Source organism: Callospermophilus lateralis, chromosome 3, assembly GCF_048772815.1.
Source record: "Callospermophilus lateralis isolate mCalLat2 chromosome 3, mCalLat2.hap1, whole genome shotgun sequence".
In the NCBI taxonomy this organism is placed as follows: domain Eukaryota; kingdom Metazoa; phylum Chordata; class Mammalia; order Rodentia; family Sciuridae; genus Callospermophilus; species Callospermophilus lateralis.
The window spans coordinates 129266946-129411124 of record NC_135307.1 but is presented as its reverse complement, the minus strand read 5'-3'; the positions used below and the strand labels follow the sequence as shown (position 1 = coordinate 129411124).

The following is a 144179-nucleotide window of genomic DNA, read 5'->3' as shown; positions in this document are numbered from 1 at the left end:
CTCCACAAACCTAGGTGACTACACAGAGTAGACCCTGTCCAGAGCTGTACTGGACATGTAATATGAGTAAAAGTAAACTTCTGTTGTGTGAAGCCACTGTGATTTGAGGTTTGTTGCTGTAGCATATTTGAGTCTAATTGAATGAATTAGAGGGCTGATTGTGACTATTTCACCTGTTATTCCTTCTAACTCTCTGTTTTTGGTACCAGGGATTGAACCAGGGGTTCTTCACCATTGAGCCACATCCCTAGCCCCAACCCCCTATTTTTCATTTTGAAACAGAGTCTCACAAAGTTTCTCAGGGCCTTGCTAAATTGCTGACACTGTCAGCTAAATTGCTGACACTGTACTGGCAATCCTCCTGTCTCAGTTTCCTAAGTGTCTGGGATTATAGGTGTGTGCCACAGCACCCAGCCTAACTCTATTTTTAAATTAAATATGAAACAAAGGTACTCTGCAAAGTATATGATATGATATGATATGAACCCCCCCCAAATAAATATGTTGAAATTTAATCACTAAGTGATAGTGTAAGAGATGGGGCCTTTATGAGGTGAGTAATTTAAAAAGGTAGAATTCTCCTGAATGGGATTTGTGCCCTTATAAAAGAGGATTGAGGGACACCCTTCCTTTTGCCCTTCTTCCTTGTGAGGACACAGCAACAAAGCACCATCCATGAAGAATGGGTTACACCAGTTACTAAATCGGGTAGTCCCTTGATCTTAGATTTCCTAGTGTCCTGCCCTGTGAGAAACAGTTCTGTTGTTTATAAATTATACCACCTAATGTGTTTTTTTATAGCAGCATGAACAAACAAGATATATTTTTCACTAAAATGGATGTCAATTGAGAGAAGAAAGCTGAAAATGTGTGAAATGAGTGTTCACTGGGGTAAAGTAAATGGAGCAGACAGGAGGGAGCTGGGACTGTGCAAAGAGTGGTTTGGTTTCTACAATGTATTCTCAGTACTGGATCAAGACCCATGCTTAGTAGACATTAGTGAATGAAAAAGATGCAAAGAAAGAACTAGTTGAACATTTGGGCACGAAAGTAGAAATGACAGAGATTGGAACAGGTAGGATTGGAGCAACATCCTTTACCTCCTCCTCTTACCTGTTTGGCTATCTGGAGTTCACGCAGGTATAAGAGAACAGTATGGGCAGGCATTCTGTTTTTGTTTTTGTTTTTGTTTTTTTTGTGGTACAGGAGATTGAATCCAAGGGTACTGAACCACTGAGCTTCATCTCCAGCTCTTTTTTTGAGACAGGTTCTCACTAAGTTGCTAAGTTTCTTTCTAAGGCTGGGTTTGTACTCACAATCCTCCTACTTCAGTCTCTCTAGTCATTGGGATTGCAAGTATGTGCCATTGCACGCAAGTACCTTATTGTATAACTATCACCATCATCCACCTTCAGAAGTTTTTCATCTTCCCAGAGTCACACTCTGTATCCATTAAACAATATTTTCCCATCCTTCTCTCCCGCAGTCCCTAGCAATCCCCATTCAACTTCCTGTCTCCAGGAATATGACTATTTTAGATACCTTTTGTAAGTAAGGTAAGATACCTTTTATGTCTGACTTATTTCATTTAGCATGTCTTCAAGATTCATCAATGTGGTAGCATGTATCAGAATTTCCTTTCTTTTCACAGCTGAATAATATTCCATGGTATGCATTCTGGATTTTGATACCCAATATTCCTACTTCATCTAAAATTCTATGTACCAACACAGCTGCATATGATGTACAGTGCCATCTGGTGGATGGTAGGGAGCAATCTCTGCCTTAATGTACCTTTCCTTTGGAACAGTGCCCCTGTTTTGTTTGTGCTCATAGATAGGCCAGTTTAGTTTCAAGTAATCTTTCTACACTTATCCAAGCATCGCTCATTATCTTCCTTTCAATATTTCTTTTAAAGGATAGGAATTTCTATCTGAAGGATGTATTCCTATCCCTCTTTTTCCTATTTCAGACATCCTCAGGGATGATGGATGTGAGCTCCTGGGTCCCTAAGGAGCAGAATCATTATGTTAACAGGTCACTGTCCTTACCTGGCACAGCCTCTTGCTCTGTGGCCTATTTTGTTCCTATCCAATAAGAACACCTGGGCAGGACCTCACCCATCAGTCTCATGTTCTTCCCTCCTTTGTCTTTCCCTCCCTTCTTTCCTGCCACATCTTAGTTCATCAGAAGATGGATGTGTGAGGGAGGCTTGTATGTAGGACCAGTTTGCTTTGGCAGAAACACCTTAGCATTCAGATCCCAAGATTCTGGCAGATGCATCTGGATCAGACTCAGATGGGGCCAGAGTCTGAACCAGGTCTCAGGCAGTGCAATACACGGCTAGGAAAGAGAGTTCTGAAATGTAAGAGGTCATGGCCTAAATAAAGCACAGCATCCTACCTGGAGGTGAAGGTTGCCAGTGATCTTCAGATGTATTTTCCATCCTTCATAGTCTTGGAGAAGAAAAGTACTAAGATTCAGGCACCCTCAACCCCCAACACTAATCATGACTGACCATGTTTCAATATGTCTCATGGTGTCGGGCCCAGAATCTCTCAGGGTGCTTTGTGATCAGTAACTACAGATTGACTAGATTCTGTGGAGCCTCTCTGGTTCCTCAGACACACTCAGCACTTCTGCCCCTTTGGGCTATTGTGCTGTCTGCACAGCTTCAGTGGGACTATTGGCAGGCTGTATTTATAACTGTTGGCACACCTCTTTCTCCAAAACTCTTTCATCGAGTTAAGAGAAGGACCTGATGTACTTATCTCTCCCACATCTAATGCATTACATGGTCATCTATAAACTTTTATAGAATTCATTCATTTACTAAACCTCCTGGCATTCATTTACTAAACCTCCAACCAATATCTGGCTGCCCTCAACTTTTATTTCAGTAATGGTCAGAAAGTGACGAACATTTATGAAACAGCATCAGGGCAAAAGCTCTTGCGTGGTAATGACCTCAAAGCCACTGTCATCATCCTTACCTAAGCCCCACTCCCAGGCCCCTCCTACACCTTCCCATGATTCAGTCCACTAAAGAATTAATAATTGGTACAAGAGTCCTACCCGCAGGTCATAGGCTTCTGTTAATTGGTAATTGTGCCTCTAGTTTTTCAATATTTTGAAAGTCATCCTTGCCTGATTTCAGATAGTACTAGAAATTCTTATTTCCTCTCCTCTGTTGTGATGGACACAAGCCAGGATGAGCCCAGATTAGGACACTAATTAGATCCAAGATTCAGTTTTGCCATCCACAGTTTCTGTACCTTTTAGAGGTAGGGTTAATATTAACCCCAGAGTAGGAGAGGCCTGTGCTTTATTTAGGCCAAGACCACATGATCTCTTACACTTCAGAACTCTCTCTCCAGCCCTGTACTGCAGAGCCTCAGAGCAGGTTCAGACTCCAGCCCCATCTGAGTGCTCTGGCTCCAGACTCTTTTCAATCCGTTTTCCATATGGCTCCCAGTGACTGTGCCGATTGCCTCACTGATTAACCCAGATGGTGCTACTGGAAGAAAGACAGCAAAGAAAAACCTTGTCCCATATACCTGGGCTCTAATTTTTGCCCTGCAGCTGTATTATCTATGTGACCTCAGATAAATTATGTAATTCAAAAAAATCAGAATTTCCTCTTATTTAAAATAGAGATATTATTATCGTCATCACATCATTCCTTCAGGCCCTGACCACCTGTAATCTACATTGGATTTACTACAGGTTGTTCATCTCCTCTACCACTCCAAAACCTCCAAGAAAAACAAACAAAATAATTAATTAAATTTAATGTTTAAAACAATCCTTCAAAAGCAAGGGCCTTATTGTATTCATTTTTGCCTCAGTGCCTCACCTGATTCTTGGTTAACAGTAGGTTGTTAGTAAATAAATTCCTCCAGGCTTGAATCAAATCAAGTTTCAAAACACCAAAATATATTTAAAATATCAAAGCATTGAAAATGCAGTTGATCCAGATATTTTCACATCAGTGGATTATAAGCCAAATGGATTTCCTGCTTGGATGAAAGTAGCCCTGAAGTTTACCCAATCCCAACAATTTCTGTCAAACACTCAATGGCTTTTGTTCTCTATAACCAGATACTGTGGGCCAAGAATCCCAGCACTTTTGCACCTTAACTGACAGTAGGCAAAATGAATGACCAGGATGACCCCTCCCAACAGAGCACATGATCCGCCACAGCTGTGCATGTTTTCTAGCATGACTGCACCAGGACACAGCTCCAAGCCACTGGGTGGAGCAATGTGCCCCAGGGAGAAAGCTTTGACTTTTCCCCGATGATTTCAGAAAAGAAAAGAGAAAAGCCTCTTTTACTTATGAGTTGTTTCTGCTTAATGTCAATAGGGAATGTTATCATGTTTACATATGTACATGCATGAATGTATAGACTATCCACCCAGTGCTCACGCATGTGAGGCAAGTGCTCTACCACTGAGCCACAACCCCAGCCCCCAGAATCTTAATTTTATTACACTGAAAATGTACATAGCTAGAAGACAATTTCCTGGCCTTTCTGGGAGAGATAGGTTTTAGCCAGTGAGATCAGAAATATTGGGAGCAAGATCCAAATAGGATGCCTCAAAAAAGTTGACCCTATTGAAAGGTATGCTCTGTTTGACTTGTCGTCCTTCTTCCTTCCTCTGGATGAATGTAATCTTGATGGCTAGAGCTCCAGTAACCATCCTGGAACTTGTGGTAACCTTGAGGATGGAAGCCACAGGGCCAGTGTAATGGAGCAGATTGAGAAAGAAGGCTGGGTGCCACATGACTTAAGTTACCACCATACCAGCTTGAGATGCTTGGTTTCTACCTGCTTCTCTTTCAGATCCCACTTGGAAGGCCGAGGCAAGAGAATCTTATGATCCCACCTGGAAGGCCGAGGCAAGAGAATCTTAAGTTTGAGGCTAGCCTCAGCAGCTTTATGAAAGAAACTGTCTCAGAATAAAAAATATTTAGGACTAGTTTAGCCCATAGCCAGCACAGGCTTCATAAATGAAGGTTCAGCTACATGAGAAATCCTAAGGGAGTTTGAATTAAAGAGACAGGCTCTAATTACCTTTAAACCAGCTCCAGGACGGCTACTCCTACCTCCAGCCTCAAGCTACCTATTAGAGTAGCAAGGTTTACTGAAGAGGTGAGAGAGAGAAAGGGAGGGAGAGGGAGGGAGAACGAATGAGAACACACCAGGGAGTGGACTTTTATTGGGGAACAAAAAATTCTGGGGAAAATCCCATCCAATGAAGATTAAGGGGGGCAGTGTCCCAAGGTCAGGTGCGACGACCAGATCTTGGGGTAGTGGCCAGACACGCCTCCACACAGACAAGCCCTCAGATCTGAGAAGGGTGGGGAAAGCTCTGGACACAAGGATGTGTCTAAGGCCTCTCCCCCAGCCAGGGAGGTAACTCAAATCATGTGGGAGGCTGGCCTCCCACAGACTGGGGCTATGGTTGTAGTTCAGTGGTAGAGCACTTGTCTGGCACATGTGAGACACTGGGTTCCATCCTCAGCACTATATAAACATAAATTTAAAAAAATAAAGGTATTGTGCCCATCTACAACTAAAAATAATAATAAAAAGGACTGGGGATATAGCTCAGTTGTAGAATACTCTTGATTTTACCACTCCCCCCTCCCCCAGTACAGAAAGAATTACAACAAAGCCTTTTATCTTATCTAAATGTTTTTTTAAATTAGTTATATGTATCCTTTATTTTTAGCCATACAAAGCATGAAGAAAAGACTATTGCCACTTTTTTAAAAAAATGGTGTTGTAATAGCAAAAAAGGAAAAAAAAAAGAAGATAATAAATGCCCATGATTAGGAAATAAACTATTGCTATAACAATGCTGAAGAATACTATGCAGACATCTAAAGAATCAAATTTCTTCATGCCATAATTTTAGGTGAAAAACACTTGAGCCCAATATGCTTAAAAATTCATACACTATGTTGCCATAAACACATATAAATGCAACAAAATTCTGGAGATACTTCGATATTTGTATTAGAAAAATGTATTATGTGGCAAAAGATAATTGGTTGGTGTGCAGTAGAATCGTGGGGTCAGTATTTAAACTTTGTATAAAGTTCGTTTTTTTGTTTTTTTGTGTTTTTTTTTTGGTGGTGGTGAATATGGAATGGACAGGTAAATCTTTACCACTGAGCTATATTCCCAGTCTAATTTCTCAACATTAAGCAACTACACTACTTTCATATATTCTTGTGTAATTAAAATTTTAAAACAAATCCATAATAAGCAATTTAAAACTTGGGGAATTTTAAAGTACCTCTGACCAAAATCTCTTAAAGAAATAAAAATTAGCACAATTCAGCCTTAAAATTTATTACAGTCACAGTATTAAACTGAATCAGAAGACAAACTGGACTATTTTAAACAAATGAAAATTAATGATTAAAAAGCCTTTTTCGGGCTTAGGAGATGATAGTAATATTGAAAGCTGGTTGTACTGAATCATCTGAAATGAGCAACAGAGCAATGACCCTATTTATGACCCGCTGAAAAAAGTTGGCCTAACTTCTCCACTAACTTAACTGGCTGTCAGAGGAAATCTCAGGAGACTGAGGGTAACCGTCTGACACCCCAAGATGGGCTTTACTAGAGCTTGGGGCAGCTCCCGGAACTTCCAGCTCCAACTCACTTCACAGGCGAAAACTGAGGCCTTCTGGAAGCTGGAAGCTTTATGGCAGTTCCTAGAGGCCCCGAGGGAACTTTTTGGCTCTCTGACCGAAAATAAAAAAGCCCAGCCAGGGTGCGACCCTCAGACGGATCAAGGGGAGAAGGAGCTGAGGGCGGGGCCGCCGTTTCTGGGCGGGGCTTCCGGAGGTGGGGCTGCAGGAATTGGGACGGGGCGGGGCGCGGTAGGCTAGTGAGGACCTTGAGGCGGAGCCACGGAAGCGTACGTTCTCGGGGGCGGGGCCTGGGCCTGAGGCGAGTGCGGGACGGCCCCAGCTCAGGGTACGCCAGGGGCGGGGCCAGGACACCAGGACCCTGAAGAGTTCGGGACCTGGGCGTCTGGGAGGGTCTGCGGGCGGAGCCGGTGCGGGGGCGTGGTCATGCCGGTGACGAGATAGGGCGCGGGCCGGCGCTGCGGCGCGGCGCGGCGCTGCGCGGCCAAGATGGCGTCCTCCGGTTGGTGGCGTGCGGCCTTGTTCCTGCTCTGCGTCTCTGATCTGCTACTGTTGCTGCTGCTTCCTCCTCCGGGATCCTGCGCTGCCGAGAGCCGGGCCGGGACGCCCGGCGATGCTACTCCTCCTCCGCGGAAGAAGAAGGACATTCGAGATTACAACGATGCGGACATGGCGCGTCTTCTGGAGCAGTGGGAGGTCCGCGGCGTGCACAGCCCGGTTCATTTCGGTCCCGGGTCTGCTCCCAACCACGTACCCTGTCTTCCCCACCTGCCCGGTCTCGGCTTCCTCTGACCCCTACTTCTCCTGCGCCTCGAGTCCTTGCTGACCCATTCATACCACCCTGACCCCCTTAGCCTCTCTTTCTCGCGGCTTGCGACCCCCGCCCCAGGCCTCTTGTCCCGAAGACCTCACCACTTGGCCACAGTCACAGGTCACTCAGTACTTAGCCCTAGTTTTCCCTTTTCTGCCCACTGTAGTGGCCTCTGCGTTGGTGCTGTGGTCAGTGAGCTCCGCTAATGGGGAGACTCTTTCACTGTACCCCTGAAGAATATTTCCTCCATCCCCCATTGTTCAGGGTGAGCGGGTGGGATTAAGGGGCTTGTGGAGATGGATATTTTCAATCAGGCTATTTCAGCTCTGATAGTTATTCTGTCTTCTAAGTCAGTAGAATTTCTCACTGCCCATTTGGGGAATTTTGTAATTTTGTGGGATTTATTTTATTGGTGATGGTTGGGGTGGGGGGGAAGTAGCAAAAGCCAATGGCTCACAAATGTGGAACTCATCTTTGTTTAAAGGAGCAAAGACTGGTTTCTTGAGAGTGAGTTTATTTGTTACTTGGATGCACTGGACTGTGCAGTTACACGGAGTGTGAATAAGCGCGCACGGTGACAAAAAAAAAAAAAAAAAAAATTTGCTTTTTTCCTTTCCAAAAGTGGTTGTATTGCCTTACTCGATTTTCAGAGCTGGGAGAGTGGAGTCGAAAACTTGGGTTATGTTCTAAGTGTAATCTTGGACAGGTCAAGTCTTCTTTTTGGGCCACAGTTTCCTTCATTGCAAAATGAGGAGGTTTTACTGAAGGCTCCTAAGATTCTTTGTAAAGGTAATGTGTTGTGGGGAGAGGGTAAATACTTTCAGACATGAGTTTAAAACACCACCTGATGCATTTGACTGGAAGAAAGCAGCCTTTTGTTTTTATATTTGCAGCTGATGGAAAGATTGGGGTAGACTTCAGTGTGTCATACCCTGATGAAAAGGAAATTTTCTCTTCTCCTTTCCCTTGCAATCTTCCTGTCTCTTTTGGATTCTAACAGATAAAGCCTTTTGAACTGCCAAAGTGAGAACATCATCTCATGAGAAATCCTGCTCTGGAAGTATGCAGATTCTGAGCTAGATGTGGAGGTGCTGCAGAGATGAGCAAAGGACCCATCAGGAACAGTAGATAACAAAAATAACCACAATGTAAATATGACTGAATGCTATAAAAAGGAAGTGCTGCACTAATTTAGAGGTCCTCATGGAGGAAATGGTATTTTAGATAGGCCTAGGAAATTGTGGGGGCGATCCCATTTTAGGCAGACTAAGGAAAGTGTGGGAGAAGGTCATTTCCAACAGCAACAGGAGCTGAAGATGAGATGTAGGAATTAGGCAAAATCATGTAAAGAAAAACAGCCTAAGCTCTGGAGTTAGACTGCTTGCTTGGGTTTATTCCACTTGTGAATTTGGAATTGTACAGACCCTCTCAATATTAGCTATACTAGTTAACTTGGGTTAGTTAGAGCAGACCACATCTAAAACAAAGTATTAAGTGGTAAGAGCAGAAAGGTAAGTAGGAATTGGTAGCAAGCAGGCCATAAAAGGTCTCAAATGCTACAGGGTTTGTACTTTATGTGGATCTAATGAGTATGAAAAGTTGTATTACTCAAATGTTAAAATATTGGAATGTTTATGGTACATGCCTATAATCCCAGCAGCTCTGGAGGCTGAGGCAGGAGGATTGAGAGTTCAGAGCCAGCCTCAGCAAAAGTGAGGTACTAAGTAACTCAGTGAGACCCTGTCTCTAAATAAAATGCAAAATAGGGCTGGGGATTTGGCTTAGTGGTTGAGTGTCCCTGAGTTCAATCCCTGGTACTCCCCCCCCCCAAAAAAAAAAAAAGAAATAAATAAAATATTGGGATGTTTATACTTAATCATCCATAACATGTTAATTCTTGAGTGTCCTACAATACACACGTATAATTTTTAAATGAATCATAAGGTAGATTTTTTGCTCTTCATTTTTATCAAAATTTTTTTTAATGTGGTGCTGAGGATTGAACCCAGTTCAGGCATGCGAGGGTATTGCCCTACCACTGAGCCACAACCCCAGCCCATTGCTTTTCATTTTTTGCTGTGATACCTAATAAGCATTTGCCCAAGTTACTACATTGCCTTAGTTGTACTCTTAGGCACTTTTGGAATATACCCTGGAGTGAATGTTCTAGCTGTTGAAGGTTTTTGAAGTGTCATCATCAGAGGTAAACTTTAGGAATAGTATTAGGTCATGAAAGTTCAAGAAGCAAGAACAGGGAGAAAATATGAAGGCTTATACAAACACTTAATCTCATTTAATTCTCTTACCGCATTTATGAGAAAATATTTTTATTTTCTGGGTAATAACATTGAAGCACCTAGAAGTTAATTAATTTGCCCAAGACCACACAGCAAGCTGTCCAATTTTTAAATTTGTCACTGGACTTGAAAGCTGGTTCAATGAACCATTTTACTGTACTGCCATACACATTGGTAAACAGAAGTGTAAATAGAAGATAATGAAGAAGACCTGAATTAAACTAGAAACTGCAGGAATGGCATAGAAGGAGGCAGGATGTGGGAGATTTTATGCTTGTAATAGGAGTCTATTGACTGCGATCTCTGGAAGGTAACAGTTCAGTGTTAGTAAAATGACAGGTTTTGAACCCAGCTTTACTGGTGGTAACTTTGTAACCATCATTTGCCATCTCTGTAAAGCCAGACAATGTCCTACTTTGCAGAGTGTAATGATGATTAAATGAGCTAATGTATGTAGACCCTCCAAATGTGAGTGCCCTTTCCCAGTGGCAGTTATTTTTCTGTGGAAGAGCATATCCGTCTCTGGGTGCTTTTTTGTAGAAAGTGATTCATTCATCCCCAAGTGGTGATGGATGAGTTTTAAGGAGGCTGTAAATCTGTACCCCCACTTCTTTCCCACTCATGTGAGAATCTGTTTCAGTGAGGCTTGTGTCTCAGTTATGTGGGGAAAAGGTGAGAACCCTTTCTGTTGTGTTAGAATTAATGATGAGTCCCAATTGATATAGAAAAATTAATTATGGTTATTTCATCTTATGTTCAGATAAATGGAAGTGTATGGTGAGATTTGAGCCAGAATTGTGGATTTGCACTTCAGGTTGTCTCCTCTAGTGTGTAATTGTTTATCCTCTTCCTTCTACTACATTCAGCAGAAAACTTGTAGATTGTTCCCAAGGTTGGAGATAATATATGATAAAGTACCTGAAACATAGTAGCTATTCTGGACATGGTAGTTTTTGTTTTCAGGAACATGAGAGGAAGAAAAGGATTTGCAGAGTTCAGCTTTGTAGCTATTGACGTTGACAAACAGCAATGGAACATTGGTGAGGCCAGTTGAAAATTGGAGATGGCCTGAAGGCAAGATGGGGACTGTGGTCAGGGGAATGCCTAACTTGGTCTGTAGGTCTCAGCCCTGCCTGTGGATAAGGGTTGGATTGCTTTTAGCATAGAGAAAGTAATGAGAACAGATGACCCTGAGATAAACTGGGAGTGCATCAACCAGAAAAGAACTGGACAGTTGCCTGTATCTAAGATGCTGTTTTTCAATGTTTTTTTTTTTTTTCTATAACCAAAACACAAAATTAATTTTTTTTAATTAAAATTTCTTGAAGCAATCCTTACCCATTCTGTATCCTCTAGATTTATGATTAATTAATTATATTTTCATTAAAAGTGAAATGCTGCTTGTGACCAGCTGAGTTAGTTAAAAATACAAATATTGTAGGATCTTGAATCAACTTGAAGTCTAGGGGAGTTTTAAGGAGGCTGTAAAAGATGTTATGAAAAGAGGACAGAATGAAGACTGAAACAGCCTGGGGTTTTGGCAACAAGGAACTCTCTGATTTTGAAAGTGTGATTTCCATAGGGTGACTGCTTGGAGGGCACATTACCAGGGCACTAATGAGCAGTGTAATAGCAGCCTGTACTGGTTGCATTTGTCATTAAATCCCCCAAACAAACCTCAGGATGTTATTACCACCCACTTTCCCTTACAGGTGAGGAAAGTTATTTTCTTATGATCTAAGCAGTATGCCCAAGGCCACACAGCTTAAGTGCTGGAGTAGGAAGCTGAACCCAGACCCCTCTGACAGCATGGCCTATGCTTCTGTCTTCAGATCATCGTCAGTGACACCATCAAAGCAAAATACGGAAGAAAGGATTAGTCCAGAGGGTGGCATAGTTGAGAAGGTTGGGGTACTGTGTGTGCTCACACTGCTGAGGATCATAAGTTGTCTGGTTCTGCTTTTCCTTTTATTGATAAGGAAATAGGCCTAGAAGGATAGGTAACCTCACCCCGGGTCACACAACTGACTGTGTGGAGCTGAACCAAGATCCCAGATCTGATGTAGCTCACCTTTAAGTACTGGAATTCTTTCATTCTCACTTATTACTAAAATGTTACAGTAATACGTTGTGAACCATCGTCTTCAGCCTTGATCCCTCAGAGAGTTGTTCAGAGGACCAAGTAAGAGTGATAAGGGCTTTTGTTTCATGTTAGGTTGGATTTTTAGGTAACCACTAAAAATTATTGAGATGCAGTTCACAGGCATACACACCTCACCATTTCATTGGTTTTATTATATTCAGAGATGTACAATCATCCCCACAGTCAATTTTAGAACATTTTCCTTCCCTCAAAAAGGAAAGCCTCAGTCACTCCTCTCTGGTTTTCTCCCAGTCCCCCAGGTTCTCAGCCACCCCTAGGCAATCACTAACTAATCTTTCTGTTCTAAAAGGTTTGTTCTGTTCTAGACATTTCCTGCAAATGGAATCATAGGATATGTATAGTCTTTGTGTCTAGCTTTTTTCACTCAGCATATTTTCAGGGTTCATCCATATTATACCACCAGTATACCAATCAGTATTTCATTTCTCTTGTTACTGGTATTAACCTTTTCTTCAAGGAAGCTGCATCCTTGCTTCAAGGAACCTGCTTCCTACTTCTTTTAAGTATTTTTTATTTTTCTTTTGATCTATATTCTGTTTAGTCGTTGGCATTGTACTGTTGGTACATACATTTATATTCTGTTTAGTAGTTGGCATATGTACTGTTGGTACATTCTTTTCTTTATATTAGTATGTATTTAATGGATCTTATTTGGGAAGTTACAAATTGGTATTATTTATTTTTGATGTTCACATTCTTCTATATTTGGCCCATGAGGGCTGCTTTAGGTTGGTGTCTGTCATTTTGACATTCTATAATTAGTGGAACACTTTCTTGCTTTCTGATGCAGGAAGATATTCTAGGCTTCTCTTCTATTTTCCTTCCTGTAATTGGCCTTTTCTCTAAGGAATCCTACTTCTTTTAAATATTTTTATCCATGTACTTATCCATCTGCCTGTCAATCTATTAAAAGCCACGAATTTCTTCTCTTCCTCTCTTTCCAGCCTAATACCACAAGGTACATTCTTCCTCCTTCTGTATTTTACTTTCTTTCCAAAAGTGAGGAACCTAGCTGTCATTATCGTCAGTATATTTATAACTTTGTTCAAGCCTAGAATTGCAAATAACCTAGAATTGCAAATTCACTGCAAATAACCAATCTAGCTAGAATTGAATGTGTACAGTGAAATGCAGATTTTAAGTATACAGTATGAGTTTGAATAAAGGATACATCTAGATAATCCATACCTGTCAAAATATAGAACATTTCCCTTACTCCAGAAAGTTTCCTCATGGTCCTCTCAACCAAAGTCACCTCCTGTCCCCCTTCCAGAGGCATTCACTGTTCTAATTTCTTTCACCCTGCATTAGGTTAGTTTTGCCTGTTCCTGAATTTTAAATAAATGGTATCGTATAGTATATCTTATTTTGTATTTGCCTTCTAACACTTAGTATATTTGAGATTTGTTGTGTATATCAGTATTTGTTCTTCATTGCTGGGTAGTATTGCATTGTACAACCTTCCAGGAATTGGCCATTTTTATGACCTACTGTATTATGTAGATTCTTTGAAAGTAAACAAGCTATGGAAACTCATCACATGGGGGCTCTCTGTGAGTGGTAACTTAGAGTGATGGGTAATAAGTACCACCTGAAACTTGAACTTTGCTCATAAGCCAATTAAAAAGGAAAACAATGAGATTTCAGGTTGTATGGCTGCTCTTGACATCATATGTAGATATGTGTGCCGTGCCAGTTGAAAAGCAAGTTTCTGATAACAGATTTGATGCTTCTCCCCATCCTGCTAGAAAGATGACGACATAGAAGAAGGAGATCTCCCAGAGCACAAGCGACCCTCAGCACCTGTCGACTTCTCACAGATAGACCCTGGCAAGCCAGAAAGTATATTAAAGATGACGAAAAAAGGGAAGACTCTGATGATGTTTGTCACTGTATCAGGGAGCCCCACTGAAAAAGAGACAGAGGAGATCACCAGCCTGTGGCAAGGCAGTCTGTTCAATGCCAACTACGATGTCCAGAGGTAAAGCACCAACAACCTGTGGAAAAAAATCTCAGGCTGTGCTAGGGCATTTTCTGGGGCTTTAGCAGGGTATCACTCTTGGCATTCTTCCCAAGGGACTTAGACCTTTCCTCTCTAGGATTTATTTTGAATTAAAAAAAAAAAAAATTAATTATTAGTTAAAGTCAGTAAGTTTCTTTGTTTGCTACCACACTTAATCTTTAAGTTTTGTTTATCATTGAATCTTTAGCTTTTACGTCATCTGATTTAAAAAGTTGTATGGTTTAGCCTCTTGAGGAGACAGTCAAGCAAGCTTCACAGTTTGCTGCTTCTGGAAATCTCTCCTCAATGGAGAGTGCTTTTGTGTGTAGATATGTTCATAGACCTTGCACCAGGTTGCTAATAGATAGCTAATTTAATGTGAAGGAACCCATTTTTATTACCTGGTATGGTTCTAAAATATAAAGAATCTGCATTTTTCTCCTTCAATAACAGTTTCGAAATTGGGGGCCATGAAAGTGATGAGAAAGAATTGAAGGAGTACTTAGAGAGTATGAAGACCAGCAGAATGCTTTTGTTAGCTTGAATAGATACCTAGAGCAAGGGTCTCTGTAGAGTGGTAAAAGTAGCTGTGGGGTAGTCCCTCTAAAAAGGAGAGACTGTGCCCACCAGCCATGCTAGTAGGCCTCCCAGACTTCATTCTGTTCCTCTTTGCTCCTTGGATCCTATCTAGTGTGGATGAGCTGGGTTGCTTACTATTAAACTATGGGTTTGGATCTCTGTCTACTTTCTGAGTGTCTTCTTGGGCCCTTCAGGGCTTCTTATGACATGCTCTAAGCCAGTGGTTTTTATTCTTTATCAACAGAAGCTTTTTCCAAACAAAACTACAACTGGACACTTCAGAACATTAAACAGAAATGGAAGTGGCACTTCAGAGTATAAAACAAATGCCAATGGATGCTTCCTCCTTGCCCCACCCCTACTCCTGCAGCACCCTGTGCCACTAGGGAGCTTTCCTTAATGCTTTCATAACAGGAGCATCTACTCACGCCTCAAAGGAGTGCCCAGTGTCTGCTGTTTGTATCCAAGCAGAATATTTAATAGTTCAGCAAACTGCTATCTTCAGACATTAAATGTTTTAGGTTCTGTATTCATGTGGTACATGAAGAGAGCTTTTCTCTTTGTCAAGTGCCACTTAATCACTCTGACCCATTAGTACTTTGCTAGTACATGCTAATTGTCTCATCACATCTCTGTCAGGTTCATCGTGGGATCAGACCGTGCTATCTTCATGCTTCGTGATGGGAGCTATGCCTGGGAGATCAAGGACTTTTTGGTCAGTCAAGACAGATGTGCTGATGTCACTCTGGAGGGACAGGTATACCCTGGCAAAGGAGGAGGAAGCAAAGAGAAAAATAAGACAAAACAAGAAAAGGGTAAAAAGAAAAAGGAAGGAGATCCAAAACCTCGGGCTTCCAAGGAAGATAATCAAGCTGGAAACAAACGAGAAGACCTTTAATGGAGCACCTGCACTCCAAGGAGGAGCTGATAAGACACGGAGACCTTGCCATGTCATGGGCAGGACTGGGTGCAGGGAACTGCATATTGAATGACATCCTTATTTCTTCTAAAAAGGGTCTGCCACTTGATCAGTGTGTGGTCAGTATAAGAATTACTATTCTAAAGGCTTCCAGTATAAGGACAAAGTTTTTCTAATGATTGTGGACACTGACAGATTTATGTTTATTGTAAAACCACTTTCTGTGGAAACTTTACCTTGTTGCTTTTTCCCACATAAAGCTGGGGCATCATTGACTCCAAAGGTGCCATACCCTTTCATAGCATCTGCTCTGATCTGGTGACCTGATGTCACCAGATTTTCTATCAGCCAGAATGATGGCAGGTTCAAATCAGACAAGTCATGAAAATACTTAGTTGAGTCAAACTGTTCATGTTGCAGTCATTATTTTCATTGCAGCAAAGGCAGAATGTGCTATGGGAGCCAGATAGCCAGTTCTAGACATACAACTAGGAACCCAATCCACGCAGGAAATGCAGAGAACAGAAACAATGCCACTTGGAAATCCTAAGTAGTTATCTTTCTTTGACTGGGTTGCTCTCAGCAGTTGAAAAGAACTCTTGGTATCTGTCAGGTTTTTTGTGGTTGTAAAGTAAGGGAAATCTGTTCTGTTTTCTTAGCTACAGAAGAATGAGGCTGGTGTAGAGGGCTCGTGTTCTGCTGACAGTTATGTGTGTATGAGTTAGGACCAGCCAAGTCCTTTGCAGGGTGTGGCAGAAGACTTGACCTCATTGACAGTATTTCTAAACATTTTTCTTTGATAAAGTGCCTAAACTTGTAGTTGATGTGCTACTGTTCATGTCTAGCTATTTTGCCATTCATATGTTGAAGCCTACTTGAAAGAAGAGTTAGAACATTTATATACAGGTATCATTTTTAAGAACTAAAATTCTTTGGGGGGAAAAGCCTCAATTGTGATTTCAAGGAATTTAAACTAGCACATATACATCCTTAGAAATGTCACTGTTAAAGATTGGTACAAAGTGCAAAGTATATCTCTACCCTGCTGCCAGTAACTTGTCCCCAGTGGAGCTACTGTTAATTTGTTTCCAAAAAGAAAAAGTATGTTTCCCAGCTTGTGTGTGTATGTATGTGTGTTTTGGCCTTATAACATCTGTTTACACTTGTTTTGGTAACTGCTCACATTTCCCTCTAATGAACCACACCTTCTGCCTTCTTAGTTCTCAGTGGTGGAGACACAGTTGTCCTGCAGTCACTTAACCTCCAGGTCATTCCCCCTGCCGCTTTCCCCAAACCTGTGTGATCTAGGCTTTGGCATTAGTCCCAGTCAGAGTTAATCCCAATCAAGTTTGCTTGAGTACCCTCAGGAAATTTTGTTCTTCACTCATTTGAAGTTAAGATGTGAGACTGGAGCAGCTGCAGCCCTCTTGATATTTGAGTATGGAGTCAGCATAGTCATCCTGCAGAGGTGGACACAGAGCCATACCCTATTATCTAAGTTTCTAACTCCAGTCAGGTCTGAAACAATCCCTTTCCCTAGTTGTTTTTTTTTTTTTTTTTTTTTTTTCTGTTTTTACTTAGGACAGTTTGTTAGATTTTTATAATATGTAGCCATAATGGTCCATATGTTGATAAGACAATTATTTTAATTGAACAAGGGTGAACAGAGGCTTCACATTGCCCTCCACACAGAAGCCTTTTCAATCAGAACGTACAGCTGTATCCCACTGCTTCCCATGCTGTGTACAAAAGCCACTTCTGCCAGGGTTTATTAAGCATGTCTTATACGCTAGGCAATACTAGGTGCCAAAGACAGGGTAGGCACAGCCCCTGCTATCATGGAACTCAGTGATTTGCTAGATTAAAACGAATATTAATAATAGACAAAGGGGCTGGGATGTGGCTCATGCGGTAGTGCGCTTGCCTGGCATGCGTGCGTCCCGGGTTCGATCCTCAGCACCACATACAAACAAAGATGTTGTGTCCGCCAAAAACTAAAAAAATAAATAAATAATAAAATTTTAAAAAAAATAGACAAAGTAAAATGGTAACTGCTGGAAGTATGAAGTAAAAGAGGGCTAAGAGCAAGATGGGCACATTTTATTTTGTTGGGATGGTCAGAGAGGCCCTGCTGAGGGCAGGAGGAAGAAAAGGGGTCTTCAGAAACATCAGAGGCTGGGGCACAGTGCAGGATTGGGCTTGAGGAGTAAGGGGCACACAGTCTCCTGTAGGAATTTGAGATGCCCTGAAGGATTTTATGCAGTTTGTACTGAGTGCACAGAACTGATTAGAAGAGGCACCAATGGGAATAAGGCATTTTAGTAGTTCAAGGCATAGTCTGTAGTGGCTCAAGTAAGCAGGGTGTTAGAGAGGTGTGATCACCACTCACCTGCACAGTTCCTGTTGAGGGACACTCAGATTTTCAGTGTCTGGCTAGTATAGTCAAAACTGTGGTGAACTTTTTTTTTAAGTACAGGGGATTGGACTTGGGCACTCAACCACCAAGCCACATCCCCAGCCCTATTTTGTATTATATTTCTAGACAGGGTCTCACTGAGTTGCGAGATTGTCCTGTCTCAGCCTCCTGAGTATCTGGAATTACAGGTGTGTGCCACTGCTCCTGATATGTGGTGAACATTTTTGTGTACAATTTTTTGTGAACTTTTGTTTATATCTGAAAAGTAAATTCCTAACAGTGGAATAATCAAACCAAACAAAATTTTAGCATTTTGGGTATATGTTGCCAAATTGCTTTCCCAAGTGGTTTTGTCAATATAGTCTCACCAGCAGTAGATCTGCCCTTGCCAGCTCTGGACATCACATCTAAACAATTTTATAAATTTAAAAACCATGTTTTGTCTATTCTCTAGCCACCATACTGGAGAGGCGCCATTCCGAGTCCACATGTCTATACCCTGGAGCCACCTGTTTCAGCCCCAGCTGTGTGAGTCTTTCCAGTGTAAGCACATACATGAGTGAGATTTCAATATTTTAAGCCCCAGTCTCCCCCAGCTAACACCCAGGGGGAGCAAGATGAACTGTCCTGCAAAGCTTTAACCAGTCTGTAGACTGAAGAACAAAGAAAGTTGCTTTTTATGGAAGTGGGGTACTGGGGATTGAACCCAGGAGTGCTCTGCCACTGAGCTACATCCCCTGCCCTTTTTTATTTTGAGATAAGGTCTTGCTAAGTTGCCAAAGCTGATCTCAAACTTGCAGTCCTCCTGCCTTAGCTGCCAGAGTTGCTAGGATCCAGGCGTGTACCACCTCACCTAGCAAATCATGTTTTTAACAAGTTGTCTTCCTCTTCATGTTGTAGTATCTATTGATAGAATACATTTGGATGATATCTTTAGAATAACAACCAGGAACAGGACAATTTGTTACAGTGTACATATCCTTCCACCTTTCTTCATCTTCAGGCCCTCTGATTTTTGATGTTTATACTGTAGTGTTTAATATATTTGATAGTTTCCTTTATGATGTCAAATGTCTTTTTCTTTCTTTACTATATATATTAAATATATATTACTTATATATATTAACTATATTAAATATTGTTAATATATATATTAACTACTAGTCAAGGTGAAGGAATTCATGAACTTCCTCCTGTCTCCCTGGTTTTTGTTTAACAGTGTTACTTGTACACTGATGAGGTCTATATCTTGTCTCCTTCTGTAACCATTATGTCCATCTTTATTCTTTGAAGAACAACGTGGAGAGTTTCACATTTCTGGGTTTTGCTTTTTTCACCAGCACTTCAGACACTGTTCCATTGGAGAGGTCTGAGGCCACCCTTGTCTTTCCTCTTTCTATCAGATTCTGGAAATTTCTCTGCTTGCTTAAAATTCAGTAATTTTGCTAGGAATTCCCTTCATGTCGATTTTTCTGAATTATTTTTCTTTTAATCCTCCCAGAACATGATAGATCAGTTCTAATTGATTCAACTATTTTTTTTCTTTCTCATTAGTTTGAAAAGATGTAATTTCTATTGTTAGTTTTAGTTTTGTGCTGGTATTTTGGGTACCAATTTGTTTACTTAACTCTGAAATGATCTTTTTTCCAAATCCCATTTAATTTTTGTCTCATCTTTGAGCTAGGTTTTTTTTTGTAATTCAAGTTTTTGTTCTATAATTAAAAAATGACTTTGATTTATGTATTTTTACCTCAAGAGACTATTTATTTATATATGCATCCTATATTCTTTTGTTGTTGCTTTCTAGTTCCAAAATGCTTGGCTAGATGCCACATCTTTTTTTTTTTTTTTTTTTTCCTCTGTTACTACATAGTAGGCATGACTTTTCTCAGAGTTTGATCCACATAGGTGTTTTTGGTGAGTGCTCCGTGACTCTCCTCCCTCCTTCTCTGAGCATTGTTTCCTTTCCTGGAAGCTGAAATTTGGGAGCTGAATGTTGTTTTCTCATAACTGAACAAGAAAGAGAGAGGAGTTCAGACCAGATGCTGTGAGAGGTAGTATAGTCTTTAGCCTCCTATACCTTGAGAAGTTGTAGCCTCTTGCCTCCTATACTTTTAGAATGCATTCAGGTTCTCCTCCATGATGGGGAGGGAGCAGTAACTGATCCCAAGAATGCTGATTGCCAAGATTTTAGAAAGTGCCAACCCAACTTCTACCTTGGATCCTTCTTAAATCCTTCACTCCTCTCACAGAGGGGAAGGCTGGGGTGTTTTTTGCTTCACTCATCTCTCTGTAGTAAGCATCTCTACTTCTGCCATGCAGAATGTGGCTTGCACCAGGGCAGACTTGGGTGTGGGAAGCACAGCACTTGCCACAGTCACACAATTTTTTTTTTCCAGTGGTACTAGGGATTGAACCCAGGACCTCAAGCATGCTGGGCAAGTGTTCAACTACTAAGCCACATCCTTAGCCCTTTTTATTTTATTTTATTTTATTTTGATACAGGGTCTCACTAAGTTGCCCAGTTTGGCCTTGAACTTGGGATCCCGTTGTATCAGCTGGGATTAAAAGCATGCACCACACCTGGCACCTTAGGCACACAACTTAAGGGTCACAAAACTCAGTAATCAAGACAAATAATATTTTAATGCAATATTTTAAAAATCAAAAAACATAATGAACAGAAGATGAGCGTTTTAAATAAAGACCAAATCCAACAAACTGGATTTAGGGTGAGGCTGTGAGATAAAGCAAGGAGGGACAGGGTTGATCTATCCTAAACCAGTAATCTTTGGTTGATTCTTAGGTTTTTATGTTTAAAACTTTGAATTCCATCCAGATGCAGTGACACATGCCAATAATTTGGGAGGCTGAGGCTGGAGGATGACAAGTTTTTTTTTTTTTGGCGCGGGGGGGGGGGGGTACCAGGTATTGAACTCAGGAGCACTAGACTATTAAGCCACAGCCCCTGCCCTATTTTTGTATTTTATTTAGAGACAGGGTCTCACTGAGTTGCTTAGCACCTTGCTTTTGCTGAGGCTAGCTTTGAACTTGCAATCTTCCTACCTCAGCCTCCCAACTGCTGGGATTACAGGAGTGGACCCCTGTGCCCACCAGATGGCAAGTTTTGAAGCCAGCCTCAAAAGAAAACACAATGTTTTAATTCTACTCCAGTATTGCCAGCAACTCTTGGGACACTGAGACAGGAGGATCACAAAAAAAAAAAAAAGCTTTATATATATATATATATATATATATACACACACACACACACACACACACACATACATGCCAGGTGCAATGGGGCACACCAGTAATCCCAGCAGCTCAGGAGGCTGAGATAGGAGAATAGTAAAGTCAAAGCCAGCCTCAGCAAAAGCAAGGCACTAAGCAACTCAGTGAGACCCTATCTCTAAATAAAATACAAAATAGGGCTGGGGATGTGACTTAGTTATACAGCATTAATGGGTTAAATCCCCAGTACTACAAAAATAAAAATAAAAGTTGAAGTTCCCTGAATTCCCAGGTTCTTATAGGATAAAAGCTGAAATCTTGATTTTTATTAAATTAGTACCATCACAGTAATGTTAAAAGTTTTCTTGAAAAAAGAATAAATTCCCTCTACTAATGCACCGTCCTAGCTACTCATACAGTTTTTATTTCACCAAATTTCCTTTCAGACCATTGACTGAGTGCAGCATTCACGTCCTAGTAGAAATAGCTTAAGGATTGTTGAAAGACTGGCAGTGAGAGGGCTCTGGCTAAAGGTTTTAAGGAGGGGTCATAGCCTTTCCAGTGCTTCACAATGTATGTGCTTTTTTTTTTTTTTTTTTTTTTTTTTTTTTAGTTATCGGCTGACACAACATCTTTGTTTGTATGTGGTGCTGAGAATCGAACCCGGGCCGCACGCATGCCAGGCGAGCGCGCTACCGCTTGAGCCACATCCCCAGCCCCATGTATGTGCTTTTTTTTTAAAAAAAAAATCAGATATAAAGATTAACTTGGCTGTGAAATCTGATGGCAGATGCTTTCCCATGGCAAAGCTGTAAGGTGTCTTGAGACGTGTTGGGGGAGGCCAGAGCTCAGAGCCAGTGTCCTTTCCAGCATAAAGGTCCAGCTCACCTAAACTTGTCACAGAACCCTGTAGGATTGAAGCTGAGAGAAATCCCCTCCTTGACCAGATTCTGTTCAGGCTCCTTTAAGCCCCCAGTCCCCCACCTTCAGTCTGTCTTTGGCTAGGTTAGCTTTAGCAAGTATGCTGTCAAGTCAATTTATCAAGAACTTGATCTCTGATTAAGTATTCTACACCCCACCCTGATGTCTGATCATCCTGGCCTGCCTTCTGCAAGAATCCTGTAAAATTTGTTTATCTAGAATCCCTCTCATCCCTGATGTTTCCTCTCAGTCATTTTTCATCCACTGACCCCACCCTTGGCTATCAATTCCTACTGTCCCTGCAGTATTTGGAATTGAGCCCAGTTCTGCACTGAGGTATCTTTTCCCTTATTGCACTCATTACTGATTAGAAACCCATTTTTGTGACTATAACTACTGTCAGACTCTGGTTTTCCTTTAACAAAGTCTCTGAAAGAAAAAGTTCCAAAGAATAGCTGAGTTGGCTATACAAGAAGTTGGAGCTGGGGAGGAGAGCAGTTGATGGTAATCACAAGAGTGCACATGTTTTGGACTTCAGTGTTTACACATGCTTGCCTTCATCCACTGCAAGTGAGCCTCACACCTGCCCTGCAGTGGAAGTGTTGGTACCTCTAGTTCTCAGATCTGAAAGGGGAGGGGACTTGATTGTGACCCCACAGCCAGAGAATGTTCTGTCTCTTTTGTAAGATCGCTGTCGAGTGAAGTAGAGTTTTGAGTTCTCTCTACTGTCCAAAAAAACAAGGTATAGCTTGGGAAGGTGACTTGGCTACAATTCTTCTCCGAAGCTATCACTAAAGTGCTCATTTTCTTCCCATAAAGGGAAGTCAATTTGAAAATTAAGGGATGCTCCCATTAGAGGGCAGCAGAGACCCACAGTGCTGCTTGACTTTCCCATCACTGCTGATTTCCCCACTGCTCCTTGGGTGAGAATTCTTCAGCTATTATTTTAATTAACATGTTGCTCAAACGCATTTGCAAAATATATGAATATCTGTCTACACCTCTATCACTGAATTTCTTTGAAGCCTAAAGTCTTATCTAATCCTGTGTGCTATTCAAACATATTCCATCCACACAGCAACCCTGTAGTCGATACTGTATTATCATCTCTGGTTTACACACAGGGAAACCAAGGTTCAGAGAAGTTAAGTATTTTTTCCAAAGTACCACTGTAAGGAAGTGACAGAACCAGAGTTTAAACCAAGTAGTCCAGCTCCAAAGTTTATACCTCCCACATCCCTGCCCATCTCCTGAGTGCCTTGGAAGAGAGCAGCTTGCATCCTGTGGACCTCTTTGCAAGAACCACCTGCCCGGTGGCATGAGAACTCCCCATTTAAGATCTGAATGCCAATAAATTCCAGGAATTGTTTGGGTCATAGGGATAAAGACTAGCAGGGGAGGCAAGTTCCTACCCTCCTTACATTTACTGACTGTGCATTAGAAGACCCTCAGTGTCATTCACTGTGTAATGCACCTACTTTGTCAGACACTAGACACCCTTACCTAACTGCACGTTACTACTGTACATAGTCTCCACATCCTTCCTTTCCTTGCTTATAAACCCCACAAGGTTTGGTGTCAGTTAACATATAATATGAAGCCCATGAGAGCAGTTCTGGGGCTTTATTCACTGTATCATCCTGGGCAAGTTACTTAAGTGCCTAGGACTGTAGGCACTAAAAGAATTTTCCACCTCATAGAGGTGTATGATGTGAAGCACTTATTATTGTCATATGTTACTTATAATTTTGTGTGTGTGTTTTATGTTGCAGATGAATAAACAGACTCAGGTTAAGCCTTGTCAAGGTCACAGCTAGGCAGAGGCAGGTTGGTGTCCCCTCTGGGCTATTCTCTGGAAGGGCAGTATTCTTTTTATTGTAGCACAACACCCCCAAGGTCAGGGCTGGGATGGAAGTCTACATGGGCCAGAGATTTTTCCAGAACAAAAGCCACCTTCCAAGCATAGTGCATATAAAAACAGACCTGGCCACTGCCTTTTGGACATAAATACCTGCCATCCCCATTTCTACCACTGATGTGCTCTACCCTCAAGTGCTTGCATGACTGAGGACATCCCTGTCAGGGGAGACAGCCTTATCCTGACAGGCAGACCATGGAGCAGGGTTGCCAGCATCCAGGATGGGTTGCAGGAGTCTGCAGGCTGACTGTGTTGTTTGCTAGGACAATGAAATTTCCGGTGGGCAGACTTCAAGAGGTCCCACCCAAGTGTCACAAGCAAGAAACTGGATAGCCCTTTCCACTTGGTCCAGTGTGGGGAAATCTGAGTTTGTTGCCAGGGCCTCTTGGCAAATTCTCCATAGGCCTTGTTGAGTCCACTTAAAGCTGAACTTTCTGTCAAACTCGGAGTTAATAGCCCAGGAGGAGTTTGAAGTCTTAGCACATAATTCCTGGCAAATTTCAAGCAAGATTTTTTCTGAAGAATTGTGCTGAGGTTTCCAAGGTGGAGTTTCAGAACCAATGACTGGACCCTAAGTGGGGTAGTGCTGAGAAAGGAGGTCTGTAGCTGGTGGAATGTCAGGAATCCCAGGACATCTGGTCTGTTTTGCATCTGCTGCTTCAACCAGTCTGCATTCTTCCTGTGGGGAGTGAGGGCTCCAGTGATGGGCCTGGAAACAGGAGATCTCTTTGATCCTTGTCTCCCACCTCTGCCTGAAGTAGGATGACTTTGAGTGCTATACTTCATGTTCTGGAGCCTTCCCTTTCCATAAACAAGGGTGACAAGTGCTACCAGACCTGGAATTCACATCTTGGAAGAAACAGGGCAAGAGGGACCCATACTCCAATACAAAGGAAGGCCCTGATTTCCCTGAGACAGAAACTTCCTTGCAAATCTCCTGAGCTCTTGTTCTGTTAGAACTCCTGCATGGTAAGGATTGAGTTTGGGGTCTTTGGTTCCAACCTCTTACATATTTCAATTTATTACCCCTCTGAACCAGAATGTGTCATCCCTCTGGGCCTCATCTAGAATAGGCCAGCATTGCCCAAAGTAATTTACTCAGGGAACAACCCACCAGGGAGGATTCTGGTACTTTAAGCCAGTTCTTTGTGCTTTTGAGATATAAAAGCAAGGTTGCCTATGGTGATCCATACCTATAATCCTAGCCACTTGGGAGGCTAAAGCAGGAAGATAGCAAGTCCCAGACCAGACTAGATAACTTTGGAGACCTTTTCTCCAAATAAAAAATAAAAAGGTAGAGCACCACTGGGTTCAATCCCCAATACCAAAACCAAACAAAACCAAAGGGGCAAGAGGTACAAAGCCTCTGGGCAGAGAGGCAGTGGGCTATGGAGAACAGGACTGCATTAGCTAAACACAAATGTGTATACAACGACAGCTATGAGAAGTGCTAAACTTCTAACAGAGGCATTTTCCTAGGGAGGCTAGAGAAAAACTTCCCAGAGCAGGTGGCTACTAAGCTGAGATTGCAGCAGGCATGAGTGAATACAGGGTGGGTGGCCTGGAGAGCCAGGCAGTGGCACCACAAGGACAGGAGTTTGTCCTTGACTATAGCTGAGATGCCTGCATGCACAGTGCAAACACTGATGTGGGGAATGTTAGGCCATTGGGCTTTAAGGTCTTTTTTGGTCTGTAATATTCTGTGACTTCCAGATCTGAGCCCCTGCAAGTGCTCTGAAAAAGAGCAGTTTGTTTATTCAAATCCTTTGTAAGTATTATTTCAGTGAAGTATAATAGCTCTTCAAATTAGACCATATTTTACATAGTCATCTCATACATTTTCTAGTTGAATACTGATGAAACCCCTTCCTCCTTTACTGTCTGTTTTTGTAAGGACCTATTATAAGTCTTTTTCTATCAGGAATCCCTTTACCTGGGCTTGCAGCCATCTGAGACAGGGTCCCTTCAATTGTGCTCACACAGGAGCTGTGCTCGGCTCATGGGAAGCCTCGTGCATCCTGCCCAGCCAAAAGGTGAAAGTGAGCTGGGTGCTTAGGAGGCTGAGGCAGGAGGATCACAAAGTCGAGACCAGCCTGGGAAACTTGGCAAAATAAAAAGGGATAGGGAAATGACTCAGGGGTAAAGTACCCCTGGCTTTAATCCCCAGTATTAAAAAAAAAAAAAAAAAAAAAATGGAAGTGCATTTACCCAGAGGATGCCCTTCATCCTCCCAAGCTCTATGGATAACTTCAACCTCTGTTTACTTTGGTCACCCCTAGATGAGAAGAACTTTCTGCCTCTGCCCTCACAAATAGCAAGCAGCCATGACAGGCTATCCATAGAACTCTCATACCCAGCTGATAGTGTGGGGTGGACTGTGAGTTTGGGGAGCTCAGTAATAATCCAGCTCGATGTTACATGTCAATTCCTTCTTTCTGCAAAATCCCTAGGGGAGGTCCCTTGGAGCCTCTCAGTTGGTTATTGAGATATAGCCCTGGGAAGAGAGGAAAGCCATAGCACATTCATTTTACTCTTCTGCATTTCCTTCAGGGCCTCTCCCCTCCTGTGATTCGAGGCTTCTCCTTCCTTTGTTGGAATTAGGTGATAGAGCCCAGGATATTCCCTTCTAAACCAAGTCCTTCTGTCCTTCTAGGCTGTGGCTAGCAGCTCTTATTCAGAATGAGGGAACAGTTGTCATCTGGTGTCCTTAACATTCCATGTACTGACATTCTGAGGTCCTTGGCAAGGACAGTATTGCTGACAACTTCATCACATTGGGAGGTGACAATTACAAGGCCTCTGTGGATTCTTTGGACTGCTAAAGGGTAAGTGACCAGTGAAGATAATTCTTTGTTTAGATGGATGAGTGTTTGGATACATAAAGAAATGACTGAGGCAAAAATTTTAATTGGTGGGAAGAGCAGCAATGCAACGATTGCTAAGAAGAGAAGAATTGGGATGTTTCAAAAGCAGCCTACCCCAGGAATTTACTTAAGGTGTTTGTATGGGGGCATAGGAGGGTGGAGGAACTTTTGGCAATGGCAACAATGACTAATGTCCTGTTGTGCCATATTCCAAAATTCTCAGCAAAATACTGCTACAAATAACTTCCTGATGTTCATGTAATTTGGGGAAACCGAAAAGAAAAGAGGCTGTCTGTAATGGTTAATTTTATGTGTCAACTTGACTGGGCCACAGAGTGCCCAGGCATTTGGTCAAATATGTTTCTGGGTGTGTCTGTGCTACAGTCTGGATCTTGAATCCCCTCCAAGGGCCCATGTGCTAAAGGTTTGGTCACCAGCCTGTGGCACTATTGGGAGGTGGTGGAACCTGTAAGAAGTGGGGCCTAGTGGGAGGAAGTTAGGTCATCAAGAGTGTAACCTTGAAGGGAATATTGGGATATTAGGACCCTAGCCCCTCATCTCCTTTTTTTTAGTGGGTGGGGGTCCTAGGGATTGAACAATTGAACCTAGGGTGCTTTACCACTGAGCTACATGCCCAGCCTTTTTAATTTTTTATTTTGAGACAGGGTCTTGTTAAATTAGTGGGGCTGGCCTCACTTGAGATCCTTATGCCTCAGCCTCCTGAGTTGCTAGGAAGGCACATACCATGCACCCAGCACATACCATGCACCCAGTATTTAATCCTTAAAAGAGAAAAATTGGTCTCTAAAACCTGATGACACTCAAGTCATCAGTGTTCATAGTAATATTCCTGTAGGCTACAAATAATGTAATTTTATGTTCTCAACTGAATCATAGAGGCTTGATTTTTTAGTAAAGAAACTGATTTTGTATTATTGTGACTGCAGTGGTTGAACTCCCTTCTGCTAACTCACTACCCACATGCCACCAACTCATTTTTATGTTTTCTTGTGGTAACCTTTCTACTCTCTAAAAAAAGACTATATTTTGTTTGCTTTTATTTTCTGCAGTGGCTTGGAAAGGAGATATGTTATTTTAAATGGAATTAATTATCATCATTAGTTTTTGTTTTCATTCTTAAACCTATAATTACAAACCTGTCAATGTCTAGAACAACATAACACATCCCTCATGAAGATGGAGAATTTAACACAACCTCTTCCTCTGCCTACTCATTCTTTGCACCAGTCTTATTGTATTCTGGTTTAAAAGTTGTTTGTTTGGGAGCTGGGGTTGTAGCTCAGTGGTAGAATGCTTGCCTAGCATGTGTGAGGCACTGGGTTTGATTCTCAGCACTGCATATAAACAAATAGAAAGTAATAAAGGTCTATCATGAAATTAAAAAAATATTTTAAAAAAGAAGAAAAAAGCTGTTTGTTTTGATACTCGGGATTGAACCCAGGGATGCTTAACCACTGAGCCACATCCCCAGCCCTTTCTTATTTTTATTTTGAGACAGAGTCTCATTAAATTGCTTGAATTTGCAATCCTCCTGCCTCAGCCTTCCAAGCTGAGGATTACAGGCATGCACTACCATACCTACTTCATGAATTTTCTCTATGCTCAGTGTTTTCTGTGAGGAACAGCGAGCCTTTCCTCCCTCAGTCTATCACCCCACTTTCTTCCCATCCCTTCCTTATCCCAGTGCAACCCTGAAGATGTGGATTCTCTTCCAGGTGCCTCTCCTCCCATATCTTCCTCCTATCCCTGCCATTGGGGGAAAACCTGCCCAACTTCCCTAAGCACCCCCATGGTAAGGACTGGGGTGGGTCACAGGGCAGCCATCAGGGTCCTGGCTTCACTTGTGGCAGCAGGAGGGAGGAGACAATCTGCTTTAAACAGACTGAATACATTTGTAGAACATGGTTCTGCCAGATGTGGGGTGATCTGCTGGCCCCTACTTTGTAAGAACTATGGTCTGGCAGATGGGGTGAGTGACAGTCATTATCAGGGTACATGATATAACCACACTGAGCCTTGGGTCCTGGGGGAGAAAAGAGGAAGGTGCCATGGGAACAGGGGTGGCTCATAGAAGGCCATGTGTGGAACTAAGCCTTGCAGAGTGACAGGTATAAGCCTAATGTCGGGGAGAGAAAGGAAAGGGTATGCTATTGGGAGGGGACACCAAGGTCCTTGAGCTGTGGGAGGTGATGAGAATTCTGTGTGCCTGGGGCCCAGCTGGGGACAGGAGGATAGGAGGGTGACAGGATGAAGATGCAGACATTCATCACTTAGGGGCACCTATATGCTCAACTGAGACTGGTTGGATGTGAGAACTTAATTCCCCTAAGCTCCTGCTTCTGACTTCATATCAGTGAATTGAAGCAGATGTTCTTAACACTAACCTTCCTGGCCTCTCAATGTCAACTCAAGTTCTCTCTGAGTGAACCCTCATCGTGCTTTCCTCCAGGCTGCAGGGAAGGGCCCCACCCGCTTCCTGTGGCTTGTCCAGTGCCTTTGCCTCCAAAGGCCCCACTGCTGCCTCAGCTAGGAATGTCCCTCTGGCTCTTTTGCACTTAGTTCATTCCTACTCATTCTGCAAAAGCTCCTCTGCTGCCCTTTGGCCTCCGTCCCTGTCCTTGCAGGCTGGCTGGGTAGAGCTCCTCCTCTAGTCTGTCTCAGTGTGGCTGGGGCTGGATGCTCACCTAATGCCTTCTATGGTGACTCTGGTGGGCATCTGGTGACTACCACAGGAGCAAACAGTGAAGTGCCCCAATGCTCCTACCTCTCTCCCTCTGTTGTCTACGTATTACTTCTTTAGCTCTACATCTAGCTTGTTACAGGGTCCCATTGCCCATCCTCCCAGATGCCTTTGCCATTGCATCAGCAGGTATTTGTGGGCTATGTCTTCATACACAGTCATGTTTACGGCTGACCATTCCCCATCATCAAATCTAGTAGTCCCTAAAACAAGCCCTTTTTCTAGCCCAACCCACTGACATACCTTCCCTAGTTTTGCTCCCTAATTTATACCCATGTGTCCCCAAGCCCACACCCCTCCCTGGTCAATGGTCCATTCTTCTTCCCTGGTCATCCCTGAGTCTTAGGTCGACTCCTGTCCCACCTCAGAGCATGAACCTTCCCTGACCACTCCAGGTGATGGTGATTCCTCTCTGTATAGAGGATTTGCCAGGTACATCTGCACACGCCTGTAATCCCAGTGACTCAGGAGGCTCAAGCAAGAGGATCACAAGTTAGAGGTCAGCCTCAGCAATTTAGCGAGACCCTTTCTCAATTAAGTCTAGGAATGTAATTAAGGGGTAGAGAGCCCCAGGTTCAATCCCCAGTACCAAAATCAAAAACAAAACAAGAACTTGGCATGTCTCCCACTGGCCATGTCACTGTATATTCTCCATGGAGGGTCATTTCACATTCCCCTTTGTGCTGAATGCCTGAATTGATACTCAAATCAAAAACATTTGTTGAGATCGGAGCAAAATGAGTTTAAAAAATTCACATTAATGGGGAGAATTATTTTAGACAATAGAACTCTTGTCTGAATTATAGTAAGATGGATGTGAAAAATAAAATATTTAATCAAATGGACCTTTTTATATAAGTTTAGGAGGAAACTGAGCCCATGAGAGATGAAGGGGATTGGTCAAACTGATACTTCTATCTTAATTAAGGAATCTACATAGAAATTGAATCCTTGAAGATGAGACTATCACTCTCCACTCTTTCTAAAACTTGCTACTCTAGGAATTGTGAAAATGTTTTTGCTTCTGATTTGGTTATGAGGGTTTCATTTTATTTTGCAAAATGTTCTAAAATAAAAGTTTGCATAAACTCTATTAAACCTGAAATAATGATAAAAGTTAAAAAAAAAAATTTGTTGAATGTGTACTGATGTGATCTCTATCTCCCGGTAAAGTTTTGGGTTATTTTGTTTGTTTGTTTTTTTTTTGTTTTGATACTGGGGATTGAACCCAGGGTTCTTTACCACTGAGCGGCATCCCCAGTCCTTTTCTTTTTTTATTTTGAGACAGAGCCTTGCTAAGTGATGGAGGCAGAGGCCTGAAATTTGGATCCTCCTACCTTAGCCTCCTGAGTAGCTGGGATTGCAGGTGTGCTCCACTGCACCTGGACTGGTAAAGCTTCTTGAAGGCAGCAGTCATGTATTCTCCACTTTATGATTGATATCATATCCCCAAAACTGGTGTTCCAGATGTATTTGTTTACTGACAGCTTGATACAACCAACCTGGTACCAGCCCCTCTAAGTGGATTGAATGCACACAAGCACACACACGTTTGCACACATTGGGAGCACAGATCTTTTAAAGATCCCAGTATATATGTATGTCCCAGTAGCTCTCTGGAAATGATCAGGAGAATATTCAATGATGATGGGAAAGTTTTCTATTGGCACACAGTATGGCAGCACCAGCCATGTGTGGCTATGGAACACTCACAGTGGGGCTGATATAAGTGAAGAAATGGATGCTTAATTGTATTTAATTTAAATTAATTAAATGAAGGCAGCTGCTGTGGATGGTACAGCTCTAGACTAACTCACCCTGTTTCAGCCTCTGCCCAACATTTGACCCTCTCCAGACCCCTGATCCCCTCCCACCTCCATCTGCTCCTTCCCTGCTTGATTTGGACCTATTTTTCCACCTCAACTTCCATGTTCTCAGACATTGTGTTTGACCTCTGGCCAAATAGTGCCTGGGAGGAAGAGACCTGCTTCTGGTCCACACTCTAATGTCCCCTCCAGCCTGGCTTCCCCAGTGGGAGAGGGGTAGAACCAACAGCCTACTAATGGCTTAGGAGCATGGAGGATATAGAACATTCTGGACTTGACTGATCACACAAATGACGCATCTCAGTGGATCATTTTCACCTGCTCTTAGAGGTGCCCTCTTTGGATGAGAGCAAGGTAAGGGTTTGATATATATAGGTAGTTCTTGAGAAGAAGGCCATAGAATTGAGACACAGACTCAGGATGATTTCATTAATCTTATTTTTCTTAGAGAACTGAATTAAATGAGGCCCATTTTAATGGAAAACAAAATAATCAGACAACATGGTGACATCCTTTGTGTGTTTACCATGGTACAACAAGGTTTTGTGAACCAGAATTAATCTCTTGGCTCTGGGAACTTCTTCCAAGCAGTCCAAAGGACATCCCCAAATATGACACTTAAGACAATTCTTCATTACTCTGACAGTGACTTCTTGAAATGCTTGTGTAATAAATAAATAGAAAATATATCTTTGTTCATGGTGACACCTACAAGAAATGTTTACATACAGAATACATCCACACTATACATCCATCTCCCGAAAAAGGACCAGCTATTTCGGCAACAGGAAAAAGACAAGTATTTCAGAGGACTGCTGTTTTGTTTAAAGGCCTTAATCAATTGTAACACTTAGAAACAGAACAACAAAAACAATTTTCTATACAATAAGGAAATCTGCACTATCAGGGAAACTCCTGGACATTGACTCTTGCTGAATGGTTTAGGAGAGAAAGTTTTATGTACAGGTCCTATGCTATTGAACATATATACAACTCAGAACTTTCCAAAAGATTATTTTTTTAAATGAACTGAGCCAAAGACATTCAACATTCCTGGCCACCTGAAAGTGATCTTATCCTAAGTGGTTCACAGTGTGAGACCCTTGCTTGAAAGAGTTTGAAATTTCAACCAAACTGTAGTCAGGAAGGGCATGAGGTCATTTTAACTCTACTGTCACTCATCCACCCAGAAGAGGCCCTTCCTTTGATTTTGGCCTTTGGAGTAGCCATGTCTCATGAGCAAGTATAGACCACAGATAAAGGTTTCCCTCATCTAGGGGCTCTCTGAGTTCTCTCCCAGGTAGGAAAGGGGGAGAGCAGGGTGTTGAGCAGTGGCTGAGAGACCCTGGGCTGGAGCCAACAGTTCTTTGGACCCACCCACCTGCCTCACCAGAAACACGCTGTCACACCCTGAAGCCATCCACTGGGTTCCACCTGCAGAACTGCAGAAACAGGTAGCACCAAGGGGGTTCCTGCAGCCATCATGTGCCCAAGTGTGGTCTGGCGGGCAGGAGGGGCAAGGTGCAGGCTGTAGGGACCACAACACCAGAAGTAGGGTAGGATTGTGTGTGCAGAGGAGCAGGAAAGAAATAGCTATGAGCTAAAGATCATTCTATTCTGATTCTTTTCTTTCCTTCAAGGGATTTGTCCCCTTTCCAGAAGCTACTTCAGGAGCACTGGTGTCCTGGCTGGTTGTGGAGGCAATGTGGTATGGCACAAGTGCTAGGAGTGGGCTCCTGGGGTCCTGACCTGTCTGCAGTTCTTTCCCATCTTAGAGCTTCATTTTCCCCAGCTGGGAGATAAAGGGTTGGACTAGATGGCTTCCAATGTCCTCCAGCTCTGAAGTTGCAGGCTTATTGACACATGACCTCTCTAGAGTCTCCTGAGTCATCTCAGTTCCCTGGAGGAAGTGCCAATGACTTCCTTGGAGTCATCAGGGGGCTGGCTAGGGACCAAATTCCACATGGCTCTTGGCATCACAAGCACAGACCATTCTTCCCTTCTGACCATGGTTCTCTGTCACAAGTGGGTCAGCTAGCAGAAAGAAAAGAGTAACCCTTCATCAACCAGCTTCAGCAGGTGACGGCAGGAAGACTCCACCTCTGAAACACTACAGAGGCCAGCCTGCCTCTCTCCAGCAAAAGCCTTTGCCCTTCATTTCTGCAAGTGCTGCTGCCTCCTGGAGTGAGAGGCCTTCTGGACCCACCCAAGCAGATGCAAATATTCCCTTCTTTCAACTTTCATCACCTCATTTCACCTCTCTTGGTCTTCTTTGTTTGGAATTAGAGTGCACTTAGACCTGTGGCTGCTTGACTCACTTCCCTGAGCCCCTCTCCACAAGGTGTGTTCTCACCACTCCATCCTGGGTGCCCCAGGCCATCCCATATCATGGAACTGACTGAAAAGAATCATCTACCTCTGGGTTCTGGGTACAAAGTGAAAAGCCACAGTCTTCTTGAATCTTAGAACTGAACTGGCCTTTAAGAGTCACTTTGTCCAAGTACCAATGTGCCAAATCTCCTGAAAGTGGGACACCTCCAGAAGCAGGGATCGCTTCTTCCCAGAGGTAGTCAGCCCCATCTTGGGGAGCTCTGTTGACACACTAGCTCCTATTCCCATGAAGACTGGTCCTCGTTTACAGGAATAAAGATTTGCTTAAGATCGGGGCTCTTTCCCCTACTTCTGTCCCCTAACGCATCTGCTGGTGACCATGGGATCCATGAGTGATGCAACCTTCCAGATATCTACTGTGTGGGCAGGGCTCTGCCAAAGTGCAGTGTAGCTGCCAGCACAGCCCAGGGCTTCTCATATGGTCCCCACATCCCCACTAAAGAGGCACAGATAAGAGAGAAGCACCCAAGAGGCTGCAGGAAAGAGAAGACTTCCATCCTTGGCCAACACTGCCCGAGGGCTGCAGGTAGATGCTTGAGTGGGGGCAGGTGGCAGCACCAGGATTATCCAGTATCCTTCCCTTGCCCATCAGGGCTGATTCACAGCCTCCCAGGCAGCTGCTGGACAGGGGCTGGAAAGCCACCCATCCTGCCTCTGCTGCCTTGCCATTATAGTCTACCATGGGAGGCACCAGCATGATAGCTGTTCTCACAGTTTCTTCTTCCTCAACACAGGGATGGGCACAACTTGGAAGATCTTGGCTGTGTGGTCCTCTGTCTCCAGAGTCACCCAGATGGGCCGGAAGGTGCCTTTGAAGCCAACAAATGCCATCTTTTCTGGAAAGCAAAGATGAGTCACATGAACAAAAATACTAGGAGAGAAGGGTCACACCCCACCCCTTCCTAGGGCTCCCCTTCACTACTCCCCTGTCCTGTTACCACTGGGTACTCCCTTCCTTGCCACACTTGACTATATCCTGCTGAGAAGAGCTCTGGACCCAGCTACTGGTAGCACCTGTTTTTTGATCATCTGGGGCACACAGGTCTCACCTGTACCTCACTGCCACCTTAGCAGGGTGGAGGTTCTGTTAGATATAGGACAGCCATGCACAGCAGGAAATAGGATACACTGGGAGTGAGGAATCTTCAGGAACCCTGCCTTCCTTCAAGCTGATCTGTGAGCACCAGCAAGTCCTGAATCCCAGTGTTCCAATCTGCCAAGTGATGGCATTTTTCTATAAGAGCCCTTCCTCAGCTTTTATCACTTGTATAGCTTTAGAAGTGGACTATGTATCCAAGGTCACAAAATAAATCGTGCAACCCAGACTAGAACTCCAGACTTCTGTACCCCATGTAACATTCTCTGTCTTGCATTTCCAAGCTTGACTCTACTAGGAGTCAGGGATCCATGTCTATGCTCAAGAATGGCCTGGTCTGGTCTGACAGGTAGCACACATTTATCACTAATGAGCAAGAACCACTTGACTTGAATCATCTTACATACATGAGGTTTTTGCAACAGGGGTCTTAATTTAAAAGAGAGAAGCTGAAAAATAATTCTAGACTGGGCTATAAAAAGGATGCTTTTCTTCCTCTGTGTTGTCTTCTGACTGCCGTGAAGGGCTTTCATTTTTCTAATTTTTCTTTGGTTGTTTCCTGGGATGAATATCCACGTGATGAGTTACTGGTTTTGCTGTCTTTTGTAGTCAGGATTATGTAGTAGCTCAGAACCTAGCTCTGATTTAGAAAGGTTAGAATCTGTATCCTAATCCCATTTTCCCCCATTTTTATTGGTGCATTATAATTTGACATAATAGTGGAATTTGTTGTTACCTATTTATACATGCACACAATATAACAATATAGTTTGGTCAATTTCAGTCCCTAGTACTTCCCCTTTCCCTCTTCTTCCTCCTTCTGGTCTCTTTCCTCTACTCTGTAATTCTTGATTTCCTCATCTTAAATGGAAATAATAGTACCTCACTACTGAATGAGTGAGATAATTATGAAGCTTTATTTAGCAAGGTGCAAAACTGAGCTTAAATAGTAACTACAGTGATCACTGTCATCATGTCCCTTTCCTCACAATTTCCCAAGGACTTGCTCTGGATAATCTGTGGCAGGAGCATGCCACCTCTGTCCTGTCCAGCTCCATCATGCAGCACATCCAGGAAGCCTATGCTAGGCTTCATCACAGAATAGCTACGAGGCCTTGGACAAGCCACATAGATTCTCTGGGCTTTAAAGTTCTTCCTTCTCTTAGAAGACAAAGGAGAGTTTTGCCAACTACAAAAAAATCTGTGAAAATATTGGCAATAGCTAGAATGTTGAGGGAGATGGAGACTTTTTCAATCTGGATAATGGGAATTATAGGAAAGTTAGGCAAAGCCACTTTCTTGGTGGTACTTTCATTGAATAAAGGACCACTCACAGGCTTGGGTGCAGGAATGCACACCTATAATCCCAGCTACTGGGAGGCTGAGGCAGGAGGATTGCAAGTTCAAGATCTGACTGAGAAATTTAGTAAAACCTTGTCTAGAAATCAAAAAGAGTTAGAGAATATAGTTCAGAAGTAGCAAACCCTTGATATCAATCCCCAATACCACAAAAATAAATGAATAAATTTTTTAAAAAGGGCCACTTGCTGACCACATGGATGAAGAATTATAGCAATTATCTTTTAGTGCCTAGTCACAAGTTACAATAAATTTTCTGTCTTATAAGGATGTAAATAAGTGGCATCTTGCCCATCCACTCCAGTAGACCCCTGGGAATAGTGAGGATTCAGAGGCTATACACAAGTTTAGAGGGAAAGAATGTTTTGGACTCAATAAGGGATAAGATCAGCCTCCATGCTTGGCACTAATCTTTTTTGGTTCTGTTTAAACCCCAGTCTGGACCCTTACCTTTCAATTTGAGACCTTTGTCTGCCCCAAGCTTTTCCAGCACTCTGGTCCATGGACCTCTGGTGATGTATCTTCCCTTTGACACCATGAGAACTATGGAACTGAGCAAGAAGAGACTGATTAGGTGACTTAAACAAGAGAGAAAATTGGAGTCAGAGGTACCCGGGAGGGATGCTGGCTCACGAATGGTGGCACTGGGAGCATTGCCCAGGGGCCCAGCTAGGGATCTGAGAAGGGCAGCTTCTCCTGCATGCCGAGATGACAGGCTCTTTCCAAAGGGTGACGAACATCCTGAGTAGCCCTCCCACACATCTGGCCACAGCCAGTGCTCCTGGTCTTCTCAAGCCTAAATGCAGCTGTGGCTTTTACATGTCTGTCCCCAAACAGGACAGAGTATGCATGTGGAGCTCAGCATCTGCGGCTGCTCCACCAGCACCTATGCCAGAGCTGGCCTCATGGTGGAACTGAATATGCATTTTTTTTTCATTTGAATGTTCTCCACCCTGTTTGGAGAGAACCAGATAGAAATATGGTGATGGAAAAAGTCAGAACAGGTAGAAGAAGCAAAAAGGGAATGAGAAAGAGGGAAGCATGGGAAGAGGAGGGGAGCATCTGTCAAGTATAAAACCATCCAGAGTTCCAAAATACTGGAGTCTTGGGGACCAGCTGCATCAGCATTACCTGGGAGCTCACTAGAATGCCACAGTCCACTCCCAGCTGACCACTAGGCCCCAAATCTGCATTTGAACAAAATCTCCAGAAGACTGTGTGCACTTAGGTCAAGAATCCCTGTGCTAAGAGATTTATCCTAGAACCCATGTTTCTTTTGGTGCCTTTAAAAAAAATTATTATTAAGTTTTAGGTGAACACAATATCTTTATTTTACATTTATGTGGTGCTGAGGATTGAACCCAGTGCCTCATGCATGCTAGGTGAGCACTCTACCACTAAGCCACAACCCCAGCCCTCTCTTTTGGTGCCTTCTTTGCATGGTCGTAGGCTTTATGGGGCCCAGAGCTACCCTCTTCTGAGCTGCAGGAAGAGTGTGACCTAATCTGAGATCTTTCTGACAAGATCACTGTGTAGTTGCTACATACTCAGATTGACCTCTTATGCTCATGTCACTTCCCTCTCTTTTTTTTAATATTTATTTTCTAGTTGTCATTGGACATAATACCTTTATTTTATTTATTTTTATGTGGTGCTGAGGATTTAACCGAGAGCCTCACACATGCTAGAGCCTCACACTCTTCTGCTGAGCCACAACCCCAGCCCAACTTCCCTTTCTTTTCAGAAAAGATTTGCTTCTGTTTTGCAAATGGTGACATGGAATAAATAATTACAAAGTATCTGAGAGGACCTGCCAAAGGGGAACTGTGCCTGGGAAGGGCAGAGGACTGGAGCAATGGGTATGCCCAGCCTGAAGATCCCAACTTGTAAAAGTCCAACTCGGGAGCAAGGCGTCACTTCTTTCTGTTTTGGGTTGTACTTAGCCTCAAGTGCTAGAAAAACAGCCTCTATAGTGGGCAGGCTCAGACAGGGAAGTGAGCACCTCCTTCCAGAATAGAAAACAGGGCAAGAGATCTATGGGGCTTCCAGCTCTCATCTCAAAGGAGTTCTGTAACCACAGACCACAGTCCAGACATGGAAAAACTGTATGGGATTTTGAAACCCGTTGTTACCCCCATTTGTGTCCCAGTGGGAGCAGAAAAAAGCTGTTGAAAGGCAAAGGATTTGTGTGTGATAAGATCAGATGAAAAGGGAGCTGAGGATGCCTTGGGCTTTTTAAGATGGCTGGTGAGGGAATCCCATGGGAATTGGTGCAGTGAGGCCTGTTAAAGAGAGAGAGCTCATCTCAAACACATCCTTGGAAATGGATGCAGGCTCTGTTCCCAGGAGAACATTTCCCTGTTGTTTAATTTCAGTACAAAAGCTAAGATCCCATGGCTGGGCTAAGATTTCCTGCTGGGGTAGGCTCGAAGGAAGGTTATGGAGGTGACCTGGGTTAGCTCACAGGAGTGGGACAGGGAGACAGGTTTTCTTACTACCTAATGTCACCCAGAATCCATCCTGCCTGCCCAGGTCAGGAATCTCTGCCTCTATGTAATCTTCATAGCCTCTCAGCCCCTGCACCAGCCAACAGAGTCTCCAATAAGGTGGAAAGGCAGAGGCAGCTTGCAGAGCCATTCTTGGTATTTTTGTTGTAAGCAGTTGCCCTTTTCTTTCCCTGGGCCCCTGGGGCCAGTGGTGGCCCTGTGGATAGGGGAGAAAGGGTGGGGCAGGTCTACATTGGGCCTGCAGCCATAGGAGGTAAGGACCTATCTTGCTCCTGCTGCTTCCCAGGAGGTCAGAGAGGGGTCAATGGTACCTAATTCCTGCCTAGGTACCCATCCCCAGCCCAGGGCCTGGCTCATACTAGCCACAGTGTCCCCCAGGGAGGGACTTGGACTGCTGCACAGGCTATTATGCCATTTCAAACAAAGCAGCTTTGCATTTTCATATCTTATTACCAACTTCTGACTCCTATTTCATCTTAAGAAAAAGTTCTCTGACCAAAAAAAAAAAAAGAAAGGCATAAATATGTCTGATCTCTAGATGATAAATGTATTTTTCCCAAGTTGGTTAATCTTATCCTTCTGTATAAATCTGCATATGAAGAAGATGAAATACTAAAGAAATATCAGATGGGAGAATGGAGAAGGCATTATATGTGTTTAAGCAAAGATGTTATTCTGCATTATCTCTGTCCATTCTACCCAGTGTCCATCACAGAGCATCTGGGAAGTGCATTTGGTTTCATTTATATGCTACTGTGTGGTATGTACCACACTAATAATTTAGACTTTCCTCTAGGTTGGGACTCCTGAGTTACTTCCACACCTACCTAACTAATCAGGGCCTGTGAGATATGGCACCAACAGCTCAAAGCCCATACTCTTGATGGACTCACTATGGTGAGTGAAACCAGAGGTTAACTACTGAGCTACATTCCTAGCCCTTTTTATTTCTTGAGACAGAGTCTCACTCAAACTTGCAATCCTCCTGCCACAGTCTTCCAAGTTGCTAGAATTATAGACAGGTGCCACCACGCCCATCTGTGAGTCATGTAGGGAACTTTTAGTTGGATTGGAGGAGACTGAGGAGGTGATAGGTGTGTTAGATGCAGAAGGTGGCAAGGAAGTACTGAACAATTGCTCAGTAGAGGACACAGGTGATCCACATTTAAGATGCTCAGAGCAGCAGCCAATATAGAAAATGGGGAGATAGGAAGAGGAAGGCCCATTAGGAGACTGTGCCCGTGGTATTGGTGACCAACAAGGAAGGGCTGGATAGACCAGTGGTAGAGGGCACTGTGGAGGGAACTGTCAGGGGATTGATAATCCAGGTGGCATTGACAGGGTACTATGTTAGGAATGAAGAGAGAAATTGGAGGAATAAAAGAGTCAAGTGCCAAGCTCAGATTCCAGATTGATGATGACAACGTAATCAAAACAGGGAAAACAGAAAGAATGGCTGGTTTGGAGATTAAAAAAAAAATAGAAAGAGCCAGTGGGCAGATGCCTGTAACCCCTGGGACTCAGGAGGCCAAGGCAGGAGGAATACAAGTTCCAGGCCAGCTGGTGCAATTCAGCAAATCTGACACTCAAAATAAAACATAAAAAGCACTGGGAATGTAGCTTAGTGGTAGAGCACCCCTGGGTTCAATCTTTAATACAAAAAATAAAAAATAATTAAAAAGGATGAGGGCTGGGGATGTAGCTCAGCGGTAGAGCCCTTGCCTAGCATGAGGCTCCAAGTTTAATCCACAGCACCACAAAAAAGGGAGGGAGGGAGAGAGAGAGCGAGAGAGAGAATTTAGTTCCATAGGGAATGTCCAGGTGGCATTCTCGAAGCAGTAGTTGAATAGAACATCTGGTGCTCAGGAAAGAGAGATCTAGGCTGGAGATACTCAGAAGCCACCAGCATTTGGATCTTATTGAAGGTGTGGGAGGGGATGAGATCATCACGGGAGAGTGTGTAGTAATGGGGAAGAAGGACAGAAAGCCTTCCCATTTGTAAGGGGGCAGGCCTATCCTCCTCAGCCTGACCTACATTCCAACAACTCTGGCTTCAACATGAGCATTCACAGGCATGATGCTTTCCCAATCCAGCACCAATGATCTGTGGGCCGACTGTCAGGACTCCCTGAGCTTTTCCAGACTGGGAACCATAATGAAAGGCTCAGTAAGAGGGATGGGGCCCCAATCCATGGGTATGTTGTACCGCTAAAACAGTTTCAGAAACAGAGACATGGACTTACTTGTCAGGAAATGTTGCAACGTAGTTGAAAAGCTGCCATGGAATGCCCTGCAGGATGGAGTTCCTGAAGCTCATGTGGCTCACCACGTGTCCTTGGCTCCCATCAATTACCACCACCTGGATGCCATCTTCCGAGCTAGGGTACTTCTTCCCATCCACCTGTAGAGCCAGAGCAATGTGGGTTTGAGGTGGGACCCTGAAAGCAGCCAGTACCTGGAGTGCTCCTGCCTGGGGGCTTCCCATGCAAACCCTGAAGACAGATGTTGCCTATGTGGTTATTCAAGCCTTAAGCCTCCTTAATTCCCTAGAGCCCTCTGTAGTGGGTTCAACAGTGGTCCCCAAGTGATAGGTCCACCTGGAGTTTGTGAAAGTGACGTTATATAGAAAATAGTGTCTTTCAAGACAGGTACAGTGGTTCATGCTGTAATTCCAGCCACTTGTGAGGCTGGGGCATGAGGATTGCAAGTTTGAGGCTAGCCTTACCAATTTAGCAAGACCTGTCCCCAAATGAAAAATAAAAAGGGCTAGGGATAGGATGAAGTGCTCCTGAGTTTAATCCCCAGTATCAAGAGGAGAAAAAAAGAAATAGTGTCTTTGTAGATGTATTAATTACATACACACACAACTTAGTATTAAAGATCTCAGGATGAAATTAATATCTAGGATTTCTAGGGTGGGTCCTTAATCCAATGATAGGTGTCCTTATTTTATTTTATATTATGTTATTATTATTTTGATACTAGGGATTGAATCTAAAGGCACTTTACCACTGGCTACATCCCCAATCATTTTTTATGTTTTATTTTGAGACAGGATTTCACTAAATTGCACAGACTGGCCTTGAGCTTGCCATCCTCCTGCCTCAGCCTCCCAAATTGCTAGGATTATTGGTGAGCACCACTGCACCCAGTGATAAGGTGCCTTTATAAAGGCAGAACAGGATGTGAGACTCAGACACCCAGGACAGAAAGTCTTGTGAAGACAGGGCAGAAGTTGGAATGATGTGCCTGTGAACCAAGGTTTGCCAAGGATCAGCAGCAGCACCGAACAGCATTTCCTTCAGCACCTCCAGAATAAGCCAGCCCTTTCTAAGATTTCATACTTCTGACCTCCAGGACTGTGAGAGAGTAATTTGCTTTGCCTTAAGCTGCATGGGTCATGATAACTTATTTCAACAGCCCTAGGAAATGACATACTGCCTTTCATGGAGCTAATGAGGACCCCACAGGGATCAGCACTGCTTACTTCAATATAAGCAAAGTCGTTCCGAAGGTGGAAGAAGTGCTGCTTGGAACTTTCCATCTTCACCTCCAAAAAGTGGTCTTTTGTCTTCTGGAATACAAATACAACCCAAGGTGTTATCAGATCTGAGTACTTGTTCCCTCAGTGTCCGCTGACCCCACAACAGGAAACAGTTCCTGGAGCAGGACAGATGTCTAGAGTAGAGCCTGACTGAGTTTGGGCCCACAGAGACAGAGGGTCCAGGCTGTCTTCCGCCACTCACCAGTTGAGCACCGAGAAGCTTCCTGGGCAGGGGCACGTCCACTACAGCCCTCTCTGCAAACCTGGGGTAGGCAGTGGCTGTGCAGTCACTCACACCTGCATTCTTGGGGATCAGAGCTTTGATCTTTATTCTCTCACAGCCTTTCATGGAGCAGAAGGCAAATTTATCCCTCTCGTTCTGGGCTTTGAGCTTCAGGAACAGCAGCCTGCATATGGGAGGTATCACAGATGTTCATGAGGGCCTTCAGTACCTCCTCCCTACCCACATCATTTACCATGTCCTTGTCCCTGGGGTGAGACCTGGTTGGCCTTACAAAACAGACCCATGACTTCCAAATGATCATACGCAGTTGGAGAAATAAAAAGCAGGTACATTGAAGAAAAACTTGATAATGAGCGAGGCACAATGGCTCATGCCTGTAATCCCAGCTACTCAGGAAGCTGGGATGAGCAGGAAACAAGATGAGCTCAAGTTCAAAGTCAGTCTCGAAAACTTAGAGAGACCCAGTCTCAAAATAAGAAATAAAAAGGTCTGGGAATATACCTCAGTGATAGAACACCCCTGGGTGCTTATACTGAAACAAACAAACAAAAAAAATTCATAATGATGGCTATTATAGCATGCTCTATGCCATGCACATATTATAAGTTGATAAATGATCTTATTTAATCCTCAACCCTGTCCAGTTGGTTCTGTTATCATCCGGACTTCCCAGAGGAGGAAACTGGCCCTGAGAAGTGAAGTGACTTGCCTAGTGACTTGCCCACACAGCTGGGGAGTGACAGAGCTGGAATTTTCCATTTCATCATTGTGTGTGATGAGGAAATGCTATCTCCCTTCCTAACACTCTTTTTTTTTCCAAACCATAACTTATTCCAAAAATTATTTTAGAATTTATTTAAAATAATAATTATTGTAAAGGAAGCTGGCCCAATATTACAGGGAGTCAGATTATGGCTAAGCCACATACTAACTTGGGATTCATTATCATTGTGTTTTTAGCTCAGAAAAATGCTTCCAGGATGAGTCACATCAAAAGATGTGGTGCGGACACCTAGCACACAACTCTCTACTGATTTCACTCTCTCTGAGACACTAAGCCCTGAGCATTGGGTTGTGCCATGATGTCATGGCTCCCATCCCTCATCACACCATAGCTGGTCAGACCAGGGCACACAATGGACTTGCAGAGCAGCTGCTTATTGGCTACCTGATAACCAAGAAGAGTTTCTTCTTGTGAATTAGAATTAAAAGACCAGTGGGTCTTTTAACTACTGGTTGGTCCAAACTGAAAGTCCACATGGACTGTGGCTGAGGTAGCCATCTTGTGCCATGTGCCTCCTGAGTAATCTGGAGAGGAAGGCTTGAGGCAAGAAGCAGATACAAGAGGCTAAGCATGTGTGTGTGGGGGGGAGTACATGTATGAGAATGTGAGAAGGAGCCTTGATTTCCTCTCAGTGGGACCTCCATCTTCTTCCACATTTTTTAATTGGTGCATTATAGTTGTATATGATGATTGTTACACATTCATTCGAACACACAATATAAGAATATAATTTGGTCAATATCATTCCCCAGCACATCCATCCTCCTACTCGCTGGTGTTCTTCATTTGACTTGAGCTCACTGAGTGGCTTCATGATTCTAGACATTAACATCAATAAACTTTAGGTTTCTTGCATTAAGCGATCCCTGAATAAAATAGAACCAGTGGCTATAGAGGTCTCAAGCTGGTGGGCTGAGAGTAGAGCCTGGACAGTATGCATTCCCTGCTCTGTCAGAAGAGAAGCTGAGGAGGCGGGGCAAGTTTCCTTTAAGGAGTTTAGGAGGAGGGCAGCTCAGGCTTCTCATGGTCATATCTTTTGTGTGTGTGTGTGTGTGTGTGTGTGTGTGTGTGTGTGTGTGTTGCTAGGGATTGTGTGTGTGTGTGTGTGTGTGTGTGTGTGTGTGGTGCTAGGGATGGATCCCAGGGCCTATAAAGCAAGCACTCTACCAACTGAGCTATATCCCCAGCCCTCTCATGGTCACATCCTGCTGGGGCTTTCACACACCTCTGGAAACCATACCAGGGAACCAAGGGGCAGAAGTGGGATTGGCTCCCAGCTTTTGCACAAGATTTAGCAGCATTCAGAATACAGTAGATTGCCAGAATACAGCAGATTATCTGTTGCCAAAATATAACAGGGGATAAATGGCTACACTGTTGCCAGAATACAGCAGATTATCTGAACTGGGAGGGACCTACAAGACCATCTAGCCCATGCTCCTTATTTTAAAGACTGCATTTGCCTTCCCTCATCCTGGATTGCAACTTGGATGTATTCTAGCTGGCAGACCTGAGCTGCAAGGCCCTGTGGGGCATAGAAGGAGCATGAACCCTGATGACAGTAAGCCCCTGGTCATGATCAGGTGATATCTGAGAGCAGCACTATCCATGGTACTTTCAGTACTAGGCTTGCTTATAATTTGGTAATAGCCGACTTAGGTGGCATCTAGCAAACTCAGTTGTTCAGAACACAGCTAAAACCACTTGAGTATTTTCATAATCTTTAAAAACAGACAATCCACAGCATATATACTTCATACTTTGGAATCTCCTCATTTTTAGCCTACTTATTTTCATTCCCTCCCTAATTATAATAAGCTAGTAATCAAGTATCCCAACCCATGATAGATTACAAGATAGCTACTGAGAGTAGGTACTCTGAATCTAGTAAGAAATAAAGAAGTTAGAAGGCAGAAAAATTAAACACAGTCCCAGGCATGAAAAAAAGTCCAAGAATTTGAACCCTTCCTCATAGGAAATACGTCTCATTTTACCCAGCTTATAGTCCCCAGGGACATCACTGATTTAAAGCATCATTTAATAAACAGTAGGCAAAATGATACTCTTAGCTACCCAAAACAAGGTTAAATTATGCAGTAAAACCTGCCTAAAGGTGACAAGGGGACAAATAATAGGTTTTAAAAACCTATGGTTTTTGATCAGGAGCTACGGATGTGGCTCAGTGGTAGAGTGTGCCAGAAGCCATCCATGACCCATATGTGAACTGTGTATGAACTCAAATGATGTTGAAGCCATTAGGTAGGAAAGCCTGGTATCGAGAACTCCCAGCAGCAACCCTGCTGGTTTGAGAAACCTGGATTATGCGGTTTCCTACCAAGCTCCATCACAAGTCAGCATAGCATCAGAGATGGTGTGCCCCGCTAGAGCCACACAGCCTCTTGGAGATGGGTGTGGCCTGCCAAAATGCCAGTCAATCTGTTTACTGCAAGACCCCTGCTACACCAGAGAAGCAAGACTCCTCCCGCTGAAATCTTATCCCTGCCTTTGATATACTCCTCCTATCAGGACTAGAAGACCTATCAGATGCTCTGCTTTATCTAATTTCTAGCTCTATCTCTATTATTTACTAATTATTTCAGACTTTTTTCTTCCCAGGCAACTCACATCTCCTGAGCAGGAACCTAACCTGGCAGGGTGTTAGTCATCCCACAATAAGAGTGCTTGCCTAGATTTCATGAGGCCTTGGGTTCCATCTCCAACACCAAAAAACCCAAATAACTCCAAAAGTTTGGATCAAAGACGTTTGATTCATTTAGTGGCAGTTTCCACTGGAAAAAAATTCACATCTTTGGGGCATCTCATTTCCCACAGTCTTAAAAGAAGAAGAAAATATGCATGGATGATGTCACAGGGACTCATTGACATTTGTTGTTTTAATGATAATACTTTCCGCTGGTGTGTGTGGGATATCTAATTCCTCCTCCTCTAGCTTTTATATACAGTAATTTTTTTAGATACTCCTGGACCCATCCTTTGTCCACTTCTCATCTGATTGATGGGTTTGGGGCATATGGTTTGCCCCATCTACCCTTCTATACCCTAAATTTGGGGGGCTGGGCCTATGATTGTGTGGTACTGGCCCAGCCAGGTGGGTAAAACTGGGGACAGTGTTGGGAAGCTCTGTCCTCCAGTAGCTTCATCATCAGTAGAACAACTGAACAACTGAGGTGTCCTCTTCACCTGCTATCCCATCTGCCCCACAGTTGCTTTGGAACTTATGCAGGAAAAGGGGGCATTATTTATTGTTTCTCAACCCTGACATTGTCCTTGTACTTCTGACCTTTAAAATTTAATTTAATCTTCCCTTCATTGAATGGATAGCTCTCTTAAAAAAAAAAAAAAAAAAAACACAACACCTGGTTTCTATTTACTTTTCATGGACTTTAAAATAAGAATAGAAAAATGGGCCAGGTGCACCTGTAATCCCAGCAACACAAGAGGCTGAGGTAGGAAGATTGCAAATTCAAGGCCAGTCTTGACAATTTAGCAAGACTGAAATTAAAAGGGCTGGGGGTTGGGGATGTAGCTAAGTGTTGGATCACCCTTGGATTCAATCCCTAATACCCTCCTCCCACAAAAGAAAATAGGAAAATGTCCATAAATGACCTTTTTACCCTGACTTGAGGGTTTCCGATCATCAGCTTCATCACTTTGAAGATGTATTGACATTCTTATGTCACTATACTAAATTTCCATTTAAGGAAAGGGACCAAATAGCTCCCTTGTTGCCATGAACAGATACTCTATTTCCATCATACCTCTGCTAAATAGAATCTAGGGTAGTTTAACAAAAGGCTGAGGGACTTTGGATACAGATGATTGTAGGTTCAAATTCAGCCATGTTTGTGCTGAGGTCTTGGAGTAAGTTACTCCTATTTTCTTTGTGTCTTCTTTGCCCATCCATAAATTAGGTGTAATATCATTTGTCGTGACTGGGTGTTTTTTTTTTTTTTTAGAATAATGCACGTTTTTGTTTTTATTTTTAATTCAGATTTGATGCCTTCACTTTTTTATGGGGGGGTGGATAAATTCCCTACAATCCACAGGTATATTTAATAGAATATTTAGTTCTTTCCTAAACTTGACAGCTTTAGAAATATGTGCATGATACAGTCAGCCTTAGGATCAAACCATATAGGAAGGGCTGGGGATATAGCTCAGTTGGTAGAGTGCTTGCCTCACATGCACAAGGCCCTGGGTTCAACCCCCAGCACCAAAAAAAAGCATATAGGAAAGTGTTCTGCATTAGCTGGCATTTACTACCTGGTTGTTTTTAGGATTATGGAAAGGCCAGGGGGACAAAATGAGAACGAGTCACTTCCCCACAGGCAGTGGGAGCCTCCTTACCCTGAGTCCTCATCCCAGTAGTAGTGGCTCCTGCCAGGATAGCTCTGCTCCACTTTGTCCATTTGCAAGGTCCTCACAAAAGTGCCTGTCTTAGATGTTTGCTTCAGCAGGCGATTATGAACATCCGAGAGAATGGAAAATGTGGTGCCTCGTGGGTAGCAGAGCCCCACTCGAATCCAGTCGTCCCTAGGACCAGAAGTAGAATCAGTTCCAAGCAGGGATGTCCAGGCCCTAGGGACCTGGGGTGCCCTCCAAGAGACACCAAAGAATTTTTGTATGGAAAATGTTGAGAAGATCTTGCTGTTGGTAATGGGTAATGACTGAGTCCCTGAGTGCTCAAGAGGAGAGGGAGAGGTGGCAGCCTCCAGTGACCATGGAGGCCCACTGGAGTAGGCTGGCTGTGGGCTCCAAGGCATGTGCTGGGGGTGCTCCCTATGGAACTTTGGTTTGGAAAGGCATTCTTTCAACTGGACTATGGTTCAAAGCACAGGACATGAGGGATCTAGGTTCATCCCCTTCCTGGTCAGGACTGTAGGGCCCATTTTATCTCTAGATCTCATTTTCTGCATCAGATAAATATCTGTCTTACAAGGGTAGTGTGACAAGCAAATAATGCACAAAGAAAACACTTGAACTTAAACACAAAAAAGAGGATCCAGATGCCCTTGGCCTAGTCAGTTTCCCTCACAGATCTTCATTTCCCTCTCTGTGAATCAGCAACAGTAATATCTATTTATTTTTACCATTTCTTGAGAGTTGGTAATTGCAGATGCTGGGTGACATACCCGTTACACATTTATTATCTTACTACTTCTCTGAATTCTGGTGAGGTCATACAATCCCCACCCCACAAAGGTGAAGGAACTAAGGTTAGATGTCTTTCTAAGGTCACCCATGCTGAGTGGGGGCTCAACCTGTTTTTAACTCCTGAAGGATCTGAACCCTCCAATGCCTCCTGCAGGGATCACATTGGCTTAGCCTTGTCACCACTGTCTTGTGCTCAGCTGGCGCAGCTATCCCCAGGTCAACCACTCACTTGTTGAAATTGATGAGCCAGATGGCCAGCTCAGCAGGGGCCGTCTGGTCCCAGTGGATGGTGTAGCCCTTCTGCAAGGTAATGACTGGCTGATACTGCTGGTAATGGGTGCTCCTGGTGAGGGCCCCCTCCAGGTAAAGAGGATGGGTAGGGAAGTCATTCTTGATGATCTTCATTCGCAGGTTGCTGGTCTTGTAGGCCTGAATGTACATCTTTTAAAACCCAAAAAGGAAATGCACAAGGAGGCGATTACAAGGGATTATTCCATGAGCAGCGTCTGGTTAACATCTGACTAAAGACAGCAGTTTCAAAAGCACTTTCTCTTCACAGAGCCCTTTTTAGAAGGCTTGAATGAAAGGAAGGCCAAATAAGGGGACATCTCTTTCTGCTGGTGGATGCAGCCCAAGCAGGACTGTATAATCCAGCTAATGCTTTCTGTGCATCTTAAAAAAAAGTGCTCTGTTAAGTTGCACTTGGGGAGAGTTTGCTTAGTATTCAGATGACGTATTCTGGTAAAAGGAATGACATGTGGAAGGAGAAATAAGGGCGAAAAGACTTTTCTAATTCTATTGAAAATGCAGCTGATGCTTAATTGACCGTTGCTCTGACTGCATTTGAGTGTGTACCTGGGTGTGTTGCCCTACTTCTACCTCTGAGTCTAGTGTCTGTCCCTTGTGGTCAGCCCATGTGCACGGGATGAGTGCATGGTGTCTCATTCAGAGAAAAACATTGAAAGCAATACTATCAGTCACTGAATCCCAGGGACCAGCCTTCGTTTAAAACATTGTCCTGTTTTATGTTAAGTCCCATATTTGTAGTGTGACATCCATTTTGGTTTAAATCTAGAATGTCCCACAAAAGCTCATGTGTTGAAGTCTTGTTCTCCAATGCGGATGTGTTCAGAACTGGAACTTTGAGGAAGTGATTGGATCATGAGGGCTCTGATCTCATCATTGGATTGATGGGTTCATAATTGAAGGGACTATTGGGAGGTGGTGGAAAATGTAGGAAATGGGGCCTCAATGGAGGAAGTAGGTCACTGGAGGCATGCTTTGGAAGATATTTCTTGTCCCCAGGCCCTTTTTCCCTGCTTCCTGTGTGTCACAATGTGAGTAACTTTCCTCTGCTACACTCTTCTGCTATTATGTTCTGCTTTGCCTCAGGCCCAGAGCAATGGAGCCGGACAACCATGGACTGAAAAATGAACCAAAATAAACCTTTCCACTTTTTAAGTTTTTCCTCAGGTATTTTGTCACAGTGACAAAAAGTTGACTAACAATCTGTAAAGCTGTGGCTAAAAGAGACCATCACACAATGTATAATAAAGTTATGCCTTTGGAAAGAAAGGGTTATTTTCCCCTCTAGTTTTTATCACAGACAAAGATAGAGAAATTCCACCCCTGCCCACCTTATAGACTTGCCATGGACATCAAAAGGTAAAAGATCTATTAAATATTTTTGTTTATTTGTGGTTCTGAGGATTAAACCCAGAGCCTTATGTATGTTAGGTTAGTGCTCTACCATTGAGCTGCATTCCTAGCCCTTTTTTTAAAAATTTTTTTAATATTTATTTTATTTTAGTTATCAGCGGATACAACATCTTTGTTCGTATGTGGTGCTGAGGATTGAACCCGGGCCGCACGCATGCCAGGCGAGCGCGCTACCACTTGAGCCACATCCCCAGCCCCCCTAGCCCTTTTTGTTTTCTTATTTTGAGATAAGCCCTTGCTAAATTGCCTGGGCTGGCCTCAAATTTGTGATCCTCCTGCCTCAGCCTACCAAGTAGCTAGGATTACAGGCATGTACCACCATGCTTAGCTGTTAAAGCACGTTCTAAGCTATAACATGAAGATTATTAGTAATAATTATCCAGTAGCCAGTTATGATAACCCAGCAACCTCTGATAATCAGCCCTTTTCTTCAGAAGATAAGCAGTGTATCAGAAAGAGTGGGAGGGAAGGAAAAGGAAGGCCTCACATAGGATACCAAGTCTTCCCCCCACCCCAGTCCTGGGAATTTAACCCAGGGTGCTCTACCACTGAGCTATATCTTTTGCCCTTTTCACATTTTATTTTGAGACAGTCTTGCTAAGTTGCTGAGGCTAGCTTTGAACTTGTGATTCTCCTGCCTCAGCCTTTCAAGTGGCTAGGATTACAGTTGTGTGCTACAGTGCCCAGCACAAAACCAAGTCTTAGCACAGTGATGCTGTTTATTGCCAAGAGTGTGGATACATGGTTGGAGGATTTGGTCATCCTTTAATTATCTAAGCCATGATTTCCATCTATCAGCTCCCCTCTGACTCTACCTCCCTTCTTATCCTCCTTAGACCAGCCCATCAATCACTCATTTCCATTAGCATCTTGGCCCTTGCCTTATCCACACATACAGCAGAATCCTTGCCCTGGATCATTCCACCTCTTCTCCCAGGGCTCTTGAGCACAGCTGAGAAAACCCCTTGACCTGGGAGAGAGGTGCCTCTCAAATGCACCAGCTCTGATCTCCACCGGATTTTCAACACCACCAGGCGCTCCTGCCCCATGACTCTTGCCAACATTTTCCATGCTCTTCAGCAGCTCTTCCACATCCCTCTTCTGCATCTTTATCACTCTCTGCAGGCCATCCTCCTTAGGCCCACTCCCTGAATTCTCAACACATGACCTCACTGTCTCCTGCAGAAAGAGACACTCTCCCCTTCCTGCCCCTGCCCCCTGCCCTTGCTTTCCTCTGGTCCCTCCTCTTGCTAATGCTAGCTCCTCCCACCTTTGCTACCTGCTTCCTCAGCTGCACCCTGTGCCTACTTTGCCTCTGTGATGCTTTCCCCTCAACCTGGCACTAACTCCCTCTGCTATCTCTCTTTACCCCCAAAACTGCATTTAGCTGTACTCTAATGCCCCAATTCTTGACACCTGTAGTGGCAATAAAAATGCTGGCCTTATGAGGAGGAGCCATGAGACAGCTCCTTCATTCATACACATCTACTTCCCCCTTGGACCACTCACTATGCTTCCCCTCTTCATTTGAGAAATCTTCATTTTCTCAGGGTTCCCTCTTTATGCATTCATCAGTCATTCATCTAAATAATGGCAGTAATAATACCACAATAATGGCTAACTCATACTTATGGTCCTGCCCCATTCCTGGTGCTATCCAGACCTGCATTGTCCCCTATAGTAGCCACTGGCTTTGGAAATAAGGCCAGTGTGGCTCAGGACTGGATTTTTAAATTTTATTTTTTTAAGTTTCAAAACCAAAGCAATGTAAAATGTCTTTTTCCTATTAAACACAAGTTGATAATTTTGGTGTGCCTGCTTTTTATTTTGTTGCCAATTGACATTCTAAATGAGTGAGCTATAAATATAAAATAAATGTAGGGCTTTGAAGTCTTAGAACAGAAAAAAGTAAAGTATTTCATCAGTAATTTTATGTGGATTACATGTTGAGAGAGTATTTTGAGTATATTTATACAAACTATTATTAAATTTAATTTATTTTATTTCTTTATTTTTTTTTCAATACTGGGAATTGAACCTAAGTGTGTTTTACCACAGACCTACATCTCTAGACCTTTTTTTTCAACACAGGGTCCTGCTAACTTGTACAGGCTGACATGGAACTTGCAATCCTCCTGCCTCAGCCTCCCAAGTCACTGGGATTACCCGCATGTGCCGCTGCACCCAGCTTGCATTATATTTCTACTGCATAGGGCAGATAAATTATTGATTTTATTTTCACCATCCGAAGTCACCTCTAAAATCTCATTAAGAAGGTTCAACTATTATCCCAAACATACAGATGCAGAAGTTGAAGCATCAAGAGTAGAAGCAATTTGCTCACTGTCACATAGTAAGTGCTAGAGCCTTACTTGAATCCAAACATTTAACCCTAAATCTAAGCATTCTGCTACAAAGTGTTTCAATTTTGATTTTGTGAAAATCCTTCTAGGTGTGGGGGAAAATAAAAACAAGAAATAAAAAGACAAAAAAAAAAAAAAGAATTCTGTATCTCTTTTTGGCCCAACACAAAGCTGGACATACTGCAGGCACTCACTGAGTATGTATTGCATGAGTGTGTGAGGGAGTGACCCACCCCAGGGGGCATTCCCACCTGTGCATAGCGCCCACTGCAGATGGCTCCTCTCCAGTCAGGAACATTGATACAGTCTGGATGCCGGACCAGCCAGTTGTCATCCTTGGTGAGGTAGGAACCAGGGTACTCAGACACAGAGCCATCGACGTCATGGAATACAGACGTCTTATCCCCATCCATGTCCAGCTGGTTGAACCAGGGCCCAGGCTCTCCAAAGAACACTCTGGAAGTAATCTGAACAGATCCCAGGAAAATTAGGCTGGGCCAGAAGGTGAAGGGAAGCTATAGCCGTCATCAGGCCAGGGCGAAGTTTCCGATTTCCGCTGACATTACAAACCAGCCAAACCAAAGATGCTCTTGGGCACTGTAGGAAACCGCATGGCTGACCTCTGCTATGGAGCCAGAAGAACAGCCAAAGTTCACTATGCCTCACTCTCAGACCCAGCATGTAACTTTGGCTTCTGCTCACTGGAGGGCTGGTTGCCATGGTGACCTCGAGATGGGTCTGAACCCTAAGTCCAGCCTACAGTTCCTGCACAGATGGGAGGAGGGGGACTAGCAATGAGAGAGAGAGAATGTGTGTGTGTGTGTGTGTGTGTGTGTGTGTGTGTGTGTGTGTGTGTGTGAAGGGTGGGGACGGGATGGTGAATGTTTGTATAAGGATGTGTACACACACATATGGGGTGTATGTGTATGTAAAGGTTGAGTGTGCTGTGTGGTGTGTTTCTGGGTCACAGTTCTGCAGCACAAGCCCTTTAAGATTTCAGCAATTCACCTCTTCCAGGCTCTCAGTGGCCTGAGTGAAGAAATTAAGTCACTTAAGTTTCACATCCTGCCAGTTGTCACTGGCAAACAGGAAGAGGCAGGAGCAGGGAAGAGGAGAAAGGGGGCAAGAAGGAAGAAGAAGGGAAGAGGAGGAGGGAAAGGCCTGGGAATCCATAACCCAAAGAAAATGTGCCATGAGATCTGGACCTGCCTGGTGTCACTAGCAGCCCTGTTCTGATCTCCTCACCTTTTGCTCCTAGTTTGCTGGCTCTGCTATGGCCAGGAGGCCCCTGTTTACACTTTTCTCTCAGGGTGAGATTAAACAGGACATCTTTGGCAAAGACTTCCCTTGGAAACTGCTGGGGTTTAGATTATTTTTGCCAACTCAGGTGGTCTGGTCACCAGACCCAGTATGTCAAAGCCTTGGAGGAACAGCCTCAGAACCCTAAGTCCATCCTACAGTTCCTGCTGAGGCATAAGTGGGTTCCAATCAGGGAGGGTGAGCGGGCACTTACCAAGACTTGACCCATGGGGTGACCTATGCCTGTACTTTTCCAGTTTGGAAACAGAACTAACTGGGACATGGCCCAGCCTACTTGGAGGAGGCTATTAACCCCTGTGGTGGTGGCAACAGCTCAATCTCCAAGCCCTGGGGGACTTGTGAATCACCATCCAAAGTCTGGGTTGGCCAGGAGGCTGTCCTGGCGCCTCACTTACCGGGACGTCCTCAAAGGCAATGTTGGTCACATTGTTGTGAGGGCAGCTCTGCCAGGCGTTGTTCAGGCGGAAGGCCAGGGCGCTGGTGTGCCGGCCCTCCAGGGCAGCAAACTTTCGGAAGGTGCAGTTCTGGATGTTGATGGGGCCATCGTAGAACTGGATTCCTCTAATTGGAAAATTCCTGTGGAGTTAGGAAGTCAGCCATCAGTTTGAATGTCTGTCGTGTTTGTCTCTTCTGAGGAGGGTGGCAGGAGAAACTTTCTGGGGAAAACCAGTCCTGGTCCCCACCCCCAGCAATTTCCCCAACCCCAAATCATTATTGATTCATGCTACTGAGAAAGCATGTATTGACACAGCAAGTGTTAATGAATGATTGCTGGATGAATGACCAGGTGGACAGATGGATGGACAGATGGATGGATGGATGGATGGATGGATGGATGGATAAGGGGATAGATAGGTAGATGAATGGGTGGGATGAGTGGATGGATGGACAGATTGATGGATGGGTGGGTGGATAGGTGAATGGGTGGATGATGGGTGAACAAATAAATATTCATCTAATTGCTGGCATGAGGCTTAGGGGAAGGCCCTCTATTCAAATATTTCCCCCAACTTTTCCATCATATGAAGAATCATTGGGTAAATACTATAAATGCTACTGGAGGGTGCCAATATTATATCCACTGGGAAGGGAGTACTGTTGCTCATTAACGCCTTAGTTTTAGTTGCTATAACAATGTAATCAGATTAAGACTCAGAAGTTTCTCCTTGTGAATAAGCCTTTCAATTGGCAATGTGGCCTGGGAAATTGAGGGGAAAAGAAGACACAGAATGGAAGGTGATTAAAAAATATTTGCAATGCAATTTTCCAAGCATCTCTAAAAGAAAGACAGCCCTTGCTGAGAAGCAAGACTATAGAGTGACAGAAGGTCCCAAGAAATCCTCACACCCAGAAGGCAGGAGAAAGAATATGGGAAGGGCTGGAGAAGAACCAGACTTAGAAACTGCCTTGGCCTGGCAGGAGGAGGTTGCCCAGAGGTGCTGCTCCCATTTGCCTCAGACTCCTGAGCAGATTATAGGGAGCCAGGGCCCACAAGGTACCAAATGGGCTTCCTGTGGCCTCTATTGGCACTTGGGCCTTCAAGTCTAGCATTGTGCTTATACTGGTGTCTCTTCCTTTGTGTTGATAACTTTCTACAGGGAACATAAAAAAAGGGTAGGAAGAAGGAGAAGAAAACAGATATGGATCTGTCGCTTAGAAGACCACTATCCCATTTCCCAACTTGGGCCCCCTCCATTCCAACATGACTCTGGAAAAAAGTCCCTTCTCACATCAATCTTGTCAACCCAACTTCAGTGGACACCACAAGCTCCTTGCATTTTTATGTGTTTAATTTATAACTTATTAATGCTATCACCTTGAATCCTGATTCTCATGGAGTGGTTCCATGCATTTTACCATTGAAGGTATTTTAGGGACAGCCCATTCTTGTAAGTTCTAAACTTAAATTATATATTACCTTTACCTTCAGACTCTAACCCAGTTCTATTCAGCATGAATCTACTGTGATTGGGACTGTACAGTCCCAGGTTCCTGCTTTGGAATGCAGTGTGAGGAACCTGCCTGAATCTGACAGAACCTTAAGATGTCCATAAACAAGACCATCTCTGGACTCAGCAGAACATTCCAGACCTAGGAGACTGGGAACTCTTCTGCCATGAAATCCTTAATATGCAGACCCAGAGTCACTTATCAAAGTGATGGAAGGGACTGCTATATCTCTTATGTGAGACAGAAACAAGGACTTCTCATTAACTCACATCCCAGGAGACCAGAATCAGCCTTTGCAAAGTCCCTTACAATAAGCACCTCCACTCAGCCAGGACATCCTACATCTGTATATATTTTGTGTCCTGACTCTAGCACAAAGGGATTATATTTCCTTAGGGAAGAAACCACAGGGAGAAAAGCAGGGCTGATCTTATCACAGGGAACCCTGGGACAACAGCATTGCTGGTGAGCTAGAGTCTTCCTCTCTGGCTTGAATTCACATCTGGGCAGAAATAGCAACAGAAGGGGAGGGAATCCTCCCTGCTCATGCAGGCTGTGCTTTCCAAGGAACTGACTGAGTACATTGCTCTGTTGCCCAGCCACCTAGTCATCATCCAATCTTCATTTGATCTCCTCCAGTTAGGAGCAACAGACTTTTCAGGACAGTCCTGCTATTCTAATTGTTGAACAAATCTGACTGCTAGCAAAGTATTTCCTGAACTAAATCAGTTCTAACCCTCAAGCCCCTGGGAAAACTTGCCTTATCTCTTGTGGGCATGGCAGCACTAAGAATGTGTCTACCCAAGGATAATCCCATCTCCTGGTTGAAGATCCTAATCTACATGAGACATGGCTGTGGGTTTTGCCACCCTCCAATTTATTCTCCTGTAAGAGTGCTCTGTCACTTTTCCATCCTCAGAAATGAATGAAAGTCTCCAAGTGAGCCTCCTATTGGAGAAGACCAGGACCCACAGTCCCACATTGTGGAAATGATATTCTCATTATCATAGACCAGGGCCATATTATGTGTTCTGATGGCCTTGCCATCCCGTTGATTCAAATTCAATGTTGTTGGCTTCTGTCTCCCTGATCCAGACTCCACCTCTTCATTGCTAGTCTCAATCATCTCAGTTATGTCTCTGGACAGAAAAATTCATAGTCAACAGAGAGAAATCACCCACAAATTTTTTCCTTCCATTGCTGTCACTTAGGTTAAGCCACACAAAACCAAGTAACTATCACAGTTGCAAACGTACTGGCCAATAGGGAGGGTTCTTCCACTGTGGTCCAAGCCTCCAGGGCCCCAGATCCTGTTGTCCATCATTTCCGTTCCCACATTGCCACTCTCACCAACAAACAAGCTGTTCTTTATCTCCTGCTTGGAGCCATCATCATATGGGAATGTTCCACCACTGTAGAGAGAAAATGTTTGGGGTGAAAAGTCCAGAGACAAATTCCCATAAAGGACCAAGCACAAGGACAGTTGTTCTTACCTGGCCAGGGTCAGGCCAATGCCATTGTCAGCAAACCTGAGGACAAGAGCAGACAGTCAAGATGTGTTCCATGCTTAGCAAAGTCATGTACACAGTTTGACTTTGGAGAAGGAATTGTGATTCTGTACTCTGTAAAGTAAGGGAACAGTCTGAATCCACTCCCATCTGTGTCTGACTCAGAGAGAAAACAGTGACCCCAGTAGTCTTACCTTCAGTAAACCATGGGCAGGCTCAGTTTCATAAGTCTCCCTCCCAAGCCCACCATCTGCAATTGCAGGTCTAATAGGGGATTTAGCCAAGAGAACCTGGAGGGGTTCACTCTCAGGGCCAGCACTGGGGACAGGTGAGTTATGTGACTTGCCATCCTTACTACTGTTTCAGCCACAGCAGCACAAAAACTAAATTCCTAGTTCCTGGAATTCAGAAAGATGCTGGTTCTGAGAAAAGCATGAAGAAATTTTGCAATTGCACTGTGGTCACCTACTCTGCTTTTTCACTCTGCCCTTTTTAAGTGTCCAGGTGAGCATGCTTCTGGAGGTAGTCTGGTCTCACCTGACAGATGATCATACAGAACCTGAGCTGAGTCTTGGGTCTATGCTGTCTTCAAGTCCTCCATTCTGAGGCAGATAGTGCCACTTTTCTGTTCCTTCCACCTGTCCTGGACATCCTGCCAGGCTCATTTTCTCTAAGTGCCATTGTCACCAATCATTCTCTATTTCCTATACCTCCAGTGGCTTCATATCACCTACACACCCAAGCCCAAGGCTTACCCTTGCATTTAAGAGCCTGGTGAGTCCATGTTTCCTTCTGCTTTAGCATATTGAGCCGATTCTGGTGGCTTGAATGCTCTCTAGTTCCCAAGAGCACTTTATTTGTTTGTTTGTTTGTTTATTACTGAGTTGTGCATTTTTAATTTTTTCCATGCTTTTTTATTGGTGCATTATAGTTGTACATGATGGTGGGGTTTGCTGTTACATATTTGTTCATGCACATAATATAACAATATAATTTGGCCAATATCACTCCTCAGTATTTCTTCTTTCTTTCCCTCCTCCCTCCCTCTGGTCCTTTTCCTCTACTCCTTTTGATTCTCATGAGAGAACACTCCCCCTCACCTTTCTTTTGTTTTTTATTCTCTGGCTTCCACATATAAGAGAAAGCATGCGACCCTTGACTACATGCACTTTTTCATCCTCTGAGTATTTTATTTTAGGACACATGCATTCCCCCTCTTTGGAGATCCATCCAGTTCAAATCAATTATTCAAGGTCCATCTTCCAGAGCATCATATTTTCCAGTTCATTTCTAAAGCTTCTTGATTCTTGTCTCCCAGATGTGAACCAGCCCCTGAGCTTTTCCACATCGTCACCCCCACCCTGCGTTCCTGTAGTTCCCTCATTCTTTATTGTGTCCCCGGGAAAGACTAACAGCTTGCCTCTCCATCAAAATGCTGGTGATTCTATAATCAGTCACTCTTCCTACCTATGCTTCCAAAATTTGCATCATTTCTACTATTTCACATACATCTCAAACTCAATAGGTTTAAAACAATGCAATGATCTTCTAGCAGACGTGCTCACCATTCCAAAGACACAGTTTCAGCAAAGTTCTCATTATTTATAATCCTTTCTCATTGGCATTATCGTGGTAATACCTCTGCTGGCTTTCCTACCTCCAGGAGAGCCCCCTCCCATCTGTGCCTCCATCCAGTGATTACCACAGTGACCTTCCTGAAAAGGCCACATTGACCAAACGTCCAAAGTTCTCAAAAGGGATCCCCATCTTCTGTCAGTCCCTGACCACATACACTGTGGGATTGCAGCCATTGTGCCAGTCCAGCACTGAGCTTCCTTAGAATGAGTCTAATGGAGCATTAGAAGAGACAGCCCCACAGGCAGAAGATCATGACCATTTTTCTTGCTGCCCCAAGTCTGGCATTTACTGTCTCTATAGGGATCCTAAACTCTGAAATGCCCAAGAAATCAGAACCAACAAATTCTCTGGACATTTGTAGAGAATGTCAGCATTGATGCCATCTAGTTTCTTTCCTCCATCTGCCTCCTAAATAGTATCCTTCTCAAGTGCCATTGGCTTCTGCTCTACAGCTAAGCAACTGATTTCATTGAATCGTATTCCATATTATAAGAAAGTTCTCACTTCTTCTGAACTGAAATATGCCCTCTAATGCCAGTTAGAATAAGCCTTCCCCCTCTTCTCCTAAATTCCTTCAAAAATTCAGATTGGCTCTCTTCTTTCCCTTGCCCTCTTTTAAAAATAAATGACTCCTCTTTCCTTATGAGAAGCAAAGTTCCCTCATCTCTTGGCAGTAATCCTATCTCCCAGAACATCTTTCAGGGTGTGCTTGGTACTCATGCGTCTCCCAGCCTACAGTCAGCCTCTCCCCAGATTTCTGCTTTTCTAAGCAGCCTCTTTCCCTTCTTCTGTCAATTTAGTGTCTCTGTTTCCCTCTTTGCATGCTTTTTATTTCCCTTTCATTCCCTTTGCTTTTATCTCCTATACAAAGTTTCTGACACCCTCCCCCCATACACACACATACACTTTTTTTGTTACTGGGGATTGAACTCACAGGTGCTCAACCACTGGGCCACATCTTCAGCCCTTTTTATTCTTTATTTTGAGACAGATTCTCTCTAAGTTGCTCAGTTTTTATTATTTATTTTGAGACAGGGTCTCTAAGTTGCTTAGGGCCTTGCAACTTAGCTAAGGCTAGCCTCGAACTCACAATCCTTCTGCTTCAGCCTCTCAAGTGGCTCTGATCTCCCATTTTTATCACAAAAGTCAGACAAAGGGGCTGGAGTTGTAGCTCAATGGTAGAGCACTTGCTTAGCATGTATGAGGTACTGGGTTCAATTCTCAGCACCACATAGAAATAAATACAATAAAAGTCCATCAACAATAATGAAACAATTTTTTTAAAAAGTCAAATGAAGAGAACACTTCATGATACTCCCACAAAATAAATTCCTGCTCAGCTACTGTCCCTTTTGGTATTTGTCCAGTGTGACCAGTGGCTTTATATGGGGCCTTATCTCAAAACTCAGTATTCTTGGCCTTTTTCACTGTGTCTTGGAAACCAACACCTTGGAGTGTTGAGTCCTGGTTTGATTATTTACTAGTTGTGTGATGCTGGGAAACTCATTAAACTGAGCCTAGATTACCATCTTTAAAATGGAGGTAGTAATTTATATTCTTGAAAACTGTAGTAAGAAAGAAATGCAACAAAGGCATTGGCAGGTAGTAGGTGCCTTGAATATTCTGACTTTTTTCTTCTTCCATCTCTTAGTTGGCTCGCTGTGTGACCTTGAGAGAGTGAAGCCAGTGACTATTCAGAGAAAAATCATGACTCCCAGCACCTGGCACTGTGGGTTGAAGGCAATAGCTGTTTTGAGGTTTTTTTTTTTTTTTTTGATTTCTTCTGGCCATTGCCTGATGCTGTTCTAATGCTCCTACCTCTCTGGGAGACCAGAAGGCCAGAGGCTGATGTGTCTTGTTTCCTTTCTCTGACTTGTTCATACTCCAGATGGGGGGAGGATGGTTCATGCCTCCTTTGTGCCAATGCTACACATCACTCACGACTCACCGGCAACTGTCCAGCCACACATCCCCACCACGTAGCCAGGCCCCATGGTCCTGGTTCTTGTAGGCTGTGAAATGCTTGATGATGGCTGGCTCCCGGGGCTTCAGCGGGTCAGCATCCTGGTGAGGGCTGTATCTGGAATACCATGGGACAGACACGGGGTATTGAGAGGATCTGCTGTACTGACTCCCTCCTGGGCTCTGTGAGCTCCTCTGTACTCATGAAGCCAGACAGCACTGAATAAACACTGATCAGCATTGCCCGGGCTCTGGGTGAACTTTCTGAGCCCATCACAGAGGCAAGCAGGCTTTTCTCCAGGGCCCAACTCCAAGCACACGCAAACATCACTTTTTTCATCCATCAGCACCACTAAGAGCTGTCCCTTAAGTGAGATCAAATCACAGAGGAAAGTTCAGACATCCAGTGCCATCCAGGCATGTAGTGCAGCCTCTGTGGCCTGGAAGGACAGTCTGTGACACTCAGCTCTCCCATTAACTAGTGGGCAACTTTGAACTAGTGCCTTATTTTGGCACTTCTTAGCTACAAAATGTAGTGCTGAGCCGGGAGCATATTGGTGCCTCGTGTCCTGTGGGCATTATCATGTTACTAGTGTTGCCCACTTTTGATGGAGACCAAACAACTTAGACCTTTCATAGGGTACTGGTTTTGATAATGACCCTCAGGTTTTGGCAGCACCTTTTAAAAGTTGTCTTTGGCTTTCAGCTGAGCTCCAGGTTGACTTATAGGCATAATCTACATGTTGGTTTGTTTGTTTTAAATTTACAGTGAAATTATTCCCTTTTCTTTTTAATTTTTTTTTTATTCCAGCCCCAACTGCCATGCTTTGGCCATTCCTATTGACTTTCCAGGTATTGGCTTTGTTGAGGGATCTAGAAACTTCTAAGAATTTTCAATTTCCTTTTGACTACTAGAGACTGACTCCTAATTCAGACTTCACCCTGCTCAGATTTTTCACCATGGTGCATTCAGCAGTTAGTTCAATGCCCAGCCCATAGAAAGTTCTCAACAGGACTGATGAGGAAGAGATGAAGAAGAGAAAGGAGTTGGACTGAGGGGTCACTATGGAGGATGTGTCTTCCCAGGGGTCTGTTACCTGGCTGAGATGATAGATAGGAAGGGCCGCTTGTCCTTGGCAGAGGCCTCTGTGGTTTTGACTCCGTTGTCTATGATCATGCCAGCCTGGGGAGAGAGTACACATCAGCTGCTATTGCAGACCACAGGCCTCTTGTCACATCCAGCCTATTACACCCTCCTGCATGTGCCAGTAAAATCATCATTTATGGAATAGAGGGTCTTCAGTGTACAGCAAAAAGAACCTGCCTTGTTCTGTGTGACTCAGACCAAATATGGGGGTTGGGGAGTGTCCTGTTTAAAGTGTATATGAAGAAACTGAGTTCTAAAAAGTATCTTTTCCAAGGCCCCATAGTCAAATCCTTACACAGAATCCACACTTTTTCTATAGTTATTGTCCTGGGCCCCAAATCAAGGACTTAAGGTATGCATTCTTGTGATGTGAGTCAGATGATATAGAATTAGACTCCTAGATCTATTCTCAGGAATTAGGACTTTAGAAAAATCAACCCACTCATCTACTGCTAAATATAGCAGAAAAGATATATAGAAAAATCAACCCACCTATCTACTGCTAAATATACTGCTCTGAGAGTATATTTATTTATTTATTTCTGTACTAGGAACTGGATTCAGGGGTGCTCTACCACTGAGTTATATTCCCAGTCCTTTTTATTTTTTATTTTGAGATAGTATCTTTCTTAGTTTCCCAGGCTGGCCTCCAACTTACAATCCTCCTGATTACAGGCATGAGCTACTGTGCTTGGCCTAATCACCTCTTTAGTCTTTGTCATCTGCAAAATGAGTTAATAACAACTATTTCACAGCATGGCTATGAGGACGATTAAGATATACAGGAAAAGATACTTGGAAAAAGACCCACACACTGTGGTATAGAGGCAAGGCTCACTAGTCATTAGCACCAATCAAGTTAATCCAGATGGAGGTCCTTCCCATTTCTTTCCCACCTGCCTCAGAGGATGAGACCGGCTATCACCCGAAGTCCCACCCACTATTTGCACCAGTGAGCCCTTGCCTATCCTCCCTTCTTCTTCCATCTCCTCTCCTTCTCAGCTTCCCCACACCTCCCAGGTACTATGTGGCCCATCTCCCCTGCTCAGAGGGAAGCTTCTCAAGGGACCAGAGATTGACAGTTCCCCACAAGAAGCCAACTCATTCTCCACTTTGTTCCCCTGCTCCACCACCAGCAGCATTATGGCCTCAGCACGTGCCTCTGTATGGGTACAACACTGACGCCCATGATAGCCTCAGAAATGCCCCACTGGAGACCCTGGGCAAATTCACCTCTGTCAAGGTAGTGCTGTTCTCCTCCATATCTCTACCTGTGGCCCAATGGAACTATCTTTCACCTTAGTCTCTGAGACATGCCACTGCCAGGGGTCTCCATCAGGTATAAGCACAAGGCTGCTCTTGAGAGTATATTGCCTTTTTGTTCTTCTCCTGATTAAACCTTTAATTTATTATATATATATAGACTTTTTTTTTTTTTGGACCCAGGATGTATTCATTCCTCCCTAGGAGCTTCAATTTCCTCCTCTGTACCATTAGGAATTAGACCAGGACACCAGTTTAAGGATGTGCTGCCCCAGCATCCTTGAGACCACCTCTGCCCAGAGAGCAGTATCTCTGATCTCAGCCTCCCCCAAGCTTCATTGCTGTGTTCCATGCTCAGGTCTGAACTGCTATCCCACTTGGAGGTCAGCAGATGCAATATCCTAGTCATCTTGCCCCCCAACCTTTGCTTGATGCTTAAGAAATATTGAGAAGTGAATGAAGATATGGAGGAATATCTCGTTTCCTTTATGCCTACTTAATTCCATGTAGATCGAACAACCCATTCCCCGAGCAACAGAACAAGAAGGGAATAGGTGAGGATGCTGATGCAACTTTTGGAATCATATTGATTTTCCTTAGCTTATGGGTCAAGACTAACTTTTCATAGTAAATACCAGAAATCCCTGCAAATGAATCACAAAATCAAATTCAGGTGCTCAGCCCAGGGGCTTCCAGGAGAAGCTGCCCTCCCCTCAGCCAGAGTGAAGCTACATCTTGCTCCTTTTGGCTAGGCCCAGAGGTTGTTGATGTCAATGCAGGATCCACCATAGACTGTGGGATGTGGCAAGAGAACTTGGTGTGAAGCTGAGACCAGAGGTCTGTTCTGGGGACAGAGGTGGTCTCAAGGATGCTGATCAGCATATTGATAAGCTGATGTTCTGATCTAATTTTAATGGTACAGATGAGGAAACTAAAGCTCCTAGAAGGGAACGGCTATGCCTCAGGCCAAAAAAAATTTTTTTTTCTTTTAAGGCTCCCACCATAGGAAACTCTTTATAAAGAATGCTCAGTGGCTAGCAGGCTTGAGAAACCGCTGTTTTCTTCCAGATTGGTGCTAAGAGTGCAGTTGTTTCAGCTCTAATGATCTGCAGACCCAGGAAGAGGACAGATACTGGGGCCAAAGAGGTGCTGTCTGGAAAGACTTACCCGGTAGTTGGAATGTGCTCGATTGTTATGGAATTTTCCCAGTGGAATGTGTTCTGAATAACCTGGGGAGTACATTCCCACAGAGGGGCCTGTCGGTACATGGTGAAAAATGAACCAAAATCCAGTTTCCTGTTGAGACAGAGCAAAAGAAAGTCACATAGTTCAGTGCCAATAGGCAGCTGCTCAGGATGACCAAGTGGCCCCCACTGGGGTGGGTGTAATACTACAACCCCTTCTCCACTTGCCAACCGAGCAACTCCATGTGGTCCAGTATTTGAAGGGAAACAGCAAAATGTCTGAGGTAAGAGTAGCCTGTGGGGTCCACCCTGAATTAAAACCCTAACATTTATTCTACTCTATCTCTGAATTGCTGGGTTTCAGAGACACTACGCAAGTTACGCTTCTCTTCCTGATGCACCAGGAAGTATTCTCAGCTTTTCCCTTCATTCTGCAGATATGGAAACTCCAGATAGCACCAGTTGGGCCAGGGTCACAGGTATAGCAAGTCTGTATAATCAGAACACTATGCTCACATCTGGCACACCATGCCCAGCTGTGTGTGCCCCTGGGCACCTAGTTCTCTCTGCCTTAGTTTCCTCCTCAATCAGATGGAAATAATAATCATATCTAGGCCACAGTGTGGATGCAAGAATCAGATTTAATTAACTTACAACAGTAACATGCCAGGCACCCTTCTAAGAAAAAAGAATTAAATTCTAAGAACAAGTTATTATATATAAAGTGCTTAGTACTCATTATCTATGGTTACCAGGATTATGAAGTGACAGAGCTATCATTTAAAATCAAGTCAAAGGACTCTCTGCCACTCACTGGCTAAGCTAAGCCTGTCTGCACTAACAATTGGAGTTGGAACTCAAGAGCTCCATATTTCAGGGGCAACCTCTGCCATCTCCATCTTACTTTCTGCCAAATGAAGGGGATTTCAGCTCACCTCTGATCCTGCAGCAGCACAGTTTATGAGGTTGTTGTTGGGGTTGGCCATCCAGAAGGTGGACACAGCACTGCAGAGAGGGGACAGAAATTGAATGGCATCACATAAAGGTCTGCTAACATTAGCACCATGAACCCATACAGGAAACTCGAATATTAGTTTGAAGAGATTTAATAAATCATATATTTGTCCATTTGAAAAATTTTTTTCTTTTAATTAAAGGGCTGCCTGTTTAAGAATATAAAATGTTCAGAAATTGAAAAGGGGCATGGCGCAGCCAGGTATGGTGGTACATAACTATAATTCCATTGACTCAGGAAGCAGAGGCAAGAGGATGGTAAGTTTGAGCCCCAGTGTGGAAAATTTATCAAATCTCTGTATCAAAATAAAAAATAAAAAAGGCTGTGGATGCAGCTCAAGTAGTAGAGTGCCCCTGGGTTCAATCCCCAGAACTGAAAAGAAAAAAAAAAAAAAAGCCTCGTTAGGGTAAAAGTAGTTTGTGGTGAAGTCTAACATTAGATCTGTGAGAAAAACCCAGGAAAGAAGCCATTTTTACAGTACAGGCCCTGGGCTTGGAAGGGTGGCTGCTCTATCTCTAACTCTTGTCTACCATGACTGGAAAAGGATCAGTGAGGTTGGGATCAATGTGTACCACTGTGGGAGTCAAGATGGAAACCCTTCGTTTCCACAAAGAAAGCTGTCTGGCATCAAGTAAAGTGCATGGGTGAGAACAGTGGTTCTCTTTGGACAAAACTGCATGAGGCAAGCTGAGCAGAAAGAAAGAAGGGAGAAGACACATTCCTCCCTCCCCTCCAGGTTCTCAGTAGAAGGCAATTAAGGTCTGCTCAGAAGCACTGAGGTGGGGAAATCAAGTGCTGAGCAGAAAGTGGAGGGAGCAGTTGTCACTGAGGGCGGCACAGGCCCCAGTGTGGCAGGAGCAAGGGAGGCACTCACTTGCAGTCCTGCCTGGGCTTGGGGATGTACCCTGGGTAGGAGTCCTCCGTGATTGTCTTGCACATCTTGCTGTCACGGTCAGAGGGAAGAAGGGTTCCAGACTTGACGAGGAGGCCAAGGCAGTGGTCAAAAGTGTTGCGTTCCTCTGGCCCATCTTCCGTGAAGAAGCAGTGGCCCAACGAATTATAGCCCACAACATCCTTGATCTGTAGGGGTTGAGGTGTATGGAGGGGTCACTCAGCATCCAATTCTCATCTGCTCATGCATTATTCAACAAAGAGCAAATATTATCAGCCATATACAGACCCCTATTGGGTGTTTGGAGGTGAATCTGATGCAAGTCCAGAGTCAGGAGAGGGAGGGGCAGGGGAATGAATAGTTTCCTCCAGCTCAGGTGTTAGGGGTGAGGCTCCATGAAATACAAAAGGGGGAAAAAATGTCAGAAGTGAGAAGGTGGGTCAAAAGGAGATCAGTCCTTGGAGCCTAGTCAGATGGGGACATGCTGAGGACACAGTTTAGTATGGAGTGATGCACAGGAGGAGACCTCACAGAGTAGGGGGTGGGGAGGGGCTTCCTCAGGGAGGCAGCGATGGAGCTGTACCAGGCTGACTATTTATGAAGATCAAAGTTGATGCTTCTCACTGTGCCTGCACCCATGAACCCAAGCCAAGTTTTTAGCCCATGATACACCTTAAGCTACATCTGCAACTCCTGGGGTGAGAACCAGAAAGCATTGCTAACTCCAGCACTTCAGTTGCCTTCTTGGAATCACAGCTGAGGGCCAAGCAGAAGGAGCATTTGAATAGATGTGAGAGACCAGGCATGTGATCTTCACAGTATATCCAACAGCACAGGGATCTTAGACAAGTCTCCTGTCCCATGTTCAATTACTTATCCCTCCACAAAATTTAGGGCTTGAACTACATGATCTATGAGTCTCCTTTGGGATCAGAATCCCTGGACCCAGAAGGGTTTCTCAGAACTGAAAAGTTCTTAGAGGGCCCCTGGCCTGATCCCTAGTTCCCTGTCTAGTGCAGGACTCTGCTCAGCACTCCTAAGGAATGGGTATCTGCTTCTGCTCTAACACTCCAGAGATGGGATGCTTGCTGCCTCACATGGTAGAGGGACAAAGGTAGATAACATCTCACTTATCTTGATTGAAATCTTCCAACCTTATCCCCAGCCCTGGGTGCTGAGTGCGCTAGGGATTCATCCAATGAGGAAGTCCCTACTTTGCTATGACCTTGATTCAACCCACACCTGTGAACTCTACCACTGTGCCAGGCACTGGAAAAGCCAAACACAGTCCAGAGACCACTTCACTCAGCACATCCCAAGGGGCTGTTCTGCATATTGCAGGATGAGTAGCATCTCTGACCTCTACCCACCAGATGCCAATAGAGTCCCCTCAGTTATGTCAATCAACAGTGTCTGGAAAAACCAAAACTGACTGCCAAATATTCCATTGGATGGGAGGAGGTAGGTGACAACATTGTCCCTTACTAAGAAGCATGGATCTAGGGTAAACACCCTAATTCCTCCTGAAGTCTTTCACAAGTCAGTTGCCTCTTTTCTAACTCCCAGCAGCCATTCTTTGAAGGCTGCCAAGCCAAACCTCTTCATGTCTGAGCACTGCACTGGCCTGCTATACTTTTTCATCTTGCTGTAATTTTATACAAACCTGCAAATAGATTTTTTTAAAAAAAAGACATGAAGAAAATGAGGCCCAGAGAAGTTAAGTGATTTATGCAGGGTCACATCGCCCCAGCTGAAAGCTTGGTTTTGAATTATGTCCATTCACTCCATAAGGAAGGATCCAAACACACAAGCCACCTTGTTCCAGGCAAATTCCCCATTCTTTTAAATAAGCATCCCTCCCTTAATCTTTGTTGATAGGCAAGGGTGTGATCTTGAATCCTATTCATTCCTTCAATAAGCATTTCAGTCAGTTTCAATGTCATCCAATGGGATTGCTTCCTTTTCTCCTAGTAAGCAATAAAAGTGTTATAAATAGCATGGGAAAAAAAAGCTTGGGAGAAAAAGCAAGGAAACACGGGTTGCTCCTGTTGGCAGGGACATCTGAGGTCAAGTTCAATGCCTTCACTTCTTGGAGGAAGACACTAATGCTCAGAGAAGGGACATGGGGTGTCTCGGGGAACTCAAAGTCCTCATAGAGCAATGCTCAGACCCAGACCTTCCACCTCCTACTCGCTGCTCTTTTTAAATCCTACCTATCCTTGTACCCCTACTATCTCTGTCCCATGTTGGGAAGTGCTTCTCTGAATGCAAGTGAATAATAAACTAGGTACAGACTTCTAACAAATACCCTGTGAAGGAATTCCCTCCAAGACCCTTGAGATATGCTATAGAGAAGAAAAACCCTCACTGACTAGAGGGAAAAAAAATCACTATTATTTATTGGGTATCAAATGTTTTGCACATGCTGTCTCATGTAAACCTTCTCACAACTACTATTTTACAAATGACACTGACATTTTAACAAGGGGGCCTAAGACACTTCTTTCACAAGGACAGAATTGGGACTTGATTCCCCATCTGTGATGGCATGACTTGTGTGCTAAGTGATAATCAACAGCGCCAGCAAGGAAAGCTTCTCAACATGGGCTCCATTTCCTTCTTCTCAGCTGGGAGCTGAAGATGCGAGTCTACTCAGCCTCTAACTTGCTGTGTGACTTGCCTGAGTGTTCCCTGTGTGCTAGGGGGACTTCTAAAGTTCTTTTTGGTTCTAACATTCTAGAATCATTCCTTCTTAGAACATTTCCCAGAATCAAATATTTAAACTGTGACATAGTTTGAGATGATCGGTGATGAAAGAAAGAAGAGACTGCAGAAATCGTAGCTGAACAAACGCAGTCCCTGTGTGCACTAACCAGAAGTAATATATAACTCCCTGCCATTCTCTTGTATTTTCCCTTTGTTCTTCTGAATGCTGAAGGCCAGAAGTCATAAAAGCAATTCCTAAAAGCTGTTTTAAGCCTCCAGCTGTTGTTAGGTGCTCTCTAGGCAAGAGATTGTGAAGGAGGAAATTCCCAAGCTCTGCCTGACAGTTGAAACCACCATGAGGGATGGCTTCCATCTCTGTAGTGGGGCTCTTGATTTTATCATCTGAATAAGGACACTGTTGAGAGACAGGGATGTGCTATGGGCAGGTGAGCTGGGTTGTTCTGCACAAGTCAGGACATAGAGTCACCCCAGTGGGAATGACTGCCACCAACTTGTATACTGTAAGAAAAAGAAACTGCTGATTAAAACAAATACAAAACCAGAAATTAATTCTACAATTGGCCCTCTGCAGAATCCATATCCATGGATTCAATCAACTTCAGATCAAAACACTTTTTAAAAAACAATGGTGTCTGTACTGAACATGTACAAATTTTTCCTCCTTGTCATTAGTCCCTAAACAATACAGAAAAACGGCTATTTACATGGCATTTACATGGTATGAGGTATTATGAGTAATATAGAGATGATTTAAGGTATATGGGAGATTGCATGTAGATTACATGCAAATACTCTGCTATTTATCTAAGGCCCTTGATCTCGGACGGTTTGGTACCCTTGGGGGGGGGGGTCCTGGATGCTGATGGAGTATGTTTGATTCTGCCTTCTAAGGTGCTTATGATATAATTTATATTAATGAGTAACTTAAGAATAACTACAGTCATGATAAAAACTGTAATTTCCAAGCTTCTACCATTATCAAAAACATTGGAAGCATATATGTCAAAGATATATTTTGGGTAGTATACCAGGTGGGAAAGAAGAAAAGAATTTGTTTTCTTCTCCCATACACCCCTTCTTCTGCCTTAAAGAGAAAAGGAGGTGAAAATAAGCAGAACCCACACCAGAGTCTTTGCTGGCTTCTACAGAAGTCTTGGGATGGGTTCATAGTCTTCCAGGAAGGTATTAGGAAGGTAATTTCCCTGCACCCTGCTTAAGAACTCAGAATTATAGTAAGACACACTTCCACCCCCCAGTCATCCAGCCTGCAGCTAATGTGCATTCAGCAGGTTGTACCCGTATCGGCAGCATCTAGGAGCTTGGGCACTCATTGCTGCCTGTCAAAAAGGACACCACCAACCATGCCGTACCATGAGAAGTACTTCCCAAAGTCTGTTCTACAAAGTGCCAATTTTGTGAGATGCAAAAGTGGCGTGAAAAAAAAGGGTTCTGTGACTAAGTGAGCTCAGGCATCCCTAGAATAATCAGTTAGGCATGTGTGTTTACCGAAAACACTTGCTATCGTAGCATGGAACAGGAATTTCCAAAATGGGGGAGGAGCACATGCATGTAGTGTTTGGCAAGAGCATTTCACTCAAAGGACACTCTTTTTTGGTAGGGATACTAACTACCATCTCTGGGAACCAGTGATGGTCACACAGAGCAGTTAGATACAGAGCACATAGTGAAGATATTGTTTAATATCATTGCTGAGTATGTCAAAAATCTAAAAACCTTTTGAAGTTGATTCTATTGTTATTTTCACTTTACAGAAGAGGAAACCATCAGTCTCTGTGACCCTATGCTCTTCAAACTCAAGGTTCTACTGACACTTGCAATAGCATTGAAAACGAGTACAGATATTCATGAGGTGAGAGAAGAGGCAGTGGATTTGTTGAGCTCAGTGGTGACACTTTTTTTGAGGGGGGTGCTCCAAAAAAAATTGGGGATTGAACTCAAGGCCTTGCACATGCTAGGCAAGTGCTCTACCTCTGAGTTACATCTCTAGCCCTTTATTTTTATTTTGAGACAAAGTCTTGCTAAGTTGCTGAGGCCAGCCTTAAATTTGTGATCCTTCTGCCTCAACCTTCCAAGTTGCTGGGATTAGTGGAATAAGCCACCATACCTGGCTCAATGGTAACCCCCTGGAGAGATACTGTTAAGCGCCATCACCAAGGCTCAGGGAAAGCAAAAGTTGAGAAGCCCACATTTTTGTTAATTAGCAGAAGAGTGAGAAACAGAATTGGCAGAAATGTCAATTTCTGACCACTCTTTGCAAAAGTTGGTGGTTAAGGAAAAGAAAGAACAAAGGTGGGCTGCCCAACATGGGTACTGGATGAACAGAGCATGTTTAACAGGCAGAGAGGAGGAACCCACAAGTGAGGGGCTCCCAGGATCCCCTTGGGCGTGAGTGTTAAGCACCTCTCAGATCTGCATAACTTGGAACCCCTTTTCTCTCTCTCTCAGTCTCTCTCTCTCTCTCTCTCTCTCTCTCTCTCTCTCTCTCTCTGTGTGTGTGTGTGTGTGTGTGTGTGCTGTGTGATGCCAAGGATTAAACCCAGGGACACTTATATTCCCAGCCCTTTTTATTTTTTTATTTTGAGTCAGGGTCTCCCTAAATTGCCTCAAACTTGTAATCCTTCTGCCTCAGCATTCCCAGGTTCTGGGATTATAGGTATGCACTACAGTGCTCGGCATGGAAACCCTCTTTCTGTGAGCCTGTGCCTATCCATTTTGGGATCCAGCCAGCCTCCAGAGCAGGGGAGATGTTAGGAAAAAATGCTTCTGAGACGCTACTGAGTGGCCTCTGCATTCCAGATCTGAACTGTGTCCTTGTGTGTCTTTGGGTTCCTTCCATCCTGCCAGTTGAAAACATCTTCCCAGACATAGCAAGTCACTGGTAAATCCTTAAAGCCAAAACAAAGGAAAGAAATGCAAAATACCAATGGACAGTGTCCAGCTGCTATGGCAGCATTCTGAGCGTGGAACTTCCTGCCCCCATAGGGAAGCATTTACAGACTGAGGTGCCAATCTGTAAAACCTCAGCTTTCATCCAGGGGTATGGCTGTGTTGCTTGTCTGGCTCAGAGAGTTAGAGGCCTGTACTTCATCTAGATTCTAAGCCATGATAATTTGGCTTCAGTTTGGAAAGGCTACAACAGGGCTATGACTCTAAATCCTACCTCATCAGCTTGGCTGTCGAGCGTGGCTGAGCTGAGTGAGGCTAGATCCCTGTGTGGCCACAAGGCCAATGCTGCAGCTGGTATATTGGCCATCTGGCATCTGGGTGACACTGAGAGTTGACAGATGCTCCCTCTGGTCTGACAGCCAGCACCTCTGGGAGTCAGGCACAAGGAAGGCCTTGGTATTTAAGGTGGAAAACATCCAAGAAGCTCAAGAAGCTGTCCAAGGCTCTACTCCAGGAATCTACCTCTACTGTATGTGAGGCTAATGTATCTGGCTGCTCCAAATATGATAGACCCAAGGCCAACTTCACCTGCTGCTTCTGTGTTGCCTCAGGCATCTCTTGGTATCCTGGCCTAGATGCATTAACTCAGACTCCTGGAGAAAGGCCTGGGCTTGCTCTCCCTTGCATGTATCTCCTCTGAGATGTGCACCCTCAATGCTGCCCTGATGGGTGCCCCAAGGGCACAATGCCTTCAGCTCCACTCAGCACTCCTTGCCCAGTTCCCACTGGTTTGCAGCTAAGACCCAGGCTCACTGCTCTGGGGAAAGTTTACTGTTATAACAGCCAAAAACATTTCACCTGCATTTTCTAACCAAACATCCCTGAGGAGGAGCCTCAGGTTATGACATTCTTCATAGCACATCTGAGGAACTGAAGACCAGGTTGATTCAATAGGTCATCCAAGGCCATCCAGGTGGGTGAGCATAGCACAAGTCCACACCCAGGTGTGAGTGCATGCCTATGCCTGTGTGTGTGTGTGTGTGTGTGTGTGTGTGTGTGTGCTCGTGTATGTGTGTGATTGCTTTGAAATTCAGAATAGCTCCCACTCCAACAGACTCTGAACTATAATTATAGGCTTCTGGCACTCTTACTATTTTTCTCTGTAGTGAAGTTAAATGTAGGCAATTTGGCCTGAAATTAAGGAGAAAACTTTTAACCTAAGTTCTTAGCACAAGTAAAGTTCTGGAGGCTCAGGTGGGGCTTTTGAACCAAGGGGCACTTTACAACTAAGCTACTTCCCCAGCCTTTTTTGTTTTTGAGACAGGATCTCTCTAAGTGGCTTAGGCTGTGCTCCAACCTGGATCCTCCTGCCTCAGTCTCCCAAATCAGGGGGATTACAGGCGTGTACTACCATGCATGGCTGTTACCTTTCTTACCATATTCTATGTTGTTCTTTTCTCCAACATATTCTGACCTTGATTGGCAATCTGAGTGAAAATGCTTGAGTGTGTTTATTTTATTTTATTTTCTTGCAAATTACAGGGGGAACAGGGCAGATCCTGTGACTCTCCCAGAGCTAGATGGGAGTCTAGCACTGGTCTCCACATTGCCTGTGTCTTCTGTTCCATCAGTCTTGGAAACAAGATCCTCCCCATTTTACAGAAGAAGAAACAGGCATGGAGAGGTAAGACAACTGGTGCACAATCAGACAGCTCATCCGTGGCAGAACATAGACTGGAACTCAGGGCATCTGGTTACAGAACCCAAGCTTATTGTTACTACCAAATTCCTGACATTCTGAATTTATTGTAAATCACGTTGTTGTCGCTCAGCATCAGCCAAAAACTTTTTTTTTTTTCCTTCTTCCTTGAGCCAGAAAAAAAGTCCCACATTTTGTAACAGCTGTGGCAGCACAGCCCTACTACCACCTACTGAGAGCATCTGGCCTGGTTTGGGACAAGCACTTCCAGTGAACTTGGCAGGCAGGGGTCTTGGGTCTTTCCTGTCGCACTTGCATTTCATAGATCCTCACCACAGTCCTAAATGTTTGATGTCATTTTATCACTTGATTGAGGAAGAAACTGAAGTTCAGGGAGGTTAAGTAAATTGCCCAAGGTTTCACAGCTGGAAAACTGTGAATCAAGCCCTGGAACCTGGGCCCTTGTAGATGGGGCTCAGCAACTCTCCTCTACACTCAGTGGGGGGTTTAAATCAGAGCATTGAGACCACAGAGACAACAGGCATTCTTTTATAACAGAAGAGCACACTGAATAGAACCGAAAGTAGCTCTTCAATGACATGCTGACAGCTCTCCTCTTCTTCCCCTCACCACACACCTCATGGTGAGAGTCATTTTGCTTGGTTTAAAGTAGGGGTCACAATTTCAATTGTCTACAGGGGCTAGCAGGCAGTGAGATGAGTGACAACAACCCAGGGAATAGGCAGTAGCAGGCCCAGTTGACACTGGAGAGTGTGCATGGGCTAGCGGGGCAGCTGCAACTCTGCTCCAACCCATGTTGTTCTACAGTAAAGAGAGACTGTTGCTGCCAACAGTCCTGTTTTTCAAGAGGAGCCAGAAATCCAGCTGTTCATGCAGAGTCTCAGCATTTAAATGATGGAAACAAATTCAAGTGCTCTTTAGACACCGTTTGATTTTTATAGTATTGAAAATTAAACACAGGGGTGCTTTACCCCTGAGCTACAACCCAGCTCCCTTTTAATTCTTTCTTTCTTCTTCTTCTTCTTTTTTTTTTTTTTTTTTTTTTTTTGAGCCAGGTGAGGTGGTGCACACCTGTAATCACAGAGGCTTGGGAGGTTGGGGCAGAAGGATCACAAGTTCAAAGCTAGCCTAGGCAACTTTACTAGGCCTTAAGCAACTTAACCAGACCTTGCTCAAAAATAAAAAGGGCTGGGGATGTGGCTCAGTGGTTAAATGCCCCTGGGTTCAATTCCCTGTTTTGAGATAGGGTCTTGGTAAATTGCCCAGGCTGAGCTTGAACTTTGCAATCCTCCTGCCTTGGCCTCCTGAGTTTCTGGGATTACAGGTGTGTACCACCACACTCAGTTTTACACACTTTTTAAATCAAATAAAACACATCTGGTCACTTGATTCAGCTTGCAGCATTCCTTTTTGTGACTTCCAGTTGTAAAGTTTATAGAGGATATAAGTAAAGTTATTTAGGATAGTTTATATGAGTGTAAAATTATCAATTTAGTGTAAAAATAATTAGCAAATGTTTTTTTCAACATCCTATTAGAAAAAAAAAATCTGGTGTCTGGATTTAGCCTGTGATAGGCTTGTAAAACTAGTTCATTTAGAGTAGGGCCAGTTTAGTGCACAAATTATCTGTGAAAAATCAAGACAAGCTTCTGGCATGTATGCCAGTTTCCTGGTGAAGGTCTTTCTCACAGCACCAGATCTGAAAGATTCTTGGTGAAACAGAAAGAAAGGAGCCCATGGCTGCTACCACCTCCAGTCAGCCCAGCAGATGCCATAGCCAAGATCTTGGCATAAAACCCTGGTCTGCATTCATAGATCTGTCGTGCCACATGGCCACTAAACCCATCCCTGGATTTCATTTTCCTTCCTGTCTGGTGAGTGACCTGCTAGTAACTAATAAAATCTGAGCTAAGGATGGTTCAACCTCTAGTAGACCAGGACTAAATGTCTAGATCTAAACATTCTTGCATGAGGTACTCACCAACAGGCCATTGGAGCCATGGACGGTGACACAACGGGAGAAGGTGTGGTGAATGGAAAGGTCCCTGATGTATGTGGGTGGGTCATAGCCTCCTTTTTCATCCACATCTCCAGCCAGGTGGAAGTGAATTGGGTACTGACCCACCAGTTGCTGCCCCATGTGCTTTAGCTCCACGCCCTCCATGTGTGCTGCTTTAAACCCCAGTGCAAGCTGGAAGTGGAGAGGGAGAGGAAAGGGTGAGTCAGAAGAGGCCCTGAGGAGCTTCCAGACAATGCAAATGTGTCCCCAGAGTGCTTTGTCAGTCCCTGCCTGGGTAAGTCAAAGATGTTCTGTGCATATTGCTTAGGATGCCTGCCTCTTCTTACAGAAAGGGAGACAAGAAAGGCATTACTAATGATTGAGGATGTTGCAAAACAATGCACTGCTTGGATTTGAGAAGCCCTAAGGAGTTGTGCAATACCTGGGACTGCTCTGCTCTGCCTTTCCTTCCCTGCCTCCTGAGCCACCAAATATTATGAAAAAGGGATAATCCTGGGATAACCTGGTGGAGCTGGCAGATAATATGCCCTACCAGTTTTGGGAATGAATATGGAGGACCATCAGGCGGGGTGGTAAGAGCCTCCCCATGCCCACCATCTGAGACCCTCTCCCAACAGAGGGTTGGGGATGTTGATTATGGAAACTTCATGGATCTCCCCCTTATTAGCATGTGAGGAGTAGTGGGAGCTCACATGCTGTCTTCACAGTATGCTCAGAGCCACTCCTTGTGAGCTCGGGGGAATCCCTTGACCACACAGATACCCAGAGTTCCAGAAGCTCATAGAGAAAGCACAGTCTGAAAGTGATTTCTGTCAGAAGTTGGGTTCAGCCAACTTCCAGGAAAGGAAGATAATTCTGACATGCCTACCATTTGTCCACAAAATAGGTGTCTACTAGAATCCCAACTCCAGTGGTGGATCCCTGGGGAAGCTGTGTTGAGAATGATCCTGAGGACTAGTTTGGACTCAGTGGGCAAGAGTGCCCTGATCACTCAGAATCACTCTCAGCATTGGAAAGAGAGTTGCAGCAGCTTGAATAATAGACCTGCTATTTCTGCTGTGGTCTCACTAAAGAGTTTCCCACCCTGTCCCCAGAAAAGGACTGGAACTGCATAGAAGTAATGCTAAAAAGCACTATTAGCATTTAATGAATAGGAGCCAGCGATTCTAGAAATGCTATAACATAGGCCTGCGTGACACAGAATTGTCTCATGTAAAATGCCAGCAGGGTCCCTCCCCATTGCCAACTCTAAATTTCACTTCATTAGCCTCTTCAGTTAGATATCAAAAATCTTATCCTTAAAGCACCTTCAAGAGAACCGTCTTCACAAAACTCCAAGATAATACATGCTATCAACGTTGGCATCGATGACCACAAGAAGAAATTTCCATATTTTGCACTATTAAATAGGCCCAGTAAAGGCATTTTGTATAGAGATGCAAAAGAAATTTCTCTTGATACTAGATCCTGAGCTCCAAGGAACGAGCATCACTTTTGTTTATTGCACGGTGAGAGCCCTGCAGCTCAGTAGGTCTGTCTGACCTTGGCTCTTTACCAGAAAATCTCAGCTATAATTGCTGCCACTTCTAGTTCCACTCCCCTGCTTGTTGTTTTGTCTGTGCTGTAATGGATCTATTGTAACCATGACTATTTTTCAGGACATGATCAGGTTAAATAACGAAGCTAGAAAGGTGGCAATGATGAGCAGGGAAAGCCATGTTCCCTGTGGCTTCTAGGAGAGAACCATTCCCAAGGTGGCTCCAAAACCTCTCTGTTCTCCAGTACTGAAAGGTGCAACATCACAGCAGTGGAAAAGACATGAAACTTCTCCAACTCCCAGGAGCTGAACTTCCTTTGACTCTAATTCCTGTTTCTCCATCCCCTTCCAAGAAGTCCCTACCTTCCAAAAAGTCTCCTGGTGGGGTTGACAGCCTCAGCCAGGCAAAGCCATACCTTAATGTGGCCCCCAAAGGTATCAAAGTCAAAGAAGTTGCAGATGTGCTTGCTGTAGGGGTAGCATTTGTCCTCCATCTCTCCCATCACCACAATGTTCCGGCTCAGGAGCCCGACCTCTGCTCGCATGTCCACACCGTCCATCTCCTCCCCTATATGTAGGTACAATGGCTTTCCTAGGGCAGAAGGGGAGAAAGGGGACCAGCAAGTACTGAGTGTGTGCCTACTGGTTTCTGGGCCCCTGCCAGGTGCTCCATGACTGAGCTTATTCATACCAGGCCATGGTGGTCCCCCAAGACCCCCAGTCCTGTTTTAAAGAAGAATGAAACCCGGAGAGTTGAAGTCATGTACCCAAATATAGAGCAAAGATCGACAATTATATATGCTTATTTTCTGCCCATGGCTAATTGTTCCCTAATATTTATCCCCTTTTCTGTTTTTCAGTATTAAACTGTCCTGCATTTTAGCTGGCACATGGCTACCCATAGGAACTATATTTCCCAGACTCCCTGCAGTTAAGTGTGGCCACAGGATGTGAGGAGAAGTACCGAGTACAACTTCCAGGTTGCCCCCCAACTTGCTAGAAGGTATATGGGGCCTAATGGGCCAATGCCACCCAACTGATGAGAACCATGCCCTAGAGATAGCAGAACAAAAGAGAGAAGAAATCTAGTCTCTGGGTGATCCTACAAAGCTCACACCCTAGAAAGTGCCTACGAACTGGGATTCTTAAGAAGACAGAAAAACTCTACTTAATTCCCCTGCTGTAGGGCAGTGCAAATCTGTATCCCACCTTCCTCAATCTCACATGGGTGTGGATCTATACCTTGATGTTGTAGAAAGAGCCACCTCCCGGCTTCTGTGCCTACCACATTGGGGTGCCACAGTGGCACTGCATGAAATAGTGGAGATCTTCCACTCCACTCTGTACTGACCTAGTCTTCTCCCCTCCAGTCTTGGAGAGGACACTTTTTCCCTGTACTGCTGATCCTAGCCCTACCTCCTCCCATAGTCTGAAGATCCTTATCTCCCCCAGTTCACCTCTTTCAGTAGCTTCATTTCTTCCCCCATTTGGGCTTCATATGCTCTGTTCTCCAACTTCTCTAATGGACAGGAATGGGGATGTAGCTCAGTGGCAGAGCACTTGCTTCACATGCACAAGACCCTGGGTTCAATCTCTAGTACTGCGACCACCACCACTACACCACCAATAACAACAACAACAAAAACAACTAAGAGACAAAAGACCTTCACTAATATCCTTCCAGCAATTGTCAGTCTCCGTTCTGCTATGGCCAGAGTCCTTGAACTGATGGTCTGTATCTCCCCGACAGTTTTCTCTCTACTTTCTCCCTCCTACCACACCACTCAATCTCTTGCCAAATATGCTGTTTCCTTCCATCTCCTCTTCCTTCATCTGTGTTGAAAATATATCTTTACTTATTATGTCCCACCATCCTATATAGAGGACATCTACAAAACTTAAATTGAGCAATTTTAAAGCTGTCCTGTAACATTTTATAGGTCTTGTAGAGTGGCAACAGTTCAAGCTTTGGAAGTGTCTTTAATTTGCAGCCCCAAATTCTTCCTCCATAACAATCCCAAATTCTTTTCTGGAATAAAGTGATGTTTAGCCTGGCTCTAAATTTGGCCCTTCACTAAGATTGCTGACCTGGCTTGTAGACACTTCATCTTCCATCTGAGGGTGTAATTACAAGAAGCAACAAGCTCCCATGTGAAGTCTCAGCCTGAACCATACCACCTACACCACTTGGCTTTCACTATGACCTTGATTGGAGCAAAGTAGCACTTGCCTCAGCCCAAGATACAGCCAGTGCCCACATGTGAAAGCCATGGTTATAATTAGCTATGAGCAGCACCCACCATGATGACCTTCCTCTGCTCCCTCAACCACAGGAAGAGCTGAGCCCTGCCCACCCCTTCACCTGGCACACATCCTATGCGCCTGCAGTATTGCTAAGGATGTGGATGGTTTTAGAATTCTGCAGACTCGGTGAGATGGTGGTTTCTTTGAAGCATTTTAGTTCAAGATGTGAAATAGATGCATGATGAAACTCAGAAAATATCTCCATGACAGTTGGTATTAGTTTCCTATCACTGCTGTAATAAATTATCATAGATTTAGTAGCTTAAAACAACACAGATTTGTTTCTTACAGTTCTCAAGGTCAGAAGTCTAAAATGAGTCTGATGGGGTCAAAATCAAGGTGTTGGCAGGGCTGGGTGTTTGTGGAGGCTTCAGGGGAAAATCTGTTCTCTGCCTTTTTCATATTTTGGTGGCTGTCTGTATTCCTTCTTCAAACACACATCACTTCTGTATTTGCTCTTGTCATCACATCATTTTCTTCCCTCTGGCCCTCCTTTGTCACTCTTACATAACGACACTTATAATTACGTTGGGCTACCCAGATAATCCAGGATAATCTCTTCCAGAAAGCCTTCATGTGATCCACTGGCAAAGTTCCTTGTGCTGTGTGAGGCAACATTCATAGGTACTGAGGATTAGGATGAGGACATTTCTGGGGACTATTATTTGGACTACCACAGAGCTGTTATTAAAAAGGAGTCTGAGGCCAAATGCAGTGGCACATGTCTATAATCCCAGCAATCCTGAGGTCGAAGCAGGAGGATCACAAGTTCAAGGCTAGCCTCAGCAACTTAATGAGGTCCTAAGTAACTTAGTGAGATCCTATTTCAAAAAACAAAAACAAACAAAAACTAAAAGGTCTCAGGATGCAACTCAGTAGTTAAGTGACCCTGGTTGGGTTCAATCCCCAGTACCAAATAATCAATCAACCTCAGATATTAAATCAAATTTTCTTTACTGTAACAAATACCTAAGATAATCAACTTGGAAAGAAGAAAGGTTTGTTTTGATTCAAAGTTACAGAGGTTTCAGTCCATTACTGATTAGCCCTGTTGATTTGGGCCTATGGTAGCACTGTACATCATGGTGGCACTGTGTAGCAAGGAAAACTGGCCAGGATTGAAACAGAGAAAGGATGACACCACAATCCCCTTGAGGTCATTACCCCCAGTTTCCTAAAACCTCCCATTAGGCCCCACCTCCTAAGGGTTCCAAACAACACCAAGTGGAAGACCAAGCCTTCAACACCTGAGCTTTTGAGGGACATTAAAGATCAAAACTATAGTAGGCATTATAAAAATTAGCATCGCAAAGAATCTATTTACTCTATCCCCTGAGACATCAGAGGTCAAAGGTCCGTGCCCCACCAAAGAGGTCAGGAGAGGACACCATACATGGGGACTGGCAAGTCTTCTGTTCCACTAGGGTTTTGACTTCAAGAAAGAAGAGAGTTTGAAACAGGTTAGCTCTGCAGATTGCTGGCCCCCATTCCTCCAGTACATCCCACTGCTACTACTGGGTTTGGATTGTGCAATCAGGTGTCTTTAGTTTTAAGGTCCAAAAGCAAGTTCCCTCTGGGCACCCCTGTGGAAGCCAGTCCTTCTTTCTATCCTGGTTTACCTTTGCCTGTGGGCTCTGTGGCTTCACAAGCATATCAGTTACAGGACCTTCCCAGGCATGGGGACAGAATCTCTTCCAGAATGAGCTCTGCTCTGGCTTCTGAATGAGCTTGGTGGAGCCCGACAGAAGGCTGTGCCTGGAGTATGCCTGGAGCCTGGCGGATGGCTGATGAGGAGAAAGACACAAGTCCAGCAGAGGATGTACTGAAAGATTGGTTATAATTATATTTAATCATGGAGAATAAAATCAGAGAGCTTTCCACCATTTTTAAGACAACTTCCTAGTTTCCAATTTGAGGAAATGGAAGATCAGATGGTGCTCAGGGCTTGGTTGAGAAAGTTTCCGGAGTTTCTCTGAGCATCCCCAGTCAAGCTGTTCCTTGGAGTATCCGCTAGTAAAGATCCTACATGAGGGGAGCCATGGTGTTTAGAATACCAGGATCTGCTGGAGAGCCCAGAGGAGAATGTATGGGATGGGACTGACACCAGAGACTGTTTCCTTTAACCACCAAACTCTGGCTCTGGAACTAAGTGAGTGCTGTGAGCCTGGACCCTTCCCAGGGTCCAGGTCAAAGGTCCGTGCCCTGCCAAAGAGGTCAGGAGAGGACACCATACATGGGGACTGGCAGGCCTTCTGTTCCACCAGGGTTTTGACTTCAAGAAAGAAGAGAATTTGAAACAGGTTAGCTTCCATTCTGTGACTTGAAGACTAGGGATCTCTTTCTAGAACATCTTTACTCCATGAATCCTTGACTCTGATTTTATCTCCAAGTACAGGTCCTCTCTTGTGGTGGTCATAAAAGAGCATTGTTGTGATTTCTCTTCAAGCACTCCTCCTGCAAAGAGTGTGGTGAGCAGACAGCCTCTGGATGCCACACCTTCAGGAATAGCTAATGTTTTCCCAGGGTCATGACCTCCTTGAGTTCTGCCCAATTACTGTACTCCGCAGAGTACTGGAATCATTCACTCCTACAGCACTAGAGATACCTCCCCCAGGCAGTCTTTACTCCATAGCTCCTTGTTGAACTGACCTGGCTATCTCAGAGCTGTCTCACAGTGTGGAGTTCTTCATATTCAACCACCCTTCTTTCCCTCTCTCCTTTCCCAGGTGTCAGAACTGCATTGTGTTCTGAAGTCTCCCTGTACCCGCTTCTGCTCCCTCTTCCCTTGAACTTCACATTGCATCCTCCAATAAATCTCTTACACATCAAGTTCTCTCTCTCTCTCTCTCTTTGCTTGTCAGTGGAAGATCTTGAAGACCATTTGAAGGACCCTAAAATTTTAAGCACCTTCTTCTCTGCTGTTCTGGTCCAAATCACCCCAGTTCAAAGCAGTCTTTTCAGATAAATAGGGTAGTAAAAATTGACCCTTCTATTACAGAACTGGGGAATCTTTTCCTTGGGTTTCTGGGATCCTGGTATTCTAAACACCATGGCTTCACTCATGCAGGATCCAGAGTTTATTTTCTTTATTAGTGGACACTCCAAGAACAGCTTGACTGGCAATGCTCAGAGAAACTCCCAAAGACTTTCTCACCCAAGCAAGGTGACCTTGGGCTGTTCTTGGGGGTACAAAGAAAGAACAGGCTGCCAATGCCCTAGAAGCAGCATAACAACTGACCATAGCGAAGAATGAGTTCTAGGGACTGGTCCTGAGAGGCACAGCATAAAGCATACTTGCTATAGGGTCAACCCCACAAAGGGCTGAGTGTGTTGAGGGAAGGGGTTGCACAGAGAGGCACAGGCTCGACCTTGATAGCGAGGGACATGGGAAAGATCAGACAGCTTTAAGATCAGCTCCCTGCCTACCAGGCTGAGAGATTGTAGAGTAAAACTTCCTGCTGCTTGGGATTTGTCTCCCATACCACTTCTCCTTCAGCCTGACCAGATGGCATCCTTCCTTGAGAGTGTCTTTGCTATTTCACATCTCATCCACCTGGCTCCTTCTATCTGGGCCAACCTTTCTCCATCTTGTGGGAAAGTGAAAGGGAGGTTTGTGGCTCTGGAGCCAGGCTTGGAGACAGCTCCTAGCTGTGAGTCCCTGAGCATATGATTTAAGCTCCCTGAACCTCGGGCTCTTCATCTGTAAAATGGAGATAATAATAGCACATATCTCAAAAGGTAGCTACGATTGTTAAGTGAGTTAATCCATGGTATGTGCTTAAAACAGCACATGGTAGGAAGCCAGTATGACAAAAATGACACATGCAGCTGTCTCTGGCATTGTCCCCACGTAAAGGCTGAAAACCAGGCCTCCCACCACTAGTGTCAGCCTTAATGACAGGAGTTGATGGGCAATAGATTCGGTAGCTTTTTTTGTTCTATAGGGGAAGCTGGTCATGATACAGGAGTGACTTACAGGTAGATGGAGGGACTGGGTTCATCTGACTCCTGAGAGGACCAAGAGTTGCATGAATATTTCAGACACACAGCTTTTTTTTCCCCCCACTGCAGAGTCCCTTTTCAGGACCTTTGCATAATCATTTCTGTCACTAGTTACATTCACAGATCACTGTTTATGTCCCATGTTACATTCACAGACCACTCCCAGTCTGCTGTCCCAGAGAAGTCATGTGCCTGGCTCCCCATCATCCCATCTTGTCTGGTCTCTGCCCATCCTTTTCTTCTGAAAGCACTGATACTTGAAGGCTAACCAGGAACAAGCAGATATGGTCAAGTCAGAATTGTCCCAGATAATCCAGAAGGTTCATGAGTACCCTGGACAAGTAGGAAGGAGACCTGGGGAAAGAACTTGAAAAAACACTTTTCTGTATTAACTGACAGGTGCAACAGGTGCCCCATTCTACAATCACCAAGCCTTGTCTACATGTCAGGCACAGAAGTAAGCACCCTGAGGTTGAGAGGTAAACAGACACTAAGCACCTTCCAATGGGAGAAGCAGATGCATGTACTTATTGCATAGACCTGGTGGGACCAGTGAGTCACTGGTGGGAGCCAGTGAGTCAGGGGAATCAGATGAGGTCTGCTCCTCCCAGACAACTGGATACAAGGATGATGCCAGAGGGACTCAGACAGGAGGGTCCCAGAGAGGAAAAGTTAAACCACAGAGTGCCTGGGCTCCCTCTCCCATCGTTCTCGGAGGGAGACAATGAGCATAGTGGCCTTTATGGAGGAAGCACAAAGTAGCACACATAGGCTTGGACCCTGAGTTTAAATTCTGACTCTGATGTTGACTTAGTTGGTCTACACTAGCATGACCCACAAGCACTTTTTCCCATGATGGTGTAGCCACTAAACCTATGTGGCTACTGAGCACTTGAAACCTGGCTACTGTGACTAAGGAACAGAATTTCAAATTTAATTTAACTTTGATTGAATTTAAATAGCCACTTGTGGCTGGTGGCCACCACACTGGAAAACAAGTCTCTTTTATTTCCATGGAACTCTGTTTCCCCATCTGTGCCATGACAAAAACAGTAGCCCTCACAGTATCAGGTTTTCAGAAAGAGAGAACAAGATGGTTCACATAAAGTGTTTGGAATACCTGAAGGCTGACCAGGAACAAGCAGATATAGTCAGTAAACGCTCATTCTAATTATTAATAGTATTATGGAAGGGTGTGGGGAGTGTTTACAGGCCGAGTGGGAAGTGGCAATGAAAACAGGATAGAAAACTGAGAAGGTTTTCAACTGCCACAGCCACATCGAGGTGTTGGGAATCACACTGTGGTTAGCAAAGGTTTGAAATATATTTTTAGAAGATTCACACATTTTTATGACTTTGTTACCCCCATCTGTTTCCCATCAGAAAACTCTTAAAATGAATTAAAGGGCTGTTTACTGGAATTTGGAGACTGAGAAAGGAAGATCCAGGAAGGATGTATCCCTCTCTATGGCCTGGAAAGGTGGAACCTAAGCCTTGTGGTGGGGGCACAGGTCTGGAAAACACAGAAGCAGGTGGAGTCCTTGCTCCAGCAAAGGGGGGATCGAGAGCCAGAGAATGGGCTTAGAGCTGAAAAGGAGGAACATGAGCCTGCCCAGGACATCAGATGCAGACACACTGCTACCTGGGGCTTTTGTGACACTACTCACCAGTTCTTCCATGGACACCCCAAAGCTTCTGAGAAAAGTGGATGGTCTGCCCTTTTGAGGGAGCAAGAGGTAGGCTGGGTGTGGGGCTGATACAGGTACTGCTATAAGAGGGGTCTAGAGGATCCTGAAGGGAGTCCAACATTTTTCCACTTGTCCTTCTTCCTTGATAGTCAGGGCCTGGAGTAGCCCCGATCACTTTCAATCTAACCTTAAGGGGCCTCAAAGGGCAGCTAGTCCTGCTGGTCAAACATTGTCAAGAGGAGCACCACTCAGCATCAATAACCAGACCTCTCTGTAGGGTGAGCTAGACGTGCTCCATCGTCTCATAGATCCTTCAATATCAGGGTTAGCTTTGGTACCCACAGCTGCTAAGAGTGAGATCTCCCCTCCAGCTGTCAGGGTGCCCAACACAGCTACAAATCAGGGAGTGTCTGAACATACCTAGAGCACTTCTCCCAGGACCACTTTTCCATCCACCTCCATGCTGGCCAGGGCTCAAAGTCAGGCTTTCCACCCTCCTGGATAGCCACAGTTGCTGTCCAGAGTCATGAGCAATGATATCAACTCAAAGGTCTGAATACCACTCCTGTTGAGTCAGGAGGACATCTGACATCCCAGAAGCCTGTCCACAAAGCATTGTCCCCAGGTGACACAAAGTCATTGGTGAAGACCCTAGGGTCTATCAGTCACTAAAAACTTGCTTCCCTGAGTGCCTTCCTGTAGATGTGGACATGGGAAGGCCTTCCTTGCTAGTGGACATCTAATGGGCTTCTGGCCTTCCATGACTTCCTGTGATCTCTCCTCGCTCTGCAGCCCTGTGAGCTCTCATGCTCTTTACTCTGGCTGCTCTTAGTCCTCCTTATAGTGGAATGCTCTCCACTCCCCAGCAAAAGTCTCACACTGTGTTTCTTTTGTCTGGACTCTTTCCTAGATACCTTCTACTCTTCCTCCAGCCCTAGTTCAATTGAATTCCTATGGGAAAGCTTCCATGCATGCTTTGACTTTGCCAAATTCCTCTCTCCTATACTCACAGTATCTCCCATCTTCTACTTTTGTAGCAGGTAGTTTCTTTTTATTGGAATGCTTCTTTGATGGATGTCTATTCTCCCTGCTGTTCTGCAACTTCCCCAGGGCCAAGAACATGTTCATCTTGCTCACAATGGCATTTGAGAGTGTGATACATAATAGAAGCTCTTCAACTGCTTGTTGAGTAAAAGATGAAGTGCTCTTTCCCCTTCCTGTGTGTCCCTGTGGAGGAAGAGCTAGGACACCTGCTCAACCTGGGGGCAGAGGAAGAGTATGGCAGACAGAATCACAAAATTGGCATCCATATCAATTGGCATCACAACAAGCAGGAAAGTGACTGCAGGCCTGTGATATCCCTTAAATGTTGGTTAATGATAATGATAGAAATAGTTTGATTCCTGTTATGGCTTATGTCTGGAATGTCATCCCCACAAAAGCTCATGTGTTGAAGGCCTGGTCCCCAATGCAGCAAAGTTCAGAGGTGGGCCTTTTAGGTAATGATTGGATCAGGAGGACTCTGACCTCATCAGTGGTTATTAACCCATTTGAATGGATCACTAGGTAGTGGGACCTAGTTAGAGGAAGTAGGTCACTGAGGGTGTACCCTGGAAGGGTTTAGCCCCCTACTCTCTGCTTCTCAGTTGCCATAAGCATAGCAGCTTTCCTCCACCATGCCCTTGTGCATCATGAGGTTTCTGCCTTGGACCTGGTTGACCATAGAATGAATCTCTGAAATCATGAGCCAAAATAAACCTTTCCTCCTCTACATTGTTTCTGTCAGGTGACACAAAGCTGCCTAAGTTTACTTTCCTCTCTCTACACATCCTCTACCTGCATGTCCCCAAGTAATAAAATGCAAAATACACAAAGTTCAACCAATAGCCTGCCAGCAATGCCCCTTCTTTTCTTCCCATCTCTAAGCTTAGTTGTCAAAAGATTGCACCTAATATTAATAATAACTGCAGGTAGTACTTATTGGCCACTACTGTGTGCCAGACTCATTTAAGTGCCTCAGGTATATAAACTTAAATCTTCACAATAATCCCATGAAGTAATTATGATCATTATCTCCATTTTACAGATGAGCAAACTGATGTCACATGGCTAATAATTGGCATTCCTGAAATTCTAATCATGGATACCTAGTTCCAAAGTCTGTGCTCATTATGATAGTCTGCAGTTAAAGCAAAAACAAACAAAAATGTTTTCACACAATGTGACCAACATCATGTCCCCATCAATAAATAGCCACACAGAGAGCATCTCTGCATAAACTGCTTCTGGAACTTTTGTTCACTGTACAGTATCAATCATGGGACAACCCCTGGGGCAAATTCCTCAGGAGCTCAGAGCTAAGAGAAAGGTGGCTTAGTTTTCTCCTTCCTTCTTCCTTCCTCCTTCCCTCCATCCCTCCATCCCTCCCTCCCTCTCTCCTTTCCTTCCTTCTTTCCTTTGGCTGGGAGGTACTAGGGATTGAATTCAGGGGCACTCGACCTCTGAGCTACATCCCCAGCCCTATTTTGTATTTTTATTTAGAGACAGGGTCTCACTGAGTTGCTTAGTACCTCATTTTTTGCGGAGGCTGACTTTGAACTCACAATCTTCCTGCCTCAGTATCCTGAGCCGCTGGGATTATAGGCCTATACCACTGTGCTTGGCTTCAGGTCCTTTTCCTTTTATTAGATAATAATAGTTTAGTAACTTGTAAAGTTTCTCTACTTTGGATACTAGGAAAGTCAGAGGTCAATTTTATAGCTTAAAACAGTATCTTCTGCTAATTTCAGTTTTCCCCACTTTTGCTGAATTTGTTCTCCTTCCACCAGTCTTTTATTACTTAGACATGTGTCTTTCACTCTTTTTTTCTTCCTGGTTGTCAGGTTCATTTAGACTTGTGCTTATGATAAGATATTCCAAAGCTTTTCTCGAAGAATATAGGATTCAAATATTTAGAAAGCAGATTCTCATCTTGTCCAAGAACAAATGTGTAGTTAGCTCAGCCTCCACCCACTAGTGGCTGCCTTCTTCCCCTCTCTGGTCATACTTGCCAAGTTACTGTCTCCCCCAAAATGATTACAACCTCACTTCAGCAGATTCTAGGATTTGTGCCCTGGGATCACAGCCATGGTGTTTGTGGAGGGTCTCAGACACATGATACCCAGGTCCATTTCAGCCAAGAATAAAATAAAATAAAAAATCTATCACTCTTTCTCACCTTTTAAAAAATATGTTCCCTCAAATTCTGTCTCAAGCACATTTCAACCAGTCAAAAAGACTATGTTGAATTTAGTTTCTGTAGGCTTATTTCCAAAATAACATATATTTTGAATATAGTAGATATGCCTTCTTGATCCATAGTCTTCCTCCTATTTCAAATTCAAATACTTTCTCTGCCCCCATGCTATGTTTCTGTATCATGTGATATTTTTAATGCCCAGTATCAATTTTCCTTTCTTCTGGTAGTACATCCTACTTTTCCTTTAGGGAATGACCCACCTCAACTTGGTGCCATCTGAAAAGGACTGTCAGTAAAGATTCCTGCCTCTCTTAGTCACAGGATGAGCACACCAGCCACCAACTGGTCAGACACTCTTCCTGGAAGGTGACTGTTGAGCACAGCATCCCAGGGACTAAGCAAGTTCCTCAAGACAGTGGTGCTCTGGAGATGCTTCTCTCTGGCTCCTTCTACCCAAGCTCCTGATTCTTTGTCTTTTTTTTTTTTTTTTTTTTTTTTAGCACAGCTGTTTAGCTTCTAGTTTAGTTCTCTAAGCCAAATAGGACTTCAGTCAACTTCCTTTTTGTTTCACATAATCAAGTTGCCTACAGCCAAAGAACCCTAATAGATAAAAACTCCCCCAACTAAGAATAACTGACCAAGATTACATTTGAAGTCTCTTTTTATCTCTAATAATCTGTAATTCCAGTAACCTCACACAACATAAATTGTAGGGATTCTGACTAAGGATTTGGGAAAAGAAAAAGGAAAACCCCAAAAGTTGTAGAAAGAAGAGATTTGTAATTTTATGGTAGTTTCAATTATTTTCTAACAGATATTCACCCCTTCCCACTTCAACCTCAATGGGAGAAAGCTTTCTCCAGCTCATGTGTGATGAATTTGACCATGTGATTTGCTTTGACCAGGGGACTGCACTGGGAGAATGCTTCAATTCTGAGCCTAGTCCTGTGTTTCTGATCACCTCTCTAAGGGGTCTCAGCCTTCCTCTCTCTCTGCTTCCTGGCTGCAATGAGGTAAGGCACTTCCTGAATCATGTGCTCCTGCCAAGATGTGCTCCCTCACCACAGGCCTAAAAGCAATGGGGCCAACCAACCATGGACTGAAAGCACCAAAACTTAGCAATATCTAAGCTATGGAACCAACAGATGAATGGATAAAGAAAATGTGGCATATATACACAATGGAATATTACTTGGCCACAAAGAAGAATGAAATTGTGGCATTTGCTGGTAACTAGATGGAACTGGTGACTATTGTACTTAGTGTAATAAGCTAATCCTGAAAAACCAAAGGCTGAATGTTCTCTCTGATATGTGGATGCTAACACAAAATAAGGGTGGAGGAGAGAAGAAGAATTTCACTGGATTAAACAAAGGGGAATGAAGGAAAGGAAGAGGATGGGAATACGAAAGACAGTAGAATGAATTGGACATAACTTTCCTACGTTCATATACGAATACTCGACCAGTGTAACTCTGCATCATGTACAACCACAAGAATGGGATCCTAATTAGAATAAGTTATATTCCATGTATGTATAATATGTCAAAATATACTCTACTGCCATGTATGTCTACAAAGAAAAAATAATAAAAAAAACCTATAAGCCAAATAGAATTACCCTGTCTATAAGTTGGTTTATTTCAGGTATTTTTTTTTTTACTTTTTCTTTTGTGGTGCTAGGGATTGAACTCAGGGCTTTGTGCATGTGAGGAAGCTCTCTACCAATTGAGCTATATCCTCAGTCCATATTTCAGGTTTTTTGTGGTAACAGAAAGCTGACTAACATACCTGGACTAACTACAGATGCATGAATAAGAAATAAATGCTTATAATGAGATTCTAAGATTTTGTTGTTGTTGTTGTGAAGCATTATTATGGTTATAACTGACCAATATAGATTTGTTGTGATATCTATTGACTTTAATCCTGACAATGTTCAGGCTTAAGCCTAGGAAGGGTACATGAAAGCCTACCTGCCACTTTGACCTGGTTGGCGGTACAGGTTTTGCAGGGAAGCACCTGGAACTCTTCTGCCTGGTACATGGAGTAATCAGTACTGGCAACAACCAGGGTGTCTCCAGGTTTCCATGACCGCACATCGTCCTCCAAGTTCAGGATGGTGCTGTTCACATTGGTGTCGATGGTGACTGTGAGTTTGGGCCTCACTGTAACCCAAAACAGGAAAGATGAGCTACAACCCTTTGCTCTCAGCAAACTTTTGGCTGTCCATCTGTTCCCTTACCCTCCCTATATAAGTAAATGCCAGGTTTGCCTATCCAAAACCCAAATCACCAGGCTGACTCCATCCCAGTTTTGGTACAGGTTTTTGAAGTCAATAAAACCTCGACCAGAAAAGAACCATTCATTAGCTCTGGGCAGGGGAATTTTCCACTAACTTCTTAGCTGGAGTTAAATGTGGCCACCTCACCACACCCACTTTGCTCAAGATGTGAAACAAATATAGCTCCTCTCAACTATTGTTTACAGTAGCTGTCTCTCCCCTACAGAAGTCATATCCTTAATTACTACCTTCTGCAGAAGACCAAGCACCTCCCAGGACAAACTGGCCATTGCCAATCACTTCTAACAAGTACCTTGGGAACTGGGCTTGAAATAATGGCACCCAAAGAGGCAACGAGCTACACATCTCTTCAGGGGAGGGCTGCAGGGAATTTGCTTCGTCCATTTGCACCCTGTACCTTTGTGGACCAGGCTCATGCAGAAAGGGTTATGGGTAGGGTGAGGCTCTGCTGTCTGCTGCCAACTCTGAGGACCCTCTCATTTCTCCTGGGTCATAAAAGCACTCTGCATCAGGTGTATAACAAGAGCACTGTGTCACTGTGACACCCAGAGGCAGCTGATCTAGGCATCTAAATTCACCATGCAGAACTGCTGGCTCAAGGAACAAGGCTGGGTTGCATTTCTGTTCCCGAAAAAGGAAATAGGGAGCTACTTACCAGGCTTCCCACAGAGGAACCGCACACGGTAGCTCTGGCAGGCTCGGCCCTGATCGTAACAAGCAAACCTATAATCCTGGCCTTTTTTGTAGACAACCTCAATGCTGAGGTTAACTCCATCCATTGTAGTGGCCTGGGAATGGCAGGGAAATTACAGAGCAAAGTCATTTTTTTTTTGTAAAGAAGAGTGATGATGTTCTCAGCATATACTTGCAAGTCTAAAATTGTCCCTGCTGCAAAACAATTTACAGTGGCCCGAGATTATTATCCTGACAATTATCCACATGAGTTTTAAGACACCATGATGTCTCTGAATGGATAAATGCCTAGGGTCCTACAGTACTAGAAACCCAAAGTAGTGACTTAGTTAATTGCTCATTATTGGTGAACATTTTATAGAGCAGCTACAATAAGCAGGCTCTCAGGACCTGGGTCAGCTTCTTCTTACAACACATACAATCAGCAGCACCACTATGTAAGGCGTGGATTTTTATTTCCTGAGTACTCACTGGGTTCAATCCACTGGTGCCCACACGGTATGCCCTATCACATGGGGAATTGAACCCAGGGGGACTATACCACTGAGCTACATCCCCAGTCCTTTTTATTTTTTATTTTGAGACAGGGTTTTTTTTAAGTTGCCCAGGTTGGCCTCAAACTTGTGATACTCCTGCCTTAGCCTCCCGAATCCCTGGGATTAAAGGTATATGCCACTGCACCTGGCATATGGTAGTGGAAAGTCTTAAAAATCCTTACATGCAGGCTCTATCCTCAATGCATCAGACACAATCATCAGGCATACGGGCTTTTAAAAGCTTCCCAGATCAATAGGCAATGAAGTTTGAGAACCACTCTAGCAGATAAGGAGCTAAGTATTCACGTATAACTCATTTTACCTCACAGCAAAACCATAAGGTTATTGTTCATTTTACAGATAAGGAAAATGACATGCATAGAAACTGAGTAACCTGTCCAGGATTACAAAGCCAGCAAGTGACAGAGCCAAACAAATGAGGCTTTTAAGCTCCTCCTACTCCTACTCCTACTCCTCCTACTCCTACTCCTCTTCCTCCCACTGCCTCAGGGTCTGGGAAGCAAGGAGCTGATCTTTGCCCATTTCCCTGCCCCCAGAATCCAGCTCAGGGCCCAGCAAGAGTGGAGTTGCAGTGGGTGAGACTGACACACGAGAAGCTACAGGCCTGGTGGAGAATTTAAAGAGTGGGTTCAGAGTAGGGCACAATCCCTGTCAGCTGGGGCTCATCCCAAAGCTAGGGTGTGTCTGCATTAAGACTGTGACTGTCATTCAGAGACACGCAATTTAAGGCAAGGGCTGCAGCTGTCAGAGTCTCTGGCCCAGAAACCAAAAGGACCAGGGATGGGGAAATAGGGAGCGAAAATAAAGTCAACCTCAAAAACTAAAAAACTTTTCAGGAAACGTTTTGAACCTAAGAGATCTGTTGTCCTTGGCTTGGAATGTAGAGTTACATAGATGTGCACAATTAAAATTCACAGCTAAAATTCAGCCCTTGACTATAAGTCACACTCTCATTGTAATCATCCCCAACATCCCCATCATCTGGGTGGTCTCTGTGGCAGCCAGAGAGACAGGGGTATAAACTGGTTCTTCTAGAGGAAACGACTAAACTCAGCAGATTCAGAACTCAAGATCATCTGTCAAACCCAACTCCTCTGACCTGAGCAGTTTTCTGAGCCTCCTTCAGATGACCCCATAATATTAAGGACTGGGCTTGAGAACATCATGCAATACAACTGGTCATTTTTTCAAGGCACAAAGTCCAACGATAATTTCAAGAGAACATTTACTCAATTCTGCTAGGGTTTTGTTTTTGTTTTTCCTTTTTTTAACCTAAGAAATGACCTTAGTATCAGATAAGAATAAGATGGAATCTATCACCATTTAGTAAAAAGAATCTTTGCTCTGGATAAATTTGTTTTGGGGGTGGGGCTACTGGCAATTGAACCCAAGGGTGCTCAACCACTGAATTGTATCCCCATTTCCTTTAACTTTTTATTTTGAGACAGGGTCTTGCAAAATTGCCCAACTTTCAAAGGGCCTTGAACTTGTGATTCTCCTTCCTTAGCCTCCTGAGTCAATGGGATTATAAGTGTGTGCCACCATGGCTGGGTTTAGTAGATATAATTTCATTGTTATTTATGCTCTTGAGTAATAATTATTATAATTAACAATTAAAATAATATTAAATGTATGCACAGGACACTTACAATGATTCAGGTACTTCATTTATTGTTGCATTAAATTCACAAAGCAATTCCATGAGGGAATGATTATCCTCACTACTGCATGTGAGGAAACTGAGGCACTAAATTAAATAACTACACTGATATGTATGGCTAGGACTGTGAGCAAGTCACCTGGCACAAAGTTTAAGGTGACACTCACTCTTAGGGTCATGCAATTGCAGAATAAGCACTCAAGAGGTTCACCTTTGGAGATATGTGACTCTTAGGTTTTTAATTGAACAACTCAACTGGCCTTGGTTTTGCCAAGGAAAAAAACAAGATCCTATTCTGGAATTGGGAGTTTTGGAATACTGGGTGCTACAACACTTAACAAAATGTTTTAAAAAATGCCCATTGTAGGAAGGGTGACCAAGCCTCTTGGTGAGGGAGACAACTGTCATTGGGTTTTTTGTTCTTCTCTGGACTTCAAGCTGTTGATAACATAAACTTGGATTCATTGTCAAGTATCCCCTTTTGTTGAAGGAGGCTGGGCTCTGTGCTATGGCTGCACAAGGTGTTGATATACTGTAAGGTGGGACCCCGTGGAAGGGACTGCCCAGTGAGGTTTTAGCCTAGATTTAACTGTGCTTTGGGACACTGAAGGAAGGGCCTATATCATGCTGGGAACAGAGTAGATGGCAAAATGGGAAATGTTTTGGGAGAGCTATTTTCCTGGCACAGAGAAATAGTTTTTCAATCAACAAGGTCTGTAGCCAGACGGCTGGCAGAGCCAACATCAGGAGGGATTTGTAGACCGAGAAGCATTCTTTGAGGATTTCCAGAACTATTTGGAGAGGGGAGGCTGGTAAGGAATAAACTTCCTGTGGTCAAGTGAACCCAAGAGATAAGATTATGGCTATTTCAGAATTAAAGCTGGAATGTTCAAGGATGCAAAAGAAAATTACAATTAAATCTGGGAGGTATGTGCTTTAGGGGAATTGGGAGCTTTTTAATTCTGTTGGACTCAAGAAGAGTCTGTAACTTTCAACCTAATCTGAGTAAATCCTTCTCAATAACATTGGAGCCATGGGAAGGGAGGCACCTCAGCCAAATAATTAGAAAGGTTTCCCCGGCCTTTGCTAAGTCAGAACAGAGTGTCTCCCCTGGATAAGTGGTCCCTCCTCCAGTGCAAGGCAGAGAGCCAAAGTTATGCCCAGACACACATGGGGAGTGGGGAAGCACAGTGAGAAGACCTGGTTGAATGATCTGGGAGAAAGTGTTGTACAAATATTGGTCACTTTCAGCTGTCCCAGGTATCTAGAGGGAACTGGTGCCAAATCTTAGTGGATACAAAAACTTGCCCATACTTAGCTATCTTATATAAATGATATAGTGTTTGAACTTAACCTATGTATATCTTCCCATAGACTTTAAATCATCTCAAGATTACTTTTAATGCCTAATGTCATGTAAATGCTATGTAAATAGTTGTTATATTCCATCATTTAATAAATAATGACAAGAAAGAAAGCCCTCTACATGTTTAATACAGACACAATTTTTTGTGTGTGTGTCTGTAGTGGGTTGAATTAATATATTTGGAACCCATAGATTTAAAAGGCCTACTGTATTTTTATTGACTTGAAAGAGGATAAAATGGTTGGTAGCCTTTCTCAAATGACTTCTAATTAATTTATATTGAACATTTAAGTGGCCTCTAATGAACCCCATTTACTTTGTCTATGTTTCCTGCCTCTCCTGATATCCATAGAGCCCAATGTCCCACTTGTCTAGCTAGTGAACTGAAAGCCCTGTGAATTGACTTAACAATATATTGATGGAGCCAACAGGAAAGGTCAAGATCTCCTTTAGATAGAATAAACTCCAAGGGAAGATCCTAAGCGAACCCTGCTCATTCTTTGGATGTTGGCTTTCATTTAACTCAATAGAGAATATGGCTGTGGCTGTGGGTATATTTATTCTCTGGGCTGAGCTCAGCTTGCACCCCAAATCCTAGCAGCATTCCATGCAGTCAAGGGCCCAAAGGAAACTAGTAAAGAAGTGAACTGGGTACCGAAGCCCATGCCTTGAAAGGCATTTCACACAGTTAAAAAAGAGTTAAGGAGGGGAAGAGACTCAGAAGCAGGACTTGGGAGACTGGTAGTACTAGCTTTTGGACAGGTAATGAGCCTTGTTTTCAATATTTAAGGTAGAAATAATACTCTCTGGCTTACCTACCTCATAGGACCATGAAAGTCACACTGCCCCAAGTTTATGATCTATAGAGACTTCTTAAAAATAAAGCCTTCCTTGATTATTAGGAGTTTTGTACCTGTATATCAATGGGACGGTTGCAGATTTTTCCAGGGTAAGCAACACGGAGGTCTGAAATTTTCTCTCCACCTTTAGTCTGAGATACTTTATCATGGTCAAACCACTCAGTCCACTCCACATCTAGGCAAAAAGTGAAGACAGGATCAGTCAGAAAGTTGTTCATGAGGCCAGTCACATTCAGTGTGGTCCTAAGCACTCCTGGCACAATAGGAATTGAGGGCCATCTGTCCATGGTTGAGCTAGACTGGGGGAAGGGGGCTCCTAAACCATTTGCCAACTCTCCTGACTCTCTCATCTTTTAATTAAAAACACCGCTTACTGACTTTCTTTTTTATAAAGGTAATACATATTTCTTGTTACTGCAAAAGCAAATAAACATAAAGGGAGAAATAAAATCCATCTGTAAACCCATCATCCGAGCATCCACCAGGACTGCTACTTTCTGTAGCCCCTGTATATGGGCCACTTAGGGTTTTTTGTTTTTGTTTTTGTTTGGTATAAGGGGATGAACCCAAGGGTGATTAACCATATCACCACTCCTTTTTATTTTTTTATTTTGAGACAGGGTCTAACTAAGTCTCACCAAGTTGCTGAGGCTGGCTTTGAACCTATAATCCTCCTGACAGCCTCTTGAGCCACTGCTGGTATTATAAGCATGAACCACTATACCCAGCTGTATGAACTATTTGAAAGCCAAGTTCATTTTTAGGTTCTACTCATAATTCCTAGTCAACACCATTCCCCTGACATATGAAAAATATTCCACGAAACAAACTAAACAAAATGAACCCCTGTTGAGATGGAATACAAATCTTAACCAGTGGGAAAACATTCTTTTGGGTGATTGACCATTAAGTTACAAATTTTTAGTTGACTCTACCATGTGTTCCTACGGACTTCCTAAGAGAAAATACCTTGTTCTACACACAACGACTCCTGGCCATTGATCCAGTGTTAAGCTTTACCAGGCTGTCTCAAACTTCTCACCTTGAACCCACTCACTGGATGAAGAAACATTGAAATATTCCCCATGTTCCGACTTGAACAGTTTGAAAACCCGGGCAGCAGCAGAGCCACGGTGTCCTGTCAGAGAGATCAGATGCTTTAGCAACCAGACAGATGCCTGGATTCAGAAGGTTGGAGCTCTATGGCAGAGAAAACCTCTATTCCATAAATCTTGAACAATTTAAGAAAAAAAATTTTTTCCCTTAATCAGGCCATTTCTTTCACTTGGAAAGCAGATCATTATTCATTCTTTTGTTTCAGTTTTGAAAATTCAATTGTAGCATTTCCACAAATTCATATTTTGAAGCCCCATTATTTTCCTGATCTGAGCTCCCTGCACTGCCCCAGGGGTTAGAACCATAGCATCTCCCACAACCTTCACCGGGCAGAGAGACAGGCATTTGTGATGGAGACCACCCACAGGTCTTTTTAGCTCAAAATATTACCCCTGTTGGGTCCATCCCAGTTCTTTTGTTTTCTACACCATGTCTATGTTCTATCATAAGCCAATGATGACATCTTAGAAAATAAAAACATTATGGTTGAACTTCAATCAACACAGGCCTTTATCACTTCCATGTAACACGGTCAGTTAAGTGGCTGGACACTCAACAAGGTGTTGGCAGATAGTCAGCCATGCTCTGAGGGAAGTGAGTCCTTCAGAAAGAACCAAAGCCTCTTGGTCAGAGAGACACTAGAGGGTACTAGTCCTCTCGCCAACCATTTATTACCATGATATTCAATATGGTCTTCAACTGAAGAAGAGGGATTTCCTTTCACAGTGAGGAAACTCCAAGGGTGTCTGAAACAAAAACACACAGAAAATAAACTTCTCCAGAATTGGGAGCAGAACAGAAACAGCCTCAAGTGGCAGAGCCTCCCTCCCTGTTGCTGAGGGCTTCCCTCCTCCAGGAAAACAGGAGTCTTTCTTTATAAGCAATTGCCTGAACTTCCTCGATGCCTGGCTAGGCCAGTGTCTGCTTGTTGTGAGTCTCTTCAACTCCCTGCTGGCAGTAGATGGGTATGAATCACAAATCAACAAACAGGCCAACAGACCAACCGTCCCACCCGCCAAGCTCAATTACATCCTGAAGCAAGTGCTGTGGTTCGCTTAGGAAGCGTGATCCAAGAGAGGAAGGCCATTTCTCTCATGTTCATCTCCCCTAAGAATTGAGCTCGAGGAAAATGCCACAGGCTAATGTGACTGACCACCCTGGCCACACATTTTGGGACTTGGAGAGGGACCAAATGTCTCTTACTTGTAATGGGAAGGGAAAGGAGAAAAAGAAGGTTTATGATTGTATGCTCTCTCTCTTCCACAAAAACAAGCACTGTAGAAGCAGGGAGATTTTCTTACCCATTTTTGTGTTCACCATCATGCCTAATGTAGTGATGGGGTTTGGAAGACTTTTTAGGACAAGTTACCCCCAAATATGGCGCCTTGGCATGTTCAACATTAAGGTGAAGAAATTGAGAAATGGCAGGAATGACTCCCTGACTTTTCCTGCCCTTCCCTCCTATAGCAGGTGACAAACCCCTGTGTGAGAGGTGCCCTCCCTATGCCTGAAGAAAGGAGCATCCTCATCTATAAAGCAGAGGAACGCCAAGAAGAATCCTAATAGAAAGACCTTGCTCAGCTTTCCCTTGGTTCTCTACTCTGAGCTGATAACCTTTGTCTTATCTCAGTTTCCTGGACTCTTCATCAAACCTAGTATAAAAACACTCCAGTTGAACTGTTTCTTCTGGTCTTCATTTCCTTTAGAAGGAAATGTAAAATTTATTATATGAAAGACATTTGTATACTGTTCTCTTGTTAACCAGTCTTTTTCAGGGGCTCCACCAAGATTTTAGAAAGGTAAGAGGAAAGAAATTTCTCCTCCTACAGTAGCCTCTTCCTTACTATGACATAGCAATAGATTTAGGCGTTGAATAGCTTTTGTTATTTGTGTTTGGATTGCTTATCTTGGAAAGTAAGTCATTATTCAATGTTATTTAATTGAGGTCGAGGGTTCAACTACATCCACCCTTTTGCTTCAATCTTTCAATGGCTCCCACTGCATTTGGGACAAAAACCAAGCTCCTTATCACACAACCAAAGATCCTTCCGTGCCTTCAACTACCTTTTTTCCTCAGCCCTCACTAGCTCACATACAGTGCAGTGGCCTGGACTCCTCCACTTCTTTGGAAGAGCCTCTCTGGCTGCTAGTTTGCCTGTGGGGCACCTGCTTGGCCTCCTCTTACCTGTAAATCTGCACTGAACTAACTTCTCCATCCTCTTGTTCTCTCAAGCCCTATCACCATTTCCCATTCACCTCTGCCTTCTCTTCAGAGCTTAGCACATCTGGTCTAACCTACTGCCTCCCACCAGTTTCTGTTCAATAACCATTTCCTAAATTAGCGAGCAAAGGAAGGGTCCAAATCTCAGTGCTTCTACTGATTTTAAATGCTTTGATCTTATCACTAAAAGTATGTGTTCATATAAATGAGGGGTATATATGTAATTCCTGCTTTCCTGTCTCCTTTGCCCATGTGACTGGACATGATAAAACATGGCAGGGCTCATCCTTCCCATGGTTCCTGTTTCTAAGATCAGAATAGTAGCTTACATTTATCAAGTGCTTATTCTATACCAGGCAAATATTTTGTTAATATTATCACATATACTTCTCCCAGCAAGTCTTCTGAGAATTCCTGAGGTATCCCATTTTACAGAGGAACCATGCAAAGAAAAGATGAATGAGTCACTTGCCTGTAGTCACACCTCGTAGGAGGTGCAACCCAGACTTCAATCCAGGCCACTCAATGCCAGACCTTGGGCCCTGAGCCATTAGAATCTTATGCTGAGTAACCAGTCATTTTGGGTTCTATTTCCTACTATAAATTAATAAATTGTCCTCTTGGTTTATAAAATAATGGAATGGAAATGCGTGTAGTGTTTGCTAACAAAGGAGTCTCACAGCGCCAAGAATCACTGTCATCTTTGGCTACATGAGTTTCCTGCTTGAGTTTCCCTTCCAGAAGGAGCAGCCCAGGGCTGTTAGACAATGCACCCTGGAACCTGGAGCACCCCTCCCTTGCCCAGGGAATCTCTGTCCAGCTAGAAAAATTGCTGAGCTCTGAGAAGAAAAGATTCTGGCCCACCCCTGATTTCACCCTAGTTCTGAGGAGCTAGAGGGTGGAGCACTGCGGTCTCCAAATAACCTTGGGACAGATAACCCCTTTCCTTGGGTGTTTGGCTGGGCAGAGATACTTTGCATAATCTCTAAAAACTGTCTGCCAATCCCCAAGGTAAAATATGAATCTTTTGCTAAAGAAAGGGAAAATGAAAGTCAACTGCACCACCAAGGCATGGCTCTTATGCTCAGTAGACATTCTAATATTTTGTAACTGAATGAATGAGTTCTATGAAAATCAAAGACTTTTGTATTTTTACAGTGGACTATGCTTGTAAGAAAAACCAGGTTCCCCTTAAGAACAATCCCTGAATATGTCCAGTGCAGATGGACAATGTCCCTGAATCCTCCAAGGTCATTATTTGGGTGGTGTATCCCTGAGAGCACAAGAAAGGAAAGGTTAATTCTTGGTGGGATGGGGGTGCTTCAGTGTTCTGGTGTTTGGAGGAGGTGGAAGTGATGGGAAGTACCTGAATCCCAGGTGTAGGAAATGTTTGCTGCCCAGTTTGGTCATCGCCTTCCGGGCCATGTCATCCAGGTTTCGAGACCCTTCATCATTCACTGCAACAGAAAGGATCCTGCCATCGGGCACTGCATTCAAATACTGGACCAGACGTTCACTCTCTTTCTTGGATCTGTAGGTATCAAATCTATAAAAGACGAGAGAAAGAATTTGAATAGTTGTCACAGCAATCAAAAGAAGAGAGACCTATACAGCATTTCATATGCCATCCAAAGATCCCACAGGTTGGGATTTGTAAACAATGAAGCCTTTTTCTTTAAAGAGCAAGTAAAGCTGGGCATGGTGGTGCATTCCTGTAACCCCAGTAACTCTGGAGGCTGAGGCAGGAGGATCACAAGTTCAAAGCCAGCCTCAGCAATTTAGTGAGGCCCTAAGCAATTTAGCAAGACCCTGTTCCAGAGTACAAAAAATTTTTAAAAGGGCTGGGGATGTATATCAGTGATAGAGCGTCCCTGGGTCCAATCTTCAGTACTGCAAAAATAAAGTTCAGGTAAATTTAGTTCTTTTGCATACCATAACGTGATATCCAAGAATCACATGATTCTAATCACATTATCATTCATTGGATAAAATATCAAAGAAATGTCTATAGTAGTGTAGACCTCGAGCCCTGGGACTTTCAGAAGGTCATACACTTAGGGTCCAGATCTTTAATGTTCCCCTTTCATGACAGAGGGAGCAGTTCATGCCTCTTGCAGAGCCTAGTGTTAGGAGATAGCTCAGACTCCACAAGCATCAGGGATTTCTCTCTCTGATCCAGACTGAAACAACTCCTCCAAAATTCTTGCAAATGACTACCCCAAATCCTGCACCTACAGAAGCTTAACACATGCTAGAATCATAAAGGGGCCATCTTTGGTTTTGACAATAGAAAATAACAGTGATATAATCTTTAACTGTTTCAGATATTGTTTCATTCTCCTTTTTCCTGTATCCTTTCTAAAAAAATTATTTTACTTCATTGTGGTAAAACCCTTGCCATGAAATTATCCTTTTAACAAGGTTTTAAGTGTACAATACAGTATCATTGACTATAGGTACAGTATTATACAACTGATCATCACTAACTACATTGTTTTGTTGAGATGGTATGATGATCTTGCTATGTTGCCCTGGTTGGTCTTGAACTCATGGACTCAAGCAATCCTCACTTCAGCCACCTGAGTATCTGGAACAATAGGCTCATACCACCAACCCCCGCTAAGAGTCAGTCATCTCAAAGTTAATGAAGACAATCTGTTGCCATACACATGAAGTATCCATGAAATACAGATTTTTTAAAAAAATATACACCACTGGTGAAAAGAATTTACAAAGGAAATACAATTTAGTAACAATCTCAACTTATATAAGTATGAAGATTTTGTGCAATTACGATGGAAGGAATTTGTCTTGGAACTTAAAAACAAAATAGCTCTAAAATGAATCAAGAAAAAATAAGCCAATGTGAATAGCCAAGGAGACTTAGAAAAAGTAAAGCAGTGGTGGTGCAAATGGTAGCGAAAGAGGTGGTCCTGAGTCACCAAACTTACCTTCAGCTATTTTGCATAACCTGGCTCAACTCTGCCTCGTCCTCTAGTCCCTACTGCCCTTCCCTCGGGGTCATCTGCTACAGGGAGAGCCCTTTGCAGAGACCAGGACCACACACCCTCTCCTGTCTTCACTCACTTAGTTCTGTCTGTTTTATACCTAATCAAATTCTTACTACCTTTCAGAAACCACCGTAGGTTCCTGCTCCTTGAAGTAGCCTTTTCAGGTGACTTTGGCCTCCATTTGTGTGTGTGTGTGTGTGTGTGTGTGTGTGTGTGTACTCATACATTCAGCTATCAGATCCGTGAGGTCTCCAACACACTTCAAGCACAGGAGATTTGGGGCAGGCAGGCATTCTTCTCTTTGTAACCTCCATAGAAGCTCTTCAGATAAGTTCTCATTATACAGTACAATAATGAATTTAATTGAAAGTTAGAGTGCTTCCTGTAGTGATACTCCACTTAAAGAGATTGTCTTCTGATGAAAACGGAAGCCCTTAGAAGTACTTTGTGTCGATTGTGAGTATCCCAGGTTCACCTGCAGGCTGCTCAGCCAGGGCAAAGGCAGATGACTGTCCCCAGGGAGCCATGGAGATAACTCAGTGAGTGGTTAAGAGTTTGAATCCCAGCTCCAATCTTCGCCAACCTGTGACTCTGAGCAAACTGAGCCTCACCAGAGTCTCATCATCTCATCTGCATAATGTGGGTAATAACAGAACCCATCTCAGAATTTTTTTGGGGGGGAGGGAGTGGCTTAACCACTATGCCTAGTTAAGCCACATCCCCAGTCTTTTTTATTTTTTATTTTGAGTCACAGCCTTGCTAAGTTGCTGAGGCTGGTTTTGAACTTGCAATCTTCCTGCTGCAGCCTCCTGAGTTGCTGGGAATACACATGTGCACCACTGTGCACAGGTCATCACGGAATTTCTATAAAGATTAAAGTATATAGAGCAGTGAAGTGCTGAACACAGCATTTTTCACAGAGCAAGTCCAATGATTACATGGTCACTAATATTCACCAGGGGATGAGTTCCAGTTATCCTATGTGTACCAGTGAGCACTATGGTTCCTGCCAGACCTGCTGCTGTCCCACAGCTGGTCCCTGCTGCCTTCACTGCCACTCACAGTCCTGTTCCTGATGAGCCCTAAGTCTCCCCTAGCAGCACCAAGGACAACTCTGCTTGTCCACCTCAGCTGTGTCCTTCCCTCTGAGTGCCAGGCGAAGCCTCTGCAGGGCCATCATGAGAATCCCAGGGAGGCTGAGAACAGGCTAGCTTACCCTAGAGCTGGAAAGAGAGTGAGGGGAGGGGGCCAGAGACTGCCATTCTGCCTTCTAAATCCCTCTCCAGTTCATCCACCCCATCTCTGTTGCTTCTACCAGAGTCCTTCATGTCTGGCCTAGACCACTATAGAAGCTTCCTAACCACCTCTGTGTTTATTTTTGCTCTCCACCATCAATCCATTTTCTGCATAGTCACCAGAACATTCTTTTAAACATGATCCTTTCCTTCTTAAAGGCTTCAGTGGTTTTGTATCCCACTGAGAATAAAACCCACCCCATCACTGTGGCCTGCAAGGTCCCATGCCTGCCCCTTCCCATCCAAACCTCTGGTACTGCTTGCAATTCTTCCTTCTCTCACTGCACGTCACCCCTCTGGTTGGCTTTCTGGCTTCTGAAGTCATCATGCCTTTTGCACCTCTGGCCCTTTGTACTTGGTGCTCTCTGTCTTCACCACTTTCCCCATGCATCCTCCCTCTGCAGCTCCCAACTCAACTGCTGTTTCCTTATACTGGCTCTCTCTGACCACCCTACCCAAGTATCCTTCCCCAGTAACTCTTTACTATTTCCCTATGACATTTTTCTCCCATTGTCAATTAACACAATCTGAAACTAGAGTTTCAGGCACTAGTGTGTGTGTGTGTGTGTGTGTGTGTGTGTGTGTGGTGTTCCTATTAAACTTGTTCCTATTAAACTCAGCTACATTAAACAAATGCCTGGGAAGGACATACTCTTTTTTTTTTTTTGTACCAGGAATTGAACCCAGGGGCACTTAACCACTGAGCCACATCCCCAGCCCTTTTTATTTTTTATTTAGAGACAGGGTCTCGATAAGTTGCTAAGGCTGGCTTTGAACTTGTGGTTCTCCTATCTCAGCCTCCCGAGCCACTGGGATTATAGGTGTGTGCCATCGTGCCTGACTGACATAACTCTTGAGAGCAGATTTCTTTGTCTCTGTTCTTTGACTGCTATACATCCACTGCCAGAGCAGCAAATGGCCAGGGGCACATGCTCAACACACGTGTGCTGAATACATGTGTTAAGTGTTTAGTGTTAAGTGTTAAGTGAAGGCCAATCTTACCTGTCAGAATGGACAACAGTGCCTGATTTGGGGTCGATGACATGAACAATAACTCCACGGTGGCCCCAGCTCCTTTCAAAAAAATAGCCTCCCTCTTCCATGCCACCCGGGTGAAGCGTCTTGTTCAGAAATGTCCAGGAGAGTTTTTTCTGTCCATGCAACTCAAGGGTGCCTCCTTTACCGACTCCAAGGTACTTCAGGCCATAGTAAGGGTCTGGCTGAACACCTTCATCAGCCCTACAGGAGAAAAGCTTTCCAGAGTTGCAGACTCATATCTTTACTAGATGCTGAACCCACAGAGGACCACCACTGCTTCCAGGATCACAATATGGCACCATAGAGCAAGCCATGTTTTTAATGATCTCATGGGGTTAGTAATACAGCTGTAGCAACCTGACCTTCTTCTCCTTTAATTTCTTTTGAACTGGGGAATGAACCCGGGGGTGCTCTACCACTGAGCTACATCCCCAGTTCTATTTATTTATTTAATTTGAGGCAGGATCTCACTAAGTTGCCCAGACTGGCCTTGAACTTTCAATTCTTCTTCTTCAGCCTCCCTGGTCACTGGGATTACAGGAGTGTACCATCATGCCGGGATGCAACCTGACTTTCAAAGCCAGACAAATAGGAAGCCCAAAAGGCCAACAGAAATGCTTATAAGTTTACATTTTGCCACTTCTTTTTAGTTCTAAGTGTTTCATATTTTAATCTATATAGACCACCTGGGCCTGGACTGCATACCCTGGCATATTCCCAGTTATCACTAAGAACTCTCAATTGCTTAAAGAGAGGGCACAATCAGGGGCAAACATCACATGATATTTCCCTCTATCTTGTCCATCATAACTTATTAAATAAGTTGTAAGAGCTTCCCTAAACCGTGACAAGGTTGGAAGGCAGTTGAAAGGCTGGTGGGACTTCTGTGACACAAGGACAGCCTTCAGGCCATGATAAGTAAAATGCCACATGGGCTTTTCCAGTTCACACATGTCTATTTTGCTCACAGTTAGGATCTGGCAAGACAGAACATTTCTTGTCTCATTCTCTTGCCTCCCTGTCTCCTTTAGAAAGTCTCCCTCCCATCAGATACAAGAATAACATTTGACCCCTGAGATGGATCTTCCCACCTTCCATATAACACGATGCTGAAATTGCCTTGAAAAGGGCAGAGGGCACTCCCAACATGCAGTTCTCCTCCATTGTCAATCAGGATGTGTCGGGTGCGCAAAACAATGGGTTCATCATGGTCTTTAATGACTAGTTTGCCTAAAGAGGTAGGAACAGGGTAAGGACACCAGTGTTAAAGAGTAAGGTCACAGTAGAGCCAAGGGCAGAATCCCTAAGTCCCCCATCTAATTTAGGCAGTCAAGAGGTACATTTTCCAAACACTCCTGTGTTAGCTGCCTTGCAAGTAATTTTACACTGCTTTGCAGTGTGTAAATAATGCCTTCCCATTATTTACTGTATCACTGCATGCTCTGCATTCAATGACCAGTTAAAATGAGTATAATTCAGAGCACCAATAAGGAAGTCCTTCCACATATTCCCCTTTTACTAAGATTGGTCCTTTAACAAGCCCTTCTTAAGTGTTCAGAGTTAATGGTGATCAGAAAAAACAAACAACAAAATAAACCTAGATGCTCCAACATAAACCCAAAGCATGTAACACTGTTCTGTCCATCTACAGTCTTCACAACCTGCAAAGTCTCAGGGGTTATGGAGAGGAGAGCCTGACTTACCTCCCTCTGAAATGTCAATGGAGTGGAATGTAGCAGAAGAAGTGAGCAGCAGCATCCTGCCCTGGCCAATGTGTACGTGGTGGTCCTGGTCATGGCCAGGGTTCCAGGGCTGCAGCTCAGGGTTCTTGTCAGGGCACTCTGCTGGTACTGCTAAAGAGAAAAAGATATCACTGTTCCCATGCACCAGCATCACCAAGCAAGGATTAACACAGGCCATAAGTGGCTTGTGCATCTTCATGGTCTTGTCTCCTCTTCATTAGAGCTAAAAGCAAGATCTCAGAGATCAGAGAGATGCCCTGATCTAGGAGACAGAAACCCTGAAGTTTGGTTCCATGTCTTTCATTAGTTCATCATCTTTGAGTAACCAAGTCACTTAGTTTTTCTGGGTTTAGGTTCCCCCTTCATGATGAAGGGTAGACCAGATGGCTACCCAGGACATTCCAAGATCTAAAGTTGCAGAATAATTTATTCAGATTTCTTAAATTCCAGACATTCTGTCCTCTGGAAAGCAGGGTTTAAAGAGTTAACAAAACTCTTTCCCTCCCCACCCCCACCTTTTATTTATTTATTTATTTATTGCATGAGAATTTGACCTTTTGTTAATTTTCTAGCTCTGTTCCCCTGGAAACATGAGAAAGATGGTACTCCATAAACCATGTTACCAAGCAACACTTCTTCAACAAAAGTGGCCCCTGTTTGGTAAATGGCCTTTAAACTAGAAGGAACTGTAAATATTTTATTTTGATGCCTGGTGGAGATGTTGGGCTTTAGGTTTCCCTGTCATGTCTTGTAATTGAAACATCCCTTACAGGACCTCTGAGATTGATGTCTATGAAATTTGCTATAAAAGATGCTGACTTTGGAACATGATGTTACAAAATCAGGGTGGTTCTCACACTGTCCAGTGACAGTCTTATTTCTTCCCATCAGAGCTATCACTTTAGGAACCAAAGAAGACAGTTTATGGAAGGCCAGGTGGACTATTGACAAGACTACCATGGAAGAGAAACACCTGTTTATTTGTGTGCATGCAGTGCGGTCCACATATTCCACAATCCTGCTTCTTCTTTTACTGTCCAGATGTACTTTTTTTTTTTTTTTTTTTTTTTGGTAGCACTGCATACTAAACTCAGGATGCTGTAGCACTAAACTACATCCCCAGTCCTTTTTTAAATTTTGAGACAGGGTTTTACTGTTACCCAGGCTGTCCTGGAACTTGAGATTCTCCAGCCTCAGCCTCCTGAGATGCTGGGATTACAGGTATGCACCACCTGTGCTCTAAACTCCTATTTGAAATTTTAAAATTGTCCTCTATCTCTCACGTCTTCAGCCTTACATTTGCTTTATTCAATTTCTATTTCCTATAGCCCAAGCGAACTTAACCTACATTTCTGGATTTTAACTCAAAACCACTTAGAAAAAAAATTGAAGATATTGAGCTAGAAAAATAAATGTGGTCCTTGCTCAGAGCATCAGAGCTGAAAAACACTCTAATATACCACATCCTATGACACAAACAGGAAGGGGACACTGAGTTCAGGTGGCCCAGACAGAGGTAGAGAACTGCATCTCAGATATGTGATCTTTTTCTTGGCCCCTACAGTGATTTTTAAAATTTGAATTAATGATTCTGATTTCTCATGGAAATTCAGAATATCCTGCAACAAGTAATCTGCCTTCCCATGTGGTAGCAATTGGCAGAACTGAAGAGAGGGTGTCTTAGAGGAGTCTCCACCCACTCAGGTGACCACAGTCCTGACCCAGCCAGCTTCATTCCTTTATGTCAGATGTCTGGCTTCTGCAGACACTGAGTTTGCAACCCCTGATTCTTGACCAACCCCATCATTTTGTGGATGATGAAAGCCCAAGATGAGACTTGCCTGGGATCAAGGAGTTTAATAGGATGGGCCAGAGCCCAGCCACCCTGACCCCACCCCTACAATCCCTTCTCCCACTCCTCCCCTAAAAGGAGGTGAACTGACTTCCACGTCCATGCTAAAATGTGAAGGCCCAGGTGCTTCAGTAGCTTACCTATGGATGTGACCCCAGGGAAGCGAACCAGGAAGAGCCAGCTGACAGTCAGGGTGGCCCTGAAGTTCAAGGTCTTGAAGGAATCCAGTCTTCTGGCAGCTCCCATCCCAGCAGGGTGTTCCCTGAAATGGAAACACACAGAAGTCTGTTGTGGGACTTAGGCAATTTGGAAACAATAGGCAGAGCAGACACAGAGACAGATAAAGCCACATGCACACATAAAGACTGGGACAGGGTAATGCTAGGATGGGCACACTCTGGCTGTCAGAGTCCTCACCAGCAGCTTTTCGGATACCAGGACTCAGAGCTGAGCAGATTGGGGCATGCAAACCCTGCCATGGTCCTACCTGTGTCCTGTAGCTCAGGGGCTGAGTGATGGATGAAATTTTATACTTGGCACTCAAGCTCCCTCCCTTGTAAAATGAAGCTTTTTTCTTAAGAAACAGAGAACAAAAACACTCCCAGTGAACATGAGCTGAAAATTTCATGCCACCAACTTTTTGTGTGATCTTGGTGATTTATTTAACTTCTCTGGGTCTTGGATTTCTCATCTGCAAAAATGAGGATGCAGACTAGCTGATTTCTAACCTTTCCATTATCAGTCTATGCTTCTAAAGCTAGTCTTGCAAGATAATATTGGAAATCTACATACAGATACCTGCAGGTTACCTTCCTCAGTTACAAAATCCCTGATTTTTGTCTAGGCACATGTCCACCTAGAATAAAGATTGCATTCCCTTAGTCTCTCCTGCATTAGTTGTGGTCTTGGAATTAAGTTCTGCCAATACAGCAGAAGTACTGTAGATTTTAGCAAATATACTTAACATAAGATCAAGACGACTGTTTCGCTTCCTTCCTCTTTCTTGTTAGCTAGAATATAGATATGATGGCTGTATCTTTTGCAGCTCTACTGGGCCACATAATAGAAGTCATATATGAAAACACCAAGTGAATAGAAAAAAACCTAGGCCCTGTCCCTGTGTCAAACAAAAATAGCCCTCAGTGATGGATTTACTTTTATGCTGAGAGAGAATTAAACTTCTATTTGATTAAGATTTCGTTGTATAAAAGACATTGTTATTTTTTCCTTCTACTCATATACACTAAGTGAACCTAGGTAAATCTCAAAACAGGAGTTTAAAAAATAAAAAGATATACAACTTCCCTTTCAGAGTGTGATGTCCCTCAGAAAAATTTACATATTTTTTGCTTTGGGAATGGCCAGCTCTGGCTTCTATGCCACCTCCTCAATTCCTTTACTGAGTATGACTACAGTTGGGCCCAGAAACAGATGTTCATTCTCCCACACTGAGAAATCTATCTCACTCAACACAGTCTCCTCCCTTCAAACCCATTGAGCCACAAATCTGATTGCCCCTGACCTTCCAGTTCAAAGTGAAGGCCTTTGTGTGAGCTCAGTGAGTTGGGACAGGCAAGACTCTGAAATGAGCACACTGGGCCCTCTGCCTGGTCCCTCCCACACAGGTGTGCCTGGGGAGGTCAGGAGAGGGAGAAGCAATACTCTCAGAATCAATGCTGCGGTATCCCCTTAATGGGTACCCTGCCTGACTCAGGCCCCATCTATAGAGAACAACAGGGCCTATTCTGTGTTTCAGCCAGATCACAGAGGTCTCGCATCGCAGCCTCTGGGAATGGCGCCTTTCCCATGGCCCCCAAAGGACAGTGCTTGCTTTTATACTGTTAGCAAAAGAAAGGAGAGGACACCAAGGACAGGAGTGTTTCATGGTCCTCAGGCTAAAGCCAGAGCTCTACTGTCAGATCTCAGTCTAGAAAAACCAAGGGTAGTTTGTGGTTGGCTGTCAAAGAGCTTCACACCACACAGTCCTCCCCCAAGGGAGCCCAGACTTCTGGGCCACAGGCCCACTTCTTCACTTGGTGGAGGAATCTGGGTGGGGGCAGCTTGAATGGGGGCATGCCTCCAGCCTGGACTTGCCAGCAACCCTCATCAACACACTTTCTCGGGGCCGCAGACTCCCATGCACAGACTGGGAAATCTGATGACGTTAAAGGTCTAATATCTTCTGATTGTGTCATAGGTCATTTCAAAGATGAAATCAAACTCACTTTCTGGATGAATAATTCTACTTGGAGGGAAAAAAAGGGCTCAAAGTTCCTTTTTCTAACACTAGTGAGAGAGCCCTTCTACCCCATCTCTGGGCCAGCTTCTGAGCCACAGGAGGCAGAGGAACCCTCTTGTCCAAAGAGCCACCCAGACATTGTTGAGAGAGTGGTCATCTGCTCTTTTCTGCCATGGGTGGCTTCTGGCACCTAGCACATACAATTTGAGAAATGCTCTGTGAATCCTCAAAGGCTCCCAGATTTCTCTTGGGAATTGTCCTCCAAGGGAGGGCAGCTTTCTCAAATGGCTTCTACAAGCTTTCTGGCAGCAGGAGTTGGGATTCGTCTTCTCACTGGTAAGATGGCCTTGAAACAGGTCCCAGTTGTTGAAGGCCTTGGAAAAGCACACGGTGTAATAACACTAGAAGTCTCTCCAGGAAGCCGTGGGCTGCAGACTGGCTGGCCACTGCCCTGGCAAGGTTAGACAGCTGCTCAGAGATCAGGTCACACTGGCCTGAGCTGGCTGTCCCTTGAAGGCTCTAGTGAACTCCTTTAGCAAAGCTGGTGTGAAAGAAAATACACACCACTTTCTGAAAGCCAACTGTAGGCCAACCCCACAAATCTTCACTATTACAAGACCAAGTTTTTCAAAAGCTCAATATCCCCAAGTCTTGTGCTTGACAGGCCTTCCAGGGCTGCGGAGCCGTGGGAGCATAAAACGCTTGGTGCATATCCTTCCTCTTCCTACTGCCAGGAGTCCCAGGTGCCTGAGTCTCTGCACCTTCTTCCAATAGCCTCAGCCACAGCTGCCTTGCAGTTCAGGGTTTGTGACCTGCAGAGCCAGAGGAGATGGGGAAGAGAAGCAGAGATTTAGAAAAGCCTCCACAAAAAAACTTGTGCAACAGCATTCATATCAGCACATCCCAATCCTGCTTATACATATAATTATAATGCAATAATTAATAATAGTAGTAGTCAAAGGGAGACCAGTAGAGTAGAGCAAGGGTATCAGGAAAGGGAGAGGGGGAGGAAAGAAAAGGTGCTGGGGAATGAGAATAATCAAATTGTTACATGCTTGTGTGAATATAGCATAATGAATCCCAGTATTACATATAATTATAATGCACCAATAAAAAAAAATGAAAAGCACACCCTGTGGCACTGAGTCTTGAGGGATGAGAATGTCTGCTGTGAAGGGGGCTGCAGCAGCCAGTGCTTTCTGCAGGGTTTGCATGAAAGAAAGGGAGGAGGGGCAGGGGAAAGGGTCAGATGAAACTGTGAGGCAAGAGGTGAGCAGAGGCCTGCAGAGTCATCTGGAGGCTCAGCTTTGTTTCCTGGGATGAGAGAGCACAGTAACGGCCATGCTTCTCCCTGAAAAACATGCATGAAGATGATTCTCACTTTAGACAAATGTAGGCACAGCTCAGCTTAGAGACTGGCATGGGGGACCAGAGTCTTAAATCCCAACCATGAGGCTTTCCTTGGGAAATCCACATGACCACTTGGGCTTCACTTTCTTACATCCGTAAAACTGGAATTAAATTCCATGGTTGTTGGGAGAACTTCTTTTAAATGCTCCATATGGAGATCATGTAGCACTGGGTCCAAGCTATGGTCAATGCTCAAGCAGTACAAGCTCCTGGTATCAGGACACTCAGGGGCCTAGGAGAAGAGTCTGAGAGATTTGTATCTGAAAACCCAAGATTGATTTCAAACTCTGACTCTCATCTGCTATGTGGCTTTATGTAGTTCCCTCAAATTCTCTGTGTCTCATCTTCTCATTGCTAAAATGAAGACAATTATGCTCACAATCAAGAGTTTTTTTTTGTTTTTTTTTTTTGTGAGGGTCAACTGAAATGTGCTAGCTCAAAAAAATATCATTCATATATGCCTGATCTCTGGATTACATGCTGTGGGAGGTATCACGGGGATCAGATGTGAATTCTGCCTTTCTAATATCTTTCTGTGAAGAAGACAGAGTGGCAAGTACCTGACCACTGTACTCCAAGATGGTGAACAGCTGTGTTCTTATGCAAAGGAAAATAAAGAGATGTACACTGACCAGATAAAACAATCTGGATACTCACTTTTTGCCTCACTTAAATTCATAGAAAGAAGCCTAAAGAATCTGGATACTCTCCTTCAGGTAATACATGGGTATATAGGTCACTTTTCTCCTGAGAAGAGGCAGCAGGCTTTGGAATCTCCCACCCCCTTGAGAATTCTATTTGGCATATTGTGATTGACTCTTGTATGTGTCTGATCTGGGCTAAATCATGAACCCCCAGAATTCACATGTTGAAGTCTAACCCCCAGTACCTCAAATGTGTCTATATTTGGAAATATGTCCTTTAAAGAAGTAATTAAGGATGTGCTCCTGGAGCTAGTGACCAGGAGACCAGGGCACAAACATACATGGAAGAAGATGGTGTAAGACAGGGAAGGTGGCCACCTACCAGCCAAGAAGGCCTCAAGAGAAACCCACCCTGCCCACAACTCAATCAATTCCAGATTTCCAATCTCCCGAATTGTGAGGAAATAAATTTCTGATGTTTAATTCACCCAATCTGTGTCAATGTCCCCCAAAGGCTATTTGTTCAAGGTTTGGCACTGTTGCATTCAATGGGCAGCTTGGCACTATTGGAAGATGATGGAGACTTTAAGAGGTAAGGCCTGATAGGAAGACTTAGATCACTAGGAGTGTGCCCTCGAAAGGGATTATGGCCTCTTTGTTTCTTCTGCTCCCTTTTGCTTCCTGGCCATAGGTGAGTGGTGTTTGCTCTTCCACATGGGGATGACATGCTGCCTCCCCACAGGCCCCAAAGCAACAGGACCAACCAATCATGGGCTGAAACTTCCAAAACTGTGAGACAATAAACCTTTCCTCTTTAAGTTAATTTATCTCAGGTATTTGTCACAATGATGAAAACTAGTACACCTCACAAACAAAGATAGCATCCTTGAGTAAATTAGTTGATCTTTCTGAAGCTCACATGTTTGCCACCTGCAATGATGATGATAAGAATTGAAACAAAATAATTGAAGCAGTGTCAGCACTGCTGTACTCACTTTGGGGGGCTGGAGGAGTGGTACCAGGAATTGAACACAAGAGCACTTTACCACTGAGCTACATTCCCAGTCCTTCTTATTTTTTATTTTGAGACAGGGTCTTGCCAAGTTGCTGAAGCTGGCCTCAAACTTGCAATCCCCCTGCCTTATCTTCCCAAGTAGCTGGGATTGTAGGCGTGCATCATCACCTTTCCTGTCTACTCAGTCTTTTTTTTTTTTTTTTTTTTTGGTACCGGGGATTTAATTCAGGGGCACTCTACCACAGAGCAACATCCCCAGCCCTATTTTGTATTTTATTTAGAGACAGGTTCTCACTGAGTTGCTTAGCCCCTTACTTTTGCTGAGGCTGACTTTGAACTCACAATCATCCTAACTCAGCCTCCCAAGCTGCTGGGATTACAGGCGTGCACCACCAGGCCCAGCCTGTCTACTCACAGCAATCTTCTGGGCTGACTGTTATTATCATCACTAGTTTTGGATAGGGAAACTGAGGCACAAAGTATATGACTTGGTCAAGGTCATGCAATTAATAAATGGCAAAGTCCAAATCTTGCTCTTGAGAAATTGAGTTCCTCCTCTTCTCCTCCTTCCTTCTCCTCCTCCTCCTCTTCCTCCTTCCTCCTTCTCCTCTTCCTGCTCCTCTTCCTCCTCTTCTTTGTCTTCTTCATACTGGGGGTTTAACCCAGGAGCACTCTACCACTGTGCTACACACCAGCCTTTTTTATTTTCATTTTGAGACAGAGGCTTTGCCAAGTTGTCCATGCTAGTCTCAAACTTGTTTCCCCCTGCCTCAGCCTCCTGATGGGATTATAGCAACACACCACTGAGTTAGGCCAGAAATTAAGCTTCCAATTCCTAAGGATTAAATTATTTGCAATATAAACTTGGGCTGCCTGAATACAGGAGTTGGTTGGAGTACCTATGAGAGGCCATCCAACCACGTAATCACTCTAGTGTGCACACACATCTTCTGGAGAGCTGGCTTAGTGCAGATTCTGATTCTTTAGGTCTGGGCTGGGCCTTAGGCTCTGCTGAGGGTTACAGAGCTAGTAAATGGCTCCGTCAGGATTTGGCCCACCCAGGTGGTCTGGCCTCTGTAAATGGGCACAATAACCCCACACTTACCTGCCTCTTACCCTCACATACTAAGAAGAGTAAATGTGGGTTACAAGTCATTTCTCTTCCCCTTGAAGACAAGATAGTGATCCTGAAATCAGCTGGGGTTGTGCTGGGGGAAAGGTGAGAAGAAATCTCCCTCCAGTTCTCTTGTGGTCAGGGAGTCCTTGGTGACCTCCAGTTTTCATTAGATAAAGGTTTCTCTGTCCCTTTAAATCTATGCCATATTTCCTGATAGGCCCAGTGGGGCCGATGCGGGCCAGATCACCTGCACAGGATAACTATGGTCCCATTCTGGGTACACAATAAGTCTATCCCAGTGGCCACTGGAAAAACTGAAAAGCAGAGTCCAAAGATCTCATTCCTCCAGTAAAAAAAAGCTCCTCTGACAATGGCGAAGCAAAAATCCTTCTCTAACGTGCACTAGAGGACCACCAAGCTCCTCTCCTAAATCAGGTAATGAATAGCCATCTCCTTAGCCTGCCCAGAGAAATATATATCTCTGGTCAGCTGGGCTTAAAGTAACACCCCCAGGAAGAAGTAGGTGCCAGGGAAAGACAATCTGAGCACCCTTCTGGACCACAGGCACACAGTTCTTTGGGGAAGCTCTTATAGCCTTGAGATCCTTCCCGTCTGCCCTTTCTGAAAGGAGTCACCGTTGATAGGACTTGTGAAGCTTCTGTACCAAGGACCCAAGGAAACGGAGCCCCAGCCTGTTCCTCAGAAGATGTAAGTGAAAGACCCTCTGCCTCTGCAAACTGGAGTATATCTTCCAGACTGCTTCCTGGAGCTCACTTTGAATGAGCTACTTTTTCTTCTGAAAGCACACCTACACTTCTTTCTCTGCGGCAAAGAACAAAACCCCCAGAGATGTTCTAAAGCCTGATCTCTTCCCCAGAAATCATGCTTCTAATTCCTAAAGATAAAATAATTTGCAATTTAGACTCAAGATTCACAGAATGTAAGAGCTGATAGGGATACGGCACTTATTACAGCCAGCACAACAATCACTTGGGGAAGTTGGAAAATGTAGTTTTTCATGAAGCAGGTCTGAGGTGGGACCTGATCTGCCTCACCTTTTTCTGCATCTCTAAGACACTCCCACATTTCAATTGGCAGAGAACTAATCCAGTCCTGTTTTTCCTTATTTTACCTTATAGGCAAACCAAGGCCCACAGGGTGATCAGAAGCAAGTTAATGGAATCTGAACCCATGTCTGATAGTGGTTCACTTTTGACCCCAGATTATGGGCCATATGTTGTCTTCTCTGTTACCCTTCTTGCTTGGGAAGAAGGAAGCGAGAGGAGAAACTCAGTCCATGCATTCCTGCCTCTGTTTCAATTGAGGTTTGAATAGTAAAGAGTTTGAATAGTAAACTCATATCTCAGGTACCCTCAATTATCTTCCCCTCAAAATACACCTCCTTTAATATGGGAAATTCCCACTGGGGGGCCACCTGCAGAGCCAAAGAAGAGCAATACAGCTGTTCCATGTGATAACAGCAGTTCCCCACGGGTACTTGCCCCATGCCCACCCATATGAGAAGGAATCCTGACTGATCCTACTGTGCCATCAACTTCAAATTCCTTATCACACCACCCAATCAGCCATGGCTTCAAAGCCTTTGCCAACTGCAGCTGTGAAAAATACAGCTCTGAAGCTGTTCTTCTCTCCCATTCACTCTTGGCACCCCCCATGGGCAGGCATTGTGCTGGTTCTGGAGGAAAAGAGGTAAGACCCCAGTTGTCAAAGATCCCCAGTCCCATCACCCTAGGTAGGCAACAGGCCCTGAAATTTAAATGATGAGCATAACTCTTCCAGCAAACCAGATGCTTCCTACGAAGAGCTGACTCTTAAATACTCACTTAAGGTTAAGCCCAGGAATAAATAACTTAGCCACTTGACATCCCTAACTTTCTTTTTGTTTATAGCTGTGTTGGCCAATACAGTAGCCACTAGTCACACACTATGCAAACTTATTTAAAATGAAACAAAATTTAAAATCCAATTCTGCGTAACTAGGTACATTTTAAGTGCTCCACAGCCATGGGTGGCTAGTGGCTGCCATATTGGGTAGCAGATCTAGAACATTTGCATCATTGTGAAAACTGCTATTGATCAACTCTGGTGTAGAACCTCAGTGCTTGGTGGTTTTGAAGATGCAAACTAGAGTTACAAATCATTTCAGAGCAATGGTCCTCGTGGAAGTATCCTGGACCAGCAGTGTCGGCACCAGATTACAGACTTTTAGCCCTACTCCTGACCTACCAAACTGCTAAATCAGAGATCTTAGTGATGGGACCCAGTAGTCTGCTTTAACAAATCCTCCAAATGAGTCCTATGTGGGCTTAAGTTTGAAAACCACTAGTTCAGAGTGTTAATTCAGTTCAAAAGAGATACTTGTTAACCATCAACCTCATGAATATTTAACAGTGTGTTAACTAAGCACCAAGAATCACAAAATAGATTCCAATTTAAATTTCAGATCTGCCACTTCAGAGCTACGTGCAAACTTGGCCAATCGTATAATAACTTAAGCCTCAGTTTTTTCACCTTTAAGATGGAGGCTGATACAAGGTGCCTAGAAAGCTGTTGGATGGACACAAAGTGACTGTCTCGAATAACACTCCATAAATGTTAATGTATCACCATCACCCAGACTCTGGCTTGCCTGATGTCAGCCTAACTTCCTACATGGAATTCAAGACAGATCTTTCACTAAGAAGTTGGCAACACTGTACCCTCAGTAAGAATCACAGCTAAACAAGAGGTGCTTTTCAATAGCTTATCACAAATGGTTATATGCAGGAAACCCACCACTACCCATAGGGCAATATGTCTATAGACTAGAAAAAAAAATACACAAAAAAAATTTGACTGCTTGGGGCTTAGCTGAGTTCCACTTCTGCCCCTGCCATACTAGGCTCTGGGCACAAGCTTTTCCTGGATAATGAACTAATGATGTGGGACCAGGATATATATATATATATATATATATATATATATATATATATATATATATATATATGTGTGTGTGTGTGTGTGTGTGTGTGTGTGTGTCCCTCCTCCTTGGTTTCTTGAGGGTGGGGGCATGGGAGGAGGTCATTCCTGCTCTGCAACTAGGCTAAGCTCATTCCTTCTTTCCTGGTGGACATTGCTTGTCCCTCACATTCAAGCAAAGCAGAGCTCCCAAAAGATGAAATGTGACCTTACCAATTCACCCCAGCATTAAATAAGCAAACTTCTGGGGGATTCCATGGATGGAGACCTACCCACAGGGTAAGGGGACTGCTAAGAAGGCAGTGAAGGGAACATCTGCCTGGTCCCCATCGGTTGCACTAACTTGCTCCTGGCTCCCAGAGGACTTACTCACCTCTGCTCTTACCTCCTTGACTTCATGGTTCTTTCCCTTCAGCTTCACCCTCCTGGCTACCACTTTCAACCTTTTGAAACTCATCATCTGCTTTAAGATTCCATTTCTACCTCTCCTGAGGAGCTCTTCCTGGCCCTAAGGTCTCTACCAGTTGCTTCTTCCTCTACGCCCACAACTTATTGATCTTTGTCCACAGACCTTAGCTCAACAGCTTGGCACACAAAGGTCATCTAGTTGACACTGAACGTCCAACCAGTTTGTCAAATCAGTGCTGAACGGACAAATGACTTGGTTAATTGCCCACTCTGCACCTTGAACTCTTTGTTGAGTGTTCTCTATAAAAACATGGATATATATGTGTGTGTGTGTGTGTGTGTGTGTGTTGGAGATAGAACCTAATGGTACTTAGCTACATCCTCAGCCCTTCTTTCAAACTTTGAGACAGGGTCTTTCCAAATTGCTGAGGCTGGCCTTGAACTTGTGATCCTCTGGTCTCAGCCTCCATAGTCATTGGGATTACAGGTGTGTGCCACCATGCCCAGCTAGGCATATTTTGAAGTAGAAATTGGATATTTAAAATAAAAAATTTAAAATTATAACTAATTTTTGAAGAGTCATTTAAACCTTCCCCTCAATTAAAGAAAAGAATATTTTCCCTCTTTTGTCCCTAAAGCATCAAGAAACAAGAGGAGAAGTCATATGCTTCCTCTCCAGACTTTCCAATTCCAAGGTCAGCCTGCCTCCATTACCGTCTGGGGTGACTGGAGGCTGCAGCAAGGAAAGGCCTCAGCCTCTCCCACCAACCTCAGCATGCCAGCACTCAAGAGAGGGTACCATACACTCTAAGGAAAACCTGAGTACATCAGTGCACCCTCCTGTTAGTCCCCAAATACTAGATGCCTGACACCTCTAAGATTAATTTGCTCACATAGGTAGTCTTATCTCTTGCAGGTTCCTCATTTGCTCAAGGGATTTCTGAGCCTCTCCAGGTGTGCCCACTGAGCTTCCCCAGGGGGCCCTACACACATCCTATTCCTACTCTTACCACAAATCACAGCCTCTCATCACACCCTGTCTGCTGCTTGGGGCTTAGCTGAGTTCCACTTCTGCCCCTGCCACTCACTTTGATAGGAAGCGTGGGGGAGGTCTCCACCAGGGGAGCTGCCTCCTACCTCACTTGAAAGCTCCCACATGCACTGACAAGGACAATCTGCACTCAGGTACATATTCCACTGCCTGGGGACATGATTCTCAAGGTATTAGAGAAGCTAGTGCAGAGGTGTTTTCAATGTGCACAGGTCTGTGTACTATACACTGCTAGGGTCACTGAGCCACTCTCTGCCCTAAACCATTCAATGCCATCCCTTCAGTCCCAGCATTGTGTCTGCATGGCCACAATGAGCTTCTTCCATTATGGGACTCCTCTCAGGAGCCACAATGTTCTCCCTGAATGGGGGCATCTTTCTGGCCTTCCCACCCCATCAGATGGACATATACACAAGTGAACTTCATATGGCAAGAGAATGGAAATTCCCCAGCTCACGCTCCTTAACCCCTTATAAGCCAGTGGATGGAGGAGGTATTTGAGGATAGCAGCTGTCACCTGACTTCAAAGATGAGTTACCCTCTATCCCAACTCTGTCCTCCCCAAGTGTCATCCACAGAAGGTTACAAGGCTTCTTTTCCTGGTATCCTGGGCAAATGTGGTATGGCCGGATCCGATAATGCCAAGAGCAGCTGGATCACAGAGTTCAGAGACCTCAAAAGAAAGGTAAGCCTCTCCCGAGACTCTGAGTCAGAACTTGGAGCTGCCCAAGTCCAATCGCTGTGCTTCACATCTTCCCAGCTGGTTGTGTGCACTTTACTGGCACGGGAAGTGGTTGTAGCAATAAACACTTCATCAATTGTATTTTTTAACTGAAAATACTAGCCTCAGCAGCTGGCTTGGTATGCCTCCTGGGCTGAAGTTCCCCTGTGCATGCCCACTTGTTTCTGAGGTTAGAGAAAGATTTCTGCCAAGTGTCCCCAGCCCTGTCCCTGTTACCTCCTACCAGGCCCAAGACCAGCACTACTGCTCACTGGAGTTATTCCGAGGGTCCTTTCCAACTAATTCTCCCCACTGAGGGAGAGGGCTCATAGCTCCAAAGAGCTTTATTTCAGGGAGGGTGAAATAAATGAGAGCAAGGGCCCTGGGAAAATGCTACAGCATGCCAAGGATCAGCACGGATGATTAGGGCACATGGTCAGCTCAAGAAGGACCCTCAGTGCAAAGCTAAGGAGTTTGGACTTTCTCCTGAAAGTGTAGGGGCAACTGGCAAACAGGAGGAGCTGGGAAGTAGTTGATTCATGCTTTATAAAGATACCAAGGGCAGGGATAGGGAGGAGGGATAGAAGTACAGTCTGCAGGCTTCTGCTGGGCTTCAATGAATACTGGTTCTTGGTGCTTGCCACATGATGATTCTAGGCCTGGGATCCATCCAGAAAAACTCAGGAAAAGACCCTACCCTGGGTCAAGATAGAGCTTACTTGTCTAGCTGGAGTTGAGGTTAGCTGGGGAGAAAGAACAAGAACCAAATATGTAAATGCATCCTGTGGGCATGTGATGGTGTTAGAGCCATGGAGAAAAACCAAGTAGATGGAGGGAAAACTGCTACCTTAGACTGGTGATCAGGAGAATGCTGATAAGGTGACATCTAAGCAGAGACCTGAAGGAAGGGTCAGTGGGGTGAGGGGGTGCCATAGGAACATCCAGGCAGAGAGAAGGGTATGAAGGGAGCAGGGATGGGGGCTGGACTAAGTGCTGAGGTAAAAAGAGGTCAAGTAGGGGAAAAGGAAGGTGGGGTGATGAGTACTGAGCTCCCAGGGGGCTATACCTGGTCAGGGCAAGGTGGATGCAGGAAAGGAAAGGAAGGATTTAAGGCAGGACATATTATAGAAATAATGCCTTTTATGGTAGTGGAGGCCCACTTTGGCTTCGTGCTTCATTGGTTACTAGCAGGGGAGGCTGGCACACACCTCACCGGCTGCCCCTGTCTGCAGCAATGCCTGGTGGCTTGGATGAACTGTCCTTCAAGTGCAAGTCCAGTTCTCCCTCATTCCTCACTGACACCTAGTCCTTTTGGAGTGATGCCTCCAGGTATGGTAAGTACAGGATCATGGACCCCCAGGGCCTCCGCTTACAACCATGTGGATAGTCCAGTGCCCAGAGGGAAGAGAGGTGAGGTGACAGAGTCCAAGAAGGCTGACTTCCAGCTGAGCCAGGCACAGGCACACAGCTGGGAGTGAAGGATGTTCCTGGAACCACAGGCCCTGGGAAACATCAGCTGTTGTTACAGTGGCTCTGTGTGTGTTTCTGTCCTACATGTTTAAACTATTTTTGTGTGATATGGTATAGTTGTAAAGCTCTCATTTTCCCAACTAAAGGAAGGAAGAGGTTGGGCACCAGAGAGATTCACCCCAAAGCCTCTGAAGGCAGATGGCGCAAATAATCTGGAAAGATCCAGGAGTCAGTGTGTGTGTGTGTGTGTGTGTGTGTGTGTGTGTGTGTGTGTGAGAGAGAGAGAGAGAGAGAGAGAGAGAGAGAGAGAGATATTATTTTGCAGAGTTGAGAGAAGAATGCCAGGATGCAGATCACAACCTCTGGGTATGGATGGGACCCAGCACTGTGCATTTGACACCTGCCAGACAACCTGGATGCTTCTAAAGCAGGTAGAACCCTGCAGAAGCATAGTGAAAGTTTCCTTCTTTACAACAACTAAAGGGAAAAAACAAAAAATGAACAAACAAAAATAAAAACTCTTTGTTTTCCCGCTCCACTACATCCACACCTCTGGCCACCAAATGTATGGGGGGGATCTTCATATCAAACAATTCTCCAATTCTCTATGTACAACAATTGGGTGTCCTACAATTTGATTCAGCTCTGAGACTGTCTACAACCCTAACCCCACAAGTGTGAAGGTCTGTTTTTAGACTCAGAATAGGTTTACTGTAGCATTCTGGCATGTGACTGTGAACTAGTGACCTAGTTCCCTTTGAACTAGAAATGAGGGCCACATGGGACCAAAGGCCTCTGAGCCCAGAGAAGTCTTATTTCAGTGAGGACAGTAAGAGAGACAGGGCAGGTAGAGCATGATGTGACAGCAAAATGCCTCCTACTCTTAGAGCCAGGGGCTTCAGGAGAAGGCAAGGTCGTTGAACTTGAACCAGCCGTAAAGACTGGTGGAAGAGGGTATTATATTTGATACAAATGAGGCAGAAAGAGAACTGGGTGGGGGCAGAACAAGGAGGATCCCAGGAAGGACACCAGGCTGTGGACCTTTGGAGCCCACCCACTTTGGTGGGTGTTTGTGGCTTCTGCTTTCCTGCTTCTATTTCCTCTTCCTACATTCAACACCCTGCTTTTCCCATGCAGTTCAAAAAGGCTCACCCACCCCAGCTGGGCTCCCAAGGGACACAAGTGACTCATCTGGCCAATGAATAGATCCACCTCCCGGGCTGCTGTTATTGGTTCAGAGATTATCACATGATCCAAAATTTAAAAGGGGCATTGGGCTGGCATTATTGGGAAAGCAGTTTTCATCATGGAATTGCTGGGGCCATCTGTGCCTCTGTATTAAGAGAGAATGAAGCCTGAGAATCAAGCTTGTTCAGAGGAATGCAGAACCTATAGATGGAGATAGACCATATGTGGGCACCCAGATCCAACTATGCCTGAAGCTAATACTGTTGTTGGAGTTTTCAATTACATGAGCCAGTAAAATTCCTTTTTTGTTTCAGCCAATTTGAGTTATGTTTTTGACATTCACTATGGAAATAATTTTGACTAATAAGGAGCCAAAAGGGGAGAGCAAGATGAAAGTTAATTCCTTATAAGTCTTTTTGCTCTCATAAAATGCACATTTGATCAATGAGGCCTCATATTATTCTGTGTGTGTGGGTGTGAACCCAGGAGTCTTTACTACACCTCCAGCCCTTTTTTATTTTTTACTTTGAGACAGTCTCTCAGTAAGTTATTGAGATTGGACTCAAAGTTTCAATTCTCCTGCCTCAGCCTCCCAAGTAGCTGGGACTACTGTGCCTCAACAGCCAATTCTCATATTTCTTTACAGAGAAAAAAAAAAGACTTCCTTTTCCTGATTATAACACATCCCCTAAACAAGCACAACCCTAGGAAAGGTGAACCACATCAGAAAGAATCAAAATTATTACTATTGCAAGGTATCCTCCTACAGGATTCTGCAAGCACCATCCAATGGCCTACTCCCCATCCTCACCCCAACCTGTCCTTCACAAACTAACCAGTGTGTGTCCTGATACATTTTTACTTAAAACCCTCCAATGTCTTCCACTGCATCCTTTGCAACCCTGCATGGGCTGGCCCACTTCAGCCTCATCCCACACACTCTCCACTCCCACCATGTTGGCCTCACTCTGCCTGCCCCAGGGTCATCTCTTGTGCTATTCTTACAACCTGGGGGAATGCTTTCACCATCCCTCCCTCCTTGAGGGCTCGGTTTCAATTCCTCTTCTTAGCCTTTTCCTCTACCCATCTGAAGACCATCCTTCTCTTTCAATACCTTTCCTGGTATCTGGATTGCTTTCTAACACTTGACATAGTTTACAGTCTTATATTAATGTGTGAGTCTGCTTATGATGCTTCGTGAGGGGATGGATTGTGGACCCTGGTAGAACTGCTCATTGTGAGGTCCAGGGACCAGAAGCATCTACAACACCTGCAAGCTTGTTCAAAATGAGGGATCTTGGCCCAGGCCACTGAGAAGCAATCCCCAGTGCTTGATGTGCTCACTGAGGTTTGCAAACTTTAACTTCTAAGGGATATCACTCTGCTCCAGGGCACCTTCTGACCTAAACTTTCCTCAGTAAGAGGAGACAAAGCTACTGGCTTGTGTGCATCTCTTTCCATTCCCGTTTCCTTCCCTCAGCAACATTAGCATTAGCTAAGAGGGCTGCTGGACACATGTTGAAGGACATGGGCCATGAAAAGTCCCTCAAAGAGCCAGGGCTCCAGAGGGCTTACGTGAGAGCCCTGAGGCAGGCGTGCAGCCCACAAGGGAGCCCCTCAGGTTGGGACACAACAAGAGGCCAATTTTCTGGCACCTGCTGTGTCTGGAAGCCGGGCTGGAATGTCATGAGGCAGGGCCTGGCAGCAGTTCAGAGCGCACAGCCTTCCTCCCAGGCTCCTGTTCTCAGGCTCACACAAACCCAGGAAGGGCAGAGACAGGGAGTGTTTGCACAGCAGATAGGCTTTCTCCACTCCTCCCTCTGCCCGGCTGGAGTAGGGGCAAAAGAGCAGCTTGATTTGGGTTCAAGTTTGGGCCGGAGTCCTCTTTGATCGGAGAGACTTGTCTTTCCTGGGTTATTTATTTGTAGAAACCCCTCTGGTTTCCTACCACTTCAAATATACCTACAGGAAGCTATGGCAGGTGAAGTTCTAACGCAGAGGCCTGCTTTACTGCCCTGGGTGCCATGGGCTCATTGTGTTACCTGGATCCCCACACACAGGTGTGACTCACAGCCCTGACACTATGGAACAAAAGCCATGTTGACTGGAAGAAAATGAACTTTCCCAAAGCTGAAGGGAATGAGCACTAGAAACAAAGCAAGGGGCCTCTGGGCCTCAACTTTCTCTCATGAAGCAAGACCCATGGAAATGCATATTTTAATGTTTGCTCAGGGCCACAAGAGTTATGGCCTTGTCACCACTTTGTAGAAGTTGCCCTCCCAGTCCTGAGCTCTGGGGCCCCTGGCTGGCCACTAGGGGACCCCAGGCTCCACATAATTGCTTCTCCCAATTCAACATTTTACTATGAAAACATTCAGACACACACAGCCAGATTTTAAGAATTCTACAGTGAATACTAACATACCCACAACCTCCCTGGTACCAGTAACATTTTGCTGTATTTGTTTTCTCACATATCTGTCCATCTCTCCATCACTCTGTCCACCCAGAAATCAATCTTATTTTTTCAGATACATTTCAAAGTACATTGAAAACACCAATACATTTCCCCCTGGATGTTTCAGCACGTATATATTGTTACCTAGAGTTCAACATTCATTTGAAGTTTTATATCTTTTAAGGTAAAATTTGCATGTAAGAAAACACACAAACCTGAATTATACTTTTGTCAACAAAAGTTTTGCCAAACATGCATGTCTGTATGTGGTCTTTGGTATGAGGTTTCTTTCACTTAGCATGTTTCTGAGATGCATCCGTGTTATTGCATGTTCATTTCTTAAAAATGCTAACTAGTATCCAATTGTGTGAATATACTATATTACACAATTGCTTTAATATTACTGTTCTAGGCCACACAAAACAGAATTGCTGAATAAAAAAGGTCTAACTTTATCATGAAAACATAGCCACCTGAAGCAATGTTGCCACTCTTTTTCACAAACCTGACAAGATGCTGTGAAAGCACATGTACTGGATTCAAATACTAGTTCCGTTACTTACCAATTCTGCAAAATTTTGAAAGTCCTGATATAGTAGACTCTGTGAGCCATGGGGGATACATTCCACATGCCCCAGTGTATGGCTAACACCATGCACAGCACTAACATAAATCACATTCAAGGGAGCTCTGAGATCATTATTATTAAGTAAATGAAGGGTCACCTGAATGCAACTATTGCAGTACCATTTAATATTTTTGTACTGTGATTGACTATGGATAACTGAAACCACAGAAAATGAAACCATAGATAAAGAGGGGACTTCTATACCTCTCTGTTCTCCAGCTTCCTCATCTGAAAGATGCTGGTGATAACAGAGTGTCCCAAAATGACTATTGTGAGCAATAGTGAGGTAAATTGGAAGCATTGGCAGGTCACCTGGCATATAGTAAATGTTCAACAAATGTCACCATATGTTGATAAAGGGAAGTTTTGACCTTTAAAAGACCCAGCCTGTGCCACCTAGTGACTCTTGAGACTCTGGGAAATTTCCATAGGCTCCTTGTAAAACAGGAATGCTTCATAATATTTTATAATATTATCTTGTAAATTTATTTTTCCTCTTCCTGTTTTTCCTCTCTTCCTCCCACTGCCTCTCTTCAACTTGTAAAGCTGAGCTCCTTCTCCAGAGCACATAAGGCCATGTTAGTATCTTCTGCCTAATGGAGACATCAAGAGAATTCAAAGAGATAATACATACAAAGTGCTTAGGGAAGTCCCTGGTATGCAGTGAACTCTCCATAAATGTTACCTTCCATTGCCAGCTGTGCTCTCTGAAAGGGCAGAGCACTGACTGATTCACATTTACTGAAAACAAACATGGATGCTCAAAGGAATACTTTTGAGAGTCTTGTCCTGAGATGTCAAGACCCTAGATATGCAGGTCAGCCGCCGCTGGCTCCCTGCCAGACAGAGGCTATTAAAAACGGAATTCAAGGGGAGTGACTACAAAATGCTTGAAGCACCTCCTGGGCCCTCAGCCTGTCCCCAGGGGCTGCAACCCACGTAGGGCTCCCAGCCAAGAGCAGCTGCCAGGCAGCGACAGAGCCTAGCCTCAGGCTCTGGCTGCCTTTGCTGAGCTGAGCTATGGCTCAGGACACTGGCCTGGGTTCAGCCCAAGTCAGCTGTGTTGCCTAAGATCTTCCAGAGGCTTCCGCTGGAAAATGTTATTCCTTGCTTTTCACCATAAAATGAGAAAGAGTGGTCCTGGCTAAGAGAGGAGGTGACTGTCCTTAGAGGCAGTCTCTGGTGGCTCGGTGAGGGCCTACAGAGGCCCAGGGGATCATGCCTAGCTGCGATCTGAATCTGGGCCTATCTGTCCCCAGCTTTTCCCTGCAGGTCAGTTTGCTTTTCTGAATTGTGGCTTTGGGAGGGATCTTAGAACCCAAAGAACATGTAAAATCTTCTCTCTTTTCTTTTCTTTTGGTCCTGGGGATTGAACCTAGGGGCACTTTAACGCTGAGCCACATCATCAGTCCCTTTTATATTTTATTTTGAGACAGGGTCTCGTTGAGTTGCTTAGGACCTCGCTAAATGGCTGAGGCTGGCTTTGAACTTGCCTCAGCCTCCCAAGTTACTGGGACTACAGGTGTGCACCAACGCACCCAGCTCTTTTAGCTACTTTAAACCTACATTTTTATTAACTATAGTCACCTAGCAATAGATCACCGAACTGACTCCTCATCTCTACTTTTTGACCTAGGTGTCTCCTCCCCATGTGTGGTGACGGATATGCTAATTACTGATTTGATTATTTTACAATATATACATGTATTGAAATATCACTTTACACCCTTACAAAATATATAATTATTTCTCAATATAAAGAAAAATAAAACTAAAAAAGGGTAAGAGAACCGCTAAGTCTATGAGAGTTAAGACTCTCATTAGAGTCTGTGCCCCACCTGCCTCCTAGACTTAAGGACAAAGGCTTATGCACAGGGAGAGCTGAACAAATGTTAGACCTTAGAGCTTACACTGGCCTTTGTTATTTAATCTCCCTGTTTGATCTCTTTCCCCAGTAGATCCACCTCTTACTTTGCGATCCACACCTTTGGAATTGGACCAGTTACCTTCTTAGGGCTTCAAAGAACCCCATTTTTGAGGCTTCCCAGGCCTCTGCTATGAGTAGAGGTTCTCCACTCTGGAAGCCTCTGTGATCTGTCCTTTCTTAGGATGGAAACCATGTTAACCCCTCCCCCCATATCTTTTTTTTTTTTTTCTTTTTTTATACTGGGGGATTGAACCCAGGAGACACATCCCCAGCCCTTTTTGTTTTGTATTTTGAGACAGGACCTTGCTAAGTTCCTGAAGCTGGCTTTGAACTTGTGAACCTCCTGCCTCAGATTCTTGAGCAGCTGGAATTATAAGCGTGAACTACCATGCTCAGCCCCCCTGTATCTTCTTTAGAATAATTTCAACCTCACATTGACTAACTGTAGCTCACCTTGATTTCTATTACCGGCAACCAAAAGCCTTACTTCTTTAGCCCATTAGGAAATGATCTGACTTTTCCTTCATGGAGACTACCCTACTCAACATTTTATTCTTGTGTGTCTATAGTCCCATCTTTGGTGGCCGGGGTATTGTAAAAATGGAGGAAGGAATGCCCTGACTCACATGGCATTCCAGGGTTGGACAGGACTGACCTGCTCGGCCTGGAGGTACTGATGGAGATGGTACAAGAGGGTGATCCTGCCCCGCAGCTATTCACACTCCTGTGAGGAGCTGCTCCCCTGTGTTTATTGTTCAGTCCATGCTGGAACAAAGACAAACCAGAAATCCCACACCTTCCAGACCCCGGCACACATTCTGACTTCCTCTTCCATCAGGATTGAAAATAAGATAAGCACCACCCTGTTTAGCTGATCTCCAGGGTCCTGGCATAAAAGGGTAAGAGGGAGAGGGTGAACTATCCCTCAGAGTATGCTGTGACATGAAAGCAGAGGTGTAAAGCCCTTCTTTGAATGAGAACAAAAGATTTTTTAAAACTACATTTCAGTATAGAAAAAGAATGCCGGAGAAAATGTGGGCAGGCTGGCTCAGAAAGTTTCCCATGCACCAGGCAAAGTGGCGCACTCCTGTAATTCCAGCATCTCAGGAGACTGAGAGTGGAGGATTGTGAGTTCAAAGCCAGCCTCAGCAACCATGAGGCGTTAAACAATTCATTGAGACCCTGTCTCTAAATAAAGAACAAAAAATAGGGCTGGGGATAGAGCTCAGTGGTTGAGTGCCCCTGAGTTCAATCCCTGGTACCAAAAAGAAAGAAAGTTTCCCATGCCATAAAAACATTGCTGGAGTCAGATATAGTGATGTCTGTCTATAATCTCAGTGACTCAGGAGGCTGAGGCAGGAGGATTGCTAGTTCAAGGCCATCCTTAGCAAATTAGCGAGATCCTGTCACAAAATTAAAAAATAAAAAGGACTGGGGGTATAGGTCAGTGGTAGAGCACCCCTGGGTACCAAAGATGGAGAGATCAAATTGACATCCTCAATATGAAACTAACCATTGCTCTTAATAGCTATCATTCATATCTCTCCAATCTAAAAAAAAAAAAAAAGATTGAAAGTAGTTTCTAATTCTTGAAAGGTTCAGATTGATTCAAATTACTCGAATCAAGGACCTTCTATGTGCCAGACATTGAGTTATTCATTTATAATCCAGAGGTTAAGTGATTTGTCTAAATTTACACAATCAATAAGTAATGCATCTGTTCTATGGTCTACATTATTGGACTTTTAAGACTTTGCATTTTCTCCACCAGTCTGCTAAGGAACTGACAGTTCCATCAGAGTAAGCAGCAAACTCCCAGAAGCCCCTTCCTGCTTAACAGACGTAGCATCCCTCTCTTGAACTCTCTCCATCCATCTTGAAGTTCTACCTGTGTCCTCCTCCCTCTTCCTCAACTCTCCAATTCTGGGCTCCAGCACAGGATCTCTATATCCTAGACCTTCATAGTAGCCTCCTGACCCATCCACCAGTCTCTATTCTCTGCCTGCTTCTCTTCCATCCCTACCATTGCCAGAACATTCTTTCTCCAAGACAGGTTCCATATTTTGACCTTCTGGCCATCAGAGATCACCAGTCAATGACTCTTTCAATGCCCTCTGTGCACTGATGATTTGAGCTTTTTTTCTTTTCTTTTTTTTTTTAACATGTCTCTATACCTGGAAGGAACCCTTCCACTTATTCAAGGGGACCTACAGTCACTGCTTTCCAGAGCCTTTAATGGAGTCTCAAGACTCCTTATTTCCCATCTCTATTGAGCATTTTGTCTTTTACTACTACTATGATTATGAAATGGTATTCATGGCTCTCCCATGCTAGAATGTGAGCTACTGGAAGGCAGAGAGTCTTATCCTCTTCACCTTCATATCTTCAGTCCAGGGTCTGGCACAAAATAGGGATTCAGCAAACACTTGTTAAATAATAGAATCAATGCTCAACAGATAAATGAACAAATGACTCACCAAGAGAGGGATTAAAGTCATCAGCCCATACTGGCTCATCTCAATGTCTCCTCCTTCCTTGTTCCCTTCCGGGTGTTGCTGAGGATGGGGGTTGTGTGTGTGTGGGGTGGGGGTAGACTTCATGACTGTTCACCCACTTCCACTCTTCTAGGACTGTCTCTCCTTCTGTCATATGGTTCCTGCAGGGACTTCTATGGGGTAGGTTCTGCCCTGGCATTGGCCCCAGTAGACTGGTCCACAGATGAATGCCTGATCCAAGCCAGATCTTCAAGTCACTTCCCAGGGATTTTATGGCTACAGCCACCCTCTCAGCCTCCCTGTTCCCTATGAGAATTGGAGCCCTTCTTTTACCTGTTCCTGAGGCCTCTCTCTCCCACTGCTTTTCTTCCCATTTGGTTTTTCAATCCCTCCCAGGTTTCCTTGAGTCCTCACCTTCTCCTTTTGACTTCAGTTACTCTAAATTGGGTTTCTGTCACGGACAATGCCAGCTCAGACAGATCTAGAAGAATATTGGCCTGGTTTATAGTTAAGTATTGCTCCATGGCCCAGCTGGATCACTGGGCATTGCCCTGCTATGGGAAGACCCCCCTTTCCCTTCCCCTCAACTTTAGAGGTCAGCAGACTTCCTTAACATGTGAAAGCTCCTCACCACTCTACAGGACTCGCCTCCTTGGCGGAGTGAAGACACCAATCAAGTTGCTGCTACTCAGGTTCTTCTACACATGTCTCAACTCCTGATGAGGAATCACTGCCCTGGCCAGGTCCCGCCAAACACACCCCTGTACCGTCCACTCTTTACCCACCTACCTGGTCCACACTCTGCCCACCACCTGCCAGGACGACTACAACAGTCCTCCTCCAGCCCATCTTACCAACTGAATCTTCCCCACATACACATTCATCACGTTCCGGTCTTGCTTTAAAGTCTCTAGTGCTGCCTCTCCCCACCATCATTGCCTACAAACTTTTGACAGCAGGGGTGCCCCTTGCCAGTCAGACTTTATTTAGCAAGTGTCAGACATGGTGAGCCACTAGCTCTCTCCCCAGCAATCCTTGATTTTGCGCCTGTCTTTGTTCGCTCAGCTCCCCCTGCCTTGAACCTCCAACTGTCTATTCAGATATTTTGCTTCCTCTGGCATATTTCAATTTGGCCTCAGAATGAAATTTCCTTGATAAATACAATTGGCAGCTTATTTCCTTCTCGCTCTTTCTTGCTCACTCCCTGCTGTGCCTGCACTGAACCACAGGCAACTTTCACATAAAGGGAAACTCCATGTGTCCTTCACAAACCTCCCATCTGCCCCATTCATCTAGCACATGAGGAAATCAAAGCCAGGGCAGGGGAATGAATGGCCCAAGAGCTCTTGGGTCACTAGGAAAGTGAGTCACCAGTCTTGCTTTATGAAGGGGGTGAGCAAGAGGGAGGAGACCCAGGTGACTCGGGGTTTGTTGCTGGGTGGAGGGAGGGCCCCTTGCCAAGAGAATGGTGAGCAGAGATCCCAGCTGGCTGGAGTTCCTCCTAAATTTGAAAAGCTATCAAGTGACCAAGTATAGCTGTGTATCTGTAGCTATGAGGGTGCATAGGTGGATCCCAGGATCAGGAGGGAGGTTCTTGAAGCCATGAGTAAGGCACACAAACTTTGAGGCTCAGCCCTAAGAGCACACAAGAGCTGACCTGGGACCGTCTTGGAGAGCTCCTCCCCACAATGCAGGCCCCCACACTTTCAAAAAAGCTGGAATAAGCAGCTTCTAGGGCAGGGCTCCCTGCACCCTCTCCTGGAAGACCTTTCCCATTTGTGGGCAGGCTGTGCCCTTTAGGCCAGAGGAGCTGTCAAGAGTATTTGAAGTCCCTGCCTGGTACATAGGGGCCAAGCAGTCCAGCTGCCACCACCTGGCCATCAGCCAGGCCTGCCACCTGCTCAGTGAGGGGCCCACCTTTCCTTGCCACTGGCAGCTGCCAGCATGGCCTTTGCTCCCATAAGCTCAGAGTTGCTCAGATGCTTTGAGGATTCACCCTCCCTAGGAATGCCAAAAGGTGCTTCCCTTCCTTTCTTATTGGTACCCATTAGAAGAATGCCTCCAAGAGAAATTCTCCATAAATAGGGTGATGTGAATTGAATTTTACCTCTCTCTCTCTAGAAATTCCAGCCATGGCCAGGCACAGTGGAACATGCTTATAATCCCAGCAGCACAGGAGGCTGAGGCAGGAAGATTGCAAGTTCAAAGACAGCCTCAGGAAAAGCAAGGCACTAAGCAACTCAGTGAGACCTTGTGTTTAAATAAAATAGAAAACATGGCTGGGGATGTAGCTCAGTGGTCAAGTGCTCTTGAGTTTCAATCCCTAGTACCAAAAAAAAAAAAAAAAAAAGCCAGCCACTGCATGAGTTCAGGCCAGGGGGAAAGGCCCCAGGGCTTAAGTCTTGGCATGTGGAGGCTCTTCCCATCTTTACCAGCTGTTCCTGAGCCAACAAGCCTATAAATACATTACAAGGTGTTGAGGGTTGTCTAAGGCCAACCCAAGGTGTCAGAGCACCAGGCAGAGGCAGCTGAGGGGCATCTGTCCAGGAACTAAACCTCTCATAGGTCCCTTTGCCCATGGAGCATGAGTGGCTTTGCTCCCCAGAAAAGGTTGCAGCAGCCCAAGAATAAGGCCAGAGTAGGAGAAATACATATGACTTGAGGAGGCCAGAATAAAAAGACTCCACCTCAGCCCTCCCAGACCTTGCAGAACATAGGTTCCTTCTCAGTCCCCACTAACCCACACCAGACTTTCTGGTAAATTCTCCACTTTATGCTGTTTGGGTCATCTTCTTCTCAAAGGAAGATCATCCCCCTTCCACCTGCCATGACTGAGCGCAAAGCCCTGTGGCCCACTCTCAGGGCTAAATACAGGAAGTATTTCAAATAGATGTACAGGTGGGCATGGTGTTGCACCCCTGTAATCCCAGCCATTTGTGAGGAGGCCAGCATCAGCAACTTAGTGAGAACCTTTCTCAAAATAAGAACATAAAAAGGGCTGGGGATGTAGTTCCATCAAGGCGGTAGAGCCCCCCTGGGTTCAATCCTTTTACTGTCAAAAAGGAAAAAAAGAAAAATATCACTGGAGAGCTGTGCACTGTCTCCTTGAAGAGCATGGAAGGAGTGCCAGGTAGAGTTACTCATCTCCACACCTCAAGGCTCCATACCTGCTGCTCAGGCCCTTGTGGATGGACAGTTGGATTTGCTTGCATCTGTTACTTGGCTAGTTATCATCCCCCACCCTGGAAGCTCCCTGCTGCTCTTGATCATTCTGGACAGATCCTTGGTTTTGCCACATGGAGAGATGACAGTCTTACTATAGATTTTCTAAGTCCAAGGAGGGAGGACATGTCTTCTCAGTAGCCTCTCTGGCCATGGCTGTTGGTTACCACAATCATTGCACAGGACAAACTACAGGTGATTCTCAAAGACATCTTGCTAGACTGGCAAATACTTGAAGTATTTGATTTTGAGGGTCTCAATCCCATGTCACACAGTGATAAAGGGTCTGATCACCACTGGCCCACTACTCAGCAATTCTAAATTTTCCTTCTCTTCACAGAATGCTCCTGTGCTGTGGCTGGAGCTCCTGAAATAGTCCAGGCTCCAGTGTCCCTGGAAGTTCCTGTTGGCTCACATAGCTTGGTCCATGGTATTTTTATTCCCATGGGGCCTGATGTTCCCTTGTCACTCATCCCCCAAGCTATATCATCAACTAGAGCACTTTGAAAATACACAGATTCTTGAGCCCTTTCCTGGAGATCTTGATTCTATATGTTCTGAGAGGAGACCCAGGACTTGACCATTTTCAAGCACCTTCAGGGTTCTGATGAACAGTCAGTTAATAGAAACCACTGACCATAGCCCTTAAGATGTTACACAAAAATGAGAGTGATCACTATGTTTTAATGTAGCAGCTAAAAAACAGACCTTCACACTTATTTTTAGGTAGCTTCCTGCTCATTTCAGCTTCCTATAGTCTTTCTGATCTTGAGCTTGTCACCCAAATTCTTCCCCAACCAGTGGCACCTGGGAAGGCAGGTCATTCTCATTTCCATCTGAGTGAGGAAAGAAACAAACTAGCCTCTAAGCTGCCACTAGTCACCACACAGTGCCTTTGCCCAAGGCCAGATGAAGTCCAGCCTGGGCAGTGTCCTGAAGGAGGTGGCAGTGGGTAAGAGAGCCTGCCCTGGAGCTTGCTTCCCTTCCCTCCTTTGGCTCAGACTCTGTCAATCATTGCTCCAACAAGTCACCTGGACTCCCAGAAACTGTTTCCTCCTTTGAAAATTCCAGATAGTAATAACGGCTGCCCCAGGGTGGTTGTGAAGATTAAACAGAATGTAGGACTGAGCTCTTCTGGTGCCAGTACATTCCCAATAAATGTTAGCTTGTTGGTTGTTGTTATGATAGCATAGACCAAAGCTGTTGGTCCCAGAACCCATGGGACCAACAGCTTCTAAGATGAACTTAGAAGACATATTGCATTTCCCCAGTTACTCATGTACATAAGTAGCTGGTCCAAAGAACTCACCCACAACCGTGGTTAGTGTAGAAGGCATGACTCAGAAGCAGTCCATCATGCAATTAAAGTGCTAGCTATGTTTAAATATGATTGTTCTTCTAGTCATTGCTGGTAGGAATGTGAAACAGTCTGGAAGTTTCTCACTAGGTTCAGACTCTGTCAATCATTGCTTGTCAATCATTTCATTTGAGCTTGTCACCCAAATTCTCACTAGGTTAGTCATAGAATTACCAAATGACCCAGCAATTCTACTCTTGTGTACCCAAGAGAAATACAAATAGTTGTCCCACAAATCTTTCTACATGAAAGCTCATAACAGCATTATTCATAAAAGACAATATCATTTATCCATAAAAAGGAATAAAGTACTGATATGTGCTACAACATGGATAAATCCTGAAAACACTGTGCTCAGTGAAAGAAACGAGATACAAAAGACCATATATAAAATGTCCAGAATAGGCAAATACACAGAGACAGAAGGTAACTTAATGTTTGCTGGGAGAGGGAGAGGGAAGAATGGAGAGGAACTGCTAGCAGGTACGGTGACTGCTAATTAGGGACAATAAAATGTTCTAAAAATATATTGTGGTGTTGATGATGGTTGTGAAATTCTATAAAAAACTACTTAATTCTATATTTTAAAGGAAAGAGTGGTGCAAATTGTATTTCAATAAAGCTATCAGGAAAAAATATCCAACCACTATCACTTATTGAATAAGTCACTTAGCCTCTCTGAGCCTCAGTGTTCCCATCTGTAAGATGGGGATGAGAAAACCATTAAGATTAAATAAGAGAGTGTTTGTGACAGGTGCCGTGATACATCCCTGTAATCCTAGCTACTCAGGAGGCTGAGGCAAGAAAATTGCTAAGTCTGGGCAACTTAGCAAGACCCTGTCTCAAAATAAAAAAATAAAAAGGATTTGGATATAGCTCAGTGGTAGAGGACTCTTTGGGTTCAATCCCCAATACCATGAAGAAAATTTAAAAAGAATTTGTGTATATCACATAATATACTATGAATATTTGATGCGTGCTAGCAACCGTCATGATGATTATCCACACGTGATCATTGCAAAAAGCCAGGCTCCATCCATGTGATTTATGTACAGTATCATAATCCTCTCAAAGCACAACTTGGTGAATAATTTTGCTTCTGCTCACAAAGGAAGACATGATGCTTGGAAAGATTATCATGGTCTCACACCCAGGAAATAGATGCATCAAAATTCAAATTTTGATTGTTCTCACTCCAAACTCTGCCGTTCATTCATTCACTTATTCAGCAAGTATTTCTGGCGTGCCTGCTACAGGCCAGCACTGGATCAGCTGTGCTGTATGGAGCACAATATTTGCTCTATTTCTTAAACCTATCACTCTCCAAATTCTAGTGGGGAATCAATGATCAGCAAAACAGCCATGTTCCCCATCTTCTTAGAGTTCATAATTTACTGTTGAGGCGGGTGACATTAACCAAACTGCCACCCAAACAAAGGCATAATTACAAACTATATAATAAGTTATATTAAAAATTGATACAGGGGCTGAGGTTGTGGCTCAATGTAGAGCTCTCACCTAGCACGTGTGAGGCACTGGGTTCGATCTTCAGCACCACATAAAAATAAATAAATTTAAAAAAAAACAAACAAATAAAGGCATTGTGTTCATCTACAACTAAAAAAATATTTATTAAAAAAAAGAATTGATACAGGATGCTAAGAGGTAAAATAGAAATAGATTTCTACTTGGAAGGGGTGGGCAAGCAAAGCCCATCTCAGGCTATTTGGAAACCTGGTAAGGTGAGCGTGACTTACTCAGGGGAAGAGAGGGGAAAGGTGCTTGTTGGCTGAGTGACTGCAAGTGGACGTGTAAATGTATGTCACATACTGGCCTATATGGATGAGTTTGTGGGGGCTAGGGGAAGCATCCAACTCCATACCAGGAGCTCTCTGGGACTAATACCACAAAAGAGTTAGACAGGGCTGTTCCATCACTGTCTTTCTCAAATATCTGTCCTTCCCCGTGCCACTTAAGCCGGACAAAAGCAAATGGCTTTGTATGAAGATTTAAAATGATGTGGGTGAGTAAAGGAAGCATCTGTCTGTCCCCTCTGGAGGGGAGGTTTCAGGGTGGGGGTAGAGCAGAGGCTGTACCAGCCTTGAATACGGTTAGGATTAGATGTAGCTGGGGTGAGTGGCATGGGGTGTGTCAAGAGGACTCACCCAGATCTGGATAGTGGAGGTAGGAGGGACAGGTCTTGGAAGGTCTGGTTGCCCAGCTCATCTTTGCATGAGACTCCTGGGCCTCCACCTTCTATTTTCTCTAGTCCAATCCAGCCTCACCTGGTGACTCAATCTAGCTCATCATCAGGTCTTTCTACCTCAGTTCTGGCCTATTTGCTCCACCCCAGGTCCAGGCCAAAGTCACCACGGAATGATAAAAGCTAGAATGCATGCTGCCATGGATGGCACTATACCAAAATCAGATCAAGGATATATTACACTCAAACACCTATGTTCCCTAGAAAAAGACCAGGGGGAAGGAAAGCAAAGAAGGAAACCAGAAAACTAGAATAAACAGGAAGGTGACCATTAGCATTTCTTCCATTTACTCAGATATCACTGATAGTTGTGTGTGTGTGTGTGTGTGTGTGTGTGTGTGTGTGTTTAATGCCATGATCACATACCACCTGTATCAGCTATGCTGTATGGAGCACAATATTTGCTCTATTTCTTAAACATATCGCTCTCCAAAGTCTAGCTTCGTTCCTCAACAAATCACTGTCAAGCCACTGGTTATGCATAAAAATGTTAAGTTTACTCATATGTAATTCAAAATCATATCATAAGTCATTCATATCTAGGGACACTCTGGACTACCACTGAAAGAATAAACAAGAACAGGCCAAGATGCATGGCAGATTCCAGGCACTCTTGGGCTGGGCCATGCCCTGCTTGTCCCTCCAAGGTTGGCCCCCTGCTCCTACTCTTTGAACTAGCCTCTCAGTGTTTACAGAGCAACCTAAGGAAGTCCTCAGCATCTCTGAGTACCTCTGATATCTACAAATGGCTGTGTCATTCTGCACCATCGCTGGGAGTGTTCCCTGGAGACAGCCGACTTTGATCTAGGGGGTGGGGACTCAGGAAGTAAAGATCCCAGGCCCTGGTGGAGCAGCTGGTCAGGTCCAACTGGCTTAAAGAGCCTCAACTGAGAAGAGTAGAGATTCCTCTTTGGGCTGGAACAGCCTCATGAATCACCCTGGGGTTGTTTTCAGAATTGCACTCCTGCCACCATGGAGGCAATGGCCACCAAAACTCCCAGAGAGGAAGAAGCAGGGCAAAGTGGCCACCTGCCTAAATTTGGGATAGGGGCCTGCAGCTGTTTCCACCCACTCCTTCCCCTTTATCCTGGCATCCAGCTTATTTTAATGGCCTCTGGCTTGAGCTTTGCCAGCTATTTCCCCCCAAATACATTAAGGCAGGGCATAGGCTGGCTGGGGGGCTGAGGCCAGAGGCCGGGAGGCAGCTGCAGCTCATCCCAGGAAGGGAGAGGGCGGGACAGGGTGAGGGTCACAGGAGCAGGAAGTTGACACCCACTGACAGCTGCTCCTGAGGCTGGGCGTGGGTGCCAGGAGGCTGGCTCCAGTCCTGCAGACCTGCCTGAGTGGTGGCTGGGCAGAAGCCCCCTGTCACATCTTCTGTGGAAGTATGTCAGGCTGGTTTCCCAATGGGTGGCATTCTCGTCTGGCTCTGTTACAAATTCACTGGGAGGCCTTGACAATGTCTGGTTCCCTCTACCCTGCCTCAGTTTCCCCATCAGCAAACAGAAGCCCAGAATAGAGGTCCTAGGCGAAAAAGGGAGACCAAGGAGCAGGAGAAGAATAAACCGAACAGCAGGAATGCTGAGAAGTGGTGGTGTGCATCATTGATTACCTTTTAATCCACCATGATTTTGCTTAAGAGACTAAGGTAAATGATAGAAAAAAGAAACCATGTCTACAAAATGTGCACATATGAAACTCAAATTGTTTTTGTTTCTGTTCCAAGAATGGCTCTATACATTGTTGAGAGCCTGGCATCACATCTTCTGTTAGAGATTCAACTCAGGAAAAACCTTAGATCAATTACAATGATTGTTTAGCTCTTACTATGTGACAGGCACTGTTCTGAGTACTTTCTACTGTATATAATTGCTCCAGGAAGGAATTTCATCCCTATTTACAGAAGACAAGACAGAGTTGCAAGAAGTTTCAGGTAACTGTCTCAAGATCATGTGACTAGTTAAAGAAAGAGCTCTCGATTGAATCTAGGTCTGTCTCATCCCCAAACTCATGCTTCCTCCCCCTATGCTATGTTGCCATTAGTTCCTGTTTGGCCAACTGCTTTCTGATTGGTCAGCTACCAGCCTCCAACCCTTTTAATTGGCCAATACCTTCTAGTGGGAGAGCTCTAATGCCTACCAAGAACCTGTGAGAGGTAAATCATCCCCAGAGATGGAAAGAAGAAGAGGGAGAAGGAGCTGACTAGGGGACATTGCTTGTGGGTTGACTCAGCAGAATGAGGTCAGATCAAGAGCAACAAGAAATGCCAGAGAAAGAGAGAGAGAGTGCCCAAGGTCTGCGAGCCACACCCTGTCCCCCTCTATATCTATGTCAAGATGGCAGATGACAACTAAGACAAACTGGAGCAATTTTTTCCCCCTTTTGGAGAGTGGGAGAGGGAGCTGTCATGTCTTTCTTGACTGTGGACTTTGGTGCCCCTCCTTGAACATTTTCTTAACCCCTTCTCATCACTGGCATGAAACTCCTTGCTTATGTGGCGCTTGGTGTCTGAAAGCTGAGGGCAGAGCTCACTTACTGGTGATCCAGGGGCCAAGTCTGTCTGGCAGATGTGCATAGTTTGGCCTACATAGTGTTTTTAAGAATTTAAAAATTTGAGAAATTTTACACAAATATCTAGATTTCCAGCCTTGCTGGAAAAACCTGAAGATCTGGCATCCTGGGTCCAAATTTCCACATGGCAATAATCAGATGGAGTAAGTTGCAGCTGCCCACGTCAGCTGGGGTACAGCCTTCCCTCTTATAGGAGGAGATGATAAGGGAGGGGGAACTCCTGGGCCATCCCTAGCCATGACCACAGTTTCTGGGATAGTAGCCTGGATGTTTCCAAAAGCTGTGTCTTCCTCCATTTGTGGCTGGTGAGGACAGACATTTGCTTTGTCAGCTAATGAAGTCAAGGCTCAGTGGCTACACAGTGGGGAGCCAGAGAGCCTATAATCCCGCCTAGTTCTTGACCGCTGGGCTCAGTCCATTTCAGGAAGCCTGCTGAAATTTTTAATGTAACATCAAACATCTCAGACTTCCTGGCCTGGACCCCCTAGGGCTCCCTCTTAGGCAGCCATGGCCCCCACACCCTAGGCTGGCCTGTCCAGGGCACCTGGGCAAACACTTGGACACTTGGGCAGGCCCAGGCTGACCGCCCATGCCTCAAGCTGGTGACATCCTACAATCTGGGCAGTGCTCAGACCTGTTTACTTCCCTGTTGAGTGCTGCAACATCCAGGCTGCCCATGCGGGGAAGCCATTTCAGAACCACCAGGCAGATTTTTCATTCCAACTTCAAGGAGCTTCCAGAAAATGCAAACCAATATTTCAAAACAGCTGTTTTGCCACAGTTCAAGGGGTAGTGCCAAGGGGCAGGGCAGAGTTGACCCCAGCAGGACTCAGCTAGAGAGGAGGAGGGTCCAGACAGGGCTGTCCTGGCTGGAAGGATCTGTTTACTCCAGCCCAGTGGCTGTGGAGCCCCCACAAGTGATTCCTATACTCACCATCCATTGAGCACAGTGGACGGGTCGTCTCTGCTTCTACTCTGCCTACAGCTCCCACCTCTGTATCACACTAACATTCACCAACACCCTTCAAGGATCCTTGGGAACATTGGCCTTCTGAGGAACCACCCTGTGACCCCCTCCGGAGCCCCTCTGCACTTGGAACCCCCTCCTTTGCCCACCTTCAACCAAAATTGAGAGTTTATGGTTTTCTCTTTCCTGCTGGTCTGAGGGAACCTTTAGAGACAGAGGATTCAAAACAATTCCCACTGCGAGTCCCCACCCCTTCTTTCCCAACTAAGTGACCTTGGACCTGTCACTTTTCCACTTCGTGCACTTTTACCTCCTCAGCTATATGATAGGATTGACAGTACCTACAGGGTAGGGTTGTTGTGAGGTTGAAAGAAGATGTATGTGACATGTCTATACCATGCATGGGACATAACTGGGGCTGAAGAAATATTGGGCAAATTAAAAGCCAAAAGTCGCACACATGTCCAGCTCTGTTCTGGCTACAACAAGAGGCCCACAGGGAGGTGGGCAGATGGGAGGAGTGAGACTTTACAATGTGTCCTCCCTGCCTGCAAAAGCTCTTTTGAGGTATGGCTCCCCTCAGAGCCCTCCCATCCTCGGTCCTCTTGGATCAGCACCAGGTCATTAATCTGGAACAGACTGTGGCTCCTCAGGAGCCAGTCCTGATTTTTCCAGGCCACATAGACACTGCAGAAGCCATAGAGTGGTGTTTCCTCTCCATTGAACAGGCTGCACCAGCCCACAAAAGGGTTATTGATTGCTTGCCCTTCTGTTGCTGGGGGAGGCCAGGAGGTACAGACTGCTCTACAGTCCCTGAAGTGCTATCTGTCCCTCAGGACCTAGTTTGGGGTGAGAATGCAAAGAAGCTCAGAGAACCCATAACTTCAAACCTTACTTCCTGATCTTGTCCTTCATGTCCTGTGGCTCCAGCCCTATCCCTATCCCACTTGGGGCCAGCTTCCCTTGATTGTCTCCTTAATTCATTCTTTAGTCAGGCCTCCAAAAAACACACACATATTCACACACACACACACACACACACACACACACATCCTCTCCTTCATAGTTTTTGCTCCTAACTGACCTACTCAAACAGAGGTTCCTGTAGTGTGGAATGTGGTTCCTGCTGACTGAGGAAAAGCAACACTGGGGCCTCTGGGCAGGGCATCTTTTACCTCCCAGCATGTGGCTGCCTCCTGGCAGCAGCTTCTCTTTCTCTCCTACCACCCAGAACAACCCAACCCCAGCCCAGTCCCACTGCCTCCATTTCCTGCCCCCTCAGAGGGCTCAGCTGCAAACTAAGATGCCTCAGGGCAACCCCAGCTCCTGGGCACTGGAGACCTGAGTCTCTAACCATACCCCCCAACAAAGAAAGCAGAGCAGAGGCAGGTACTCACATTTTGAAGCCAGAAGGGCCAGGATCACTTACTCACTCTGCCTTTCCTTGTTGAGTCATTGAAACAAGATGCCCAACCTGTCTAGGTTTTGGTGTACATCTCTGCAAAATGGGAATCCCTTCCTTATAAATTATGTGGAATTTATGTATTTATTTTTTATTTATTTATGGGGATCAAGCCCAGGATTGAACACAGGGGCACCTTAACCACTGAGCCACATTCCTTGCTCTTTTTATTTTTTATTTTGAGATAGGGTCTTGCAAAGTTATTTAGGGTCTCTCTAAGTTGCTAAGCTGGCTTTGAACTTGTGATCCTCCTGGTTTGGCTTCCTGAGTCACTGGGATTACAGGCATGTACCACCACACCTGGCTGATCGTGTGGATTTTAAAGAGCTGAATAAGTATAACCCAACTTGAGGACACTGGGATTGGCCTTAAGAATCCAAACATACAGCACACAGGGATTTTTCCTCCAGGGAGGTGGATAAAAACCCTAGAGAATCCTAAAGGACAGAACATTTTTTTAGAAGCTCCAGATGTCATTCCCAGGGAATTCAGTTCAACCAAGTGCATCTGGGCACTGAAAGAAGATGGCATGACACTTGGTTAAAATCAAGAACAGGATTTTGACAAGCAGAGAGTAGGAACAGGAAACAGCAGTGTAGCAGCTTGGAGGTGCTGTGGCGAAGAGCACACACCAGGACAGTTGGAGGTGGCACAGTGGGAGAAAGCCTCTCGATGAGAAAGGTGACCAGAGAAGTCAGTGTGCTGGAGTGGGGAATGCAGAGAAGGGCCATGAGAAGCCACTTTCTATAGGAAAAGTTTTCTGGGTACAGGTAAGACATCCAGGTGAGGTGGGATTACATTAGCAACTGTCTATAATAATGCCCAACAACACCATGAGTTGGGCTGGGGGCAAATTTGCTCCCACCAGCTGGCATCTTGAATGCAAAGAAATGAGCACTAACAAAATCCCTAAATAAATACAAGGATGCACAGTTCAGATGTTCCGGAATATATAGGCACTTGCTCTTGATGGAAGGCAGATGGCGAAGAGACCACATTATCTGATGGTATTTAGCACAAGAGTCCTAGCAAACCAACAGCAACTCCTTGGAGGCAAAACAGCTCAGAGGCTATGACTGTGATCTTAGCGGCATTCAATCTGACTTTTGACTAAACAATCCTTGGTTTTCTCAGTTCTAGCGACCTCTCAGGAATGTTCCTAGGATAGACGTGTGCTGCTCCCAATGAAGTATTCTGTACAAGGGTGCATGGAGAAATGCTGGCACTCTTTTTGGTCTTTCCACTTTGAACAGTTCTTTCAGAGAAGCCTGGAACACTGTCTGCTTCTCTGATTCTAGATGGTTCCCTCTCCCGATCCTTTACACCCCTCCCACCCTCAGTCCGTTTCATTCGCACATTCATCTGTCTGTCTGCCAAGCACAGACTCTAGTATGGCAACTCTCTCCCAAATCTGTACATCTTGGAGTATCCGCTTCATGGTTCTATGAAGCAGGTCTTTTGAGCAATCACATAGTCAGACTCCTGAAGAGGGTCCAGTACCGTTCTGAGGTTTTAGTAATCCCACCTATTCCTCAGCCTCAGGGACCCAACAGATACAACAGCAGATACATCCTTTGAACCAAATTCAGCTGATGAATTCTAGAAAGAAAGGAATCATAGTCTGTCCCAAGGAAAGAGCCTGCTCTGAAGGATGGGAGTAGGGGCTAAAGAGAGATTGGGATTGACTTCCTAGAATAGGACTCAATGCATCTAGAGCTCAGAAAATCAACGTATGGAAGTTGACACCAGATCAAACTTCTCTGCACAGAAATAGCAGAGGGGAGTGTTTGAATTGCATAGAATAGCGGGAAATTCCTGGCAAATAACCCAGGAATGGACAGAGAGGAAAGAAGGACCCAGTAGGGTTGGACATTGTGGAAGAAGGAACTAGAAAAAACATACACACTCGAGGGACGGTTTCCAAGCTGCTTTTTTATGGAGTGTGGGTCATTGAAACCCTCCTTCCCTAGGAACCTTCAGTAGAATTCTGCCATGCTTCTAATGCTTTTGGTGCAAGTGGACAAAACCCAGAGACAGCCACAAGGGTAGTCAGACATTGCAACAGCAATTTGTTTTAAATCACAGCCTTAATTTCTCACAGAGGAAGGCATTGTTAACCTTTCAGAACACTGCCTGTCCCTGCCCACTACTAACACCAGTCCTGTATTTTCTCTCTGAAGAGAGAAGCAGAACTCAAGGTCTGGCAAAGCTTGGCATATTTAACTCTTCAGATGAGGAAACAGAAGCCCTTACCAGAACTGTGAGGCCAGGAAAATCCACCAGCA

General features: G+C 44.3%; 2 protein-coding genes across 2 annotated transcripts; one reads left to right on the top strand and one right to left on the bottom strand.

Moving 5' to 3' along the window:
* The first annotated feature begins 7034 nt into the window (after positions 1-7034).
* Mesd (mesoderm development LRP chaperone) lies at positions 7035-19395 on the top strand. Its single transcript, XM_076851275.1, has 3 exons — positions 7035-7366; positions 13691-13923; positions 15163-19395. The coding sequence occupies exons 1-3, from the start codon at positions 7160-7162 to the stop codon at positions 15419-15421; spliced, it is 699 nt and encodes a 232-aa protein (XP_076707390.1). The 5' UTR covers positions 7035-7159; the 3' UTR covers positions 15422-19395.
* Positions 19396-34481: 15086 nt separating this feature from the next.
* Positions 34482-108781, bottom strand: Cemip (cell migration inducing hyaluronidase 1). Its single transcript, XM_076849420.2, has 29 exons — positions 108720-108781; positions 108443-108564; positions 106412-106561; positions 105800-105938; positions 104673-104909; positions 100731-100910; positions 97819-97889; positions 97070-97165; positions 96081-96202; positions 91547-91679; positions 90563-90754; positions 77771-77946; positions 75779-75988; positions 66426-66631; positions 65472-65541; positions 64520-64648; positions 62040-62125; positions 60929-61060; positions 57328-57363; positions 57091-57246; positions 54280-54460; positions 52816-53031; positions 48712-48923; positions 47676-47861; positions 42482-42686; positions 42223-42309; positions 40979-41136; positions 36679-36779; positions 34482-34609 (listed from the first exon to the last, which is right to left on the bottom strand). The coding sequence occupies exons 1-29, from the start codon at positions 108779-108781 to the stop codon at positions 34482-34484; spliced, it is 4179 nt and encodes a 1392-aa protein (XP_076705535.2).
* Between the last annotated feature and the right edge of the window lie 35398 nt (positions 108782-144179).

Bases quoted from the DNA above. Each gene is read 5' to 3' on its own strand.
- Mesd (XM_076851275.1), top strand. From the start codon at position 7,160: ATGGCGTCCTCCGGTTGGTGGCGTGCGGCCTTGTTCCTGCTCTGCGTC. The intron at 7,367-13,690 runs GTCCGCGGCGTG...CCATCCTGCTAG, and splicing joins GTCTTCTGGAGCAGTGGGAG to AAAGATGACGACATAGAAGA. The intron at 13,924-15,162 runs GTAAAGCACCAA...CATCTCTGTCAG, and splicing joins GCCAACTACGATGTCCAGAG to GTTCATCGTGGGATCAGACC.
- Cemip (XM_076849420.2), bottom strand. From the start codon at position 108,781: ATGGCAGGGTTTGCATGCCCCAATCTGCTCAGCTCTGAGTCCTGGTAT. The intron at 91,680-96,080 runs GTACAAAACTCC...TGCCATTCCCAG, and splicing joins ACCGTCCCATTGATATACAG to GCCACTACAATGGATGGAGT. The intron at 34,610-36,678 runs GTAAGGGTCCAG...TTTGCTTTCCAG, and splicing joins CAAAGGTCTCAAATTGAAAG to AAAAGATGGCATTTGTTGGC.